At 49.4% G+C, this 142,669-nt stretch overlaps 2 protein-coding genes and 1 pseudogene across 7 annotated transcripts; all 3 read right to left on the reverse strand.

The window, feature by feature from the left end:
- Positions 1 to 5,158: 5,158 nt before the first annotated feature.
- Positions 5,159 to 9,988, reverse strand: SPATA19 (spermatogenesis associated 19). 2 transcript variants are annotated; one of them, XM_054440468.2, is made up of 7 exons: positions 9,844 to 9,984; positions 9,609 to 9,665; positions 8,984 to 9,115; positions 8,721 to 8,812; positions 7,034 to 7,100; positions 6,568 to 6,643; positions 5,159 to 5,346 (listed from the first exon to the last, which is right to left on the reverse strand). In XM_054440468.2, the coding sequence occupies exons 1-7, from the start codon at positions 9,919 to 9,921 to the stop codon at positions 5,282 to 5,284; spliced, it is 567 nt and encodes a 188-aa protein (XP_054296443.1). In that variant the 5' UTR covers positions 9,922 to 9,984; the 3' UTR covers positions 5,159 to 5,281. The 2 variants fall into 2 exon arrangements, with proteins under 2 accessions (XP_054296443.1, XP_054296444.1); XM_054440469.1 differs by having other exon boundaries at positions 5,212 to 5,346; positions 7,023 to 7,100; positions 9,844 to 9,988.
- Positions 9,989 to 29,217: 19,229 nt separating this feature from the next.
- Positions 29,218 to 30,103, reverse strand: LOC129008234 (calponin-2-like; annotated as a pseudogene).
- A 31,328-nt stretch (positions 30,104 to 61,431) lies between these two features.
- Positions 61,432 to 118,682, reverse strand: IGSF9B (immunoglobulin superfamily member 9B). Of its 5 annotated transcripts, XR_010127671.1 has the most exons (21): positions 118,402 to 118,682; positions 107,921 to 108,118; positions 106,002 to 106,148; positions 100,605 to 100,756; positions 100,170 to 100,287; positions 98,847 to 98,988; positions 98,411 to 98,556; positions 95,643 to 95,785; positions 95,232 to 95,372; positions 95,030 to 95,146; positions 94,591 to 94,741; positions 93,265 to 93,388; positions 90,583 to 90,758; positions 89,392 to 89,618; positions 88,472 to 88,556; positions 86,245 to 86,406; positions 85,853 to 85,898; positions 83,422 to 85,077; positions 82,710 to 82,791; positions 81,950 to 81,995; positions 75,587 to 75,666 (listed from the first exon to the last, which is right to left on the reverse strand). XR_010127671.1 is itself a non-coding variant. In XM_054439187.2 (20 exons), the coding sequence occupies exons 1-20, from the start codon at positions 118,463 to 118,465 to the stop codon at positions 72,731 to 72,733; spliced, it is 4,314 nt and encodes a 1,437-aa protein (XP_054295162.1). In that variant the 5' UTR covers positions 118,466 to 118,682; the 3' UTR covers positions 61,432 to 72,730. The 5 variants fall into 5 exon arrangements, 4 of the variants coding, with proteins under 4 accessions (XP_054295162.1, XP_054295161.1, XP_054295165.1 ...); XM_054439187.2 differs by lacking the exons at positions 81,950 to 81,995; positions 82,710 to 82,791 and adding an exon at positions 61,432 to 72,939 and having other exon boundaries at positions 75,545 to 75,666; positions 93,277 to 93,388; XM_054439186.2 differs by lacking the exons at positions 81,950 to 81,995; positions 82,710 to 82,791 and adding an exon at positions 61,432 to 72,939 and having other exon boundaries at positions 75,545 to 75,666.
- Between the last annotated feature and the right edge of the window lie 23,987 nt (positions 118,683 to 142,669).

Here is a 142,669-nt window from a genome sequence, read left to right on the forward strand (position 1 = left end):
CATGACCCACAAAGCCTTGATTAGCTCTTTCAGCTCCATTTAACTACACAAATGGCTTGGTCACAGCTGACTGGTCACAAATGGCTTGGTCACAGCTGACTTGTCCCAAATTTGCCAGTGATTTTCTTTTAATTTACCGTAGCTCAGTCCCCCTGTAATACAGGTAGAGGAGGCATATTTGTTCCCAACCTCCCCTCCTGGGGTTAATCATGCACAGAACAAAACTCCATTTGAGCCACTTAATGATTTCATTTCCACCCTAGGTTTGAAGGAGCTGTGGCTATAATACTAATGTGGGTCCCTCTCTCCCCAAACTCCAGATGCGCGCGCGAGACAGACAGTGGGAGCCTGTGGGTGACTCAGCCATTCCTGCCTGGCTGCTGGCCTCCAGCACCTTCTGCAAGCCGTGTGTTCCCCCTCTTTTCCTGGGCCCGTCTTCTCTCCCCTGGGAAGCCAGACCTGACCAGCGTGGTGCTCTTCCATGCTTCCTCCCCCGGGTCCTCTGCCAGTCTCATGGGGTTATTTTGCACCCACCTGTCACCTCTCAGCACCTGACCCACTTCCCAGCCTCTTCTCCTGCCATTCCCCCCATCACACCCCCACCCACTGTACCGGCATTCCAGACATTGAGGCAGCCAGGCCCAGTTCCCTAACCCTCCTCCATCCTTGCAACATAGACTGGACTTTCCCTTTGCCTGGAGGACCCCTCCTTGGTTGTCAGAGCCTGGAGAAAGCCTCCAAAACTCTGCTCAAGCATCACTGCCTCTGGGAATCAGCTGACAATTTTTCTCTCAAGCAGAGAAAATCACTCCCTTCTGTGCTCTACCATTTATACCCTTTTGGCTTATTTTCACACAATATTTCATTATTTGTTTGCAGTCAGCCCTTCCACCTATTTGAGCTCCTTGAGAACATAACAGAATATTCACCTGGGTATCCTCACACAGCACAGGCCCAGTGCTGGGCATAAATGCTCCACAAATGTTCTTGGAACGAATAGGTGCTGTGTGGTTCAGGCATGTGGATGTGAACTGTATTCACAACAACACGAAGACACTCAGAGGCGCTCCATCTTCAGAGGCTTCCCAAACGGTGCTAAAATCTCTACTGGCCCAGCCTGCAGGAGCTGACTCAAAGGGAAGGCCAGGGCACCTTCAGGAAATGTGTTTTTTGTGTGGAAAGGGCACCATCTGGTGGTTTCTAGTGCAACAGCTTCTCAGCTGCAATAGTGGAGAGAGAGGGCTTCCTCCCTTTGCTCGCCTCCCAAGGCCAGCAGGTTCGGAGAAAGGTATTCCCTGCAGCAGCACCGTGGGTTCTGGCAAGCCAAGCACCACTCCCTGCCTTCCCAAGAAACCTGAGTGAGCGTTTGGAAGGGCACAGCCCCCTGAGGGCTCTGAAGAAGGCCGGCTTACCTCCTCTCCACCCCTCTCCTCCGCTGACATCCAGGCTGCAGCCATTCCCGAGCAGGCAGGACCCCCTTTCCAGCAGCCTGGGCTTGTGCCACTTCTCTGCCTTCAGTGTTCTCCAAGCTTCCCCTGGACCCAGGCCCTGTGTGTCCATCACCACTGGGACATCTGATGGGGACCCAGACTCAGGGCCCAAGTTGAACTGATCTCCTCAACTTAGGCCCACCTACCTGAGCTCATGGCGGCACCATCCCCCAACTGTGCCCCCTGGACCTTTCTTCTCCCCCACTCCAGGAGCCATGTATCGCCAGATCGCCACTCCCATCTCACACGAACCTGCCACTGCCCAGTGGACCCTTCCTGGGCTCTCTGCTGTCATCCTTTGCTGCAGCCTGTTTCCACGTGTAAAATCACTTTTTGCTTTAACATTCCTGCACATCCTGTTTCCTGTCTCTGCTAGGATAAGGCGGGATCCTTAGTAAGGTCTCCACTTGCCACATGGCCCACCCAGCCTCTTGACAGCCTCCCCCCTGCCCCTTCTCACTCCCTCTCTCCCACCTAGCCAGAATAGCCTTTTGGTGTGTCCATGAAGCCAGACTTCTCTCCCCTCTCAGAGCCCTCTCACTTGCTGCCGCCCAGGGCTGGCTGCTCTCCTGCCGCTCTGCCTGGTTACCTCCTACTCATCCTCTACTCCTTTGGCCTACCTTACTGGATCATGGAGGCAAAGGGAGGCTGGAGGGAAAGGTGGTGGGGAGAGAAAGTCCAGGTGTCCTGGCCCCTAGGAAGAGTGGGACAGGGGAGGAACCTTAGCCTCTCTCCCTTCCTTGTGCAGTGTCTGGCAGGTAAAGCTCACCACCAACAACAACCGAAGTGATCCATCACCCAGCTCTGCCGGAGAGGGCAGGGGTTAAGGACACTGGCTCTGGCATGAGACCATTTGGATTCAAACTCTGGCTATGCCATTTCATGGCTGGATAACATCAGGAAAGCTATTTAGCCTCTCTGGACTGCCTGTCCCTCATCTGTAAAATGGGGATGATGATTTTAAAATAAAAAAGAAATCTAGGTTCTCTTCTCTGAGTAAGGCAAGTTCCCATTATATGTAGGACTTCACCTTTCAAGTAGTTATGAAAATTGTGACTCACAACTAATGAGTTTGTGTAAAATTCATCTGCCTCATCAAAATGAAAGTTCTACCAGGGCAGAGACCAGGTGGGTCTTATTTACTGCTGTATTCCCAGGGCTGGCCTGGGGTGCACACACAGCATAACAAAGTGGTCAAGAAAGCCAGGCTGGGGTTCTAGCACTCTCTAGTCAGCAAAGTGACTCTGGTCAAGGTACTTAACCTACACGTTGTGTTATCTCCTCTCTAATAATAATAATACTATCTATGCCAAAGCCTGCTTGACTTAGTGCTTGGATACATTTCAAGTCCTTGGATAGGACCAGGCATATAGAAAGTGCTCAGTGAACATCAGTGGTCATTCTCATGAACACTCAATAAATACTTCTATAAGACTTCTGGGTTCTAGTCTGACATGTAAAGAGCTTGGAAGTCATCACTCTCATCCTAACAATAAGAAAAACTGAATAAATTGAAAATCAACAACTCTTCTTAAATCCCTCAGAGAATTGAGCTCAGAAGGCAAACCACTGACCTGAAGACTGGAAAGGCAGAAAGTTGGATACAGAGACTCACAACTTACTGGACAGAAGACCAGGCACACAAAATTCCACAGGAAACAGTGCTGGGCAGGAAAACCTAAACTACCTAAACTGTAACTGACAAATTGCTGGAGGCTAAGTGTGGACAAGGTTGACTATTAAAAAGTCCAGGGCCCAGTCATTGGGGGGATCCCCACTTTCATGAGTTTTGCCTTTAGGGGCTCTACTAGCTCCTCACAATGAAAACAGAAGAAAATCCCCTTATGTTTCTCAAAGTGGAAGGGGGAAAGTAGCCATTTTTAAATATGTCCAGAGCATTCTGTTCTCCTTAACAAGAGCTCACCCTCAAGGGAAACTATTTTGCCAGGGCCAAGCCAGCCTGGGAGAAGGGAAATACCCAACTCCAGACCCTCCCCTCTAGCCTTCCTGTCTTTCCTAAGGTCAGTGAGGGGGGAAGCTGAGAATCACACATAAAGGTCACAGCCCAGAGGCAAAGGCTCGCTAAACACTGAGAACTAATCTTTCAAATATAGAACACTTCCCCTCCCACACACTTATCACCACAATATAGGGTTCCCATATTGTGTTAAATTATTATATAATTATGTAATCCCTGGTGATATAATAACAGGAGATTACAGCAGAAATAACTGTAAGCCTCAGACTCTATTTAAGAAGGAGTCTCTAGGGACACCCAAAGACAACAAGAAAGACAAAGACAAGGATGCCAAAGGAAACCTTAGCCTCTGACATGCTACAAAACCATAAACACAGCCTCCTAGCCAGGTAAACGTACAGCCTCACACTAATGGCCTATTTACTGCAGCTCCTTTTCCTGATAAATCATGTCCTGCTTTCCCCAAGATAATTACAAAGCTTGCTAAAAATATCTATACATAGCTTTATGAGACAACGCAAGTACAGAAACCAGTCAGATATGTTGGAATTATTAGACTGGGAATTTAAAACAGCTATGAAAAATATGCTAAGGGCTCTAATGGGGAAAGTGGACAACACGCAAGAACAGATGGGTAATGTAAACAGAGAGATGGAAACTCTAAGAAAAAAAGTCTAAAGAAAATGCCAGTAATCAAAAACACTATGTAGGAATAAAGAATGTCTTTGAAGGACTCATTGGTAGACTGGACAAGGCTGAGGAAAGAATTGGAGCTTCAAGAAATGTCAGTAGAATCTACCCAAACTGAAACACAAAGAGAAAAAGAAAAGAGTGGAAAAAAGTGAAACATTTTCCAAAAACTGTGGGACAATCTCAAAAGGTGTCACATATGTGTAATGGAAAGACAAGAAGGAGAATAAAAAGAGAGAAGAGTACACACAAAAAAGAGTTTGATTAGTAGTTGAGAATTTTCCAAAATTAATGACAGACACCAAACAACAGATCCTGGAATCTGAGAACACCAAGCAAGATAAATGCAAAAAAAATAATAATAACAATAATAACTATACCTAGTCATATCACATTCAAACTGCAGAAAATCAAAGACAAAATTTCTTGAAAGGGAAAACAGCTTATCTATAGAGGAACAAGGATAGAAATTATATTCAGCTTCTCCTCGGTTACCATACAAGCAAAATGAGAGTGGAGTAAAATATTTAAGTGTTGAAAGAAAAAAAGATTGCCAGCCTAGAATTCTGTATCTTGCAAAATTACCCTTTCAAAAGAAGGACAAATAAAGACTTTCTCCAACCATCAAAAATGGAGGGAAATTGTCACTAGTATAGCTACCTTGCAAGAAATGTTAAAAGGAGTTCTTCAAAGAGAAGGAAAAGGATATAGGGCAGAAACTCAAATCTACATTAAAAAGGAAGAGAGCTAGAGAAGGAATAAGTGCAGATAACATAAATGTCTGAAACAAACCAGTACACTTCCCTCAAAAAGTTCTCCCTGCCCCAGCCACAGAGCACTCCTTATGTTCCAGGAACACCAATATTGCCATTGTCACATTGCTGGAATGGCTGCTGTCTGTCTCCTTCAAGGCTGTAAGTCATGTGTCCCCAGAGCCAGGCCTGTGAGGTACTCAGTGTCTGATGAATGAACAAATGAATGGCACGGCACCCCAACCAGCAACAGGGCGGGTTGTTAAATAGCACATCTCTTTATTCGCAGTTCAGCAAGAAGACTCCAGTGCTGACACTGTCGCATGAAGAGCTCACCTGCTGGAGTCTTTCTGCCCAGGTCTGGCCCTTCTTCAGGTCAAGCAGAGAAGGATGTTCTTCTGATACAGGTTGCTGCTGGACCCTGAAGGACTTCCACCTAGGAGGTAGAGAAATGCCCAGGGGACACAGCAGGGAGATGTGGTTGGCCAAGGGGTAGGGCTGATGATGACTCCCTGTAACCCTACTGTTCTCCGCGTTCCCAAAGCTCCATCTAGAGAGCAGAAACCCATGGAAGAATAGACAGTGGTGCATCGGGCAGCTGGAATTGAAGCCTGAGTCTGTTTCTTCCAGCTCAGAAGCCCCTGCGAACTGTGTACCCTCCCAGCACTTCCTGTTCTTCTCTAGTAATATGAGCAAACAATTGATGTGGCATTTACCATGTGCTAGACACCATCACCCCCAAGACAACTCTCCAAAGTAGATACTCTGTTGCAATGAGGAAACTGAGGCACAGTGGCATTATGTCACTTGCCCATGGTGGAGCCGAATTGGAACCCAGCATCTGCTCCCGGGCTTGACTTAAGTTCTGCCTTCTGTATAATGGGCACAACAATGCCCTCTCTTAAGGTTGTTTTTGGATCAAATGATAAACCCTGACAAACTACCTTGTGCAGAAGCTGGCATACAGTAAGTGCTCGATAAATGCCAGTACTGCTCTCCAACAGCCTTCCTGTAAGCATGCTGAGGTCGCTGTGCCTAAATCTCTCCCTTAGCCCCAGAATGGTCAGCACAGCTGTTCACCACAGGCTCAGGGGCTGCATCCCGGATAGCTCCTATGGTTGTTTATCCTGCCATTGGCCTTCCACCTCCCAGGGCCTCATAAACAGCCCCTGTGTGACCACTGGGCCAAGCACAAGGAAAGAGGCCATGGGACCAAAAGTCATATCACAAGTTGGTGGCAGGTCTAAAACCTATACAGCATCACTCCTGATACTACGATCTGTGACTCAAGGTGAGGTCAGCAGACCAGCAGTGACAATGCCCAGAAACTTTTAGAAATGCAAAATTGCAGGCTCCACCACAACCTCCTAAACACGAAAGCCCAGGCCCATGAATAATGGAGAGGCAGTGCTCTCTGACATCAGAGTCAGGAAACCAATCTGAAATTTGACTTCAAGTCCTTCCATAAACTTAAGAGAGGCGTTGCGGGAGCCTAAGACAGCCAGCCCTCCTCTCCCACTACTGGCCCTGAGTGCAGGCCCTTCCCCAGTAGGGAAAAGCTAAGCCTCTTTACCAAGTTCCCAGCTGCAGTGCCCCCTTCCCACTGCCCAGGATAACCATCTTCTCTGCCCAGTTCCTCATCCGTCAGCTCTCTCACCTGTTGCTCTCAGCAGTCTGAGTAGGAGGGTCTCATACTGAAGTCCTGAGCTGAGACATCTGTAAGACGGGATATGCTGCAGGGGACAGAGGAGAAGGGCCAGGTGGAGGGAGGCTGCCTGGTAGCAGAGCCTACCCAGACGACGGCACAGGGGCTGGGGTGGGAGGGCAGGCCATGCCTACGCCGTGGCCGCATTGGGCCTGGGAGCACGGTCATATGAACACGCCCACAGCCTGGAGCCCTTCTGTGCACTGGCAGACACCATGGGGGGCTGGCAAAGCCCTGTCATGTGGAGCACAGAAGACAAGACGCAGCCCTGGGAACTGTGTGTCCCTGCTCTTGATGTTGGCGTACCAGAGACAGCATTGCTGGGTGTGGGCGGGAAACCCAGCAGTCACCCCCACCCTACCTGCCCCCAGTCAGGAACACAAATCAGCCAGTCCCAAACAGCTTACCTTCGTCTCACCTGCTCTATTCGATCTCGCATGATGTCCTCTGTCATCTCACTTGGCACTTGGAAGATACGAGTGTGGCTGCAAAAGGCCATTCGTACATTGGCATACGGGATCTGAGTTTCTTTCTTAACAGGCATAGAGAACTGCTAGAGTTGGGATCCTGCAAACAATGACTCCTGCCCTGACACCATGAACTTTTGAGCTGGTCTCTCCCCCTTGTTGACTCATGAGCACAAAGCTTTTTTTTACCACCCAGGTACGCTTGAGCCCCCAGTAATGCTGAACAGGTAGCAGACTGTCCCAGGGAGAGCCAGGGACACAGAGCTGAGCGCCCTTACTAAAGGCAGCAGGCAGTCCTCTCCTATGGTCAGCTCTTGATGACCTGCATCACCCCACACCCACTGTGGATCAGAGATGCTTCTAGGAAAGCCTACAGCGAGGAAGCTGTGGGGTCCCCTGGGGAGCCTCCTTGCTTTGTTTCATAAAGGGATAGATATATTTCCTGACTACATACTTACTGAAATAAGAGGGGGACACCAAAACCAGTGGGTTGTGGGGGGAGATAGGCAAAGGCTTTTGGTTTAAAATCTTTGTAGAAAATCCAGAGTGGAAAAATTATATTTTTTCCTGTAGCCCGTCTCAAAAGCTTAAACCTAGTGTTTTTAGACAGCCAAGATTTTTAAAATATTGGAAGATGATGTGTGTGTTATCCAAACCAAGGAGCACAATGTCCGCAATTCCGTAGCACAACCACATCAGGCACAGAAAAGCCTGGATTATAATCAACAACATTTATGATTTTAGGGGCCTCAGAAGGCTTCCCATCCAAAAAAACTCTTTCCCAGGGAGCTCTCAGATCACACCATGTTATTCCTTTTGGTTATGAAATTACTGTGCATTTGAGTCTTCTTAAAAGGCAGATGCCACTAGAAGGGGTAAGCACATGGAAACCATTTCTTGAGAAATGGAGCCTTCTTGATACAACAGATCAACACCCATGATGCGGCAGGGAAAGGAGGAAGACAGGAGGAAGGGGAGAGGTCTCCTTCAGGTTCCCAGAGGACCAGTGTAAGCCCTCAGTCCCTCTCCTGGGAAGGGGTGGCTGATGTGCTCCAGAGACCCCCAGTGAACACAGGTGCAGGAAAGGAAATAGGAAAGCCTCTGTCTGAAGAGTGATGGCTTCAGGCCAGCTCCCTGGGCCTCGTGGCTCAGCATCTGCAGAGCCAAGAGAGGCAGTGGGGATGGCTGTGAGCTGGCAGCCACCCGGGACGCTGGCGAAGCCACCATAACCGAGTGCAGAATTCTAGCCTCGGGCGCTGGAAAGCCTCCCCACACCTCAGTTGCAGATGAGAACTTTGGCTTTTGCATTTTAAGAGCTTATTTTCTTTTAGCTCTTTAAAGTGCAGCCACTTCTGAGCAACTCAAGTGCAAAAATAACAGAAGTCTGAAATGTATTCAGAAGCATTTAAGAAATGGAGCGCAAGCCCAGTTTCCAACCCCTCAAGTCATTTAAAAATGTAGAAAAGAGCTGGGCTTTCAAGATATCAAGAATATTCCCTTAAGACCCCAAAGCAAGGCTGAGGAATTTGTCAGCCAAAGATGACATCTCTAGAGAAGAGCATCTGCGGGTTCGTGAAGAGAGGGGCTTGCGCATCTCTCCCTCCCCTTCCTTCGCCCAGAGCAAGTGGGACACCTTACCTCCATCTTATGAACTGGATTCGTGTTCTCTCCTCTAGGACCTCTTGGCTCTGGTTTGCCAACAAATCAGACTTAGAGAGGTGGTGCTTCACCTGGGAAATCCAGAGGGTCCATGTGATTCCTGCCCAGTGTGGCCCCCAACTGGGCTGGCACAGAGCCCAGATGAGCACCTCACCCTTGCCCAGAATCATTTACAGTGCACCTCCCACCTCTTCCCGCTGCCTCACCCCCACTCCCAGGCAAGGTCTCAAACTCTCAGTTACCACATCTCTGGTCACGTGGATGTCCTGGCCATGGGTGGGAGGGGAGTCAGTGGACATCTTCTCCCTTATACCCTGGGAAGGGTGGCTGATGGACAGCTTTTCCTTTATGCCCTGAGAAGCCTCTTCTTCTGTCTGAAAGGTGAGGAATTCCCTCTGAAAATGTCACTCTGCATCCAACCCTGGGTCTTCTTCTTCTCTTCCTTCCCTTTTATTCATTCTCCATCACAACTCACACACCACATATTCACACACATACACTCCTTACCTCGCTGTTCCCACAATAAGCTACTTCCCTGTAAAGTCCTCGGAACTCCCTAAGTCCCTGGCCCTATCCGAAGGTGTTCCTGAGACACCCTTGAGCTGGGAAGGATGCAGCTGAAACCCTTAAGCCAGGATGCTTGAGAAGCAGGATGGCGTTAGTGGTGGTGCTAACACATTTCCTACCAGGACACAAGCCACAGTGTCCTCCAGCACATGTGAAGAAATTAGACTCAAATCTAGGAAGGGTGTCTGGCAATGAACTTGAGTTCCAGTTCCATGAAGAAGGAAGTCCAGATCCCCACACCCACTGAGACCACTTCTCTAGGATTTTGGATACCCTGAGTCATAAAGAAATCTTACTCACTTTTTTCAACCAATGATGTAGTACAGACACAGCCTCGCTTTCCACAACGTCAATGTCCTGGAACAAATTGGCAAGTTGGTGACCTCAGAAAACCTAGAAACTCAGCTCTTCCCACCCACCCCCCACAACTGTTACTCAAAGTTATTTGTAAGATCTCTCTGAAGTGCAGCAGGGTCCCAGAGGGGGAGAAGATCTATGCAAAATTATTCCACATGACTACCACCAAGCTGCTTACCGAACTGGTTATTGGTAGGAAGGGAAGCCCTACACCTTTCCGAGCAAGAATATACACAATCCATGTCGTAATTATCATCTTTGAATGTATACCAGGCCCCCTTCTTGGCTCCCTCCTTCCATTGAAGCTGCCTGAGAACTCCTATGGGACAGGAAGGTCATTGAAGGGAAGTGTCCACCTGATTGGCTGACCCACGATGATGTGACAATGGCCTCCCTTTGAAAATGATGTATGTGAGTATAAATGCAGTTGCCAAGAGCCCCTGCATTTCGGGCTCTGGGTGCACTGCCTATGAGTTACCCTGCTTCAAGGAGCAGAACCATTGAATAAAAGATTGCTGTCTAACACCACTGGCTGACCGTTGAATTCTCTTCTTGGGAAAGCACTAATTTGGGAGCTCACCTCAAGGCAGGAGGATGGGGTCTGGAGGCAGCAAACCTAAGGCCAATTCACACTGACTTCCTAGAACTAAATGAAAAGGAAAACCCCAACTTTCCATGCCCAAGTAACAAAAAGACCAGAGGCTACTCCCTTTGCAACCCTCTCCTTTTCTGCATGGCAGATGAAAAACTGAAAGTATCTCTGATTGCTCCCCTCCCACAACCAATCAGGCTGGTTGTGGGCCAGGTCTTCATTTGCATAGAGATATAATTTTATAACTTCACTTCAGCCTCTGATTGGTCACTTTCCACAACCAATCAGACTGATCATGAGCCACTACTTCATTTACATAGGGTATATACCAAGTAACCAATGGGAAACCCCTAGAGGGTATTTAAACCCCAGAAAATTCTGTAACCAGTCTGCTCCCACCCTGTGGAATGTACTCTTATTTTCATTAAATCTCTGCCTTTGTTACTTCATTCTTTCCTTGCTTTGTTTGTGCATTTTGTCCATTTCTTTAAGACGCCAAGAACCTGAACACCCTCCACCAGTAACAACCTGTCCTGCAACAACTTGTCATGTGCTCTTGACCTAATCATTAGTCCCTCTGGTCTGAGTTTCTTTGTCTTATACTGAAAGGGATAAAGTTGTGTCTCTAGCTTTCTTCTAACTCTAATATTCCATAAATTTTCCCATGTTTATTCTTCTCAGGACTATAGAAAACCTTTTATCACTTTCTCCAATTCCCCTGATACAGCCACTACAGGTCTTCCCTCTCAACAATTTGCCTCAATTTTATATCATCCCTTACATAGTCAGAATAGGCTAGACTCTGCTGAGGACTGAGGCAACAAACCAACCTCCAAATCAAAAATGTTTATTTCTCACTCTCAAAAGCTCTCGTGCAAGTTGGGTAATTTCAGAGCAATTGTATGCCATGTGGAGACTCACAGGTCCACATTCAGAGGACGTGACCTCCATGACTGCCAAAGCAGGGAAGAGAGCACAGAGAGGAATCAGGTCAGTGTTCAACCTTTCAGCTCAGAGGCTCCTACTTAGAGCCTTTGATCTAGAACTAGTCCTATGGCCCCAACCTAACTCCAAGGAAGACTGGAAATTGTAAAATAGCAGATGAAATTACCTGTCAACATCTCTGTTTCTACAGCTATCCCCTAAAATTTATGTTTTCATCCTTATTGATGTAATTTTATTTTTGAATATTTAAAATATTAATGTGATTCAGAAATCAAAACATGAACAGATACATTCAAGGACGTTCCATCTCTTCCCCTATACCTTCAAACTTGTTCTAACTCACTTCAGAAGTAAAATTTTCATTAGTTTCTCGACGACACATCCTGTGTTTATGTTGTCAAAATGAAGCTCATACATAAATCTATTTGCTTTTTGATTACAATGTTATAAAATGCATACAGTAAAATGTACAAATATGCGTACAGCTGAGAAAAATTTTTACACACACACACACATACACACATACACACACACACTTACTTGTTTAACCACTGACCAGATCAAGATAGAAAACATTTTTAGTAGGACATTTGTATTATATTTGATTTGATGCTGTTTAAAATCATGCTGCTACGAAAATTTTTATACTGTGCCTATCTTTTTGTTGACATAAGCACTAAATCTTCTGAGTATATACCAAGGATTAGAGTTGCTAGGTCATAGACTTTAGATATGTGTAGCATTCATATACACCAAACAGTACTGCAAAGGGGTTGTATTAATCTACTGCCCATAAGCAATGTATGAAAGTGACAGTTACTCCATGTTTTCTCCAACACTTAGTATTGTCACTCCTTTAAATTTAGCCAGTCTAGTAGAGGTGTAGTGGTAACTAATAATACTTTAATTTTCATTTAACTGATTATCAGTGGCATTATGCATGTTTTTATTTGCCTATTTATCACTTTGGATATTCTTTTTTGTGAAGTGCCTCCTCGAGCTTTGTGCCCTTTCATTGAATTGTTAGTCTTTTTCTTATTGATTTGTAGATTTTTTTAATGTATTGTAAATAGTAGTCCTTTATCAAATATGTGTTTTGCAACTATTTTATCTCAATTTATGACTTGCCTTTTCACTCTTTGAGTACTGTCTTCTGAGGAACAGAAACTCTTAATTTTTAGTCAGTTTTATTGTGATATATTTAAATAATATAAAATTTACCCATCATAATGTATAAATAATTTTTAGTAGATTCAGAGAATTGTGCAACCATCACAACAATTCAATTATAGAACATATCCATCACTTCAAAATGTTTGTCGTGCCCATTTGCAGGCAACCTCGGCTTCCATTCTCAGCCCCACCAATCTGCTTTCTATCTCTAGAGATGTGCCTTTTCTGGACATTTCATACATATGGAACTATACCATATTATGTCTGACTTATTTCACCAAGCATGTTTGGGAGGCTCATCTACATACCTTGTAGCATGTGTCAGTAATTCACTCCTTTTTATTATGGGGTACTATCCCATAATACTATTCCACAGCATGGACATACCACATTTTGTTTGTCCATTCACCAGTTGATGTACCTTAAATGGTGTCCAGTTTGGGTCTTCTATGAATAACACTGTAATGAACGTGTTGTTGTTTTTGTTAAATTTTTTAATTTTATCTTTCCATATGTTGTTGAGGTACAGGTGGTATTTGGTTACATAAGTAAGTTGTTTAGTGGTAACTTCTGAGATTTTGGTGCACCCATCACCCGAGCAGTGTACACTGCACCATATTTGTAGTCTTTTATCCCTCACCCCCTCCCACTTTTCCCCCCAAGTCCCCAAAGTCCATTGTATTATTCTTATGCCTTTGCATCCTCATAGCTTAGCTCCCACATATCAGCAAGAACATGCAGTGTTTGGTTTTTCATTCCTGAGTTACTTCACTTAGAATAACAGTCTCCAATCTCATCCAGTTCACTGCAAATGCTATTAATTCATTCCTTTTTATGGCTGAGTATTATTCTATCATATATATATATATCATATATATATATGTGATATATATATATATATATATATATCACAGTTTCTTTATCCACTCATTGATTAATGGGCATTTGGGTTGCTTCCATGATTTTGCAGTTGTGAATTCTGCTGCTATAAATATGTGTGTATAAGTATCTTTTTTGAATAATGACTTTTTTCCTCTGGGTAGGTACCCAGTAGTGGGATTGCTGGATCAAATGGTAGTTCCACTTTTAGTTCTTTAAGGAATCTCTACACTGTTTTCCACAGGGGCTGTGCCAGTTTACATTCCCACCAGCAGTGTAGAAGTGTTTATACTGTACCTATCTTTTGGTTGACATAAGCACCAAATCTTCTGATTAGTGATTTTCTGAGTGATCTTCTGATCACCGCATGCGTGCCAACATCTATTGTTTTTTGATTTTTTTATTCTGGCCATTCTTGCAGGAGTACGGTGGTATTGAATTGTGATTTTGATTTGTATTTCCCTGAGCATTAGTGATGTTGAGCATTTTTTCATATGTTTGTTGGCCATTTGTGTATCTTCTTTTGAGAATTGTCTGTTCATGTCCTTAGCCCACTTTTTGATGGGATTGTTTGAGTTTGTTGTAGATTCTTAATATTAGTCCTTTGTAAGATGTATAGATTGTGAAGATCTTCTCCCACTCTGTGGGTTGTCTGTTTATTCTGCTGACTGTTCCTTTTGCCCTGCAAAAGCACTTTAGTTTAATTAGGTCCCAGCTATTTATCTTTGTTTTTATTGCATTTGCTTTTGGGTTCTTGGTCATGAAATCCTTGCCTAAGCCAATGTCTAGAAGGGTTTTTCCAATGTTATCTTCTAGAATTTTTATAGTTTGAGTTCTCAGATTTCAGTCCCTAATCCATCTTGAGTTGATTTTTGTATAAGGTGAGAAATGAGGATCCAGTTTCATTCTCCTACATGTGGCTAGCCAATTATCCCAGCACCATTTGTTGAAAAGGGTATCCTTTCCCCACTTTATGTTTTTGTTTGCTTTGTCAAAGATCAGTTGGCTGTAAGTATTTGGGTTTATTTCTGGGTTCCCTATTCTGTTCCATTGGCCTATGTGCCTATTTTTATACCAGTACCACACTGTTTTGGTGACTGTGGCCTTACTGTATAGTTTAAAATCAGGTAGTGTGATGCCTCCAGATTTGTTCTTTTTGCTTAGTCTTGCTTTAGCTATGTGGGCTCCTTTTTTGGTTCCATATGAATTTTAGAATTGTTTTTTCTAACTCTTGAAGAATGATTGTGGTATTTTAATGGAGATTTCATTGAATTCGTAGATTGCTTTTGGCAGTGTGGTCATTTTTCACAATATTGATTCTACTCATCTATGAGCATGGGATGTGTTTTCATTTGTAGGTGTCATCTGTGATGTCTTTCAGCAGTGTTTTGTAGTTTTCCTTGTAGAGGTCTTTTGACTCCTTTGTTGGGTATATTCCTAAGTATTTTAATTTTTTGCAGCTATTGTAAAAGGGGTTGAGTTCTTGATTTGATTCTCCGCTTGGTCACTTGGTGTATAAAAGACCTACTGATTTGTGTACATTAATTCTGTGTCTGGGAACTTTGCTAAATTCTTTTATCAGTTCTAGAAGCTTTCTGGAAGAGTCCTTAGGGTTTTCAAGGTAAACAGTCATATAATCAGCAAACAGGGACAGTTTGACTTCCTCTTTACCAATTTGGATGCCCTTTATTTCTTTCTCTTGTCTGATTGCTCTTGCCAGGACTTCCAGTACTATGTTGAAGAGGAGTGGTGAGAGTGGGCATCCTTGTCTTGTTCCCATTCTCAGAGGGAATGCTTTCAACTTTTCCCCATTCAGTATTATGTTGGCTGTGGGTTTGTCATAGATGGCTTTTATTACATTAAGGTATGTCCCTTGTATGCCTATTTTGCTGAGGATTTTAATCATAAAGCGATGCTGGATTTTGTCAATGCTTTTTCTGCATCTATTAAGATAATCATATGATTTTTGTTTTTAATTGTGTTTATGTGGTGGATCACATTTATTGACTTGCGTATGTTATATGTTAAACCATCCCCGAATCCCTGGTATGAAACCCACTTGACCATGGTGGATTACCTTTTTGATATGCTGTTGGATTTTGTTAGTTAGCATTTTGTTAAGGATTTTAGCATCTATGTTCATCAAGGATATCAGTCTGTAGTTTTCTTTTTTGGTTGTGTCCTTTCCTCGTTTTGGTATTAGGGTGATGCTGGCTTCATAGAATGAATTAGGGAGGGTTCTTTCTTTCTCTAACTTGTGGAATAGTGTCAAAACAATTGGTACCAGTTCTTCTTTGAATGTCTGGTAAAATTCTGCTGTGACTCCATCTGGTCCTGGACTCTTTTTGTTGGTAATTTTTTAATCACCGTTTCAATCTTGCTGCTTGTTATTGGTCTGTTCAGGTTATCTAATTCTTCCTGATTTAAGCTATGAGAGTTATATTTTTCCAGGAATTTATCCATCTCTTCTAGGTTTTCTAGTTTATCTGCATAAAGGTGTTCATAGTAGCCTTAAATGATCTTTTGTATTTCAGTGGTGTCAGTTGTAATATCTCCTGTTTCATTTCTTAGTGAGGTTATTTGGATTTTCTCTCTTCTTGTCTTGGTTAATCTTGTTTTGTCTAAGAAAAGAAGAGAGAAAATCCAAATGATCTATCAATTTTATTTATCTTTTCAAAGAACCAGCTTTTGTTTCATTTGTCTTTTGTATTTTTTTGTTTGTTTGTTTCAATTTCATTTAGTTCTGCTCTGATCTTGGTTATTTCCTTTCTTCTGCTGGGTTTGGGTTTGGTTTGTTCCTGTTTCCCTAGTTCTTTGAGGTATGACCTTAGATTGTCTGTTTGTGCACTTTCAGACTTTTTGATGTAGGTGTTTAGGGCTATGAACTTTCCTCTTAGCACTGCCTCAGCTGTATCCTAGAGGCTTTGATAGGTTGTGTCATTATTGTCATTCAGTTTGAAGACATTTTTAATTTCCATCTTGATTTCGTTTTTGACCCAATGCTCATTCAGATTCAGAAGGAGGTTATTTAATTTCCGTGTATTTGCATGGTTCTGAGGGTTCCTTTTGGAGTTGATTTCCAGTTTTATTCCACTGTGGTCTGAGAGAGTGCTTGATATAATTTCAATTTTCTTAAAATTATTGAGGCTCATTTTATGATCTATCATATGTCCTGTCTTGGAGAAAGTCCCATGCACTGTTTAATAGAATGTGTATTCTGCAGTTGCTGGATAAAATATTCTGTATATATCTGTTAAGTCTATTTGTTCCAAGGTATAGTTTAAATCCATTGTTTCTGCATTGATATTCTGTCTTGATGTCCTGTCTAGTGCTGTCAGTGGAGTATTGAAGTCCCCCACTATTATTGTGTTGCTGTCTATCTCATTTATTAGGTCTATTAGTAATCATTTTATAAATTTGGAAGCTCCAGTGTTAGGTGCATATATGTTTAGGATTGTGATATTTTCCTGTTGGACAAGGCCTTTTACCATTACATAATGTCCCTCTTTGTCTCTCTTAACTGCTATTGCTTTAAAGTTTGTTTTGTCTGATATAAGAATAGATACCCCTGCTCGTTGTTGGTGTCCATTTGCATGAAATGCCTTTTTCCACCCCTTTACTTTAAGTTTATGTGAGTCTTTATGTGTTAGGTGAGTCTCCTGAAGGCAGCAGATCGTTGGTTGGTGAGTTCTGATCCATTCTGTGGTTCTGTATCTTTTAAGTGGAGCATTTAGGCCATTTACATTCAAAGTTAGTATTGGAATGTGAGGTACTGTTGCATTCATCATGCTCTTTGTTGCCTTTGTACTTTGCTTTGTTTTTTGTATTTTGTTTTTGCTTTTTAACTTGTATTTTGTTTTATAGGTCCTGTGTGATTTATGCTTTAAAGAGGTTCTGTTTTGATGTGTTTCCAGGACTTGTTTAAAGATTTACAGCTCGTTTTAGCAGTTCTTGTAGTGATGGCTTGGTAATGGAGAATTCTCTCAGCAGTTGTTTATCCAAAAATGACTGTATCTTTCCTTCAAATATGATATTTAGTTTTGCTGGATACAAAATTCTTGGCTGATAATCGTTTTGTTTGAGGAAGCTGAAAATAGGGCACCAATTCCTTCTAGCTTGTAGGGTTCCTGCTGAGAAATCTGCTATTAATCTGATAGGTTTTCCTTTATAGGTTGGTGCTTCTGTCTCACAGCTCTTAGGATTCTTTTCTTCATCTTAACTTTGGATAACCTGATGACAATGTGCCTAGGCAAAGATCTTTTTGCAATGAATTTCCCAGGTGTTCTTTGTGCTTCTTTCTTTATTTATTTTTGAGATGGAGTGTCACTCTGTCACCCAGGATAGAGGGCAGTGGCATGGTCTCAGCTCACTGCAACCACCACCTCCCAGGTTCAAGCAATTCTCCTGCCTCAGCCTCCCAAGTAGTTGGGATTACAGGTGAATGCCCCCAAGCCCAGCTAATTTATTTATTTGTTTGTTTATTTTTTATTTTTTATTTTTTGCATTTCTAATAGAGATGGGGTTTCACCAAGTTGGCAAGGCTGGTCTTGAACTCCTGACCTCAGGTGATCCACCTGCCTCAGCCTCCCAAAGTGCTGGGATTACAGGCATGAGCCACCGTCCCCGGCCTCTTTGTGCTTCTTATATTTGCCTGTCTATGTCTCTAGCAAAGCTAGGGAAGTTTTCCTCGATTATTCTCCCAAATATGTTTTCTAAGCTTTTAGAATTGTCTTCTTTCTCAGGAACATTGATTATTCTTAGGTTTGGTCGTTTAACATAAACCCAGGCTTCTTGGAGGCTTTGTTCATATTTTCTTATTCTTTTTTCTTTGTCTTGGTTGAATTGGGTTAATTTGAAGACCTTGCCTTCCAGATCTGAATTTCTTTCTGCTACTTGTTCAATTCTATTGCTGAGACTTTCCAGAGCATTTAGCAATTCTAAAAATATATCCAAGGTTTCCTGAATTTCTTATTGTTTTTTCTTTAAGCTATCTATTTCCTTGAATATTTCTCCCTTCACTTCTTGGGTTTCCTTGCATTGGGCTTCACATTTCTCTGGTCCCTCCCTGATTAGCTTAATAACTAACCTCCTGAATTCTTTTTCAGGTAAATCAGGGGTTTCTTCTTGGTTTGGATCCATTAGTGGTGAGCTAGTATGATTTTGGGGGGGTGTTGAAGAACCTTGTTTTGTCATATTACCAGGGTCGGTTTTCTGGTTCCTTCTCATTCGCGTAGGCTCTGTCAGAAGGAAGGTCTAGGGCTGAAGGCTGTTGTTCAGATTTTTTTGTCCCATGGGGTGTTCCCTTGATGTAGTGCTCTCCCGCTTTTCCCGTGGATGTGGCTTCCTGTGAGCCAAACTGCAGTGATTGTTGTCTGTCTTCTGGGTCTAGCTATCCAGCAAGTCTACCCGGCTCCAGGCTGATACTGGGGGTTGTCTGCACAGAGTCCTGTAATGTGAACCATCTGTGGGCCTCTCAGCTGTGGATACCAGCGCCTGTTCCAGTGGAGGTGGCAGAGGGTGCAATGGACTCCGTGAGGGTCCTTAGCTTTGGTGGTTTAATGCTCTATTTTTGTGCTGCCTGGCCTCCTGCCAGAAGATGCTGCTTTCCAGAATGCATCAGCTATAGTAGTGTGGAGAGGGACCAACGGTGGGCGGGGCCCTAGAACTCCCAAGATTATATGCCCTTTGTCTTCCGCTACCAGGGCGGGTAGGGAAGGACCATCAGGTGCAGGCAGGGCTAGACATGTCTGAGCTCAGACTCTCCTTGGGCGGGTCTTGCTGCGGCTGCAGTTGGGGACGGGGGTGAGATTCCCAGGTCACTAGAGTTGTGTACTTAGGAGGATTATGGCTGCCTCTGCAGAGTCATGCAGGTTGTCCGGAAGTGGGGGAAAGCCAGGAGTCACAGGTCTCACCCAGCTCCCACAGAATCTGAAGGACTAGTCTCATTCCCACTGTGCCCTCTGCAAGAGCCCTGAGTCTTTTCCCAGTCAGAGGGTGATACGGCTTGAAAACTTGCCCGAGGCTTTCCGCCTCCCAGCTGTGAAAGAAAAGGGCTTTAGTTATTCCCCACCTGTGAAGTCTGCAAGCCATATTCCCGCCCTCCCCCGTGTTCTGACCAGGAGGCTTCTCATTCCGTTCAAATTGTTACAAAGTTCAGCTAGAGAATTCCTTCTCCCTGTGGAGTTTTACCCCCTGCTCCTCTGGCCACTCTCCTGATGGATCCCTGTGGTGCCAGGCAGGAATGGGCTGCTTGGGGAGCCAGCAAGCTGCTTCCTCTACCCCTGTATTTCGCTCGGCTGGGCTCTCTAACTTGACTCAGCTCCAGGTAGAGTCAGAAACTTCTCCCACAAACAGTCCTTCAGCTTCTCCAGTGGGGGTGTGTGTTCAGGAGAGGAGGGTCTCCCTTTCCCACTTCCACAGTCGGCGCATTCACGGTATTTGGGGTGTCTCCCGGGTCCTGCAGAAGTCCACTTGCTTCGGAGGGTCTGTGGGTCCTCTCAGGACTGCTTGTTTGTTCCTGCAGCCGATCTGGAGCTAAAATTCCTAATGCCTCCGCGTGCTGCTCTGTCTGGAACTGCAATCTAGTCTTCCTCCCATCCACCACGATCTGCAATGAACATTTGAAAAAATATTATGTGGAATGGAAATACATTTTGTTTCTCTTGGGTAAATTCCTAGGACTAGATTGATAACTTTATGCTTAACATGTTTTACTTTTTCTTAACAGCTTTATTGAGACATAATTCATATTCCATAAAATTCACCCATTTAAAATATACAATTCAATAGTTTTTAGTATATTCACTGGATGGATGTACAACCATCACCTCGACCTAATTTTAGAATATTTTTATCACTCCAAAAATGAAACCCCGTACCCATCAGTAGTCAAACCCAACCCTGTCTCTCAGCACTAGGCCACCACTAATCTGCTTTGTCTCTACAGATTTGCTTATTCTGGACATTTCATATGAATAGAATCATACAATATCTGGTGTTTTGTGACTGGCTTCTTTAACTGAAGATAATGTTTTTGAGGGTCATCCACATTATAGCAGATATCAGCAATTCATTCCTTGTTACTGCAGTGTAGTATTCCATTATATGAATGTGTCACATTTTGTTTATACATTCATCAGCTGTTGGACATTTGGATTGTCTCTATAAACAGAGACAATATGAATAATGCTCCTATGAACATTTGTGTACAGGTTTTTGTATGGACATATGTTTTCATTCTCTTGGGTTTACAACTAGCAGTAGAATTCCCAGGTCATATGGTAACCCTATGTTTAACATTTTGAGGTACTGTCAAAAGGTTCTTTAAATGTCTGAATCATTTTACTTTCCCGTCATCAATGTGTGAGGGTTTTGATCTCTCCACATTCTTGTCAGCATTATTACCTGTCATTTTCATTTTAGCCATCCTAGTGAGTGTGAAGTGGTATCTCATTGTGGTTTTGATTTGTCTCTCTCTAATGATTAATGATGCTGAGTATCTTTTCATGTGATTGTTAGCCACTTGTCCCTCTTCTTTGGATAAATATATACTTAAATCCTTTTTCATTTTATAATTGGATTGTCTTTTATTGTAGAGTTGTTAGAATTTTTATGTATCCCTTGTACAAGTGTCTTATCAGATATATGATTACAGATATTTTCTCCCATTCTGTGGGTTGCCTTTCACTTTCTTAACTGTGTCATTTTAAGCACAGAAATTTTGAATTTTTATAAAGCCCAATTTATCTCTTTTTATTTTTGTTTCTTGTACTTTTGGTGTCAAATCTAAGAAACCGTTGCCCAGCCTGTGACCATAAAGATTTAATCCTATGTTTCTTCGAAGAGTTTAATAGTTGTAGCTCTTGTGTTTATGTCTATGATTCATTTTTAGTTAATTATTATAGATAGTGTGAGGTAGAGGACCCAACTTCATTTTTTTGCATGTAGATATCCAGTTGTCCCCACCCCATTTATTAAAAAGAATATTCTTTTTCCATTGAATTGTCTCGTCATCCTTGTCAAAAATCAAATTATTATAAATGTAAGAGTTTACTTCTGGACTGTCAATTAACCATTATGTCTATCCTTATGCCAGTACCACACTGTCTTGATTATTGTAGCTTTATAGTATGCTTTAACATACTACAAAGTTTGAGTTCTCAAACTTTGTTCTTTTTCAAGATTGTTTTAGCTATTGTGGGATCCTTGAATTTCCATATGAATTTTAGAATATAAAAAAAGCCTACTGGCATTTTAATAGGGATTTATTGATCAATTTGGGGAGTACTGCCTTTTTGACAATATTAAGTCTTCCATCCATAGACATTTATTTCTATTTATTTAGATCCTAAATTTCTTACAACAAAGTTTTGTCATTTTCAGTGTGCAAGTCTCGCACTTCATTTGTTATTATTCTTAGGTATTTATCTTTTTAGTGCTAGTGTAAGTGGAATTTTTTTCTTAATTTCATTTTGGGTTTTTCATTGCTAGTGTATAGAGAAGTATAGTGGATTTTTGAATAATAATCTTGTATCCCACAACTTTGCTGAACTCATTTCTTGTAATAGTTTTTTAGTGAATTCCTTAGAATTTTTTATGTACAAGATCAGGTCATCTGCAAATAATTTTCCATCTTCCTTTCCAATCTGAATGCCTTTCATTTATTTTTCTTGCCTAATTGTCCTAGCTATACATTATTCAATAGAACTGAAGGAACAAACATCTTTTTCTTGCTCCTGGCTCTTGATTTTAGGAGAAAAGCATAGTCTTTCACCGTTAAGGTTAGTGTTAGTTGAGAATTTTTTCATAGATGCTTTTTATCAGGTTTATAAAGTTCACTTTTTATTCCTACTTTTTGGAGTGTTTTAATAATCAAAAAGCTTTTCTGCATTTATTGAGGTGAACCATGTGGTTGTGGCTTTTACTCTATCAATATTGTGTACTACATTAGTTTTTGATTTTCAAATGTTAAACCAACTCCAGGGATAATCCCACTTGGTAATAAAGTATGATCCTTTTTATATGTGCTGAATTCAGTTTGCTATTATTTGTTGAGAATTTTTACATCTGTAAGAGATATTGGGCAATAGTTTATTTTCTTTTGATGTCCTTGCTGGTTTTGGTAGCAGGGTTTTGTAGCATTCAATTCCTCTTGATTTTTTAAACCTCATAGAATGAGCTGGAATACTTTCTTTTTTCTTCTGTTTTTTGGAAGAGTCTGTCAAAGGATGAATAGCAGTTCCCCTTTAAATATTTGATATACATTTAACTTTTTAAGAAATTCAAACTTTTTTCTGTAATATTTTACATTTTTATCAGCAAGGTATGAAGACTCAAGTTTCTCCAGATCCTCACAACATTTGTATTATCTCTTTTTATAATAGACATTCTAGTTGGTGTGTAAAGAGGTGTATCATCTGCCTTAACTTGCATTTTTCTGATAACTTATAATATTGATAATCTGTTTATATTACATTAGATAGCTAATAAACTATATATTAGATATTACACCAACATATATATAACTTATATATGTTTTATATATAATCTAAATCTTTATATACATATAACATATATATAAAGATTTCTATATATCTTTATATATAAAGATTTTGATATTTATGACATATATTATATTAGATAGCTAATAAACTATATATTATATATTAGATATATAGATATTAGATATTATACCAACATATATATAACTTACATATGTTTTATATATATCTAAATATTTATATACATATAACATATATATAAAGATTTTTATATATCATTATATATAAAGATTTAGATATATATGATATATATACACACACAAAACTTATATATATGTTATATATATAAAAGTTGATATAATATCCAAATCTTTATTTTTGTAAAAAATTAAGTTGTCTTCTTTTTATTGAGTATTGAGTTCTTTATATATCCTGAATGCAAATCCCTTATCAAATTATGATTTGCAAGTACTTTCTCCCAATCTCTTGCTTGTCTTTCAGTTTCCTAATGTTTTCTTTTGACGGCAAAAAGGTTTCAATTTTAATGAATTCAAATATTTTTTCAAGTATGAAATATGTTTTTGGCATCATATCTAAGAACTCTGCTAAATCTAAGGTCATGAAGAATATTTTGTTTTCTTCTAAAAGTTTTATCATTTTATAATAGCCTAAATGTAATTTAGGCATATGATCTATTTGAGTTGTTTTTGTGGATATGCTGTAGGTGAAGATCTGTATATGCTTTTTCTTATAAACATATAATTATACCAGCACCATTTGTAGAAAAGACTGGTTTTTGCCCCCACTGAATTGCCTTGGCACCTTTGTTAAAAATTAAATTGACCTTAAGAGTTTATTCTTTTGTGCATTCTCGATTTTACTTCATTGGGCTAGGCTTATCCTTTCACCAGCACCACATTGTCTTGATAATTATATCTTGGTAGTAAATTTGAGATCAAGTAGTATAAATTTTTTTCCCAAAACTTTTCTGGCTATTCTAATTTCTTTGCATTTCCATGGAAATTTTAGGATAATTTTGCTAATTTCTACCAAAAAATGCCTGCTGGAATTTTGATAGGCATTGTTTTGAAGCTATAGCTCAACTCACCTAGACTGTCTAATTTGTTGATTTAAAGTTATTTGTAGTATTTCCACAGAAACTTTTTAATATCTATAGTGTTGGTGGTCATGTCCTGTCTTTCAGTCCTAATTTTGGTAATTTGTTATGTTCTCTAGGTTTCCTTGCTCATCCTGTGTAGAGGTGTGTGAAATTTTAAAAAGTCTTTTCAAAGACCCACCTTTGGTTTACACTGAAATTCCCTATTTGTTTTTCCTCTGTTATTTTTCTGTTTTCTATTTCATTGTTCCTAATTCTTGTTTGTTTTTTCTTTCTTTACTTTTGTTTGTGTTGGGCTTGTTGCTCTTCTTTTTCTAGTTCATTAGGTGGAAGTTTAGATTATTGATTTGAGATCTTCCTTTCTTTCTAATGTGGGTGTTAAATATAAATTTCCCTCTAAACATAGCTTTAGTTGTATTCTGTACATTGCATATTCTTGTAAACTCAATCCAAAATACATTGATTTATTTTACCAAGGGTTATCTAGAAGTACAATAGTACACGCTTATCCACAGGGAATATGTTCCAAGACCCCCATGGATGCCTGAACCTGCAGATAGTACCAAACCCAATTCCTGTCCATCAGTACACGTCCTGTCTTCCACTTACAAATATAATGCATTTTTCATCTTAACTAAGCACTTAGGCACTGTGGCCATAGCTTCTGCCGTTTGAGATGTGTCAGAAAAACTAGGATGAATTTATTTTTCTTTCATCACAATTTCATGGACAGAAGATTTGTTATTACCATAGATCTCAGCAACCTTAGCATATAGGTTTTTTTTTCTTTCCTTATTGAGAACTTTCACCTTTTCACTTAAAGGAAGCACTTTATAGCTTCTCTTAGGCGTATCTGAATTGCCAGCCTCACTACTCTTGTGCTTTGGTCCATAAGTTAAAATAAGTGTTACTTGAACACAAGTACGGTGACACTGGGACAGTCAAACTGATAACCAAGAGGGCAGCCGAGTGGGTGGGTAACAGGGGGTAAAGTAGATACCATAGAGATGCTGGACATAGGAATGATTCATTTCCCAGGAGGGACAGAGCAGGATTTCATCACGCTACTCAAAACTTATGAATTGTCTATTTCTGGAATTTTCCATTTACTATTTCAGACTGCAGGTCTGAAATATTTTTTCACATATGAAATATGTTTTTGGCATCATATCTAAGAACTCTGCTCAATCTAAGGTCATGAAGAATATTTTGTTTTCTTCTAAAAGTTTTATCATTTTATAATAGTTTGTACATTTAGGCGTATGATCTATTTGAGTTGAGTTGTCTGTCAAACCACAGAAAGTGAAAGCAAGGATAAGGAGGGATCCCTGAATGTTGTTTAACTTACAAATATTTTAAGATTTCCCAGATTTCTCCCCACTGTTGATGTCTAGTTTAATTCTTTTGTGTTCAGAGAATATACTTTTTTATTTCATTTCTTTTCAATTTGTTGAGATTTGATAGTATAGCACATGATCTGTCTTAGAGAAGATTTCAAGTATACTTACAAGAATATATATTCTGCTGTCATTGGTTGATTCAAGTGTTCTCTTGCTGTCAGATGAAGCTGGTCAATACTGTTGTTCAAGTCTTCTATTCATTTAATGATTTTCTGTCCACTTTTTCTTTCAGTTATTGAAAGTCAAGTTTTTAGATCTCTAACTTGCTGAATGGTTTATTTTTCCTTCCAATTCAGTCAGTTATTGCTTCAAATATTTGACGGCTCTCTTGTTTCAGGCATAGACATTTACAATTGTTATATTTTCCTTTTGTCATTGTGAAATATCACTTTGTCTCTAGAAATATTTTTGTCTTAAAATATATTCTGCTATTAATATAGCCACTCCAGCTCTCTTACGGTTATTGTTTGTATGGCATATATTTTCCCCCTTTTATTTTTAAATTCTTATGTGTTTGTAGCTAAAATATGCCTCTTATAGACAGCATAGAGTAGGATCTTCTTTTTTCATCCAGTCTAACAATCTCCACCTTTTGATTATTTAGTCCATTCACATGTTATTACATTTGCCGTTTTACTATATGTTTTCTATATGTCTCATGAGTTTTTTGTTCCTTGTTCTTTATTTATTATATTCTTTTGTATCAAATAGATACTTTTAGTGTAATATTTAATTCCTCTTGATTTTTTAAACTGTATATTTGTACTTTTGGTAGCGTCAGGCTTAGGGATTACAATATACATCTTAATTAATTACAGTCTACATCAAAGTAATTACAGTCTACATCAAAATAACTTAATTCTGGTAAACTATGGAAACCCTGTTCCAGTACACCTTCATCCCCTCAGCTTCCTTTGTACAATTATCATATGTATTAAAGCTATATTATGTTGTAAATCCAATAATGCAATGTTATAATAACTGCTTTATGTAATCTTATAAAAGAAGTTAAGAGAAGTGAATATATATTTATATAGACTTCTTTTTATTATTTTTAACTCTGGTAAAATAAAGTAACGTACAATTTCCCATATTAACCATCTCTGAATGTACACCTCCGCATTATGAAGCACATTCACATTGTTGTGCAACCGCTGCCATCTTCCATTTCCAGGACTCTTTTCATTTCACAAAACTAAAATTATACCATTAAACAATAACTCCCCATTCTCCCTACCCTCGGCCCCCAGCAGCCACGATTTTACATTCTTTCACTGTGAGGCTAACTATTCTGGGTAGCCTATACACATAGAATCATGCAGTATTTGTCTTTTTGTGGCTGACTTATTTTACTTAGCACAATGTCTTCAAAGTTCATCCATGTGGTAGCATATTTTAGAATTTCCTTCCATTTTCAGGGCTGAATTATATTCCATTGTGTACACCACATTTTAAAATCCATTTATCTATTGATGAACATGTGGTTGCTTTCACCTTTTGGCTTTGTGGATAATGCTGCTATGAACATAGTTGTACACGTAGCTCCTCAAGATCCTGCTTCCAGTTCTTTTGGGTACAAAACCAGAAGTGGAATTTCTGAATCTTATGATAATTTCATTTTTTAAAAAATTGTTCAGCAACAGGGTCTCACTCAGTTACCCAGGCTAGAATGCAGTGGCATGATCATAGCTCACTGCAGCCTCAACCTCCTGGGATCAAGTGATTCTCCCACCTCAGCCTCCTGAGTAGCTGGGACCACAGGCATGCACCACCATGCCCAGCTGGGTTTTTTTATTATTATTATTTTGTAGAGACAGGGTCTTGCTATGTCTCCCAAGCTGGTCTTGAACTCCTGGCCTCAAGTGACCCTCCTGCCTTGGTCTCCCAAGGTGCTTGGATTACAGGCACGAGCCACCGCATCCAGACTCATTTTTCACTGTTTGAGGAACCACCATACTGTTTTCCACAGCGGCTGCACCATTTTACATTTCTACCAACAGTGTGCAAGCGTTCCAACTTCTCCACATTCTCACTAACATTTATTGTTTTCTATTCATCTGAATATGTATATAGTAGCCATTCTAATGGGTATAAGGTAGTATTTCATTGTGGTTTTGATATGCTTTTCACTAATGACTAGTGATGTTGTGCTTCTTTCCATGTGCTTATTATCCATTTGTATATCTCCTTGAAAGAACCATCTATTAAGTTATTTGTACATTTTTTTAACCAAGTCATTTGGGTTTTTTGTTGTTGTTGGGTTGTAAGAGTTTTTTATATATTCTGGACACGAACCTCTAACCAGATGTATGATTTGTAAATCTCTTCTCCCATCCCATGGGTCCCTTTTTCCACCTACTGATAGTGTTCTTTGATGCACAGTTTTGAATTTTGATGTAATCCAATTTATCTGTTTTTTCTTGTAGCCTGTGCTTTTGGTGTTTTACCCTCCCCCCCCCACACCAAAAAAAAAATCATTGTCAATTTCAATGCCATGCACCTTTCCCCCTGTGCTTTCTTCTAAGAGTTTTATAGTTTTAGTGCCTACAGTTAGGTCTTTGAGCCATTTTGAGTTAATTTTTGTATATGGTTTAAGGGTCAACTTTATTTCTTTGCATATAAATATCCAGTTTTTCCAACACTATTTTTTTAAAAGGCTGTTTTTCCCCCATTGAATACTCTTGGAACCACTGTCAAAATTTATTTGACCATATATGTGAGGGATTATTTCTGGGCTGTCTATGGTTTTCCATTGGTCTATATGTCTGTCTTTTTTTTTTCTTACAAACAGAGGTTCTATTGCATTTGGTCTACAGTCCTTATTTCTCATTGTCTCATGGTGCAGGGCCCCTGGGTGGGGGTTCCTGTGCAGTATTTGGTGGAGTGTGTGGGGAGCAGGGAGACAGAGCAGTATAGCTGGTCAGGCCTGGAAGGGGAAAAGAACGGCTGGGGCCCCTTAAAACCTACTGAGGAGGCACACGCGGTGGCTCATGCCTGTAATCCCAGTATTTTGGGAGGCGGAAGCAGGCAGATCACTTGAGGTCAGGAGTTCGAGACCAGCCTGGCCAACATGGTGAAACCCCATCTCTACTAAAAATACAAAAATTAGCCAGGCATGGTGCAGCACCTGCAGTCCCAGCTACTCTACTTGGGAGACTGAAGTAGAAGAATCCCTTGAGCCCAGGCAATGGAGGTGCAGTGAACCAAGATCATCCCACTGCACTCCAGTCTGCGCAACAACAACAAAAACCTACTGAGGCCACAGTGGCGGAGGACCGGCGGCGGGGTGGGGGGGAGATTAGCATGGATAGAGGGTCAGGCTTGGCCCCAACAACTCAGAATTCCACTTCCTTGTACGGGCCTCAGTTTCCCCACCAGGCCCTGAGACGGGTCTGAGGGTCTGAGGTCTGTTGGTCTGAGGGTCCTAGGGAAATCCAGCCACTCAGGAGCCTGAGCTATTTAGCATCGTGGCCGGGCCCCCTCTCCCAAGGGACTCATTTTCCAGGACCTCTCCACTGTCCCCACCCTATTCCTCTGGAAAAAATAGATATATTTTTTGTTGTTGTTGTTGTTTTGTAAATACTTCCTGAAACTTTTGCGGGTACAGAAACCATAAACTGATCGGCTGACAAAAGGGGAAAGAGGCGAGGCAACTGGAAACCTTTGGGGACCGGTTCCCTCCATGCCCAGGTCTCTTCTCCCCAGCACAGTTCTGCCCACAGCCTGAACATGCCAGCGGGGACCCTCACCCTACACGCTTTGGGAGTCCTGCGAAGGAACCAAGGCAAGACGGAAAAAAGCCGTGCTGCCTGATTCCACGCTGCCACTCACAGACCCTTCGTTGATTGGCAGCATTGAACGGGAAAAAAAAAATAAGATGAAAATACAGAAAAACCCAAAAACCCAGACGGGGAGACGATGTGGGGACGAGAACGTGCTGGGAGCCTCAGTAGCCAGTCTCCTCCTGGTAGTAAGCGGAATATCCAGGGGCCTCTCCAGGGCCAGGACAGTCGCCTGCACCCGAGGGAGCCCCATCGGCCACTGGGCCTTGCAGGCAGTGCTTGGGGTCGTATATCTGCCGGCCCAGGACAAAGACCTGGCCGCTCTGGTTGGCGCCGTGCGTGTAGTCCATCTGCAGGGACATGAAAGAGTTGTTAGACTTGTCAGTTCCCAGCTTGGTGTCATAGATGTGTCTCCGGGTCCCGGGAGCCGTCGTGCACACCTGGCTGGCACACTTGTTTGCACCCATCTGGAGGCTGATGGTCGAGTGGTCCATGGGGGGCAGTATGTGGTTCTTGGGGTCATAGAGATGCCTCCTCGTGCTGTACGCGGTCATGCGGGACTAGCTGGTGCATTTGTGGGTGCCCATCTGCAGCCCAATGACGCACTGGCGGGCATTCATGGTGGCGTCGTCAAAGTCCCACTCCTGCTTCTCCAAGTGCGTGTCACCGACGTCCGCCCCGCTCTGCAGCCCCTTAGTCTTGGCCTTCCCTGCCAGGGCGAGAAGAGACACCTGCACCTGCATCGTGTTCCCACTCTCGAACAAACAGGTCCACGGGGTTCATGCCGTAGGTTTTCTGGCTGGTGCCAGTTGTGCACGGAGCGGTTGATCTTGGGGTCTGAGCCCGGCTGCAGCTTGTTCATGAGTGTGCATAAGATAATCCAGTCCTTCAGGCCCTTCTGGAAGTCGGGGCGATGGAGAGGCCAGTGAGTCCCTCCATCCAGCTGTGGAGCTCTGCCTCCTTCTGGAGGTCATATTTGGACAGGAGCCGGTTCTTAACCTCAGCCAAGAGTCCATAGGAGGGGCCTTTGTTTAAGTGCGTGGAGCTCATGGCTGGCAGGCGCGGCGGCAGGACGGGACGGGACGCGACCGGACGGGCTATGTGTCTGTCTTTATACCAGTACCATACTGTTCTGATTACCCTAGCTTGTAAGATGTTTGAAACCCACAAGTGTGAGACCTCCATCTTTAATTCTTCATTTTCAAGATAGTTTTGGCTATTTGGGGTCTTGAGATTCCATGTAAATTTCAGGATGGATTTTTCTATTTCAGCAAAAAAAAAAAAAAAATGGAATTTTGATAGAAATACACTGAAACTGTAGGTCACTGAGGAAAGCATTAATATCTTAATGATTTTAAGTATTCTAATCCATGAACACATGTACATGTGTTCTACTTAGTTTCTTTCACAATATCTTGTAGTTTTCAGTATACAAGGTGTATTAGGCCATTCTTGCATTGCTATAAAGGAATACTTGAGATTAGGTAATTTATAAACAAAAGAGGTTTAATTGGTTCATGGTTCTGTAGGCTGTACAAGCATGGCTCTGGCATCTGCCCAGCTTTGGGGGAGGCCTCACGAGCTTCTATTCCTGGTAGAAGGCCAAGCAGGAGCAAGCACATCATCACATGGCGAGAGCAGGAGCAAGAGAGAGAGTGGGGGAGGATGCCATGCAGTTCTTAAACAACCAGATCTCACAAACAATCATTTACTATCACGAGAACAGCACCAAGGGGATGGTGCTAAATCATTCATGAGAAATGCACTCCCATGATCAAATCACCTCCCACCAGCACTGGGGATTACATTTCAACATGACATTTGGCAGGGACGACTGTCCAAACTGTATCACAAGGCCTTTGCCTCTTTAGATATGTTTATTCTTAAGTATTTTTGGTGCTATTTTAGGCGGAATTATATTATTAATTTCCTTTTCTGATTATTCATTTTTAGCATATAGAAGGCAACTGATTTTACATGCTGTTTTTGTGTCCTACAACTTTGCTGAATTTGTTTATTAATTCTAACGGGTACTTTTTGTATGTGAAACCATTAGGTTTTCTACATGTAAGATCATGCCATCTGTAATCACAGATGATTTTACTTCTTTTCCAATTTGAATGCCCTTTTTCCTTGCCTAATTGCAATGGCTAGAACTTCCAGTATTATATTGGGTTTTGGTGGGGGGCAGGGGTTGGTTTGTTCTATTGTTGTTGTTATTGTTGTTTGAGACAGATTCTTGCTCTGTTGCCCAGGCTAGAGTGCAGTGATGTGATCTCAGCTCACTGCAGCCTCCACCTCCTGAGTTCAAGCGATTCTCCTGCCTCAGCCTCCTGAGTAGCTGGGATTACAGCAGTCTGCCACCACACCCAGATAATTTTTGTATATTTTGTAGAGACGGGGTTTCACCATGTTGGCCAGGCTGGTCTAGAACTCCTGACCTCAAGTGATCTGCCTGCAGCAGCCTCCCAAAGTGCTGGGATGACAGGCATAAGCCACTGCACCAGGTCTCTAGTTTTGTATTGAATGGAAGTGGCAAAAGCAAGACATCCTTGTCTTGTTCCTAACCTTAGAGGAAAAGCTTTCAGTCTTTCACCATAGAGCATGATGCTTGCTATAAGCTTTTTATATATGGTCTTTATTATGTTGAGGTAGTTTTCTTCTATTACTAGTTTACTGAGTTTTTTTTTTTGTCATCAGAAGTGTTTAATTTTGTCAGATGTTTTTTCCACATCAATTGAGATGATCATGTGTTTTTATTTCCTTTATTCTACTAACGTCATGTACTACATTGATTGATTTTTGTATTTTGAAACATCCTTGCATTCTAGGAATAAATTCTACATGGTCATGGTGTATAATCTTTTTAGTATGCTGTTGAATTTAGTTTGCTATATTTTGTTGAGGATTTTTGTATCAATATTTATCAAGGACACTGGTCTCTAGATTTCTTTTCTTGTAATGTATTTGGCTGGCTTCAGTATGTTATTTTAGGGCAATGCTCATCTAAAAGAATGAGTTTGGAAGTATTCCCTCCTCTTCAACTTTTTGGAAGAGTTTGAGGAGGATTGGTGTTAATTTTTTAAATGTGTGGTAGAATTCACCAGTGAAGCCATCTGGTCCTGAGATTTCCTTTGTTGGGAAGTTTTTTATTATTGACTCATTCTATTTAGTAGTTATAAGTCTGGTCAGATTTTCTATTTCTTCATGATTCAGTCTTTGTAGGTTGTATATTTCTAGGGTCCATTTCATCTAGATTATCCAATTTGTTGATATACAATTGTTCATATTATTCTCTTATAATCCTCTTTGTTTTTATAAAATTGGTTATAACTTCCTCTCTTTTATTTCCAATTTTAGTTGTGTCCCCTTTCTATTTTTTCATAGTCAGTCTAGCTAAAGGTTTGTCAATTTTGTCAATCTTTTCTAAGAACCTATTATTGGTTTTGTTGATTATTATTTTCCTATTCTCTATTTTGTTTATCTCTGCCCTAATCTTTATTTATTATTTCCTTTCTTCTGCTAGCTTTATGTTTAGTTTGTTCTTCTTTTTCCAGTTCCTTAAAGTGTAAATTTAGTTTGTTGATTTGGGATCTTTGTTCTTTTTAATGTAGCATTTCTAGCCATAAATTTTCCACTTAGCACTGTTTTCACTGCATCCCATAAGTTTGGGGATATGGTGTTTTCATTTTTATATGTCTCAATTATGTTCTAATTTTCCATGTGATTTCTTGTTAGCCTACTGGTGTTCAAGAATGCATTATTTAATTTCCACATATTTGTGGATTTTCCAGTTTTCCTTCTGCTGTTGATTTCTTGTTTTATTTCATTGTGATCGGAAAAGATATTTTGTATGATTTCAATCTTTCTAAATGTATTAAGATTTGCTTTGTGGCCTAACATATGGTCTACCATGGAGAGTGCTCCATGTGCACTTGGGAAAAATGTGCTTCAGCTGTTGTTCAATGGAATGTTCTTCATATGTCAAGTAGGTCCAACTGGGGCGCAGTGTTGTTCAAGACCTCTATTTCCTTATTAATCTCCTGTCAGTTGTTTATGTAGATTTTTCTATTTGCTCACATATTTATTTTACCAGTACTCTTCATTTCTCTATGTGGATTTGAGTTACTATAAAGTTTCATTCTCTTCAGTCTAAAGAAATCTCTTTAATATTTTTTGTAACACAAGCATGATAGCAATACATTTTTTAAATTGTTATTTATTTAGCAATATCTTTATGTCACCTTTTGTTTAAAGAATAGGTTTGCTGAATATAAAATTCTTGATTGACTGTTGTTGTTTTTATCACTTTCATGGCATCAGTGTCACTTCACCGCTTTCTGGCCTTCATTGTTTCTGATGGAAAGTTATTAATTGTATTACTGTTCCCTGTATGTGATAAGTCATTTTTCTCTTGTTCTTTGTGATCATTAATCTTGGCTATGCTATGGTTGCCAGTTGTTTGGTCAACTGCTAGTCTAGATGTCACGGGGAAGGTATTCTTGGATGTGATTCACATTTCCGATCAGCTGACTTTAGGAAGATTACCCTCCATAATGTGGGTGGGCTTTATCCAATCAGTTAATGGTTTTACAAGAAAAAACTAAGGTCCTCCAAAGAATAATGAATTCTGTCTCAAGAATGCAACATAGAAGTTCTGCCTAGGTTTCCAACTTGATGTCCTGCTGCAGATTTGGACTTGCCAACCCTCATAATCACATGACCTAATTCCCTAAAATAAATATTTTACTCTCTGTATACACATGGGTAAGTTTAAGGTTGCACTTAAGTTCTGTCTTGGACAACCAGGCTCAGTAGGCTTTTCACCTCTATTGGTATAGATAGATAAGTTAATATAGATATCGGTGTAGATAAAGATGCCAACATGGATATAGATGATATAGATAACCTATTGTTTCTGTTTCTCCAGAAAAGCCTCCATAATACAGACGTTTGGTGCTAAGAGTGGTTCTTGAAGAACAGAATCTTAAGGGTGAGTTATCAAAGTTGGTTCTGAGGTTTCTGGAATCTGTTTTCCAGTAGTAAAAAGAGCATTGATAGTTCATGACATGAGGCAGCAATAGAGACAGGCACAATATAACCATTGGCTCCTCCTAACCAAACACGTATAAGCGGCAAGGTTCTGGTAACCTTGTGCAGTCATGCACTGCATAATGACATTTCGGTCAGTGATGGACTGCACATACAATGATGTTCCCATAAAGTTTTTTTCTTTTTTTTTGAGACAGGGTCTTGCTCTGTCACCCAGGCTAAAGTGCAGTGACACAATTACAGCTCACTGCAGCTTTGACCTTCTGGGCTCAAGCAATCCTCCCACCTCAGCCTGCTGGGTTGCTGAGACCACAGGCACATGCCACATGCCTGGCTAATTTTTTTTTTTTTTTTCCAGTTTTCAGTGAATTTATTATATTCAAATAAACTTACATTTCCGTGTAGATATTGATAGGTATAATATTGCAATAAAAGAGTACAGCCAAGAATGTAGTATAGCCTCAGTGGGCTTCAGCACTATGTCCATACCAGCATGTGTACATCTTTCTGAGCCCTTTTATTGAAGTTCAAGAATCTTGCCCATCTCTCTCTGCTTATTTAATGATGTGCTTTAGTGATGGTAGAAGCAGAAAAAGCTAAATTTTGGGGAAGGTGGTGATATTTGTATGAAATTATAAAATATTCTTCAGCTAGCTTTATCTTCTGGTATACTGCTCATTAATATTCTCATTTTCTTACTAATGACTTTCTTCTTACCCTGATTGGTTTGTAGCATAAATCTAGTTGTTGGTTTCCTATAACTTAATAGATCATAACAATTGCCCTTACGCTTCATGGTAAAGAGGCTACTCTTTATTCATTGCAACACTGCCTGTAATACCTCTGCTAAAACAAGCCATAATGCTTTGGTCCAGAGTGGCTCTTTTCCTGGTGTTTCTAGCCTAGATTCAAGGCTCAGTCGGGGTCATGGCAGAAACCACCTGGTATACACAACCTGGTGTTATTTAAGAGAGTTAATAAAGGGACTGTTTACATGAAAGACAGTGAGACTGGGTATTTATTCCCCTGACTCCCTCCCCATCAGGTTATCATCATGTCCCACAGCTCCTAGCAGGTGGCCAACTCTGCAGCTACCATCTCCTGGATTCCGGTAACTGTTTTCTCATCTTGTCTTCTAGGCCTATAATACAATACAGCAGAAATGATTTTCTCTGCTGCTAGCACTGGAATCTGATACTACTCCTAAATCTGGCCTGGCTAATTTTTGTTGTTGTTGTTGTTGAGGCGAGGTCTTGTATATTGCCCAGGCTTGTCTCAAACTCCTGGGCTTAAGTAATCCTCCTGCCTTGGTCTCCCAAAGTTCCGGGATTATAGGTGTGAAACACTGTGCTTGGCTCCCATGAGATCAAAATACTGTATTTTTACTGTACTTTGTCTATCAGACATGTTTAGGTACACAAATACTTACCATTGTGTTACAGTTGCCCACAGTATTCAGTACAGTCACACGCTGTACAAGTTTGTACAATATTGCTAGGAGCAATAGGCTGTACCATATAGCCTAGGTGTGTAATAGGCTATGTCATCTAGGTGTGTGTAAGCATGTTCTGATAATCACACAACGAAACCATCCAATGACGCATCTCAGGACATATCCCCATCTTTAAGCAACACATGAATGTATTTGATATAATAGAACATTTTTGTCAAACTAAGGAGTATAATGACTTTGACCAGTATCTCCTAATCACACTGGACAATGTGGGGAGGAAGAAAAGATGTGCTCAAGGACTCAGATTTCCAGCTTAAGCACTGCATAAATGACCTGAAAGTTTCTATATCTGTCCTGAAAGAATCTCATATCTCCTCTAGCCACAGAGCTGAGATTGCTGAAAACCAAGCCCAGAGTCTCATCCTGTGAATAGCTGAACTACAACACAAGTTGAAGTCCCAACTCTGTTCATCTGATTGAGCTGCTATAACAAAATACTTTCGATTGGGAAATTTATAAGCAACAGACATGTATTTCTCACAGTTCTGGAGGCTGGCAAGTCCAAGATCAAGACACCTGTAGATTCAGTATCTAGTGAGGACTCACTCTCTGCACCACAGACCATGCCTTGTTGCTGCATCCTCACACAATGGAAGGGGAAGTCAGCCCCCTTCAACCTCTTTTATAAGGACATGCATTCCATTCATGAGGGCAGAACCCTCCTGACTTAATCGCTCCCCAAAGGCTCCACCTCTTATACTATCATACTGGGGATTAAGTTCCAACATATGAATTTGGGGAAAGGAGACATCAGCATTTAGACCACAGCACCAACCTAGCAAGATGTCTGCTGTTAAAGTGAGGGCCTTGATTGGGAAGTAGTGGGATCTGAAAATTGGAATAGGACATATGGAAAGATCCTCATGAAGGTGGGAAGGTTGAAACTCAAATTCTTCTGAGTCCTTCTTGCCAGTAGAAGTTCTTCCATCCTCATTGGAGGAGATTAACCCTGCTCTGCCTGAGGAACCTGTAATGGGCCTTCTGAGTCATCTACTGCCAAGTCTCCTTGGAACCCATCCCCACCACCCCTTTTTGCTTCTAGACCTATAAGTACATTCAAGTCCCAGCATTCCCTAAAAGGTGAAGCACAAAGTGTGACCAACAAGGAGGTGAGCTACATTCCAAAAGAATGACATGTTTTTCAAATTTATACAGACAGAAACGTAGGGAATATGTGTGGAAAGAGATATTAAGGATGAAGGAGAATGGTGGAAGGAACATAAAGTTGGGTCATGACAATTTTATCAATATGGGCCTATGAAGCAAAGGTTCTAGACATAATGCGGTAGCTCAAAGATCGTGAAAGGGCTCTAACCATGTGTTTTGTTGATTGGCTGCAACATGGAACAAAGTGAGGGGTACACTAAATGAAGTTGAAATGCCAGAGCTGCTTTTCTGTACTGTAGAACAGGGGTCCCCAACCCCTGGACTGGTCTATGGCCTGTTAGGAACCGGGTTGCACAGCAGGAGGTGAGCAGGGTGGGGGCAAGAAAGTGAGCTTTACTGCCTGAACTCCACCTCCTGTCAGATCAACGGTTACATTAGATTCTCATAGGAGCATGAACCTTATTGTGAACTGTGCATTCGAGGGACCTTGGTTGCTTGCTCCTTATGAGAATCTAATGCCTGATTATCTGAGATGGGACAGTTTCATCTGGAAACCACCCCCCTAACCCCCATCCACGGAAAAATTGTCTTCCATGAAACCAGACCCTGGCGCCAAAAAGGTTGGGGACCACTGCTGTAGAGGAAAGGGTCCAAAGGCTCAAGGATATTAGAATGTTAATATGGGCTCATCATGTAAGACCTGCTTACTCAGCACTGGCTCCAGAGGAAAAACCTGTCACCACACTGTGAGAAATAAGTTTGCAAGAGGAGCCCCAGCATCTTTGAAGAGCTCTGTAGTCACTCTTCTCTGTAGGTCAGAAATTGCAGAGAGAGCTCCTGCCACTGAATTGGGAAACCTAAATGAAATGAAGATAATTGGATCCTGGGATGGCAGGGGCCAAGTGGTGACATAATCAGCAAAGGTAAGGTGAGTGTGGTTAGTGGAACACAGAGCAGAGTCAAAGCAGTGATAAAAACAGTCTGGCTCACAGAGACTGTGACATTGGCTGGTTGTTCATGATGTCCCTAGTCTGCTGAGCTTGTATTTGATTTGTATAAGTGGAAGAGTTCTAGGCCAACTAGACAGAAGTCTAACTTGAATCAAAAAACAGAGAGTCACAACCCCTTTGTCAATTCCCAGACTTGAACCAGTGTACAGATCAAGAACCCCTTGAATGAAGGACAGGTCAGATTCTCCTGAGGAAGGATCCCACTACGTAGCCAAAAATGCATACTGTTAATTTTTCTCGCCTGCCAACTATAGCACTTTACTGGGGTAACAGTGCATTAAGGGAAAGAAAATAGACTTTTCAGGGATTATTGAACACTGGTGCTGAACTGATACTAATTCTAAGAGACTCAGAAAGTTACTGTGGTAGATGAGTTAACATAGGGGTTTACAGAGGTCAGGTGATTAATGGAGTTTTAGCTCAGGTCTATCTCACAACAGATAAGGTGGGTCCTTGAACCTATTCTATGATTATTTTTCCAGTTCCACTATGTATAATTGGAAGAGACATACTTAGTAACTGGCAGAGTCCCCATACTGGCTTCCTGACAAGTGGAGTGAGGGCTATTATGGTAGGAAACGTCAAGCAGAAACCCCTAGAACAGCCTCTACCTAGGAAAATAGTAAGCAAAAAAAACACTATTTAATACATTCCTGGAGGGACTGCAGAGATTAGTGCCACCACCAAGATCTTGAAGAGGAATGCAAAGGTGGCAATTCCCACCACATCCTCATTCAACTTGCCGGTTAGCCTATGCAGAAGGAAGGTGGGTTTTGGAGAATGACAGTAGATTCTCATAAGCTTAACCAGGTGGCGACTCCAATTACAGCTGCTGCCCCAGATGTGGTTTCATCGCTTGAGCAAATTAACACATTCCCTTGTATCTGATATGGAGAAATTGATCTGGCAAGTAATTTTTTCCTCAAAACCTGTTAGTAAAAACCATCAGAAGCAGTTCCGCCACATGGGTCGTATGATCCAGCAGATTCAATGGCGCTCAAAGTGTCAGTGGCAAATAAGGATGCTGTTTGGAGCCTTTCACAGGCCTCTATGGGGGAATCACAGTGTGAATCATCAGGATTTGGGAGCAAGATTTGCCATTATCTGTAGACAACTTGTCTCCTTTTGAGAAACAGCTTTTGGCGTACTACTGGACCTGATTAAAGACTGAGTGCTTAACCATGAACCAACAATTTACCATGCAACCTAATCTGCCCATCATGACCTGGGTGTTGCTGGCTTACCAAGCCCTTAAATTGGGTGTGCACAGCAGCACTCCATCATCAGTGAAAGTGGTATAGTTGAGATCAGGCTCAAACAGTCCTTGAAGGCACCAAAAAGCACACAAGGAAGTGGTTCAAATGCCCATGTTCTCCACTCCAGCTCCACTGCCTTCTCTCTCCCAGTCCACATGTATTGCCTTATGGGGAGTTCCCTGTGATCAGTTGGCAGAGGAAGAGAAAACTCAGGACTGGTTTACAGATCATTCTGTGCAAGTATGCAGGCCTCACCCAAAAGTGGACGCTGTGGCACCACAGCTTTTTTGTGGCACATCCCTGAAGAACAATGGTGAAGGGAAATCCTTCAAGTGGGCAGAATTTTGACCTGTGCAGCTGGTTTTTCACTTTGCTCGGGAGAAAAAATGGCCAGACATGTGATTATATACCAATCGATGGGCTGTGGCCAATAGTGTGGTTAGATGGTCAGGGTCTTGGAAGAAATATGATTGAAAAATTGGTGACAAGGAGGTCTAGAGAAGAGGTATATAGATAGACCTCTCTGAGTGGGCAAAAGCCGTGAAGATACTTATGTCTCATGCGAATGCTCACTAAACGATGAGCTGAGCAGAGGAAGATTTTAATAATCAAATGGACAGGATGATCCACTGTATGGATTCCAGTCAGTTTGTTTCCCCAGTCACCCCTATCATCATCAGGTGAGCTCATGGACAAGTGGCCAGCGTGGTAGGGATTAAGGATTTTATGCATGGGATCAGCAAAACGGACTTCCACTCACCAATACCAACCTGGCTACAGACGCAGTTGGTGCCCAAACTGCCAGCAGCCGATTGAGTCCTGATATGGTGCCAACACTGAGTCCTGATGCGGTGCCATTCTCCTGACCACCCACCTATCTGGCAGGTTGATTACAATGGCCTACTTCCACCATGGAATGGGTAGTGTTTTGTTCTTACTGGACTAGACATTTACTCTGGATACAAATTTGCCTTCTCTGCACTCAATGCTTCTACCAAAACTACCATTCATGGACTCATAAAATGTCTTATCCACCATCATGGTATTCCACATAGCATTGTTTCTGATCAAGTAACTCACTTCATAACGAAAGAAGTGTGGCCCATTCTCATGGCGTTCACTGATATAACCATGTCCTCCATCATCCTGACACAGCTAGATTTGATAGAAAAGTGGAATGGACTTTTGAAGACTCAGTTACAGTGCCAGCTAGATGGAAATACCTGCAGGCATAAGGCAGTGTTCCTCAGGAAGCTGTATATATTCTAAATCAGCATCCCAAATATGGTGCTATTTCTTTCACAGTCATGGTTCATAGGTCTAGGAATTGAGGCATGGAAATGGGAGTGGCACCATTCACTATCACCCCTAGTGACCTACCAGAAAAATTTTGCTTCCTAGCCCTATGACATTGTGCTCTGCTGGCACAGAGGCCTCTTAGTTCTGGAGGGAGGAATGCATCCACCAGGAGTCACAATGATTTCATTCAACAGAAAGTTCATGGCCACCCAGCCACTTTGGGCTTCTCGTGCCTCTGCATCAACAGGCAAAGGAGGGAGTTACTATACTGGCTTCAGAGACTGATCTTAATTACCAAGAAAACGCTGGATTCTACTCCACAATGGAGGTAAAGAAGAATATTATGGAATATGGGAGTTCTTTAGGATGTCTCTTAGTAGTCCTATGCCCTGTGATTAAAGCCCATGGAAAATTACAACAACCCAGTTCAGGCAGGTCTACTAATGGCCCAGACCTTTAGAAATGATGCCCAATTTATCCATTTTTCCTTTATATTATGCTTTTTTCTTATGTTGAAAGAAACTCTACCTCAAAGTCATGAAGACATCCTCTTGTTTTTTTTTCTATAATATTCATTGTTTTAGAAGCCTTTACATTTAGATCAATGATCCATGTCAAATTAACTTTGTGCATTGTGTGGTAAGGCATCCAGATTCACTGCTTGTTTTCTTTCAGATATTCATACTGACCCAGCACCATTTATTGAAAAGATCACCTTTATCCTACTGAATTGGAGAGGTAACTTTATCAAAAACAGATGACAATGTAAGTATAGTGCCATTTCTGGGCTTTCTTTTCTATTCCACTGGCCTATTTTTTGCATCAATGGCAATTTTTCTTAGTTTTTCCTATTATTTGTCTTGATATTTAATAGTCTAAATTCTCCTGCTTTTTTATTATTCTTCATGATTGTTTTGATTATTCTAGATCTTTTGCATTTATATATATATGTTTAAAATCAGGTTGTCACAAAATATTTCTGGATTTTTTATTCGTATTTTACTGAATCTATAGCTCAATAAATTAAAGAGAATTGACTTTTTTTAAAAGTAAATTTTCCATCCTAGAACATACTATGTCTCTCCATTTATTTAAGTCTTCAACTTTATCAACAATATTTTATAGTTTTCCATATAGATAATTTGCATATCCTTAATTAAATTTGTTCCTAAGTATTTGGTATTTTAGTGCTACTTTTAAGTGTGTGTGTGTGAGTGTGTGTGTGTGTGTGTTTGAGACAGGATCTTGCTCTGTCATCCGGTTGGAATGCAGTGGCTAAATCATTGCTCACTGCAGCCTCGACCTCCTAGGCTCAAGCAGTCCTCCCATCTCAGCCTCCTGAGTAGCTGGGACTATAAGCACACACCACCACATCCAGCTTTTTATTGTGTAGAGATGGGTTTTACTATGTTGACCAGGCTGGTTTCTAACTCCTGGCCTCCAGCAATCCTCTCTCTTCGGCCTTCCAAAGTGTTGGGATTACAGGCATGAGCCACCATGCCTGGTCATATTTATTTCATTCTGTTCTATTTTAGTTGTTTGTTGGTAGTAAATAGAATTTGTTTTATTGTCCCTGTGTTCAGCAACCTTATGAATTTCACTTATAGTAATTTTTTATAGATTATTTTGGATTTTCTACATACACAATCACGTCATGTGTAAATTATTATAATTTTTCTTTCTATTCAGTTATTATAGTGTTTCTTTCTTGTTCTTGCCCTATTGCATTGGCTAGTACCATCAGTAAAATGTTGAATAAATGTGATGAAAACAAGTTTTGCCTTATTTCTAATCTTAGAGGAAAAGTTTTCATAATTTCACCATTAAATATGGTGCCATTAAATATATTTAATTTCACCATTATATATAGCATTTTAGTAGATTTGCTTCATCGAATTAAACAGGATTCCTTCTATTCTGAGTTTGCTGAGACTTTTTGTCATGAGTGTTAAGATTTATCCATTTTTTCTGCATCTGTTGAGATGATCATATGGTTTTTCTTTTGTTCTATTATTATAGTGCATTATATTGATGGATTTTCAAATGTTAAACCAACCTTACATTTCTGTGATAAATCCCAGTTATTCAGGAGATAAATCCAATCATCCCTCAGTGGAGGATTGGATTCAGGGATGCCTGTGAATACCAAAATCCACAGACTGAATTCCCTTATATAAATCGTGTACTACTTGCGTATAACTTGTGCACATCCTCCCATATATTGTGTCATCTCTAGATTACTTATAATACCTCATAAAATGTAAATGCTGTGTAATCATTGTTATGCTCTATTGTTTAGGGAATAATGACAAGAAAAGTCTGTGCATGTTCAGCACAGACACAATCATCCATTTTTTTCCAAATATATTTGATCTGCAGTTGGTTGACTTCATGAATGCAGAACCCACAGATACAAAGGGCCAAGTGTGTGTGTGTGTGTGTGTACACAAAGCTATGTCATAAATGACATTGCAGCTTCTATCTTGCTTTTTCAGATTTCTTGATCTTAGGAAACTTGATGACTTTAATCCAAGTAGTCCTGTGGTGAGGTGCACATGGAGAGTAACCGAGGCCTCCCACCTAGAAAGTCAATGGTAGCTTGATGAGAATAGCATTGAATCTATAAATTACTTTGTGCATTATGGCCATTTTAACGATACTGATTCTTCCTACCCATGAGCATGGAATGTTCTTCCATTTGTTTATGTCCTCTCTTAGTTCCTTGAGCAGTGGTTTGTAATTCTCCTTGAAGAGGTCCTTCACAACCCTTGTAAGTTGTATTCCTAGGTATTTTTTCCTCTTTGTAGCAATTGTGAATGGGAGTTCACTCATGATTTGGCTCTCTGTTTGTTTTTTATTGATGTATAGGAATGCTTGTGATTTTTGCACATTGATTTTGTATCCTGAGACTTTGCTGAAGTTGCTTATCAGCTTAAGGAGTTTTGGGGCTGAGACGATGGGGTTTTCTAAATATACAATCATGTCATCTGCAAACAGAGACAATTTGACTTCCTGACTTCCTATTTGAATACCCTTTACTTCTTTCTCTTACCTGATTGCCCTGGCCAGAACCTCCAATACTACGTTGAATAGGAGTGGTGAGAGAGGGCATCCTTGTCTTGGGCTGGTTTTCAAAGAGAATACTTCCAGCTTTTGCCCATTCAGTATGATATTGTCTGTGGGTTTGTCATAAATAGCTCTTATTATTTTGATATATGTTCCATCAATACCTAGTTCATTAAGTGTTTTTAGCGTGAAGGGGTGTTGAATTTTATTGAAGGCCTTTTCTGCATCTATTGAGATAATAATGTGGTTTTGTCATTGGTTCTGTTTATGTGATGGGTTACATTTATAGATATGCATATGTTTAACCAGCCTTGCATCCCAGGGATGAATCCGACTTGATTGTGGTGGATAAGCTTTTTGATGTGTTCCTGGATTCGGTTTGCCAGTATTTTATTGAGGATTTTTGCATCAATGTTCATCAGGAATATTGGCCTGAAATTTTCTTTTCTTGTTGCATCTCTGCCAGGTTTTGGTATCAGGATGATGCTGGCCTTGTAAAATGAGTTAGGGAGGAGTCCCTCTTTTTCTATTGTTTGGAATAGTTTCAGAAGGAATGGTACAAGCTCGTCTTTATACCTCTGGTAGAATTCGTCTGTGAGTCCATCTGGTCCTGGGCTTTTTTTGGTTGGTAGGCTATTAATTACTGTTTCAATTTCAGAACTTGTTATTTGTCTATTCAGGGATTCAACTTCTTCCTGGTTTAGACTTGGGAGGGTGTATGTATCCAGGAATTTATCCATTTCTTCTAGATTTTCTAACTTACTTGCATAGAGGTGTTTATACTATTCTCTGATGGTAGCTTGTATTTCTATGGGATCAGTGGTGATATCCCCTTTACCATTTTTCGTTGTGTCTCTTTGATTCTTCTCTTTTTTCTTCTTTATTGGTCTAGCTAGACGTCTATTATGTTCATCTTTTCAAATAACCAGGTCCTGGATTCATTGATTTTTTAGTGTTTTTTGTGTCTTTATCTCCTTCAGTTCTACTCTGATCTTAGTTATTCCTTGTCTTCTGCTAGCTTTTGAATTTGTTTGCTCTTGCTTCTCTAGTTCTTTTAATTGAGCTGTTAGGGTGTCGATTTTAGATCTTTCCCACTTTCTGATGTGGGCATTTAGTGCTATAAATTTCCCTCTAAACACTGCTTTAGCTGTGTCCCAGAGATTCTGGGACAGTCTATCTTTGTTCTCATTGGTTTCAAAGAACTTATTTATTTCTGCCTTAATTTTGTTATTTACCCAGTAGACATTCAGAAGCAGGTTGTTCAGTTTCCATGCAGTTATACAGTTTTGAGTGAGTTTCTTAATCCTGAGTTCTAATTGGATTGCACTGTGGCCTGACAGACTGTTTGTTATGATTTCCGTTCTTTTGCATTTGCTGAGGAGTGCTTTATTTCCAATTTTGTGGTCAATTTTAGAATAAGTACAATGTGGTGCTGAGAAGAATGTATATTCTGTTGATTTGGGGTGGAGAGTTCTGTAGATGTCTATTAGGTCTGCTTGGTCCAGAGCTGAGTTCAAGTCCTGAATATCCTTGTTAATTTTCTGTCTCATTGATCTGTCTAATATTGACAGTGGGGTGTTAAAGTCTCCAACTATTATTGTGTGGGAGTCTAAGTCTCTTTGTAGGTCTCTGAGAACTTGCTTTATAAATCTGGGTGCTCCTGTATTGGGTGCATATATATTTAGGATAGTTAGCTCTTCTTGTTTTGTTGATCCCTTTACCATTATATAATGCCCTTATTTGTCTTTATCTTTGTTGGTTTAAAGTCTTTTATCAGAGACTACGGTTGCAACCCCTGCTTTCTTCACTTTCCATTTGCTTGGTAAATATTCCTCCATCCCTTTATTTTGAGCTTGTGTGTCTTTGCACATGAGATGGGCCTCCTGAATACAGCACACCAATGGGCCTTGACTATCCAATTTGCCAGTCTGTGTCTTTTAATTGAGGCATTTAGCCCATTTACATTTAAAGTTAATATTGTTATGTGTGAATTTGATCCTATCAGCATGATGCTAGCTGGTTATTTTGCACATTAGTTGATGCAGTTTCTTCATAGCATTGGTCTTTATATTTTGGTATGTTTTTGCAGTGGCTGGTACCAGTTTTTCCTTTCCACATTTAGTGTTTCCTTCAGGAGCTCTTGTAAGGCAGGCCTGGTGGTGACAAAATCCCTCAGCATTTGTTTGTCAGTTAATAGGCTTCCCTTTGTAGGTAACCTGATCTTTCCCTCTGGCTGCCCTTAACATTTTTTCCTTCGTTTCAACCTTGGTGAATCTGACAATTGTGCGGCTTGGGGTTGTTCTTCTCAAGGAGTATCTTAGTGGTGTTCTCTGTATTTCCTGAATTTGAATGTTGGCTTGTCTTGCTAGGTTGAGGAAGTTCTCCTGGATAACATCCTGAAGTGTGTTTTCCAACTTGGTTCCATTCTCCCCCTTACTTTCAGGTATACCAGTCAATTGTAGGTTTGGTCTTTTCACATAGTTCCATATTTCTTGGAGGCTTTCTTCATTCCTTTTCATTCTTTTTTCTCTAATCTTGTCTTCACACTTTATTTCATTAAGTTGATCTTCAATCTCTGAAATCCTTTCTTCCACTTGGTTGATTTGGCTATTGATTCTTATATATGCTTCACAAAGTTCTTATGCTGTGTTTTTCAGCTCCACCAAGTCATTTATGTTCTTCTCTAAACTGGTTATTCTAGTTAGCTGCTCCTGTAACCTTTTATCAAGGTTCTTAACTTCCTTACATTGGGTTAGAACATGCTCCTTTAGCTCACAGGAGTTTGTTATTACTCACCTTCTGAAGCCTACTTCTGTCAATTCATCAAACTCGTTCTCCATCCAGTTTTGTTCCCTTGCTGGCAAGGAGTTGTGATCCTTTGGAGAAGAGGAATTCTGGTTTTGGGGGATTTTCAGCATTTTTGTGCTGGTTTTTCCACATCTTTGTGGATTTATCTACCTTTGGTTTTTGATGTTGGTGACCTTTGGATGGGGTTTTTGCATGGGTATCCTTTTTGTTGATGCTGATGCTATTGCTTTCTGTTTGTTCGTTCTCCTTCTAACAGACCTCTCTTCTGCAGGTCTGTTGGAGTTTGCTGGAGGTCCACTTCAGACCCTGTTTGCCTAGATATCACCAGCAGAGGCTACAGAACAGCAAAGATTGCTGCCTGCTCCTTCCTCTGGAAGCTTCATCCGGAGAGGCACCCACCAGATGCCAGCTGGAGCTCTCCTGTATGAGATGTCTGTCGACCCCTGCTGGGAGGTGTCTCCCAGTCAGGAAGCATGGGGAGGCAGTCTGTCCCTTAGCAGAGCTCGAGTGCTGTGCTGGGAGATCTGCTGGTCTGTTCAGAGCTGGCAGGCAGGAATCTTTAAGTGTACTGAAGCTGCACTCACAGCCTCACCTTCCCACAGGTGCTCTGTTCTAGGGAGATACGAGTTTTATCTATAAGCCCCTGCTGGGGCTGCTGCATTTCTTTCAGAGATGCCCTGCCTAGAGAGCAGGAATCTAGAGAGGCAGTCTGGCTACAGTGGCTTTGTCGCACTGTGGTGGGTTCTACCCAGTTCAAATTTCCCAGTGGCTTTGTTTACACTGTGAGCGGAAAACTGCCTACTCATGCCTCAGTAATGGTCACTTCTCCCCCTACCAAGCTGGAGCATCCCAGGTCAACTTCAGACTGCTGTGCTGGCAGCGAGAATTTCAAGCCAGTGGATCTTAGCTTTCTGGGCTCTGTGGAGGTGGGACCCACTGAGCAAGACCACTTGGCTCCCTGGCTTCAGCCCCCTTTCCAGGGGAGTGAATGGTTCTCTGTCGCTGGGGGTTCCAGGCACCACTGCGGTACAAAAAAAAAAAAAAAAAAAAAAAAAAAAAAAAAAAAAAAGTGCTCCTGCAGCTAGCTCAGTATCTGCCCAAACGGCCACCCAGTTTTGTGCTTGAAACCCAGGGCCCTGGTGGTGTAGGCACCCGAGGGAATCTCCTGGTCTTCAGGTTGCAAAAACCGTGGGAAAAGTATAGTATCTGGGCCAGATGCCACTGTCCCTCACTGCACAGTCCCTCATGGCTTCCCTTGGCTAGAGGAGGGAGTTCCCCAGTCCCTTGTGTTTCCCAGGTGAGGCAATGCCCCACCCTGCTTCTGCTCGCCCTCTGTGGGCTACAACCACTGTCTAATCAGTCCTAATGAGATGAACCAGGTACCTCTGTTGGAAATGCAGAAATCACCTGCCTTCTGCATTGGTGTCACTGGGAGCTGCAGACCAGAACTGTTCCTATTTGGCCATCTTGCCCCCTCTCAAATTTTCCTGATTTTATGAAGTCAAATTTATTAATTTTTTTTACATTGCATCTGGATTGTAAGTCATAGTGAAAAAATTTTTTCCCCACACCCCAAATTATGTAAGAATTTATTCATGCTTTCTTCTAGTACTTACATGGGTACAATTTTTACACTTAAGTCTTCAATCCTTTGAGAATTTAATAAAAATATCAGTTTACCCTGTGTATCAGTTATTGATTGCCTCAATAATGCTGTATTAAAAATTAACTATAAAATGCCAGTGGCATGTAACAATAAGTGTTTATTACTCATAAAATCTTGATATCATAAATACTTGGAAACATGGGATTCCACCTCAGGCATCAGCTGGGTGTCAGCTAGATTGTCTCTCCTGATCTTGACTGGGCTCGCCCACATATCTGAGGATCAGCTGATCAACACTGGCTTCTCATATAGGCTGGTTCCAATTGGAGCAATTAGAGCAATGTGGCTCTGCTCTCCCAGCAGGCTACCATGGGCATGTTCTCATGGCAATGGCACAAGCACAACAGGGCAAGCTCCAAAGCATGGCCTTATTTCAAGCCTTTGCTTGTGTAACATCTGCTGACACCCCACTGATCAAGCCTGATCAAGCCTGATCAAGCCCAGAGTAGAGATGGGGGTACTAGAAAGCTGTATGGCAAGGAATTTGAATACAGGAAGGGGTAAAGAACTAAGGGCATCTTTGCAATACGCTACATCCTGCAGTCTCCTAGATCTAGCTCATCCTAGATTTCTCCCTATCATCTCAGGCTTCTTGAGAGGGTCTTTACCATTCACTGTCTTCCTTGTGAGTCAGCCCATTGCAATTTGGCTTCCTCTCCTGATTATTCTACTACACTTGTTTTCAACAAGGTTGCCAGTGGGCTCTAAACTGCCAGTCCAACATGCATTTTTTTGGTTCTTATATTATGTGGCAGAACAAGTTATATGAGCATCAACCTGTCATACATTCTGTAAGCAGATCACACTTGTGCCAGGTATCCTCTGTCTCTCAATGTCCACTCTCTAGCCCTCCCTCCCTGTTCTCTTCCACTATCTGGACCACATCAATGCACTCCTGTGCCTTCTGGCTGCTGGTTGGCTTCAGCCTGTGGAAATCCTTGGCAGGAGATTGAAGGGCAAAAGGAAAATAAGATCTAAGTATCTGCTTCCTTGGCTCCACACTGGTGAGGTTATCTGGGGCTGTCTGTAGCCCTGGTCACTGCTCTTCTCAAGGTGACCTGTTCCATGTGACTTCTCTTCCCCAATTATGGCCGCCTCTCCTTCCCTTCTTGTCTCTAGGCCTAAGGGGGTTGACAGTCAGCCACTAACTGCCCTGGGTTCCTGCACCACTCACATGGTCTTCCACACCCTCCCACACCTAGGAAAACATCCCTTTATAAACACATGCTCCTCCCATTATATGTCTCCTACTGAAACCCCAACTGATCCAATGTGGTGTCATTCATTGCTCCCCTCTCCCTCCCAGGAACATCCATTTGCATTTAGGACTTGAATGTTATTCCCTCTACTCAGCTAATCAAATCCAAAAAATTATATGGAGGCAGACGGGAAGAAAATGGAGAGAGCCTCCCTACCCTTTGAGATTCTAGGAACCGGGTGTCCTGAAAGGAAACAAAAACAAACACACAGACAAAGCTAGGACTTTACGCAAGCCATGTGTGGTTCTCCCTGTGGCCTACAGAGCACAGCGCTGGCACTTACATCCTTCCGCCTCTGGGCATGTGGCCTCTATCCACGCAGGCACTAGCAGCAGCAGGAGCAGCAGACATCCTGAGACGCAAGCTCCGCAACCCCAGACTCCTTTGGGCTGAATACAGGCTCTTGAGTTTCCATTCCTACCAGCAAGCAGCGAAGATATCCAGGATCGATTCTGGAATTCATGTAAACACTCCAAGGAGTCTGAGAAATGTAAGAATAAGGAACCCTGGGAAAACTGGCCTTCCTGTTTATTTGGTAAATGAGACAGAGTCATTGAAATGTATAGTTCCTATGAAAAGTTAACTCAATTTTCATCCCAGCCTGTGAAGACATTTAGGCGATATTTACATGACCTTTCTCTTATACTTGACCCTACTGACCACTTCCTCCTTCTTGGGCCCCCTTTTCTCTGCCTGCCCCTTAAACATTGGTGAACCCAGGATTCTCTTCTCAGCCACTGCCCATTCCCCTGCTCTGTGTCCTCATAGTAATCTCTACTACTTTCACGATTTAACCTGAGGCTCCATTTTTTTTCTCGCAACACATTGGCTTAGGGACACGTGTTGGAAAAGTCCCAGGGCCAGACAAGGAACTTGGTGGCTCCTGGAGAAAGTTTAGTGTGCAGAGATAGGAAAACCCCAGGGGAAGACAATAATAGCCCACGGGACTGTGCCTGTTCTCTCTGACCTCCAGGGAGCTGAAGAAGAGCTGAGCAAGTCAGCTGAGACTCCTCTCACCTTAATGCCATGAAAGACGGTTAAAAACCACCTGCTGCAGCCATGCTGCTGACACCAGAAGCCAAAAATGATACTTGTAGAAATGCATGGTCCAGAGATTATAGCACCTATGAACCTATCTAAGAAAGACTTTACTCTCAAAAAAAATCCGAACACAAATAAAAGATGATGGAGAAAAGGAAGTGGTGCGCAACAAATATACACAAATCCAAATATGTATGTACCTATATGCATTCAGAGATATTTTATATATGCCTGTAAGTATGTATATATTGAAAATCAGCACCTGAAAATAAGTAATCCAAGAAATAAGGATCTTAAATAAAAGAGACCTACGTACTGAAAGATAAATTCTAATAATAGCTTAGAATAAATGTACCAAACTCTCTCAGCAAAACCTGGGTGTTAAGATGGAGAGACATCAGTAAAAATGTTCAAAGGCATCATTCAAGTTGGGGAAGAGAAAAGTCAGGAAGTAAAAATGTCCTAACGTTTCACCACACGCAAGGTGGAGAGAACGGTCAGATAACTGAGTGTCTTGATAGAGGAAAAGTTGGCATTTGCTATCATTTAATAGTGATGAAGAAAATATGGATTTGGGTACTTAGAAATGGAACGTTATCAATAATGGAATGGAAAATGATAGTTGAACTCCCAAATTTAATAAGGGGGTTAAAAAGCAGTAAATAACAACTGAAAAATAAACAGCAACCAGCAAAAATAAGGAAAAGGATGATTGGGAAATCACAAAATAAAATGAATAAAAAATACAAAATATAGTAGAATGCTATATAAAGTATAACAGTCACTACTCAATGTGAATGAACTGAATGATCCTCTGAAAAACAGACACCGTCAGATTGAAAAATATTTTTACAAATATGCGATCTAGAAAAGTCAAACAGCATACTTTGAACAGAGACAAAGAAAGGATGGAGGTGTTCAGTGTTGGTAACAAGGCCAACCAGATAGCCTAAAAAGCCTCTGCCCCTAAAATCTAGAATGCTGGATAAGATGTAGCAAGCGTGCCTCTGAATGCATAGCTGAGTTTATAACTTCTTTAGCCAAAAGTGAAGAGAGAATTGGAAACCAGAGACCTAAGTATGGGCTGATGCTCCAGTTGATCTGACAGAGAGAGAGGTAGGCGAGAGGGGAATGTCCAACCTCTAAGAAAAGAGCAGGGACTGGCCCCTGGGGAGAGGTATCAAACACACAGGCCCGTGTAAGGCAAACTGTCAGTCCTGACAGAAAGCCAGGCCCTTCAAGGGACCACATCCTCGGGGAAAGGACTGACACATGGAGACAGGGATGCTCATTTGTCTTAATCTGAGGTCCACGTGATTTTAGACCTTCTCTTGTCTCTCAATGAAATCTTGCCATTTAACTCATAAAGGTCTTGCCCATTGTTTTCTCTTGTTTTGTTGTTGTCGTCACTATTATAAAGATGCCTTTTAAAACACGTTGTTTTGTTGCTGGTATAAAGAACTCCATCCACTTTGGGTTCAGCAGTCTTGCTTGGTTCTCTGTTTCCAATGGTTTGTCCATAGATTCTCACAGATTTTATGTATAGATAATTCATATCACTTGAAAATAATGTTTTATTTACTTTCTTTTAACCTTTTGTTGATTTACTTTTTAACCACATCAGTTGGATTTTCAGCCCAATATTTCATGGTAGCACTGATGCCATTTCTTTTCTTATTCTGGGCTTCAGAAGGACTGCTGCTCATGATTCCCCACGAATCATGACAGCTTCTGTAGGCTTCAGTAGACACTCAGTTCTGCATCAGCACATTCAAGCTCAGTCCTGGCCTCCCGAGGACAGCTGTGCTGAGCTGCTCATCCATGCTGGAACCCTCTCACCAACCCATCCTTTATCTCCCTGGTGAATGAAGAGTCCTCCAGCCCAATCAAAAAACACAGGCAGCCGGGGTCTTCTGGTATTCTAGAGTAGATCCATTCTAGCACACCCATTTCCTTAAGCCTTTGGATCCCTTCAGCCATGATCTGCAAGGGAGTTCTGACACATCCATTTCATTTCATGTGGGCCATCATTCTCAGCAAGCCTCTAGGAACCACTCAGCAGCCATAAGAATTGCCTTACGGGGCCCTGGCAAGATTATTAAAACCAGAATCACTGGTGGATGCCCCCATATTAACAAACTCTCCCCTGAAGAGCTTTCTAGTCTGGCCCCCTTGGCCCAGCACCCTCAGGATTCACCCTCAAGCACACCCCCTGGTCTGTGCCCAACACACACTAGCCAGATCCTTCAGCTCCTTAAAGAAATCCCTCTCCTCTCTTAGCAGACCCAATGCTTGCCTAGGGGGATATGCTGAGCCTTGATTCTCTTATTGGTCTAAATAAGAAGGGACAAATGGGGCATCTGTGGATGGGAAAGCTGCTGAGGAAGTCAAGAACTTCTTGTAGAATACCTGCTTCATTTGAAGCATCTGCCTGTTCTTCAAGCAAGGAGGGGTTTCTGTCTTCCAGAAAGGGGGAAAGGCCATTTTGGCAGGACCAGAGGTTTTGGGGAATCTGGAGGCTCAAAGTCTTCCAACACATTTCTCTCTCTGTTCCCATCCCAGATGGTGGGTCTCAGTCCTTTCCTATTAGACCCTGACTTTGGCATATGAGACTCATCTGGCCTGAGATTCAGCCTGCTCCAGAATTCTGCTTCTCTAACAATTAAGTCCTAGGTCTGGTCTTCAGCTTGTTCTGCCCTCCTGCTGCATATGGGAGTCTCTTTAAGGCCACCAAGGAGGCATGCTGACTCTCCTTTGCTTTAAATTGGAGATTGGCTGCCCTGGTGGGGCCTTTCCTCTCTTCAAAGCCTCAAGGGCATTCAGCCACTCCATCCCACAGTTCCTATCAGTAGTCTTTCTTCAGAACCTCTCAAATATAAGATGTTCTATGAACCAGTATATCCCTTTTCCCTGTACCTTCCCTCAGTTCTACATGGGTGGCCATCTTAGCAATTGCACTGCTAATACATACCAGCAACTGCTAATACTGTACCTGCTGCTACGATGGGGTCGTTTTGCCAGCCAGTGGTGAGTCACCTAATTCCTGAGTTCCAACCTTAGAGTCCCCTGGCATCCAGTCTTAGAATGGGTTCTCTAGGTGCAAAGCCTAAGCCAGGCAATGGGGTGGGGGGTGTTTTATTGCGGAAACATCCAAGACAAAAACTAAAGAAGTAAGGAAAGCTAGACAGGATTGGGGAAAGAAGTGATGAAGGATGTCATCTCAGGTGAATTCTAGCTGTGGCCTGATCCTGGAGAGCATCATAGGGACACCCTCTCTTTAAGGCAAGCAGGTGGCCTTTTGTATCCCTGTGCCAGCCATTAGCTGAGGGTCACTCCTGGCAGAGGAGCTTGTCATTTCTTGGGCAAGGGGGCTCATGTCAGTCAAGGGCACCTCTCCAGTGATGAGCAGGGTGGGAGGCACCTGTGAGCCATGGGCCACCAACATGCAAAGAAGCCAGGGGATGGGCACACCCATCTACTACAGGGGAACTGGATAGGACATTTTGGCACCCACAGTGCTCCTGAGCCCTAGAGCTATGATGTCCTAGGAAACTTCCACTCAGCAATCAGCTGTACCATCAGAACTTCCCCTCTGCCTCCTAGCTCAAGATTTGTCAATAGTCACTGTCTCCACTTTCTCATCAACCCACTCCCATGGGGCTTCTGTCCCCACTGTGCCACTGAGGCCGCCTTGTCAACATCATTAATTACCTACCTCTACGCGACACTCAGTGGCTTGTGTGCACCCCTTCTCTTCTCTGTCTACCCTCCCCTTCTACGATTTAAATACCATCTCTCTGAGGACAATTCCCTAACCTGTATCTACACTGATAAGGTCCCTCTGGAATCCCAGGCCCACACATCTAGTGGCATCTGACCCGACACCTCCAATGGGAAGTTTAATGACCCTTTCAGACCTTACGACTCTTAATGTCTGTCCCCTTTCATACCTCCTCCTCCCTCAGTCCTCTTTCTCAGTTGCTCAGGTCAAAAGCCAGAGTCATTCTTGATTCCTCTCTTTTCTTCACTCTCACGGCAAGCTTTTCAGCAAGCCTGTCGCCCCTCCCACACAGATCCAAACTGGCTGCCTCCTCTCCGCCTCTGCTGTGGCTGTCCTGGTCTAAACGCTTCTCAGCTGGGACTGTGGATGGCATTGTCATCTCTCTGCTCCCTCTGCTCTCACCCTCCTATAGTCTGCTCTCCACCAGCAGTCAGAGGGGTATTTCTAATACGTAAATCAGATCAAGGCTTTGCCCAGCTTAAAACTCTCCGATGACTTCCCAGAACCCTAAGAACACAATCTAACCCTCCGTCCCCTTTACAGAGCCCTGGTTTGTCACTCGTCCTCTTCCGCTGCTCTCTCCTTCCCTTCCCACTCACGGCTCACTCTATTCCTCAAACAGACCAAATCCACTCCTATCTTCAGGTCTGCAGAAACAGCACCTCTGCCTGGGAGGCTCTTCTCTGCTGAGCTGTACCTGACTGGCCCCTTCTCAGCAATGTGACAAGGCTTAAATGTGACTTCGAAGCCGTCTTCCCTAGCTACCCAACCGAAAGCAACCCGCTCGTCACTCCGCACCATCCTACTCAGTTCTACAACCCGCCCATCACTCCACACCATCCTACTTGGTTCTCTGCATAATGCCCATGCCACTTTCAGAGTGACTGGGTTGTTGATTGACTGGGTGACTGGCTGGATCACTACATTAGAACATAGGCTGTGGGAAAGCCAGGCCTCTCTGCTGGTTCCAGGCCATTTCTCCCTCTTCACACTGCTCCTCTGAGACATGTGCCTTTTGGGTTGGCCACCTCCCCTCTCGTTCCTGACATCCCCCATCCTCAAGATGCTCTCATTTGCTGAAATTATTAGCGCCTGCCCCAGTCTTCCCCTTTCCAAGTCGAGTCATTATTCCCAGGAATGGACCCTCCCCCCAGGGAATCTGCCCATTGCCCTGGGCTCTTCATTCTCTGAGCATACCTTCAGTGAACTTCTCTACCCTACCTGAGCCAACCACTTTCAGTCACACCATGGGCCTGCTCATTACCAGATGCTCTTCCTTTAAATTATGAGCACCAGATCTGCCTGCAAGCCCCCGTTCTTCAAGCACAGAGACCCAACACTGCCTGCAGCACAAAAGCCAGTCATCAAGTCTCAGATCCATTGGACCCATCACTTTATTTGTATTTATGCATCTCATCCTGTCTCGTGTACTCACCAACCTTGGATTCCATGGTCTCTTGTGAGTATTATTTCACCCTCTCCCTCGACTACCTTGCCCCACTCTCGCCATCATACTTTCCTAGAAAATCCACATCTTGGGATAAACTACTGCACATTCATAATCACCAGCCCCATATTGACTCCGCACAGCCAGTGATCCTCAGAGCTTCCCCATCAGGCTCACTTCTCTGCAGGTTTCCTCTGCCACCCCCACAGCCCCTCTATCTTCCAGCTGATACCCTGCTTCTCACTTCCTGAGAAACGCAGACCACGGCAGGAGAGCTCCCTCCTGGCCCCTGGCTGCCCAGTGCCTTCCCCTGCAGGCCAGTCCTGCTCCTCCCTGCTCTTTATCAAGGACCTTGTTCCTTTCCTGAGTGCCTTTCCCTCTGGTATCTTTGGTATCTTCTGTTGGATCATTCCAGAAGCATTCCTGAGCGCCTTTCCCTCTGGTATCTTTGGTATCTCCTGTTGGATCATTCTAGAAGCATGGAAGCTGCTTTAATCCCTTGCAGCTAACACTCAGGCAATGTCCACCTGTGACCCACACCCTGCCAGCTGCCATCCCCTTTCTCTCCCCTGTTGCTATGCGGTATATGAACTCTGTCTTTATTTTCTGTCTTCTGATGCTTTGACATCTGAGGCCTTGCTGACCCCAGAGGGACTGCCCCTTCCGAGATTAGCCAATTCCTAGAGACAGTAACTCACCCCAAAATGCCCTTTTAAATACAAATCCACCCAATCCAGAGCCCACACCCCACAACCTCCTCCGAGGGTCTTAGAGTCCCGCCCTAATCAGCCAGGGCCAGTCACTAGACACCTAGGGTACCAGTGTCCCGAAGCCCACTACCACTATTGAAACTAGACAATCCTGAGCCCACTCACCCTGCTTCGCCCATTCCTTCCCAGGGAAACCACAGTGAAGCCCCCCCACCTATGGCTCCCGGGTCCCCTGCCTCCCGGCCGATTCCAGTGCTTCCCCAAGTGGCCCTGGGGTGTGGCGTGGTGTGCTGCTTCCTCTCAGGAACTGTAACAAACTCTTTTCAGTGACAACTGTCTTCTGACATGCGGGCCTTGCTATACCTCAAATACCCTGTTAATACACTGTATTTTAAAGCACTTGGTGTCTGAAGTGTTGTCTGCATAACAGTCCCCAGTGGCTCTGCCCCCGCTCAGTGAGCTCCCCCCCAGCCGCCGCTCCCATCACACCACTGAAGCTGCTCTCCCAAGGGTACCAAGGACCTCCAAATTAAATAATGCCAAATATCATAGGCATTTTTCTGACCAGTCATTCATTCTGTCCATAAATATCAAGTCTCTCTTTTGTGGTAGGTATCGGGGTTCCAACAGCAAACAGGACTGATGCGGGCTCCACTGCCTAGGGGCTTCCACGCTAGTGAGCCGGAAACACAAGGAGCCGGTGAAACGAAGCGCAGTGGAAGCCTATACTTAGGTCAAGGAGCTGCTGCTGGGAAGGCCCATACCCATGATAGGATGAAGGGGCGTCAGGTGTGAAGGGACACTTCCTGATGCCATTTGACGATTAAGGCCTCAAACTGCGGACACACAGGAGCTTAGCACCCTGCCCTGTCACAGAGCGCCAGTTACCTCCGGCACAGCTGAACAAGAGGTGGCACAGCTGGCCCTAGCAGCACACCAGGATGGCAGCAGGAAGGAGATGAAACGGAAGGTTGAAGCCCAGTCACTGGCCTTCTGAGGAGTGCCTGGAAGTGCTCAGAGGCGTTTCCCTCCCCCTCCTTATGTGGGTGGAAAGGGCGTGCTTCTCCCTCAAAACCAAGTGAGATAATGCTCCATAATCATCCAGCATAGAGAGGGGGCTGCCCCCAAGAAGGAGAAAGTGGCATTTCTTCTCGGAGGATGCCACTGAGCTGCAGACCCCTGCACTGAGCCTGTGCTGCCAAGGCAGTCCCCGAAGACCTGGACAGGCACCTTGTGTGTCTGCACAGACATGTGTTTCCTGCCAAGAAAGGCTGGCTCCCTCCCTGCGGGTAGCTGCCTCAGAAAGGCCAAGGGATTTCCCCAAGTTCCCCCCACTTTTTTTTTTTTGAGACGGAGTCTCGCTCTGTCGCCCAGGCTGGAGTGCAGTGGCGCCATCTCGGCTCACTGCAAGCTCCGCCTCCTGGGTTCACGCCATTCTCCTGCTTCAGCCTCCTGAGGAGCTGGGACTACAGGTGCCCGCCACTACGCCAGGCTAATTTTTTCTATTTTTTTTTTTAGTAGAGATGGGGTTTCACTGTGTTAGCCAGGATGGTCTTGATCTCCTGACCTCGTGATCCACCTGCCTCGGCCTCCCGAAGTGCTGGGATTACAGGTGTGAGCCACCGCGCCTGGCCAGTCACTTCTTTCTTAACGGCACAGGCAGGACAAGGACTTTTTCCAGGGGTAGGAGGTGAAGGCAAGCCACTGTGAATGCAGACGCTTCCTCCACCAGGGCTGAGGAGCACAGGTGAAAGCAGCTTCGCAAAAGCGGTGATCAATCTAGGACGGGAATTGCAGGGTGCTGCCCACCTCTCTCGGCTGATGAACCAGGGCATCATGCAATTCTTCTTCAACACTAGGTTTGTAGACAGATGGCTCCTAGGCCCCGACCACAGAGGAAAGGGTTCCATGGAAATGGGGAAAACAGCCCAAAAAGGGAGGCTGGGGGCACAGGAGACTCTGGCTAGTTTGCCTACAGCACACCATCTGCGTGACGATGCAGACCCCTGAGTACCCCAGGACTAGCCTGGTCTCTCCCCAAAACCTCACAGCAGAGCCTGGGTCGTGAAATCAGCACGATCTCAAGGTGTAGAAAGCCCAGAAAGTTTGCTGTCACCTGGTGTCCCCTAACCCTTTCTCTGGCACCATAATTCACCCAAACTTCCACTAATAAAAGTCCCGGCATTGCTCAGCAGGGTTCACAAGTGCCATTTCCTAGACTCAAGGGGCTGCATGACCTCACTTGGGGAACACAGGTGTCCTGGGACTGTGTCATGTGGACCTGAAAGGAGGCCTAAGGGAAAAAGTACTCCGCCTCATTTTTATTTTCTAGGCAACTTCCTGCTGCCTTAAAGCCTTTGAGCAGCGATGAGGGGAGGAAAGGACGAAGGGAGAGAGGGAGGCAGAGAGAGGAAGCGAAGGAGAAGTCAAGGGCCATTGATTGGCTCATTCATTGGTTCTGACCAAAAAAGAGATGAATCAGACCTATTTTACTTAACCTGTGAGGTTATCATGAGCATCAAATGAAATAAAAATGAAAGGATTTCTTAAAGTACAGAGCACCTGAATTTAGGCCCAATCTTAAAAAGAGGCAAAAGTCTCTTAAATTTAACAGAGACGGTCCTCCTGACCAAAATTATCTTTTTCTCACTACTTTTTTAAAATTTAGCTTTGCCAGAGAGCCTGCGAATGTTACAGGATTGTGAGGTCAGCCAGCTGCTCCTGTAGAATGCCGAGGGCATGCTGGGAATGCAGTACTGCACTGCCCACAGCCTCGGGGATGAGCCGAGAGCTGGCTCTCACAGGGTGGGGTTGGCAACTTTGGCCACATTCACCTATGCATAAGAAAGAGACTGCGAGACACTCCATGCATCTGCTTTTACAAATTAAGACCAAATATAGAAGAGACATCAAAAAGATTTTCATCATGGCCTGCTAAGAGCAGCAGAGGGCAGAGGAAAGAGTGAATGGAAACTAGGGAAGAAAGAGAATTGTGGCAGATCACTGAGGCAGAGGAAAGCTGTGTGGACACAGGGCCCGCCTGGCAGAACAGCCCCTCTCACAGCTGTTAGGAAATTTCCCATGGCAGAGGTTTTTTAATATATAGATGGGCCTATTTTTCTGTCCGTTTGCTGGTTTTTTCCTTTGACTGTTTTCTCCTCTTGGTAGGCAGAAACAGAAATATCGTATTTTGGCATCTGATCTCCACCTAAATCCCAAATAAAATGAGAAGACAGCCTAGTAGGTGTTGCTAGGGAAACAGGGGAGCATTGCCTACATCCAGCATGAGAAGGGGAGGACGAGGATGGGCCAGGGCAGGAAGTCAAGTCCCCAAACTGAACCCTGCAGGAGGTAGAGTGAGATGCCGAAGCCTGACCATCCCTCCCTCTCGGGGAAAAGCAAAGCAGAGACAGAGGGGCCATCACACCCGACTCTTGCATGAGATTTTGCCGAGGGCCAGCAGGACTTGCTGACTGGGGACTCGTTTAGACAAAGATAGAGTCCAACCAAAAAATTACCATCATTGCATAATTGAAGAGCCAGCGCAAAAAGCCTACAAAGCAAAAGAGAAGTGTGTGTGCATTCACCAGACAAGCCACCCCCTTTCTGCTTTTGCTCCAGTGCTGCCTCCCGAGGCCCTCTCTGAGCACTCTAAAATAGTGCTCTAAACTGCAGCCCCCTCCTTCCTTCTGTACGTCAGCTGCCCCTTACCCTGCTCCTTTTTTTTGCCTTACGCCATTTGATGTCATTTTCTTAGTGCAATAATGACTCATTCTCTGTCCCTACCACTAGAATGAAAGCCCTCCAGGAGCAGGAGCCTTGTCTGGCCTGTTCATTTGTGGACCCCAAGTGAACTGAACAGTGACTCACACACAGTATACCCTCAGTACATGTGTGTTCAATGAACGAAAGGCAACCTCTTCATCTCCCAGCCGCAAATCCTTTCAGAATCATGTTGAGTCGTGAGTTTAAAGTGGGTTGATCAGGGAGACCTAGGACCAGGGGTGAGGCAACATCAGGAAGTACTCCCTAGGTACAAAAAAAAATTAGAAAATGAACTTTTTTAGCAAATGTTTATTTATATCAAAATACAAAACATTTCTGAAGCAGAGTAATGTTACATGAGGAGCAATTAAATACTAAACATCTTTTCATCAGTTTAACTTGCAACACTCCCGGGGTACCTTCACTGGCTGCACATCTCGTCATTTGATGTGTGCCTTCTTTTTTCTCGTTTGCTTATGCACGTGTTTGCTCATTTTGATTTGTAATTCAGGATATGAACATGCAGTGTTACTGGGGATGAGTTGGTTAGTACTTAGCAAGCCTGGAAATACCAGCGAGTGGAGCCTGGCGTGGTAGCCTGAGCTGAGGCAGGCTGCAGGTTCTCTTCCTAATTGAGTCTGGGGTATCACTCCATTTTTAACTGGCAAGTCAAAGGCCAAAGGGATCACCGTCATCAGTAGCCAGGGCAGGCGTCTATTGCTTAGGGCCGTAGAGCAGGCGTGGCTTTGGGGTCATCTCCAGTGGGGTCTTCTCAGTGGTTTGGGAAGAAGGGGCAGGGCAGACTATAGGCCCAGGCCCAGGAGCAGGATGCCCAGGGGCCCTGCAGGAAGAACCCTCTTCCCCAGGAAACCAAGGGAGGGTTGAGGAGGAGAAAGTTCCTCCCACTCTTGGAAGTCTGTGATTTGGTGGCTGGGGGTGCCTGCCCATTGGAAGGGCCCCTTATAAATGCTTTGAGTTTGGAGATTTTGAGGGAAAAAAAGCACCTGATTGAGAGTGTAGCTGTTTCCAATACACCTCCCTTCCCCGACGGAGAAGGGAAGGAGGCAGAAAACAGGGGAGAGAGCATCCCCCCTTCATTCCCACACCGCCCCACTCTCAGAGCCAACCTGGGTCTCCCTTCAAGCTCGTACTTAGTACATTCACTATGACACTGCACACCTGTGAGCTCTCTCTCGCTCTCACTCTCTCTTGCGTGCACACACACACGCACACACACACACACGCACAGGTATGCACACATATATATGCAGGTGCGCACACACACGTGCGCGTGCACACACACACACACAACTGGTTTCCTTGCAGTCTGCTCAGGCAGCAGAAGGGTGTCCCATCCTCACCATCATCTTTTGCTTCCCAGGGTGCCCTTGGCCCACAGGTCCCCAAGACCCAGCCCCAGGCTTGGCACGCGCTGGCATTCCCAGGCTTTTGAGAAGAGGGTGATAGAGCAGGGAGCTCCTCACAGACAGGTTATACAGAGTGTAGAATATGTTCATATAAGGCTTTGGTACAGCACCGATTTCATGTTCTTATAGTTTGATTTCTAAGTCATCTTTTAGAAGAAAAAAAAAGCTGACTGAAAAAATAGTGTTTTTATTTACTTTTGAGTTACATACCTGAAGTTCAAAAAGTAAGCCTCTAGTTGCCATTCAAGTTCACACTCAAAGGTGTTCTGTGTGCAGCTGTACAATTTGTTGGTTTGTCTTTAATGTTGAACAAAAGTCAGCCAACCCATACCATAAAGTCAGCTGCCCAAACTCACTTTAACCAGTCCATACATACATACAGAAAAGAAAGAGAGAGAGAGGGAGAGCACAAAAGCCACCCCTAAGTCACCCACCCCAAACCCCTAGGGAAAAATCAGAAAGAAGACAAAATACAGCAAGATATCAGGAGCCAGTGGGAGGAAGGAGATTCAGCCCAACTGGCCTCTTCGAGAACAGCACCATGAAGCACCCTAGCGCAGTGATGTTGTAATACTCAACATTCAAGAAATGGAAACGAGGTTGGAACGGTCTTCACAGGAAGACCTGGCATGGATCGGGGGTCACCCCCAAAGAAAGTGGAAGAAAGAAAGAGTTCGAAATGAAAGCAAGAAATCTCATGACGAAACTGACAGTCATATCCAGAAAAGAACTACAGCAAGAGGCTGCCGCGCACTGAGAGGTACAGAGTTTGTAAGGGGTCCAGGGGAGGCAGCATCAGGAGCCCCTCCCCACCCACACTGCCTGCTCACCCCCACCCTCTGTGTGTCCGCAGACCACCAGGTGAAATGGAGGAAAGAAGCTCATCTAAAACTTGCCCCCAGGAGTGCGATGGGAGAATTCTTTCCTGCATGATCAAAGTCCCTCCTGGGGAAGAGAAAAAAACTGAAGACCAAAGGGCAGGAGTCGCTGACATGAAGCAGGATGTGGTCCCTTCCTGTCAGTGACTGCAGAAAAGCAACAGCAACTGGTGACAGCGCCCCCTTCCGGGCCCTCTATCCCCAGCCCCACAAATGGCAGTTAGGAAATTAAATCTGAATGGGAGGTCAAGACCTTTTGACACTGACACATACAACTTAGCAAGTGGAGCGTTAAACTGCTGTTCTCCCCTAGCCAACAATTCCCCTTTCTAACACCTCAGTCTAAAGTTCCAGAATCAAGACTATCCCATCAAGTACCTTCCTCCCAGTCCCTGGACTCTGAGACCCCACCCTCCAATGCCACAGTCAACCCCCTATGGACAGGAAGTGTGCTGTGCGGGCTTGCCTCTTCCCCTACCTCCTACTTTCAGACTGCCCAAAGTGGGTCAACATGAACATCTACCGCCAAGAGGAGTGGAAGCGCGCAGCAAAAATCCGAGACAGAGCCTTTTCCCCAAGCTGTTGGTTGGTGACAGTGGGGAAGAGGGACAGGGCCCACACTGATCCATGGGAGAGAGATTCTCAACAGATCTTCCTATTCTCAACTCTTGCTCTATAAAGCAGACAGAGGTAGCAAGACAGAAACAACTCCTCAGATACCTCCACCTTCTACCAAAAGGGAAAAGCACCAAAATTCAATGTCCATTCTGCTGTGGGGACCAAGGAACATGTCCCAAGCATGGGGAAGAGCTCAGGCTCCTGGCAGTGGCTGTGGGCCGTAAAAGCTCCATCAGAGCACACTCATCCACCTGTCGCCCCAACTGATGCCACAAGCGGTTCCCAGGCCTCCTCCTTACTCCACATAGAGCTGATCTCAATGCCCTTTGCTCCAAGTGCCTTAAGGGCTGGCTCTTCAGAGAAGCTGGAGGTCCCCTCTGACACCCACCCTTACCTCATCTTGCTGAGCAGTGGAGCAGAAAGGTCACAGGTAGGCACTAACATCCCCTCCACACTGTACAATTTCAAGGTAGGGGCTATGGCCCCATCTTCCCTTTCCCTCCCCAAAATGAAGAGTCCAGGTGGAGGCTGAGGAATAGAATGGTGATATGTAGGCCAGTGGCTCTCCCAGACCTTGATGCTGCTGAGGACATAATCTTGGGCTGGCCCTGGTGGGAGGGCAAGCCCTAGGACATGCCCGTGGTGCTGGAGCAGTTTACTCTCCTGGTTGCATGTGGCCCAGAAGTCGGGCAGAGTCCACAGAAAGAGAGGGGATGGTGGGTCTAGGAGCCAACAGAACGGTAATGGAAGCCTCCCTTGTGCAGAGACTGTGGTGGCCTGGGAAGGCTTCAAGGGGGAAGGGAACAGAATTTGCAGTTCTTGTTGCCCAATCCCCCTGAAAAATCTTACAAGAAACACTCAGCTGCAGGAGCCTGCAAGAAAGATCATTCAAGGCAAGGATGGACACACTGCCAGTGGCGCCAGCGCTGGGTCCTTCCAGCTGCGTGGACAGAGCCCATTTCCCAGCAGTGTCCTCAGAAACTGGGGAGTGTTCTCATCAGTTAATTTGAGGACCCAAGGACAGTGCCTGACTGAATGGCAGGGCCTCATACGTCCATGTAAGGATCAAGAATTAGACTCAAGCTTTACCCCAACCTACTCTTCCCATAATACCCCAAAACTGTCAACCAAGCCCTTCTCACGCTGAAGGCATCTGCTTTCCTCTAAGGACAGAACTCTGTAGACAAGAGCTCTTAGGGAGTGCCACGTCTTGGTTAGGAAAGGGGTTAGTACTGCCCTTTTCTGAGTGATACTCAGGAATAAGGAGCCGAAAGGTTGCAGTCCTGAGTCTCTCCTCACTGCCTGCACCATCTGGCCCAGCACCGGCTTCAAATACATCACTCTGAGCTCCGGGCAAGTCAGGAAGGAGCTAGCACCAGGAGACGCTTGCTGAGGCTGCAAGGCAGAGCCCTTGCATATGTGTGAGGTCTGGAATTTGCTCAGAGAGGTATTCTTCAGGGCACACTGCTTCCTGCTCAGATACAAGCGAACTCCTGCTCCCCAGAATCTCCCGTTGTGGGTCCAGTTCTGCCAATACATTGTTCAGTTTTGTAAGTCCCCGGCTGGGGGCCAGAAGGAAGGTTCCACTAAGACCCATTCTCCCAGTCTGGCCCAAAGTTAATCTCTCACTCCTGATCCTCCACTCAGTGTCCCAGGATTGGACCATCCTATTTGCAATGGCACTTTATTTTCCAATTAAAAATAACTGAAGAAAACATAGATGACATATTTATACTACATACCACATTCACACTGGCTCTAAGAATCTGCAGCAACACTAAACAGGCCATGTGTTCTCCAAGACCAAGCCCATGCAGCCAGCCTCACAAACTCTTCCATTGCCATGCCCTCTAGGAGCTGTCTGAGCTACAGGGCTACAAACCAAGACAGGCGTCACCGTAGGTCCCTAGGTAGTCTCAACCACCCCCTTTCTAATGCTGTGAAGCCAGGTTTTCTCTGAGGAACTGGGTACCTTTCCACAGCCACATGGGGATGGAGTCACAGTTTTCATCTCCTCAGCCTTGCCCTGTTAAGCACCTCTGCAAAGAAGTTCAAGTCAACATCCCTCCCAAGTGGCAAGAGACGCATGGGTCCTGGTTCTTTAGGGCTATCAGGTCCTGCAGCTCCACACAACCTTCAGCTCACTTGTCCTTCCTGCAGGTGGGTTATTTGTTTTGTTATTTTACAAACTTTTCATACATACACATTTCCATCAGAAAGACCCAAGCAACTCTGAACAGAGAGAATATCAAAGGAAGAGCAGGGAAGGAGGTGGCGTCAAGGCATGAGCTAGTATTCCAGACTGCCTGGGAAGGTAGCACTGCTCAAAACATCTCTAAGCACAGGTACAAAAATAAAGCAAACTATGACTTCATATAGATATAGAGATATATAGACTTTATCTAGGTTTTCTTTATATTTATATATGTGTGCAGAGGGCACGGGCCCCTGCCCATCTTGCCTGGCACTCATCTCTTGCCCTCCCGGCTCCCCACGCCCCACGAGTGCCACTCGCCCGAAGCTCCCAGTCTCCACGATTGCATCTGATCCTTGCCTCCCACATACATTCCCCTCGCTCCTTAAAATAGAACCAATTCTGTAGATTTATATAATTTTATGTAGTCTCCATAAAAAATACATTAAAGATGGTGCATTACTAATTTGACCCTCCTACCCAAACAGAAGTTGTCTAGCAAAAGAGCCAAATGAAGGAGGGTCTCCTGGGCCTGACGCTACGCAGGCAAATCAGCATGTCTGTACAAATCTCTCACACACACACCACACACAACAGACACACCACACCACACACACACCACACACGCACCACACACACACACAACACACACACACACAATACAACACACACACCAAATCACACAACACACACACACCGCATCACACATACACACACACGTCACATCACACACACACACCAGACACATCACACACACACACACGCACACCAGACATACACACACCATACCACACACCACACCCACAATACACACATACCACACACAATAACACACCACACACAATACATACAACACATAGCACACACACACCACACACAGTACATGTACCGCACCAAACACACACACCAGACACACCACACATGCACCAAACACACACACCACACACACCAGACACACCACACCACGCACACACCACACGCAACATAACACACACACCAAACCACACTCAACACACACCACACACACGCATACCAGACATATCACACATACACGCACACCACAGATACACACATACCATAACACACACACCCCACACACATACACAACCACACACAATAGACACACCACACACACACACCACACAATACGCACAACACATACCACACACAATACACAAACCACACCAAACACACATACCACACAAACCACACCACACACGTGCACACCACACACACACCACACACAGATATACACACCACACACAACACACACACCAGACACAGACATGCACACCACACACATACACCACACACACACACACACCCCCCACTTACTTCCTGAATCCAGAAAAGAAACACTGGACTAGACAGCTGGCTGGGGGTTAGAGACCAGGAGGACAACCTGGTGCCTGCAGAGGGACACAGGAGACAATCCCCTTTCTCCAGCCCTGCCAGGACACCGTCGGCCATGGCACACCTCTCGTTGTTCATGCGAGGCCATATAAATCCTCATTGATAGAGTGGCTGACAACTACCCTTTCAAGAACTGCAAGATGACCGTGAGGAGGCCCATCCCTCCACCAGAAATAGAGCTTCATAGACCCCTGTGCCAAAAGGAGGCCAAAGCCCTAGGTTCTACCACCAGCGTGAGGAGGGCTGGGCACTCGCCCCTCCCATGGCTTATGTGAAAACCCCACACGTGCATGCCCGCGGCATTTCTAAGGCCGAAAATGCAAGTCCCCTCCCCAGCCCAACCCCCTGCCCTCCGGGATTCCCTGCCCCTCCCACCACCTCCCCATCGTAAACCACGCACATGTTCACGATCCCTGGAGCCATACAGAAGTGGGGAAAGGAAAAGGGAAGGGAAGCTAACTGGTGTGTATACGGGGTGGCGAGGGAGAACCTGCCCTAGTTCCCAAAATAAATCCAGGAAATCCAGTACCACGGAGAGGTAGGATTGGAGCAGCACACTTCTTCAAGACCCGAAAGAAAGGCAGGCCCAGGCAGCCATTCACGTCCCCATCTAGTGTGATGGGAACGGTGACAACCAAGGACCAGGGACAGGAGCTGAGCATTTGAGCCACGGGACTAAAACTGTCCAATCTAGCTCTCCCACCCAGGGCTCCAAAGCCGGCAGCTTTTCACCAGCTCTCGTCCGAAACCCTAACTACTACTACTGTCCTCTACGCCGCAGAAGACAACACCCATGTGACTTTAATGACTGGCCACTGTTCCACCAGAGTATATGGTAACCATGATATCCGGACTCTTCCTTCTCTAAGATGTGAGCAGCCATTAATGACCCCTGTATGGATGCTTCGTTTGTCCTTATCCTACATGGGATCCCTCAGGGGATGGTGGTGTCTTTGGACAAAATTTAATCTACTGAGTGTTTTTCTAACAGCTTAAAATGAGGTTGAAAAAAACTTCCACCTTCCTGGCAACCTAACACACAGAACATCTGGTGGGGTTATTATACTTGCTCCTGAAAGAAGGTTTTGAGAGTACAGACAGAAATAAGGCTCCAGACCAGTGTGGATTCACTCGCAGCCAGAGGGAAGGGTGGTGATGGGTACCCCTAGCCAAACAGCAAGCTGGTAAGAGTGCGAAAGTCCAATCTGAGCTTTGATCCTTGGTTTACCGACTTCTTCTAAAGAGGAGATTTTTAATTCTGCCTCTTAATCTAAAAGAAAGCAGAGCTGGAGACATTAAAGAGAGAAGAACGGCTGGTCAAGCCGAGAGTTTCAGGTGAAACGCTTCTGCCCTCCCACCTCCACCACAGACTACTGACTTTAGCCTATCAAAAGAAGAGAAAGTAAAGAGAAGGCCTCACGAAGCCACTGTGCAACTTCATGGCCTGAAGGAAGCCTCTCTACCTCAAGAGGAAAGGGGGATGAAGGCACGTCAGGCTCCAGTTCCTCCTCTCTATCACCATCACCATCACCATCACCAAGGCCCATGAACATTTTCAGATTGTGGACGGAGAGGCAACCCACCACTGCAGCTTAGGAAAACGAGAATGGCACTTCCTTCTCCACTGATGAAGAGCTGGTGATAGGATGGGCATCTCAAGACAAGTTTCTCAGCTTTGGGCCTGAGGAGCCCCCGAAAACAAATGAAGTTTAAATACAATATAAAGAAGATGTCCATGTTTGGTTTGGGCACTTAGTGTTAGAGGCTAATTCTAGAAGAAGCAAGGAAGATCTAGCTAAGAAGCAAGACCTCTCCCAAGATCCAGTCTGCGTTCACATGCAGGACCCCACCCCACAATCTGTCCCCGATGCCCAGATCCCCCTCCCACACGCCCTGCACGGCCACCACTCCCCAGCCAGATGCCCACCAGGCAATCATTCTTCATCATCTTGGGATGATCCCCCAGTGTGTACCCTGCACCCTTACAAGTAACTAAGTTATCACATGACTCAAAGAGATGCTGAGGCTTGGTGCCCCCTAGGGTGGTCTCACCATCCTAACCCATGCCTGACCTCACCCTCTGTGCCCCTTCCAGCCTCACCAACACCTGACAAAGCACACATGCCTCCCCTCCACCCTCCATTTCTCCAACTCCCCCTCCTGAAACACCACTGCCCCATCCATTACCCTAGTCAATCTAGATCTGGCCAATAAGACACCTCTTTGGCCCTCTCCGTAAAGCAACACACACAGCCACATGGGGCTCTACACACCGCCTACTAGATCCACTTTATCTGAAGAAGATACCCAGGCAGGGCTGGGTTAGAAGCCCCAGTGGGAATGTGCACAGCTCCTAGAGTGCCGCAGAGGCTGGACTCACAGGGCCTTCCATGACCTGCTCGGCTCCATCCTCTGCCCCTTCCTGCAGCTCCCCAACCATCCCTGCAGTGCCCCCAAAGCTCCTTTACATGCAAGCAAAGCAAGCCCAAGATTAACCATTAGCTTTTCTTTTCCTAGGTTTCTCTACATATTAATAAAATGTACTTTATGTACAATTCTTCCCCCACCCCACCCCCAAGCCTGGAAAAGGCTTTTGCTAACAAAATGGGAAGAAACAGATTCCAGCCACGCAGTCTTCAGCCCTGGAGACTCAGATCGTGGGCAGTGCCAAAGATGCTGGAGGCTCCGTGAAATCTGTTTCTCCCCAGAAGCTACTGTTTTGTCAACCTTGTCCCCCACCCCAAATAAAATCAGAAAATTTCACATTTGAACCTTACCCCAGTTTCCTCGGCACCAAAAGGGCAGAGAAATAAATTAAATCAGTTCAACCCCAAATATTTTAGATCACAAATCAAAAATAAAGACAGAGAACATGGAAAAATAACAAGAAATACTCGGCTCAATCCACCCGGCTTCAGTCTTCCCCCAAGCACATGGTTGTGGGACTAGGCCACCTTAAAGGAGGGCACAGACCCCGCCAGCCTGCTGGGAAAAAGGCATCCTTCCTGTTAAGAAAGTAGAATCTCAAAAGGCCTGTCCTACCCCCAGTCTCTCGAGGGAAGCTGCTTAGAGGCAGACTGGCAGCAGGCAGGGCCACTCCCAGATGCTGGGCCCAGAGCCACCCCAACAATCCAGCACAGGACCCCGCTCAGCACCAGGGCGCCCACGGCAGCCCACCAGCAAATAGAGACAGGCTTCGCCTCTCGGCCTCGTCATACATCTTCTCTCCCCACGCAAATGCAGTTGTCCAGGCCCCACTAAGAACCGTTTCACCCTCTTCCTGGTCTGTGGGTCACCTGACACTACAATAGCCACAGTTCTCAGCCACGATGCTGAAGAGGCAGACAGACATCTGAGCCGTGTCTACTGCAAGGCCGCCAGACCATAAAAGGAGAAGTTTGGAAGGCGTGATCTCCCACAGAGTGAGCGCAGAAGTCCTAAGAAGCTGATCAGTAGTCACTGCCATTGTTCAAAGGCGGACTATGAAGGACATTGGTCCCTAGAGGTGGTTACACCCCCATCACGCACATGCTCACAACCACGCTGTCACACATGCCCACACCCAGCACCTAAACTTGTGCCTGTGACATCTTCACCCTCTATCCCACAGAGACAGGGGACTGCGTTCCACCAATTTCCATCGCCATCCACGGGGTGCAGGAGGGCTGCTGGCCTCCGAGAACACTGTCACAGGAGGAAGCCCTCATGGGAGCTGAATGAGAGGCAGGCCACTGAGAGATGGGTAGACCTGACGTCCTTGCCCTAGCCAGGGAAGCCACAGCACAGCGGCCACTCAGTGAGCAGCGAAAAACACGGCTCCCCGCGTTGGGTCTATGTGCTAAGGTCACAGACACTGCCAGAGGAAGTGGAGGAGGAGTCAGCACCTTGGTTAGCACGGGGGTGCCCTGGAAGGCACAACCACAGCCTGAGCATCTCAGCCCCACATGACATCCGAAAGAAGCAAAGCCTTCTACCTCATCATCTCCTCTTCTCTTCTAACCTGAGGGCTGGAATTCCCAGGATGGTGCTCAGAAAACTAGGCCAAATTCATCCTGAAGGCTGACAGCCTGATGCCCACTTCCCAGTGCATCCCAGGGCCTGGCTGAGCCCCCTGAGCTCCTCTGGGGGAAAAACCCCACACTGCCAGTGCACAAAGGCTGCACGTCAGCTTGCGGTAAATCCCCACCTCCCACCCCAACACCTCAGGTAGGCCGGCTCCCGTCAACCCCCAGGAGAGACGCCCAAGTGAGCAGCACATCACGGCACGGGGGCAGAGGGTGTGCTACCTGGAAAAAAGAACACAAAGAGTTGTGTGCTCTTCCATCTCGCAGAGCTGGTGCTCAGTGGTCAAGTGGATTCCAATGCCCCAGAGAAGCACATCGACCGGAAGGCCCAGGTTCCACCCCAAGGGTGCACGGCCCAGTCTCAGAAGCCCCTGTGTGCCTCTCACCACGACCCCTTCAGATGTGTTCAGAAAGGAACTGCGGGGGTGTTACTAGCACGGTAAACCTCAAGGGTGGAGCTGGTCCTCAGCTCCCTGGGTGAAAGGAAGGACCAGGGCCGGTGTGGCAGAGAAGACGTCCATCTCCTAAGATGGAAATGCCAAGAAGAGACAGCAGCCATCCAAGGCCTCATCCTGCGAGGTCACTGGGCCAAGCCCATGGCAGCTGCATGAGACCAGCAGAAGCCGTCCAGTGCTGCCGTGGCTCACGTCCAAGCAGGGAACTCGGGAGAGGTGGGTGCCCCCAAACCCACCAAGGCAGCAGCACCAAGAAGGAAATACTTCAAGGAACTTTCATTCTAAGCCAAGCCAGAAGGGGGGCTCCCACACAAGAGTGGGGGAGGGGCAGATCTGCCCTCCACCCCGCCCTCGGGGCCTTCTGCCCTGTCCTTGGGCAGCACCATATCTTACCGGCAGAGAGACATCTTAGTGGGAAGATGATCTCCGGAAGCTTCTGGATGCTAAGAGTTTGAACCAGGACGAGACTTTGGCAGAGGAAGAGTCAGTGCCCAGACCCTACTCACCACCCCTCCGGCCTTCATTCCTACGCCTCAGCCACAGAACAGAACTGGGCAAAGAGGACGGGATCCAGAGCGTCCCAGGCCCCAGCAGCCGGAGGCGCCCTAGCTTCACCTGAGCCCATCCCCCTAGAGCTCAGGTCCACGGGAGGAGGAAGGCCCCAGGGCAGAGAAGAGTCAGCAGGCAGCACGTGGTGAGTACAGGAAAGCCACAGGCAGCTCCACACAAGTGGTAATTAATCAATCTGGAGAATTAGCTCCCACAAAAGGAAAGGAGGATCCAATCAGCCGCTGTGGAACAGCGCTGCAGAGAGTGCTGAGCCGGAGACGGTATAAATAGAGCCCGCAGCTTGGCGCTAACACAGGTGGCTCCGCAGCGGGGGAGCCTTTGGCCACAGAGCTCACGGCCTGGCTGGGCGGAAGGGTGCCGACGGATGAGCTGGATTTGTGCACCAGGGGCTTGCTTTAGCCCTGCGGCTGAGTAGCCTCTACTTCTGCAGCGTGAGCCACGCTGGCAGGAAGAAAGATGCAGGTCTAGGTGCCTGGCCACCCCTTCTTCACCCAGAAACCAAGAAATAAAGGCTTGAATTTAGTTCTGCAGTAACTCATTGCTGAACCCCCATAGAAGGCAGCCGGTAACCACGGCAAGGCCCCATTTCTGCTCTGGGTGGGAGAAGGTAGGAGACACACGGAGAATTCAGCTGAGAGACATGGATCCTGTTTTGGGAGAAAGAATCCCCCAAGACAGATGTCAGGCACCTGGCCAACGTGCAGCCAGCCCTGCTCGCAAACCCCAACTGGCCACTGCCCTCCTCCTGCCTCCACTGACCACAGAGAGCAACAGCACTTTGCCTCAATGTACATATATATATATATACACACATAGAGAAACCCACACACTACAGACGTATGCATCTGTATCTATATCTATATATATGTGGGGTGTGGAAGATGGACATTAAGTCCAACCTTCTTCCAGGACTTGAAAAACTGAAACAGAAGCAGAGAGCAGTAAAAGCCATTGCTTTCCTCTTCACTCCCAAAGACACTGGAAGAGATGAGAAAAATCAACCTAGTGAAGCAGGGGGCGGAGGGGAGGAGACAGGTGTCGCCCAGTCTCCAATCCACTTCCTGACCTCGGCCCACAGGTGGAAGGTGTGCCCACCCTCCGTCCTGAAGACAGGCGGCCAGGATCTGGAGGGAGACACCCGCTCTGGCAAAAGAGGGGGCATGCAGGACAAAGGTCTGGGCCGCCCTTGGCAGGCGGAGGAGGACACACCCCCACACAGTGGCCCTCCCTGCCTGAGCCCAGCAACCTCGCCCCGGGGACACCTAGAGTGGGGTGGAGTCACAGCAAAGTGGCATGGCCTGGGTCATCGTGGTCCACACTGTTGAGAATCGCTGTCTGGTCTTCCGGAAGCTGGCGGTGGCACAAGTCTGAGAGCCGGGCAAAGGGGTCAGGACGAGAATGTCTCTTCTTCTTTCGGAGGCAGACAGCTTCATCGGGCCACAGAACCTGAGAGCTGGGAAGCTGCTGAGTCTGGGAGGCAGAACCGTCTAGGGAGAAAGGAAGAGGGACGCAAAAGAGAAGCAAGCGGATGAAAACGAAGCACGCAGCCTGCTCACCTTTTCCACCTGCGTTTGTTCCGGGTTTCTAATGTTGAAACAAAGGAATCACCTGAGTCTAGAGAGACCAGACCAAATTGCTGCAGAGAAACCACCTTCCTTTCCGCCAAGACAACCAGCAACCTGACCCTGCTCCTTTCACTTGAATAAGAGTTAAGAAAGTGGAATGGAGAGGATTTTCTTTCTCATTCATTTCTTTTTCAATCAGTCTACAAATATTTCTTTTAGTGCCTCTTGAGTACTAGGCATCATTCTAGGGACTGGGGATCAGGAAGGAACAGGTTGGGACTCAGGACATCTTTCTCATCTGCCCCAAGCAATGACCGACTTTATACAAGATGTTAATCGCGTGCAACGGTCAGGCCTTGACCCTTCCTGGACTGCCCGGGCCTCTCCTCTGCCTCATGGCCCTTCTGGAGATTAATCAAGAATGCCTTTGCTGGCTTCAAAAACTATGCATCTATGTGAGGGTGCAGAGGAAGAGACAAACTGTCAAGACTTTAAAAATACAGAAATAAAATTTGCAGTTACTGAAAATACTACAAAGATAAAATAGGGTCAACTGAGGCACTACTCTGCTCCTTAAAGGGTTAACCCTTGAATTGCATCTTAAATTATGAGCCTTCCACAGATCTGAAGAAAAATTATTCCCAACAGAAGAAATGGCATGTGTGCAAGCCCCAAGTTAAGGGTAAATGTGGTGTGTCCCCGATACAGAAGGGAGGTCATCTCAGTTGGAAAAGAGTGAGGCAACAAAGACAGGCAGGGCATCTAGGAGCTTGAAATCTGTTCTGGTTACAATGGGAATCTGGTTATGATGGGAAGGTTTTAATCACAAGTGTGTATGTGTTTGTGTATGTGCACACACGCCTGCACATGTGAGTTCGTGACTGAAAGGATGCTGCTATGTGTCCTGCAGTTCGCTGTGCTGGCTGTGTGTGGAGTCCGCAGTGCAAGGTACAAGGATAGGGCTGGAACACCAGCCACGAGGTACTGCAGTAGTCAAGGTGGGACAGACAGTGACTCAGAACACAGAGTTAACAATAGAGACAACAGAAAGTGGCCAGATTCAGGATATGTTGCAAAGGCTGAGCTAACAGGCATTACCTAGTGGGCTCGACATAAGATGTGAAGGCAAGGGAAGAATCTGGGAATTAAGGGGCCTGACACCCCAGTGGGTACCAGTGCTAGTGATTAAACTGAGGAAGAGCTGAGGAGAAGCAGACCTGGAGAGGCTGATCAATAACTCTGCTTTAGACATCGTAAAGGCATATGAAACACCCAAATGCATGTTCAGCTGGCAAATGGAAATATGAGCCATGACCTCAGGGAAGGGACCCGGGCTAAAGACAGACATTTGGAAGATGCCACCACAGAACTGGTAACAGGACCACCGCCATCAGAACAAGAGAGAATGCAGGTCTCTGATGTGACTTTTTTTGCAATAAAGAAATATATAAGTTATACATCTATAAAAAATATATATTGATGGGTCTTAAATGGGTTAAGAATGGGCTTAAATTGGTTGAAAATGCAGCTTTGAGCTCCAGTTTCTAACCCAAGCCCTAAAAACATCATTTTCTTTTTCTCTGCCTCAGTATTTCCGTCTGTAAACTGAAAGGATACTAGTACCAGCCAAAGGCTAAGTGAGCATAAGTGATCACTGTCTCCCAGAGATTCGTGGGGCTTTGAATTTCTGTATAACACTCTCCCATAATCCTGTCTATAAAGAGAGTTACTCTACAACAGTTATCAAAGCTCTCCAAAGCAACTGTTTAGCATTCTTCCTTGACAGCCTGCTACAACACTCCTAAAATCATTCATGAAAAGAGGGTTTTTTACAAATATTAAAGAATTTTCTAGTCTTAAAGAGGGCTAAATTCGTTTTGCACTCAGAAGCTACCTATCCCTGCTAGATACACATCGGACATACTTCGATAGAGGCGCCCTCTCTGTGGGGTAAGGAGGCTTCACTCCATCTCACTGAGAAGGGTGTAGCCAACCTGCAGAGGCTGGGCCCAGGCTGCAATGTACCCTGAGCTCCACATGGGGTCCCGTCATGCCTGTGTTCACTAGAAGGCCTGAAATGATAGAGGGGAAGTAAGGAAGGAGATAGAGTTATGTGCAAGGTGAAATGCAGAGTGGAAAAATATATCTGTACTATTTGTGTTGTTTGAAAACACACCAAAACAATAGGATACATTTTCTGAAGCTGTAGGCACAGAAAAGTTTCCAAAAGCACACATGCTGAAAACAACAGTTCTCTAGGTAAGTGGAAACAAATTGGGAGGGCAATCAGATAGAGTCCCCTTATCCTTCTCATTTTGTATATGAAAATTATGTTTGTGTATTGCTTGAAAAATAGTGTTAAAAAAAGAAACAAAGGACAAGAGAAGCTTGTGGATTCAATTCTAAAGAAAGCCCAAGGTTGGGGCCCTAAGCCCAATAACCCTCCTGACAACGGCAGCCCAACAACCCTCCTGACAACGGCAAGGCAAGGTGGGAGGAGCGGGGCGGGCCGCTGCCCATCATTTACCGGATCGTTTCTTTGACTTCGAAGAGCCCTTGGATGACTTTTTGGGCTTCTTTATCCGTTGGTATTTCAGAGCCTCCAGCCTCTCAGGTGCAGCAGCGTTCCCGGGTGCAGGTGAAAGTGTTCTGGAAAGGACAACCAGAGAGCCACAATTCAGCTCCCGGATGTGTGAGGCTTTGGAAGAGGGGCTGGAAGAAAGCCAAGTAGCTGACCCATAGGAGGACAGAGTTCAGTCCTACACAGCCCAAGGTGCCCACGATGGCTCCATGACACCCGCCTTTCTATTGCTCCTGGAAAGAAGAAAACCCAGTAGGAAGCTCCAGGAGCATGGCCCACCTCGGATGGAAACCAACCTGCAGAGCAATCAGAAGACCCTAGCAAAGGGAGAGAGAGAGACTTTAATAGTAAGCACCTTCCCGTGTAACTCAAGCTGGGATGCATTTAGTGTCAGAGACAGAAGTAGGCTCAACGTCTGGGAAATCACCACAATCAAGACCTTTGAATGGAAAGTAAAAGGGCATATTAGAGCAGGGGGCAAGCAGCTCCTATATCCCAGTGAATCGTCTTCCATCTCCAGAAAAGGGGGTGCTAAGTGAGAAACCCGACCCCCAGTAAGACAGGCTGCACAAAACCCAGCCTTGCCAGCTTCTTCTCCTGCAGCTGCAAGATTCCCACAGAACAGCAGCAGCTAACAGCAACAAATACTTGTCATATACCAACATTTTCAGGGCAGTGTCTCCTCAACCCTGCAGACTAGGCTCAGCTCTCCTCGGCCATGTAAGAGAACAGGAGAAAGTGGCAGGAGATGACGGCAGAACAACCAAATCTGGTAGCCTCCCAGAGCCCTTGCTGTCTGTAACAAGAACGTGGTGAACCTCTATATTTTAGGATTCAACAGAGAAACGAGGCTGTTGGAACAGAAGACCATGTGTACTGGCCTCTCTTCCTGCATCCTGATTGTCACCTGCCTGGTGGATCAAGTGCACGGTTAGGACAGGGTCCACAGTCTGGCCACACCCATGCAGCAGCCCAGGTACACAAGACAGCCAAGAGAGCTGAGAGGAGGGGCAGTCTGTGACACTCGGTGCATATTGGAGACAATCTTTCAAGAGTCATAAAAGAGGAAAACCTAGAAGACATGTTCTCAATGCCATTTCTTCTCAAAGTAACCCAACTCGGAGCCTGAGGAATGAAGGGGAAAGAGAAAGAGACAGGTCACTCTGTCTTCCCACCAGCGCTGGCATTAGCACATGATCAGAGAAGCAGGGATGATCTGGGGCCACGGAGGATGGGTGTGCCTCGCTCTTCTTCTCCTGACCCCCCAACTCCCTCCCCTATCTCCATCGCAAACAGTTTTTGGAAAGTCCTGATTAAAAGAGGTATAGGACAGACAATGCTGTGAGGGCAAAAGAAGACCCCAAAGGTCAGCAAGCAGTCTGAGGTTAAAAAAAAAAAAAATGTTAAGAGGGATAGGAAGCCTGCAGCCTCTTCTCCCCAACATCAAATATCTTGGCAGCGAGGCGGGAAGAGGAGACTTACACACTAATTGCAGATAAGCCTCTGTCTCTGGGGTTTCCTGCATGCACTGGCAATGCAGTGACCTCCATCTTCCTGGGGGATGTCATCATTCTCTAGTCCTTTAGTCCATAAAGTTTCAAAAGGCTCCCTCAAAGTTCAGGTCAGGGTCAACCTCTTGACTTTCCATAGCCCCTGACAGCAGAGCTAAGAAGGCTACACAGGGTCCCTTAGGTGCACACACAGGCACACACAGCCCTCTCGTGAAGAAGTGGCCAAACATGCCAGTCTACCCAGAGAGATCCTATAGCGCAGCAGCAGCTGGGAAGGAAGCGGGAAGGCAGACAAAGGGTGCAGGTGCCCAGGCAGGAGGGAGCACACTTTCCCATTGTGGATGGCACATCCTCACCCCTTCTCATCCTCAACTGAGGCTTCTTCATGCTGCCTAGAAGGAAAGTTAATGTGAATCCACCTGTTCAGTCGATCTCTGTCTCCTGGCTGGCCTCTTCAGGAGGACCACACAGGGTGAGCAACGTGTGGTCAGGGAGGCACATGACCAGCAAGAACAGTGCTCTCCAACGTCATCCAGGGCGACCGCTGGGGCACGAGAGAAACCGGTACAGGGTGCCCTGAAAACTGTTAGGGATTCTTCAAGCCAGGTGAAACTTCCAGGGGTGATATGATGGTTAGAATCAACATCTTAGCACTGTTGTCATTTTTATCATCTAGCATTGATTTACCATTTACCACAGCAGGCACTGCTGTACAATAATTGCCTGTAATCTCTACAGCAAACCTAAGAGGTAGATACTACAATGCCCCCATTTTTCAGACGGAGACACTGAAGTTTAGAGAGGTAAGCAACCTGTTGAATAATCCAGTCATCGTGGGACAGAGCCAAGACTCTTAACATTAGGCTCACCTCTCAACTGCCCTTCCAGCGTCTTCCCAATCAACACAGGTATAGCAGCTACAAAGAAGAAAAGCATGGCATCCCCGCCACACCTGAGAAATAGATCTGCCTTGCAACGTACTTGAGGCTAGCATTGACGTTCTGTGCTTTGGTGGAACAGCCCCAGTAAGACAGACCAGGGCTGGAGAGGAGCCTGCTTAAGTTGTATCTTCAAGCAAAAATTCCCAAACAGTAATGATCCAGTGACCAGAAGCAGCCGATTTTCCCTTAAGAAACAGCCAAGCTCCAGCCCTTCCGGGACACCTGCTGTCCACCTGTTTAGCTCTGGGCTCAGCACCGAAGCATAGCCACAGGACAAAAGAAGGCTCTGGACACACCAAGACCCTCACCCAATGCAGGAGGAAAAAACAAAAGCTGGTGTCTGGCAGAACAGGAGGGAGGAAGCGGGGCAGGCAAAATGAGTCCATTTTTGGCACATGGTACAGAAAAGACGCATAGAATGTGACCTAACAGACTTTACCAACAGCACGTAAAGCCCTGTGCAATCGAATTGGAAGGTGGCCATGTTTGTTGCCAATGCCAGCCCCACCTGGGGCCCTTTGGTCATGGAGCTCTTGGTGCCAATGTCTCAGTGGGAAGCTTCAGTGAAGCTTCAGTGAAGCAACTCCATCCTATCCCTGGAATTCAGCTGTCAGGTAAATCTAAGTTTGATCCATAGATGACGCCATCACACCAGAAGCCTGTCCTGGGCTCTCCAAGAATTTCAGGTCACAGCTCTCTTCCCAACCAGCCTATACTGTTCTAAAGCATGCAGGAATGCTAAGAACCCTGGGGCTCCCCTTCTTCCAGGGACTCAGGGGATTACTGTAAGATGAGGGCCTCAAAGCCTTGGCACAGAGGTGTTTTTTTGCAGTACAGAACTACCAACAATTGCCTGGAACTTACTTCTCTCTCTCTCTCTTTTTTTTTTTTTGGAGACAGGGTCTCTGTCGCCCAGGCTGGAGTGAAGTGAAGTGGCACAATCTCGGCTCACTGCTGCCTCGACCTCCCCAGCTCAGATGATCTTCCCACCTCAGCCCCCCAAGGAGCTGGGACTATAGGCATGTGCCACCATGCCCAGCTATTTTTTGTATTTTTTGTAGAGACAGGGTTTCACTATGTTGCCCAGGCTGGCCTCGAACTCCTGGACTCAGGAGATCTGCCCTCCTTGGCTTCCCAAAGTGCTAGAATAACAGGCACGAGCCACCGCACCCAGCCAACACTCTTTTTCTCTCTTTTCAAAAAATCCGTACAAAACCCAAATCATGACCAGGTAGCCCAGGAGGTCTTATTTGCTTAGCTCTCAGCTTACCCAGAAGAGCCGGGGAAAGATGCAGCCAGGTCAAAGTGGAGGCAAGCCTCAGGACAGGGAAAGTCAAACCCCCTGCATATTTCCTTAGCTCAGCGCCCAGGAGCTGACCATTTTGACCCTGTTCAGTGTTCCCTGGCCAACAGGCTGAAGCAGTGGCTTGATGTGCATTTTTCTCCTCTTCTAATCACCTGAGAGCAAACACCACTGCCTGATTATACACTGATGGAGGCAGGGGAAAGCCACTCACAGACGGGCCACAGCAAGGGAAAGGGTGGGTCCACTGCAGGAGTCTGAGGAGTCTGCAGGTCTGAGCCCACCCTGCTGACCACAAGATGGAACCCTTGTGTGGGGCCAGGCTCAGACCAGTGCTCTGCCTCAGAACCTGGCAGAGGCTTGTTTCCAAAGGGGCCCCTTCCTACAGCTGACCCAGGACAGGGGCCACTCCATGCTCCAGACCCACCTGCCTCCCTGCGGTGACAGTCAGCCTGAACGGGAAAGGGAGTGGAAGCAGAGGTGAGGATAGGGCATCACTAGGCTCAGAAGGGAGCTAAGAATTGGCTCAGCCTCCCAATAGTCCACAGAAAGGACAGGTCCACGCAACACAACTCCCCGTGCTGAGAAGGGAGTTGGGAAGAGGAGAAAAAAAGGGAGAGAGAAAAGAGGAGAGGCAGGGGCAACAACTACATATGGACCAAAGGAACAGGAGAGGAACTGAAGGGAAAAGAAACAGTGAGAACGCACGTGGACAAGAGCTGTCACAACTTCTCCAAGCAAGACCAAGAGGGCACACATGCAAAAGGCGCAGCATGGAGACAGCATCTGAACAGAGCCTGCATCTCCCCAGGGCCCAGCAGCCGTACCGGGGAGGCTCCCAGCAGGCAGGAGAGGCCAGCACCGAGGGGCTGACTCAGGATGGGGAGGGTCTCCTTCTCCTAGGCTGGGGATGCTGGCCAGGCCCGGGAGAGAAACGATGGTCCCTCATCGCTACCCCTGGTTTCTGGGTTTGCCACAGCAGTGAAAGGAGAGTGGGCTTCTCTTGGATCTGGCACAGTGGGGACACTGGGAAAGGGGAGGGTCAATGGAGTTGAGTGAAGGGGTGAGGAATAACACATGAGAACAGAGTCTAGGAATTTCCAGGAGCTGGGGTGAGAGCTAGTCTAGGGCTCCCACACCTCCGGGGGCTGTGGAGGAGTCACAGCTGGGACAGGGAGGGAGCTGAGGAAGGTGGAAGACCAGTGGGTCTCTGGCCGCAGGAGGGCCTGGGAGCAGGTGAGCTCATAAACGCTGCCTGACAGCCCTCACACTCACCCTATGCCAGACAGCCTCACCCACAATTCCAGGGCCTCTGGGCTGCTGACAATTTTATAGCTACAGATGGTAAAGAAATGTCAGGGCAGTCCTCTTTATGGAGGCCACTCTTAGGGCTGAATGAGAATTATAGCCCTGGTTAGGAAAGTGAACCTCCCTTGACATTTCTAGGTGGGGAAGGCACCTGTCTGTCTCCTTCTTGCCTGGAAAGCCAGAAGCACCTGGACAGGAGGCTCGCCGTCTCCCATGCAGGTGCCGGATGCCTGTGTGTGCCCAGGCACAGGGCAGAGGGTCCGCGGCGAGAGGCAGCACCTTGTCAAGCTACCGTGAGAGGGAGCGAGCTTCGGGTGGCCCTGAGTTTCTGTGAGGGACTCAAAGGCTCCCTGAATGCCCAAGTTCCTTTAGCTTCCACCTGGAAGGACACTCAAGGAGAGGCTGACTGCGGGGGCAGGGGGAGGGACACAGTGCTGGTCCCTGGGGGTTTCACTTCTTGCCAGCTCAATGCCTGTCTGCCCAGGGGAAGCCTGCCCCCTCCCCTTGGGAAGGTCCTCCTAAGACCCTTCCCTACAGCATGACCCAGGGAGGTCGACAAGGCTACAACAGGGATCTTGAAAGCAATGTGGACCCAAGGGTTAGGTCACATTTCAGTCCTGTGACTCCCAAGGTCAGGCTGCAGAAGGCAAGGAGCACAGGGGAGTGATGACATTTCGCTACAAAGCCCCACAGGACTGCAGGGACCTGACCCTGCAGAGGACCCCACTGTCAAGGAAGAAGTGGGGCTCATCCCAACCTTGTGCTCCTCGAGACAGCCTAATACCACGAAGATCTCAAGAAGCTGGTGAGGGGCCAGCCACCCCAGGAGAAGGGATGCTATGCCTGGGGCTGCTGGGAGAATAGGGTGCGGGGAGCTCTTCCTGGATACCAGAGGGGCCCCAGAGAGGTCCCCAAGGGTGCAGAGATGCAAAGCAGATCTCGGGCGTTCTGGGCCCCTTCGGGGTGCATGCAGGGCCCCAGGGCTTCTGTGGGAGGCCCTGGGTGTACTGGCAGCAGGCTGGCGAGGCATCGGAGTGAGGAGAGCCGCAGGGGGCTCTAGAGGGCCGGACATGGGGACGGGGGGTTGGGGGCAGAAGCTGCAGCTAGGCGGTGCCGAGCGTGGCTCGATGTGGGGAACCCAGAAGCCGTGGGGATCGAGGAGCGGCAGCGGCCACCCCACGGGGCGGTGAGGGGACATGGTTTGGATCCCCTGTCCAGGAAGCAATGGCCCGGCCGAAGCCCCGTCCGCCTGCCCGCCCCCGCCCGCCCAGCCGAGGAGCTCCCTTACCTATTGAGCTGAGGAGAGGCTTGTCTCGACAACACTGCCCAGATAGCTGAGATCAATCAGAAACAAAGCAGTTATCAACACCGGCCGGGGGGCACCGCCCACGCACACCCAGAGGGAAGCAGGGAGGGGCACAGCGAGCACCGGACAGGCGAGGCCGGAGCGTGGGGGTGGGAGGAGGAGAGAGACGGAGACCCAGACACGATGGAAGGAAGCAGATGAGCTGAGCGCGCACAAAGCACAGAGACAGGGCGGCCGCGGCACCTCCCGCGCACAGGCGGCGGCTGCGGCTCCTCCACCTCCCTGCGCCCTAAGCCCCGCACCCCGTTCATCGGCCCCGGAGCAGCCCGCGGTGGGGCTGGGGGTGGGAGGTGACCTTGTACTTCCAGGTACCAGGGAGGGTGGGGGACGGGGCAGGGGGAGGGCGCTGGGCTGCCTCCTCCTCGACCACCTCCCATCCTGCCTTCCACCAGGCCAGCCTCCTCTGGAACTCTCTGCTCCCTCCACAGGCGGCTACATCAAGAAGAGAGACCAAAGGACGGAGCCAGAGAGAGAAAGAGAGAGAGAAGAGGGCGGGGGGACGGGGTATCCGGGGGCACTACAGAGGCGTGGCCGGCTCTTCCGAGCAAGTCGATGGTGAGGAAGGAAGAGAGGAGAAAGACTGATTGGAGAAGGAAGGAGGTGCAGGGGGAGGAGGAGGGGGGACGGCAGGGGAGAAGGATGAGAGAAGAAGAGGCACAGACAGGTGTCCAGGCGCTGGTACCTGGAATACCAGCTGCTACGGTTTAGAGAGTGCTGTCTCGGGCGGGCTGGTCGCGGGAGCTTGTCTGTCTCTCTGCAGCTTCCTGCGAGGTACACAGGTGGGGGTGGGGGTCCCGCACATGGTCACAAGGCCTGACACTTTTCTCTGGGCCTCCAGGAGAGGCTGAGGAGGGGGCTGGAGTGCGACGCTCACTAGGGCTGCTAAGGGCCAGGAGTTTGGGAACGGGAGGCCCCCGGCCTGGTGGTCTGGAGAAGTCAGGCTCCGGGGTCCTGCTTAGCAACGAGGAGGGGCCGGGGAAGAAAAGGAGGCCAGACACGAGGTGTGTGGGCAACCCCGGGACCACTGCCCGATGCCAGGACCACAGGGACTCGGAGAGCCGTCAACTCCACGAGGGACGGGGTCCACCCCCGTAGGGGCACTCGCTGGGATCCGCCGCTCCCCGGTGCTGGTGCGGTGCGCCCGCTGAGAGCCCGGGGCTTGCTGGAGAGGACGCCTCATGCTCCCGGCAGGGCACCCGGGCAGGCGGGCCCGCTCCACCCCAGCGACCGCACCCCGCCAGTGCCGCGGCGGCCAGAACTCCTCTCCCGAGGGATGCTTGTCCGTGTCCGCACAAGCCCCGTCGCCGGGCGGATGGACGGGGCGGAGGGCAGGGCCAGGCGGGTGGGGAAGGAAGTCGACCCGGCGCGCGTGGCGGAAGAGGCGGCGCACTCACCCTGAAGCAGGTAACGTGGGTGGCGGGGGCTCTGGTCGGAGCAACTCCTCCCCCGGCCTTCGCGGGGAGGGCGTCTGTCCAAACACGTCCAGGCCGTCCCCAGGCCCAGCAGGGGCGGGCCCGGGCGGAGGGGAAGGGTAGCCCGTGGCCAGCGTGGTGAAGCCCACGGCGGGCCGGTAGCTGGGACTCCCGCTGCGGCTGCTCTGGGAGGGGGAGCCCGTGGACGGCGTAGACTTGCGAGAAAAGCTGACCGCGGCCGGCGGCTGCAGGGTGATCTCTGACATCTCTGCCTGCTGCAGGAGGCCCGGGCGCGGCCGGGCACGGGCGGCGAGCTCGGGGGAGCCGGTGCGGGAGCTGAGGGGGCTTTGGGTCAGAGGTGAGAGCCGGGAGGGCTGTAGCACCACTTGATGTAAACTGGGCTCGGCGCGCCTGGCCTGCCGGGGGCTAGGCCGGGGCTGGGGCTGGGGCTCGTACCACCGGGTGTCCAGGCCAAATGTGCTGGGGCCGCCGTGCGCCCCCGGCTCGGCCGGCTCCGGGTAAGGCAGAACAGGTATGCCCATGCCTTGGCTTGTATGTCGCAGCTGCCCTTGGCTTACCAGAGGTTGCATAGGTCTGTCCTGCCACTTGGCGGCGGAGGGCGCTGGGACAGGGCCCCTGCCGGGCGACTTGCCTGCCCAACCCTTCGGTGCCTCCAGAGACAGGATGCCCGGGTAGGCCGCGGGCACCTGCAGGGAGGTGGGGGGCAGTCCTCGGGGGAGGCCGGCCTTGGGCTGCAGACTCTCGGGCACATCACAGGGTGGCAGCTGGTGGGGGAACATCATTGCTGGGGTCTCCAGCCCCCCGAAGGGGAATTCTGGCCGGCCCCAGGGCTCAGGAGAGCGCCCTCCTGTAGGTGTCTGAGTCAAGGGCAGCGTGCTGTTGGATGCATTCTCTCCATTCTCCTCGGGGATGGTGGGGTGGCCAAAGGGCCCCTCGGTGGGCAGGGGCGGGGACGACATGACGGAGCTCAGGGGGCTGCCCACTTCTGGCACGTAGAAAGGGGGCGGCTCCACCTCCCCAGGGCTGCTGCTGCTGAGGTACCCATAATACTGGCCATGTTGGAAGGGCCGGGGGGCAGGGGGCCGGGCCTGGCCTGTGGCCTGAAGCCGACCTTCCAGGCCACCGGGGCCCTCCAGCCCGCGGGGCTGGAACCGAGGGCTGTATGCTGGTGGTGGCAGGTAGGACTCCTGGCTGGATGACAGAGGGGTGAGCTGGGACTTCAGGGCGGCCACAGATGTGGGCACCAGTGGGTCCTCGTTCTCCTCGTCCGACTGGCGGAACTCGGGGTACATGTCCGTCTCCTCGGCGAAGGGGAAGCCCTCGATGCGCCTGCTCTTCAGCGAGGGCTCCATCTCGGCAGGGTCCATCACGAAGCGGCCGTCAGGGCCTCTGCTGATGAGCTCAATGGGCGTGGTGGCCTCTGCCTCGGCCTCTGCCTTGGCCACGCTATACTTCTTGCTGCTGATGGCCCGCTTGGTCTTCTTGTACAGCGACAGCTCCTTCTCGCGGGTGGGGCTCAGCATCCTCTTGGCCGCGGGCTGGCCCTGGTCGTCGGAGGATTCTGACGGTGCCCGGAGCGTGCGGATGCTCTCGGGGCTCACCTTGCCAGAGGACAAGCTGCAAGGAGGAGCAACAGCCAGGAGGGGATGAGGTGAGGCAGTGTGCTGGCCAGGACTTCCTTTCCCTCTCTCGGCAACCACCCAGCACCCAGGTTCCTCATGCTCAAGAAAACTGGCTGTGTATCGTGGTGTGAAATGCTTTGGCCAACTCTCCACCGTCTGGACGTGCATCCTCCTTTTTTTTTAAAGACGGGATCTTGCTATGTTGCCCAGACTGGTCTTGAACTCCTGGCCTCAAGCAATCCTCCTGCCTCAGCCTCCCAAAGCGCCAGGATTACAGGTGTGAGCCGCCGCACCCGGCCCCCCCATCATCCATCTTTCCAGTGAACACCCCCCTCTTCACTTTTGTGCTGGTCTGCCCCCTCTCTGCTGTGCTCTAAGCACACCTCCAGCTTCATTCCCCTCTTTTCAAGACAAGCAAGCTCACTTTAATATCAACTTAAGCAACACATATTAAGGAGGCAAATCTGCTAGGGTGGGAAAACACTAAAGAAATACATTCCAAGGCTGAAGAGAAACTGATTACTGGCTAATTTGGATCATCTGCACTGCCACTCCCTCTACCAGTGTGGACAACTTACAATTAACACACAGGTCAATCAAGAAGAAATGGCTTAGAAACACTGAGATGGGGCTGGGCAAGTACAATTAACACACAGGTCAATCAAGAAGAAATGGCTTAGAAACACAGATGCGGCTGGGTAAGGCGAGCGGTCTACCTACGCGCCCCCTGCCACGAACAGCACAATTCTCCCAGGATCAGAGACACTTACGGAGACTCCAGGCTCTTCCTGCAGTGGGTGATGGAGAGTGGAGGGTCTGGAAGGAAAGAGAAGGGGAGAGGCTGCTGAGGCCAAGCCAGCAACCACGCAGCACGCTCATCCGCAGGGGCTGACGGGGCTGGAGCACCACTGCACAGGGAAGGAGGTGCTCACAGTGGGCATCTTTGGCCCCTGCCTTCATGCTAGCTTGGGCCCCAGCAGCCTCTCCCCACCACCCCTGCTTCTTACCCCCACTTTCAAATCAAGTCTCACTGGCAGCTCTATCCACAAGATCTCAATGTCCCTGTTTCCAAGGGGGGCCATGCTAAAAATGGTCCATCTCTCTTGATGGGGAGCATTTGAAACCGGGCCAGGGAGAGCAAGGGAAGGGGACAGACACCCACCTTTTTTGCGCTTGAGCTTACGCTTGCGCTGCTTGTTGACAAAGCAGGCAGCCAAGGTGCTGAACAGGATGGCAGCTGCCAAGAAGCAGATGGTAGCTACGATTCCCGCCAGCACAGGCCGCGCCAGCCCCTCCTCGGTCAGGTCCGGCTGCGGGAAGATGTCTGCAGGGAGGGTGGGGAGCACTCATGAGCCCATCCTTCCCCGGGACCTCACCTGCTCCGACCTTCAGTCCCCAAGTGTCTCACCCTGCCTTTGTAGAACAGACAGTATCAAGGCTCAGGCTCCAAGCTGAACTCTAGCACTGAAGAGGTTTGGATGGCGTCACGAAGAGGAAGAAGAGAAGAGAGTCTACAGAAGTCAATCTCTCCAGAGGGTGTAAAGAAGAAAACATCTATGCCTGTCCCCATGGGGATAATGACTTCAAGAGTAATCTATACTTATCTAGGGTTTTGCCTTCTGCAAAGCCCCTTCATGCACGTTATCAGCTCTTCTCATGTTAACCCCATGAGCTACACAGAGCACCCATACTGTTCTCATTCTCTGAATGAAAGAGCTCTGATCCGCTGAGTTGGAGAGACCTGCTTATGTGGATATTGCCATCAGTGCCCAAACCAGAATGCAGCTGCCTGCTCCCAGTCTGGGATTTCCTGCCTCACACCACGGTGTCTCTACAAAAGGTGTGAAGGCAACTTGAGGATAAAATACTACTGCAGGAAGAGGGATTATTACTACAAAATTCAGATCCTCTCCCCTTCTAGCACAGGGATGCAACGTCCTGAAGATTCGCACCGTGGTCATCTCAGGTACGGAAGTACCCTAGAGCTGGCAGGGACAGCAGAGATGGAGCCAAATCTCTCGTTTCACCATAGGGAGCTGTACGTCCTCCTTTCCTGCCCAAGTCTACAGAGCTCGTTATGACCGAGCCAAGACTAGACCCCAGCCTACCATCTTATGCTCATAGGAAAGTTATGTCGGTAAGTGCCACTGCTTAGGTTCAGCAAAGGCAGAATCGATAGATTGTAATGTATTTGGCCAGAATTCATTGCTGCATCGATAATAATAATGGATAAAAATAATCCAGATGATGCTGATTGTCTGAGGGGAAAATGAAAGCTACAGCCTTTGGAAATGGGGGACCTAATACAGGGAATGCTGAGGCTGCTGCATCCTCCTTCCCCTGTGTGGAAGTGTCTGACGAGGCACATTTCCTGCCAGGAGCTGGCATAGAGCTACTGAGCACACAATGGTCAGGGGTGGGCCCACACAACACCCCTTCTTCAGCTCCAGCCTTGGATGCAAGCTCTTACCCTGTTCCTCCAACTCTGAGTCTATTCCCCAAGGAGAAGTCAAGGAGGACTGTGGGTTCTGCTACCTGTAGGACACAACCTTTTTTTTTAAAAGCCCATTGGTGCCTAATGTATAAAGCAGAAACCGCACTCCACACCTGCCCCTGCTCTCATGCTCTCTGCAGTGTGCTCACACCAGCACTTCCCAACTCTACAAGTCCCGCTGCATGAGCTCCTCAGACGAGGTTGCTGTCACCTGGTCCCAGGGGTCTCTGGGTGAGCAGTGCCCAAGGAAATGATGCCATCACTTGCTTATAAGCAAGAGCCTTTTCCCATACCAAGGACACCGCTTCACTGGCGGAGGAACCTGCTATGTCTCAGGAACTATAGCTGGAGAGAAGATGTGTAGAAGTGGGACCAGGGCCAAGAGAAAGAAAGATAAATGGAGAAAATGCTAGGGAATTGGCTTTATTTAGCCTTAAAAATCTAGAGAGAGGAAGGAAGGGAGGAAAACACCAAACAGCAATTTTCCAAATAAAACCCACATAATTATAAAGAAGTCTATCACAAGCATTTGATAAACATGGTTGACCTGTTGTTTCCTCCGATTCACAGCCCCTCCCCCACAAGAGGAAACTGAAAATGTACAGCAAATAGCACTTCAATCCAGTCCGTTTTGACTACTATAATGAGAAGATGAGTTGAGTGTCTTATACAAGTGTCAGAAACTCAGCTTCTGAGCGTCACGAAATGGCATGCATCATGGAAATATGGGTCTGGTGGGCTTAAGAAAGGCTACGACTCGCGCAGCTGCAACCAGGCACCTCCTTAGTTTCCAATCCAGCCTCTCCTCGTGGAGTAGCCATTTCACAAAACGACCCCCATGCAGCTCTGGGGCTTATGTCCCTATAGTTGCAAGAGCACCCTCAACCCAAAATACCTGTGCTGGAGACGCCGGCAATGTTGCTGGGCTCGCTGATCAGATCCTGCATGACGGCCAGAACCCGGAACTCGTACCACGTGTCCTACAGCCCCAGGGACAATACCCAGTCAGCCGAGGGACCTGAGATGACCACTGTCCCCACAAACACTCATCTTGCACACAGTCTTGCAAAGGGCAGGGCGCCCAAAGCACGGGAGGACTGCTAAGTGTCTAATGCTAAGTGATGGTGGCACTGGCCAATTGCTGTGGTGTAAACACTCTTATAACAGCTGACTTCAAGCTACGAACGTGAGGTCACCAAAAGTGTTGGGAAGAGATATGTGCAACAGGCTCTCCAGGGCCACTGGGAGCCGACTCTAGCAACCACTATTAATAAGTAAGTGTCCAGGAAGGAAGACAGAAAGATAGATGAGATTGTGTCTTAGGAAACCAGCTGCTTCCTGTCCCCAGCTAGATATTCCAAGTTTAACGGGGCTACTGGAAAAACGGATAATGCACTTTCCTCCAGGGGCTCTAAATTACTGGAGGAGGGGTTCTTCCCTGGACACACCTAGAAGAGAATTCTTCTTGGAATTTCTCTGCCCACCCCAGGTTAGGCTCAGCAAGGGCTGGGGTCAGTGCTCTGATTACGCCTGCTGGCCTCTCAGCCTGCCCTGCCCAGCTTGTGGCAGTGCTGGGACCCTCAGTAGAACACAGGTCCCCGCTGCCCCAGAGCTGGCCCCGAGCCTGTGGGCCATGATCTGAGGAGTCCAGGCCTTGGTAGCGAGTCTGGGAGAATCCAGGACCAGTGGTGAGGAGGTACAGTATGTGGCTGGCCTCACACACCCAAAGTCAGTCACTCAAAGCTTCCAGTGCCTCTGGAGTCTTGTCGCTTCCAGGATTTGGGAAGCAGCAGCAAGGAAGAGCAAAGCCCTCACCTGTGACAGATCCTTGGCAAAGAACTCTCCTTCGGTGCCGGGGATGGCATCGTCGAGCATCTCCCAGCGCTCCGCGACGCGGAACTCCATGATATAGCGATCGATGGGAAAGCTGTGGTTGGCAGGCGGAAGCCAGGACAGGAGCACACCCTGCTGAGTCCGATTGGCTATGAGGCACCTCGGTGGGGTGACCAGCACCAGGGGTTCTGGAGTTGTAATAGGGAATGCTGCGGCGGGGCAAGGAGAAGAACCACAGTGCATCAGCAAGGCCCAGGGCAGCCACCGCACTCCCGCGCTCCTGTGCACATGTCACGGCCCAGAGGGAAGCAGAGTCAGGGCCCGGGGGCCCAGGGCTTCAGGTTCTGCCTTCAGAATATGTCTAAACACACATGAGGGAATCGTGTACTGCAAAAGGGAAGAGAAATGGGAACTATGGGGAAGGCGGAATAATTAAATGTCATCAAAGTATCTCCTGTGCTCTTCCAGGGAGCTAGGGATATCTTCTTTCTCACAGCACAGCAGTCGCTCTTTCCATTCCCTTCTTGGCCGGGGTTTGGGGGTCAACACGAGGCCCCACAGAGGTGCCAAGGACTGGGGGTGAGCATCCCAGACTGCTGTCCACCACTCCTGGCGGCCGCTCAGGAGCGGATTCTGGGAAAGGGGCTGGAGTCGCACCACCTACACCACCTAGGGAAAGCCTGTTCACAGTGGCCCTTTCTCTGGCTCCAGAGCAGAGCAAACACAACTGTGGCCAGGCAGGGAGGAGTATGAGGCTGCCTCCAGGAAGGTGGCCTGGAAGACTCTGCAGCGGGAGGCAGCCACATGCCTACCGCCCAGTGAGGCTGGGGCCAAAGGCAAGAACCGGCAGGCGCTGCCAAGGAGGGAGGATGCCCAATCTCCCCTGAAAGCCCCAGAAGTGGCAAACATGTGGCCTGACAAGGAAAGAGAAAATTCTAAGTGTCTTTCTTCCACCTGAAAAAGCAACAGGAATCCGGCCAACAGCACCCTGATACGGGACCAGCAAACCCCACAGAGACCAACAACAAATCCTCACGGGGAGATCAGACGGCACAGCTCTGTGGAGCACTCAGCAAGGTATCGGCACGCGGGAGACCGACTGCTAGCTGCCTGGGCCACCGCCCCCACCACCTCTGCAACCCCCGCTCCCAACATCCCACCCCGGGCCCTCACCTAAAGTGTTCACAGTGACCACCTCACTGAAGGCGCTGGTTCCCAGCTTGTTCTGGGCCAGGACGCTGAACTGGTACGCGGTCTCAGGCTCCAGGGTGTCCACCAGCAGCCAGCTGGGTCCTGGCGGCACTGCCAAGGACAGCCAGTCATGGGGCCCAAACTGTGCCCGCTTCATCCTGGCCAAAAGAGAGAGACAGGATAGGGGACGAGGGGCGGGGTGGGTCACACTGGAGAGAAGAGGGTGCATGCAGGGTGCTCAGGGAGAAGGCACTGGTGGGCCTGGCGTTCCCAGGTTCAAGGGCAAGAAAAGGACATGGCCCAGAGTGGATGACCTGCCCAGCTTTGGCTGTGCCAATCCTCCTGATGCCGGGTCACCAACCACAGCTGGCACCTTTTCTACCAAAGGGGCCTTTAGGTGCAAGTCATGCTCAGGACACTGGTCAGATGGATTACCAGCTGCATTGCGGGAGAATCCCACCCTGGTCACAACCCTAAGAACAAGCTCTGCCTTGGGAGAGTAAGACCCTGGGGTGTGGGGATAAGTGGCAGGACGAGGGAAGGAGCCCAGGACCTGGCTGCACACACCCCCAGGGACAGGTGAAGTAGGGCCTCGGGTAACCACAGGGCTCATTCATCCAATCAGACTGGAGTCACCTGAGATGTCCAGGGTATAAGACCATAATGACCAGGGGTTTCCCCACAGTGGGGCCAGGATCCCTAAGGCTGTAAGGGTTGGAAAAAGGTCACGCTATGCTTGGAGAGTAGGAAGACAGGGCCAAGGGTGTTCCCTTGTTCCACAGGCTCCCAACTCCCAGCAAAGCCGGCAGGCTATGGGTGCAGTGCTGCCACGTCACCACAGGGAGGAGACATGGTCCTGTGGGACTGGCTCTCTCCTCGCAGCCCTGAGCTGTAACCTGGTGGGTGCCCTCCAGGATCCACTCCCGGGCTCCCGGCTCACTACGGTGCACACCCAGGAGGGTGAGCTGAGGCAGCGGAAAGCAGAACAAAAAGAAGCCGGCGCCAAACGTCGGAGTCAGTACACAGAGTTAGAGGCAGGCAGAAAGAAAGGAGACCTCCCCAACCTCGGCCCCGCCCTTCCCTGCCCCAGGCAACGAAGCAGCCAGGAGCCATGTGTGGAAAAGCAGTGCAGGTGAGCAGCAGTGTGGAGCAGCGCCGCAAGCAGCAGGGGAGCCCCAATCTACGCCTGAGCCCCCCATCGTATGCCCAGACCTCCCATCCAGGCATCTCCAAAGACAGCTTGACCACACCAAATGTCCCACCCTGGCCACCTAGGCGCTGAGCAGCACCAGTCTCGCAGCAGCCACCTGGCAGGCTGGTTAGGGCCCCCACACTGCTGCGGGAGGAACAGAATAAGGGGATGGGAGGTGAGTTGCTTCAACTCCCATCATCTAGGTGCAGTTCTCCAATCAGAATCAAGACACCCAGGACACTCCGCCTGGGAAGCAGCCACCGAACCACCGTGATGGGAGACAGAGCGGGTTCCCCTCTCAACTTCCCTCGCTGCTGAGAAGTGGATAAAGGGGTCTCCCTGAACCCCCTGAGCTGCCCCCGGCGCCTGCCTTTTCCTCCTCCCCAGGCTCGAGTTGAGCCTGGCTGGAGAGACACATGCAGGCAAGACAGGTCTAAAAGAAGGCACTGAGGGGCTCGCCCTCCCAGCTCAAGGTTGTCACCCCCGGGGCAGGGCAGGTGGCTGCCACTCTTGACTCAAACAGGAGTGTAGGGAGGGGCAGCCCTGGGGGGATGGGAGGAGTTAGCTAGGCTTCCTTCTCCTCCCTTCCTGTGCCTCCTGCCCTCACCCCGCTTGGCACATTTTTGAGATCTGTATCTACCCTAAGATTTGCGCAAAGTTCTCAAATGACTGCATCTGGCTAAAGTGACAACAGAGGAATGAAAACAATCGAGAAACACATGGTCCTAGAGAGAAAATGCAGGGGCTGACCCCAAGGCTGGGAAGTTTCTGTGGCCACTGGGGAAGAGACAGAGTAAAAACTAGACTACAGGAGGTGGGGAGGGTGAACACGTACAAATCATAGTGAGAAAGAACCAGTAAGACCTGGTATTTGCCAGCACAACGGGATTACAAGCAACAATAATATATCATACATTCTTAAATCACTATAACTGGATTGTTGGAACACAAAGGACAAATGTTTGAGGGGTGGATACCCCTTTACCCTGATGCGATTATTACACACGGCATGCCTGTATCAAAATATCTCATGTACCCCATACCTACAAACATATGTACCATGTACCCACAAAAATTACAAATACAAAAATACACAAAAAAGTAGTCTAAAAACTAGACTCTACACTTAAGGCTGGGCAATTTCACAAAGCCCTTGAAGGGCGGAAGTCTCTTCCAGGCTCCAAAGGAATCCAGAGGATGAAGCAGGACGCAAAACGAGGCAGCACGTGAGCAGGGAGAGGGTACAGAGAGGCCCAGACCCCTCAGGCCACAGGGACACAGCCATGCCCAGAGTCCCTCCAGACCCCTCCCATCACCCACAAGGACCTCGTCACTGTCCCAACCCACCTCACTCTGTGCAGGGCTGGCGGGCCAGAAACTGCAGCCTCCTCCTACCTCCCCCCACCCAGGGTGGCCTGCAGGTACACGGGGGAGGGGAGAAGCAGAGAGCAAAGCATGCCGGGGTGACTCACAGAGGTCCGTACCAAACTGAGAATGTCTGCTCGTAGCCTCCATCATAGCCTGGTTCCCAGGACACGTTGGCAGTTGTCATGGAGACCTGGACCCGGACACTGCCCGGGGCATGGGGGCTGGTGCCTGGAGATCAAGTGGAGACCTCTCAGACTGAAAAGAACTCAGCCACGTGGCTGGGTGCCCACCGTCTGGCTGTGGGGAACCTGAGAGGCTGAAGCGCATGGCAGCAGAGCACAATACTGCAAGTGAAGGGATGGGGGCGACGGGGATGCTCTCAGGTGCCGACTCCCCTGACCCTGCTTGTTAGTGGGGTTGGAGCAGGAAGCCTGTCCCACTGTGCGGTCTAGTCCAACTAGGAGAACACATAGCATCAGGAATGGGTCCAACAGAAACCAGAGCCCTCCTCGTCCTGGCCCAAATCCTGTGCTTCTCTGGTGAGCACAGAAACACTCTCTCCTAAGGTGGCAGGCACGGCCACAGAGCCCCTCCTGTAAGGTTCTCTGGCCTCATAAGACAACTCCGTCCCACCCCAATGCCGGCATGCGGGCAGCACAGCACGGCAGTCAGGAGCCTCATCCTGGCTTCAATTCCCAGACCCACTACTTCTTAGTGATGTGACGCCGGAGAAAGCATTCGGGCCACACCAACCTCTTGCTTCGAGGAACATACACTAGAGAAACCCCAGCTCGCACCTCCCGAGTTGTGAAGGACGAGCTGTGCAGACCACTTGGAATAGAACCTAAAACTGGTGGTAAAGGCTCAAAAAGCATTGGCTGTGACTGTGATTATAGCCGTCAGGACCCAGAAGGACAGGCTGAGAGGGTCCAGGCGAAGGTCCTGGGACACGCACCTCGGGCAATCAGAAACGGGAACGCCCAGACACAGAACACCAGAAACCTCCTCCTGCCCAGCCTCCGCACGCCAGGCCTGGCCTGCGGGTCTCAGCTCTGCCCTCATCTGAGATGCTGCACCTTCCCCGTCTCCCTCATTCCAGCCCTCCAGCTTTCCCTAAGGTCCTTAAACTCAAGGCTCTGCAGTCCCTGCCAGCCACACAGCCGCCTCTTTCCCTCAGGTGGGCTGCTGTGGACATCATGCCTGTCCCCAAAAAGACCTCCCCGAGGACAGGAGCCACGCTGCCCTTCCCTGACAGAGCCCACAGGGGCAAAGGCTGCAGGTGCTGGACTCGGAGTTCAGGGCTGGGCTGACTGAGGAAGGACGCCCGCAGAGTGCAGCGGCCACCAGGGGACGCTCCCAGCGTCCAGCACCCCACCCCCAGCCAGCCTGCTCTGGCCCCGCCGCCCAGCCCAGCCTTGCCGGCCACGTACCGATGACGGTGAGGTGGGTGCTGGCAGTGATGCTCGTGACCACATTGGTGGCGACACATTCCCACTCCCCGTGGTCCTCCTTACTCAGGGCACGGAACTGCAGGCTCCCACTGGGCAGGGCACTGTGCTTGCTTCTGCTGGGCTTCCCTACCTTGGTGAACAAGGGGCAGGGAAGAGGGTGGGAACAGAAGTAGGGGTGAGGAGAGAAGCTCGAAGCGGACGGCGAGGACGCGCCTGAGACCCCGGCCCGCCCATGCTGCCCCTCCTCCCGAGTGCCTGCTTCTCTTCAGGGTCAGCTCACTGCTTGGCATCTAGCCTGGTCAGGGCAGGTCCAGAATAGAACTGCTCGCTGGGTCCTCACACCCCCCCCCCCCGCAGCCCCGGGGCTCCCTGGGCCCTCACACCCCCCGCAGCCCCAGAAACTCCAGGGCACAGGTACCTTTCTCCACGTGATGACAGGAAAGGGGTCCCCTGCGGCAGCGCAGGGGATAAGCAGCTCCCGGCCGGCCTCCTGCCTGTACTCCCAGCCTGGTAGCACCGTGAAATAGGGGGGGTCCTGGGGAGGAAAGCACAGGCACCCTCGTGAGGCCGGGGATCCAGGTGCCCAGCTCATGGAGGCCGTCACAGCCCCGGGACCTCACCTTCAGGACAAGCCTCGCGGGGGTAGACTGGCCCATGGTCCCCAGGGTGTTGTAAGGCACACAGGTGTAAGTGCCAAGAGCCTCCTCTGTGGCCTCCTCAATTCGAATGGAGCCATCCTCCATCAGGGTCCAACCCAGGTTCTGCCAAACACAGACGACAGGGCAGGGAACGCTGGTCAGAGACTGCGCTCCATCCCAGGCTGGGTCCCAGCTGGGCCAGGCAGCACGCGGGATGGTCCAACAGCTCCAGCCTGGGGCGGGCGGCACCCGCAGACCCCTACGGAAGCAGCTGTTTGCCCAGGGCTTTTGGAAGGGGCCGGGAGTCCTGGCAGAAATCCAGAGCCCAGAGGTGGCATCACAATACCTGGGGGGAGCCCTCACTCCAACCCTCAACATGCATCTCTCTAGCACCTTCTCGACCTGCAGGGGGCGGCCGTCCTTGTTCCACTTGACCACGGTGGCTGGTGGTTCTGCGTCCACAGGGCAGCGGATGTAGCCATGGATCCCCACGGGCACGTAAATTACAGGGGGCATGTTGAGGACACGGGCTGGGTCTGCACAGAGGAAGCGCAGGTGGGAGAGCAGACAGACACACACACACACAGGGAAGCCCGGTGAGAATCCAGGCCGGAGGCAGCCCATGCACCAGGCCAGGTGCTCAGAACTTCTGTTCTGAATGGCTGGAGGCACTCAAAGGCACGTCCAAGCCTGCTCCAATCCCCAGTGCCCCTGTCATGCTTCTACCATGGACCTCACCGGTTGAACGAGGTCTCTCAGTGTCCATTTCTCTCTGTTCCTAGACCCCGAGCCTCAAAGCCAGCATTTGCCCACACCCTTCCCCAACAGCTCCTTATCCCAAAGTCTCCTGAGCAACCAGCTATCCCTGCCTCTACATCCGAAGCCAAAAGAAGAACACTATCATAGGCTTAACCACCAAGGGGGTATTTTTCCTCCCCATTCTGCTGGTTGTCCAGCCTTCCTTGGATTCATTTCCCCATCTGATTCTGCAGCTGAAATGCAGAATCAGGCCAGGTGCAGTGGCTCACACCTATAATCTCAACACTTTGGGAGGCTGGGGTGGGAGGACTGCTTGAGGCTAGGAGTTTAAGTCCAGCCTGGGCAATTTAGCGAGACTCCAACTCTACCAAAAAATTTTTTGAATGATCTGGGCATGGTGGCACACACCTGTAGTCCCAGCTACTCTGGAAGTTGAAGTGGGAGGATCACTTGAGCCCAAGAGTTTGAGTCTGCAGTAAGCCATGATGGCACCACTGCACTCCAACTTTGATGACACAGCAGGACCCTGGCTCTCGGAGGAGCAACAAGAACCCCACACCTCTTGTGATGCAGGCTGAGTCACCTCCTCTCAGTACTCCCCTATCTCCCCTGAGGGCTATGGAGAAGAAGGATCCAGAACTAGGAAGGCAGTGAGGATGAATGAGCTGGTATCTTTTAAGCATTTTGAGCTCTTCAGAGAACAGCGTTACATAAATACCAGGCCGAGTTATATATTTAGACATAGCTTCCTACTTTTGTATGGTAGAGTTTTTTTTTTTTTTCCTCCAAGGTTTTCAAAGCGTTTATGAATGGGAAATACTCTGAACACTGCTTTTTAGCAGAAATAAAAATCCTTGTCTCACCCACCTGTAAATCTCAACCCCCTGGATTTTCTTTGAAGACAGGAAGGAGGTAAAAAAGGACAAGGGGGAGTGGGTGGTGACGCTGGCGCCGGAGAGAGACAGGGAAAACCAAAACATGTCTCCAGAAAGACAGATGGCCTATGGCTTCGAGGAGGGGCTTTCGTCCTGGCCAGCTCGTCTTCCAAAGGCCACCTCCTGTTGGCTCCTCCTGCCCCACCATGGCCACCTCCGTGCCAGGTGGCACAGCCTGCGTCCAGCACAGAGGGACGGGGCGCACCTTTATGGTGGACGGGTCTCTCCTTCCTGCAGTTCTTCCCCACCCCAGCACAGCTTGGGCACATCCTAAGTCACGTATGAATAACTTCTCGCCTCGCTTTCTCCCGCTGCAGGTCTGGGGAGCGAGATCTGTTGTCCTGGGCCTCACGGCTCTCTAAAGCTTGGGCCTGGGAATACAGCACACCAAAAGTCCTTTAAGTGGCTGACGGCAGAAGCAGAGAGGCGATGCACTCCATAGAGAGGAAAGAGTGCGACTGCGAGGTTAGGGGTCTGATGGTGCTCAGCAGGCGCAGCGTGCTCCACCACCGCGACCAATGGTGGAATGTCCACATCCAGCTCTGGGCAGCAGTCGGACCAGCTCCACCTCCAGGGCCACCAGCCGTCCTCCACTTGTCCTCAGCTTGTACACTGATGCCGGTCTTGTCTCCAGACTGTTCCACTTCTCACCCCTGCCACTCCCTGTCGCTGGGTGTGAGCAATCCACCCACACCAGCCGGCAAATGAGGGAGAGTCTGTTGTCTACAGCAACAATGCCAGCCTTTGTTGCCTGAGTGACAGGGCCATCCACAAATCAAAAGGAAGATATTACTCCTCATTACTCATCCTTCTCTGTCTCAGGGCTCAGCTTGCCAGGGGGCGGGCAAGTAACTGGCTGCTCATTATTAAAGATCAGCAAGCTGACTGGTGGTGCTTGCACAAAAGCCCTCGAACGTCTGGGTGAGGAGCAGCTCATTCATCTGGATCTCTAGCCACCCAAGGGGAGAGGCCGCAGATGCCAGAGGGAGCGGGCGCAGGAGCTGGAGCACATCACCCCCAACACAGACGCGGTGTGGAAAGGCAGGGAGTGAGGCCGGGAGAAACCTAACCCTGCATGGGCCTGGGCTATGCTCCATAAGACACCTGAGAAAAGAGCACCAGAGAGCAACTGGTTCTGGGCACAGAGGTGCAGGCCAGCCTTCAGCCCGAGGACCACCGTTCAGAAGGAACTGCTCAAAGGTGTCTTCCTGAGTGCAGCCTGCACTGAGCTGATGAGATGCACTGGCTGAACAGCGATGCCTGGCCAGCGAAGTAGGAGCTGGTCCACCCCGACTGTCCAGGGCCTCGGCCTCCTCTCCAGCCGTCCCTCCTTCTTCTCTTATTCGTTCCTCCACCTACATGCCCCCAAATGATGCTTGGTCTTTGCTACCCTCCAGCCTACAGTCTGGCTAACACCAAAACCTTCTGGGAGCCCCACCACCCAGGCTCCCCCACACCCCTACTCACACTGCACCGTCAGGTACGCCGAGGCGGAGGGGGAGCGCCCCAGGCTGTTGCTGGGCACACAGGTGTACTTCCCCGAGTCCTCCGGCTTCACCCGGAAGATGATCAGGGTCCCATCGATTAGGATGCGCACCCTCAGCTTCAGGTCGCTGCAAAGCGGCATGGGGACAGGGGGTTGGGCGAGCAGAAGGGGGTCTTGCCACAGACACACAGTCACCGTCACTGCCCCAGATGTGGCATGGAGAGCCCGTGCCCCTGGCATCCCCAGGGCCCCTCCATGCAGACCCTGGCCTTGGCATGTGAGACACACGGACCAGACCGCCCACCTCCCCCAGCTCCAGGAGCCACGGGCAGCCTGCCCGTGCAATTTCTGCTCAGGGGCCCTGCCCGTGAGGGCTGGGGTGGCAGCCTCATTGAAAAGTCAGAGCAGGGTGCTCACTTCTGAAAGTAGACGTTCTCGTCCTGCCAGTACCAGGTGTAGGTGAGGTTGCCCGGATACGCCTCTGCCCGGCAGGTGAGCAGAGCATCCTGGGAGATGTTGACGGTGATGTTCTCAGGAGGGGAGACGATGAAAGGGGGCCCTGGGGAGAGCAGGGAACAAACCCCACCTCACCTGATCAGGGACGGCAGCAGCACCCAGGCCTCCTGGGAGCCCTCAGTGCCTCAGGAAGGGGTGCCCTGAACACTGCGATGGGGGCGGCTGTCATGGAGACACTTCCAGATGCTGTCTGTGCTCAGGCATCCTGTCCACCACCCCTGCCCCCACACCAGGCTCCCCAGACCAGCCGCCACACACACCCTCTTCCTGCCTGCCTTCTCCCAGCAGAGCCCAAGCCAGACATGCAGCAGGGAGAAAGGCAACTCTTTTCAAATCTAGAGCGAGGAATAGTCCAGTCTCAAGGACTCAGTGCCGTGTGCTGCTCCCCAGCCAGAAACCAAGAGGGCAGCTGGGGGTGCAAGGGCCGAGGAGTAAGCAGAGGGTGAAAGTCCAGCAGTCCTGGTGCTGGCTGCGCAGACAAAGGGGGCAGCTGCAGCCAAGTCTCCCCTGAGAGGTAACAGCTTCCATCCAGGCTGCTGAGGGGCCTCTGGCCCTGACTGCTGCTCGGCACTCAAGAGGCAGGAGGAGCATGCAGCTGCCACCAACCCCCCCAACTCCCGAGTTCCTCCAGTAAGCAGGGCTGGGGAGGCTAAGCCGGGGGCCGAGTTCAGCACAGGGTGGAGACCCCCCGACTGGGACGCTGCCCCATCCTGCACAGTTCTTGGCCCCTCTCTGGGGACTCTGGGGCTCTAGGCAGGGCAGACTGGCATCTCCGTGTGCTGACTACACAGATCCCAGCTCTGCCAAATGCCCACTGTGTTATTTAAATGTCTGGGGCTTGGATTGAGTTTCTATCTTTATTTATTGATGCCGTCACTAATGGATAGATGACCCGAGGGAGGTCTCCTCTCCCAGGGAGGTGGAGACATGGTAGAGATGCTATCTGAACAGAAGGAGAAACCAGAAACCCACACAGCAGGGGCCTCTCTGCCACGCCATGTGGTGCCTGGCCACGGCCTGTGGGCCTGGCCCTCTCCCAGGCAGCCAGTGTGGGAGCTCTGACCAGGGCAGAGGCAGCACACAGGAGCCCCGCACAGGTCCTCATGGCCGCCTGCACCTCCACTAGCCCCAGGTGAGCCCTGGGAAAATGCCCTCCGTAGCTCAGCCGGGCTGGACGTCTCCGCGGGAGCCCAGGGTTAAAGAGGCTGAGGAAATGGTTCCTACCTTGGACAAGCAGGTGGGTCGTGTGGACAGCCTCCCCCTGAATGCTGTACGCTCGACAGGTGTAGGCACCTCTGTCCTCCCGACTGACCGATGTCACTGTCAGGCTGCCGTCACTCACCTGGGAGCCCAAAAACAGATGGAGCTCAGCACCCACGCTCACACCCACTGCTGCTACCCTCAAACACGGAGATGCAGTCGGAGACACTAACATGGAGATGACCACAGGGACTGATGCAACTGGGGGACACGAAGGGCAGGTGCCCCCGTGCCGATCTGCCGCCAGTGACACAGAGATGCCTGCAGCTGAGCCAGGCTACGGCTTTCCAGCCTCCTCTGTGCTTGTGCATGTAGCATCAGGGGTCGGCTGCAGTAGGAGGCTGCCCTGGGGAAACGGGGGAAGAGACTGCAGCGGCCCCAACCTAGAACCACACTCACCTGGTATTTCCCACTAGCACCGAGGAGCGTCCCCTCCTTGAGCCAGGTGACAATGGGCTTGGGGTTCCCAAAAGCTGTGCAGGTCATGGTGATGCTACCACCCTCCTTGGCCTCGATGTACTGGGGGGGTGTTTCTGTAAAGGTGGGAGGGGCTGCAAAGGAGACCACAAAGGTGAAGGACACGTTATCAGCCATGTCGTTGCCCTGCAACAACAGTACCTGCCCCACACATCACCCTCGCTGCACCTCTGCGGAACGCAAGGACAAAGGAAGGAAGGTGGGGATGGGAAAATCTTTCTGCCTACCAACATCACTGGCAGGGAGACCTCCATCCAAACTCAGTCTGGCTGGGTCCAAATTCTGTACTGTAGCTTATTCCCCGGTCACCGATGTTAACTGAGCATCTACTCTAGGGTGGCCCTTACAAACACTGCCTGCTCCCAGCTCCTCAGGCTTTGCTACCATCCTTCAGTCTTTCCGTTTATGATGATCCATGACACGCAGGAGCTCCTACTTCTTGAACCCCAGCTCAGCCAGGCCCCCGCATTTCCAGGACACTTGCCATCTGAGCCCTACCAAGACCTAAAACAGATGCAGGCCAAGGCGGAACCTCATTGTCCCAGACTCTGCTGAGAAAATCGTCCAGCTTCCTCCCTCTCTGGCTTCCATGGATGAAGGTGGACAGCCCACCCGAAGGCCACTCCCTTCTTCATTTTCCTCTGATTATGTCAGGTCATCTTCCCCCCTGCATTGGAGATTTGATTAAAACTCCATCCTGTTTGGATAATCGGCTTTTAACAGACTCAGTCCCATTTGCCTGAGCTGCTTGTAGAAGCAATCCGGTCAATCTTAACCGCTTGGACTATCAGTTCCAGAGTCTTCTGAAATGGCAAGGAGGCCCCCAGTTCTGAACTCCAGCCCTGAGGCCCACAGCACTAGGCTGGCTCAGGTTAAGCTGAGCTCATCTCAAGGTACCTGAAGCTCAGAACCCACGTTCAAGCACTAGCCTGCCGCTTCTGGTAGGCTTGACAAGTTACTCAGCCCCTCTCTGGGTCTTACCTAAATACCTAACTCCCCTACCCTCCAGAAGTGATGTGAGGAATAAACACGTAAAAAGGAGCTTGTAAAATGCACAAGTTGCCAGTACCACCACCATCACTGTCATCTCTTCAGGAGCTGCTGAGGCATTCACGGGAAGCTTTGGGAGGGTCCCTCCTCCCCACACAGCCCCGAGAACTAGTCAGAGCGCTATAGGATCCGGTCCTGCCTGTGGCACCAGCCTCCTCTCTAACCACAGCGCACTCTAACCACACTGGCTGTCTTTGTCTTCCTCAAATGCGCCAAGAACTTCTGACCTCAGGCCCTCTGCATGTGCGGCTCTACCTGCTTAGAACTACATACCTGGATCTCACCCCTTTGGGTCATGCAAGTCTCTGCTAAAATGCTGCCTTACCTGGGCAGCCCATCCCATCTCAGATGGCACTTCCAGCATTCTCTACTCCCTGGCGCTGTTGCATTTTCTTCAAAGCACATGTCACTTACAAGTCTCTGTCTCTCTCTCTCTGTGTTTACCTGTTTCTTATCTGTCCCCTTTATTAGGATGGTGGCTCCTTAAGAGCAGCCTCCTTTTGTGTAGGTCACCACATGCCCAGCTTTTAGCATAGTTCCTGGATGTAGTAGCCAAGGGCTCAGCAAACATTTGTCGAATGAACGAAAGAATGAAACAAACAAATGAGTGGTGTTCACACATACACAGACCTACAAGGCCAATACCAATGCAAACGCAAAACACTTCTTAAGAGCAAGACCATAGCTAGACCACTTTCATCTGTCATCTCCAAAGCCTGCAGCTCGGTGCGAGCGCAGCAGGGGCACACAGAGGGTGACCACTGAATGAATGCAGGAGCACGCGTCATCACACGCAAAAACACACACCTCGCACGTCCTCGCACGCGTCATCACACGCAAAAACACACACCTCGCACGTCCTCGAAAAAAATCAATTCTTATCCAGTGTCTAAGCATATACTAAAAATAATGGCAAGAAGTTATTCGAAGCCCTTGTAAAGGGGTCCTGGGACCCTAACTTGCAGACCTCTTCTCACTGAGAGTGTATGCTCGTCTCCGACACAGCCCCTGCCTGCCCGGCCTGCCCCTTGAAATACAGTTAACACAGATACTGCCTCTATTACCTCTGGTGCCAAGCTTAAAAGAAAAGATAATAAATTAAATTTACATCCTGAAGTGACAAATTACTTACTAATTACATAATTACTTTATTATTTAGGTGCTAATCAGGAAAGTACGTTGAACAATTTCTAGTTTTCAGGAAAATAATGGTTTGACTCTCAATTATTTACGGAATTAGATGTCAGCTTGCCAGCTGCATTTCCAGGCTTAATTCTTTTTTACAAGTGCCCTGTAATTAATAGTGCAGGTTAGAAATAGGCTGCCCTCTCCTCCATGTAATTCACCAACCTAAAGGAAGGCTTGGCTCAGGCTTTTGGGGTATTTTATATGTGATAAAGAAATAACTGGGTCTGTTTCCACCCAACTGGTCTTCAAAGAAAACACAGAAGGAAAATGAGACAATTTGTAATTCTAATTGTTCACTGGCCTTTCATTTTCCAAAGGTGATCCCCGTCAGAAAACGCCTGACATTAAACATTCTAGTTTGAAAGCAACGGAATGCTGGTGCTTGGATTCCTTCCTTCAATAACGGAAATATTTATGCTGGAAGGAGCCTCGAACTTGGAAAGAAGAGAACGGCAGAAGAGGAGAATGGAGATCTCTCACTTCGGAAGGTTGGTTCTGTTCCGCCCATGCGCAGGTAGGTGCCTTGATTATGGAAAAGCATCTTTTATCACCAGCCCTGGTTCTCAAGCCTGGAGCAGATGGTGCACCGTCCCCAGCTTTCCCACCCAGCATTTCCCTATGAACAGCCTACCCGTGTTCCCTGAATGCACCGCTCTCCTCGCTCTGGGCTTCCAAGCACGCTTGTCCACTCTGCCTGGAGGACGCTACCCCACTTCCCACCTGCACATGACGAACTCCCCTCCCTAGCCAGGCCTCTGAAGAGAGGCCATTTCTTCAGAAAAGCTCTCCCTCCTTTGTGCTCCCAAAGCCATACTGCAGTAATCTCTGGATGTGACAGTCTCTTGAAGTCTCCTTAAGACCCAGGACAGGGTCATGCCTCCTGCTGTATTCCCAGAGCCTGCCACAGAGTGGACATCCAAAACTATGTTTCGAATGGATAATTGTTGGTAGATGTACAAAACTACCAAAGTCCTCTACGCCTTCCGGCCTGATATCCCTGCTACTAGATTTTCATCTGACTTTGTTTTTTTCCTCTCGAGAAGGAGGATGGCCAGCATCTCACACATAATTACTCACATGTAATTAACACTCCAGACACTGTGCAAGATACAGCATTTCACCTAGTCCTCACAGCAACCCTGCAAATCATAGTCCCTGCTTTTTGTAACTGAGGAACCGTAAGTCCGACAGGCAAGTAACCTTGCCCAGAGCCACACAGCTAGTACACAGTGGGTTTATGAAACGAACCTCATCTTTTAAAGGTCTTGCTCCATGCTCATCCCACTCAAAGCAATTAGGAATTCCCAAAGAACCAACTCCCACTCGTGCAAACTAACACAGATACGCTCTAGAACATAAAACTGAAGTGAGATTCTACTTTCCAGTCATAGGCACGTCCACTGAATGCCTGGTGTCTCAGATTCCTGACATGAACACTGCCAATCAGGATGACCCAAAAGAACGGAGGCAGTGCCCCACGATGGTTTCACCCTCCCATTTAGAACAGAGCACAGTCGAGAAGGGAAGCAATGCAGGGACCCTCAGCCTGGTGTTCATCGAGGCGAGGTTTTAGCGGCAGATTTGCCTTCCTAATTACACTTTGCTTGGGCTCCTACTCCCTGCTCACGCAACAGCTGGCACCAAAAGGCGGTGACTCAAAAGCTTACCAGGTGGTCAGAACAATCCCCCCAAGATTTCAAATATGCTTCCATCAGTCTCTTGGGACTGATTGACAGGAGCCAGCCACCTCCCACAGGGAGGGCTGGGCTAGGCAGACTGGACTCACACCAGCCTTAAGGTTTCTTTTCTCAAAGCCAGTGATCTTGCTAAAACATAACATACTGTGTTCTTCCAGGTCCCCCGGATAAGTTCTCAGACCCAAAAGGAACACAGGTCTGGCCAAGCCCCCCTAGGCAGGGCAGACAGAGCCATCCTTCAGGGCAGATCAATACTGAGAGAAGCTTCCAAGCCAGGAACATGAATTTCTCTATTCTAATCACAGCATCTACGGTCTCAAGGACCATAAGCTGTATGTGGCACAGCCAAGCACCCACGCTGTTGAAGCCTCAACGACTAGCACAGTATCTGCAACACAACGGTGGCTAAATACAAATTTTGTCATCAATGGAATAATGAAGGACACATTGTTAATTTTTTGGCCAAAAAACAAAACGAAATGTTTTTTAAAACCCGCTCCCCTCCCACGACAGGGACCACTTCTCCTTCATCTTTTCTCCATGGTTCCAGCCTTCTAGCTCCTCCAGAGTACCTCCTCCCACGGACACAAAGAGGAGACTCTCCCTCCAGGGAGACCCCGAGGACCCAGCCACTAGTGCTGTCACCGCCGGGGACTCAGGCCCCCAGCCTAGCCCAACTCCCAGAGCTCAGCAAGCTCTTGGGGCTTCCTTGCCCTTACCCAGACCCTTGAAAAGCATCTTATCCAGCACAAGGCATTTAACCTGAGCTGTAATAACTGACGCCCATTAAAACTGTGACTCTTTCCAGGATGCCTGCATTTTACTACCTGGTAAACCCCGCACAGGCAGGGACTGGGTGCAGGTCTGCTTGCCAGTGTTTATCCATCATCAGCTGCAGAGCTGGATACACACTACACCCTTGGTACATACTAATCAAATGAATACAGTTAAAGAGAACCAGAATATAGATCTAAAAAGAAAGACTAACTCTAGGACCCCAGGAATTCCACCAGAATTGGGGTAGCAGGTCTTCCAAGGCTGGGAAATAATCCCAGCAGTGACCCATTTTGCCACCTTAAAGCCTCAGCCCCCCTGGTTTGAAGCAGCAGCTTCCCACGTCCCTCTAAGGACTCTGAGAGCACCACGCATGCAGGGAGCTGCCGCTCCTGGGCACCTGCACTGCCTGCACAGACTTCGAGAAGACAGCAGCAGGGACACTGCAGGAGCGAGCTGATGTCTCGTGGGACCACAGCAAGAAGGAGGGAGGCAAGGGGTGGGATGCAGTTGGGAGAAGGGCTTCCCCTGGGGCAGGCCCACCCCGGAAATAGCCCTCAGGCACCGTTGATGGTGAGGTGGACCCAGCCTGGAAGGAGCCGTCACTCACCGTTGATGGTGAGGTGAACCCAGCTGCCGTTGTGGAAGGTGTCATACTGCTGGTCCAGCATGAGCACTTTGCACTCGTACCAGCCCTGGTCCTCAGAGCGAACTTGTTCCAGCCGCAGAGATGCCTTATCATGAAGACTGGCCCTGCCTGGGGGAATAGAGCAGACAAAAGCCCCACAGGCCATCAGGGAAGGCCAGCAGCTCCCTGCCCCCTGCCCCCTGCCACAGCTAGACAGGGGACTCATCATAATCTTCATACCATTCCCTATGGCAGGGCTCCAGAATAACAGCTGGCACCCACCTCCAGCAGCAGGTGGCAAAGGAAAGGGCATAGCACCTTGGCCACAGAGCCACTCTCCCGCCCTAGCTGGCCCTGCCCCAGCCTGCAAGGCAACTCAATGCACTTGGCATTGAGAGCAGCCTCAGTTCCTTAGAATACTCTCATTCTTTTGGAGGTCTCCTGAGACAAAAGTAAGGCATGATGGATACAGAGTTGAGAAGAGATGAAAGAGAGGGAAAGAAAGAATGAAAAAGTGCCAACAGAAGAGGATGGGTGGGGGGTCCCCAGCGCACCCGGGAGCACCTCCATTCAGGCTGAGCAATATCCCTATCTCAGCAGCATTCCCAGGACTACTGGCTCACCCAGCTTCCCTCTCTAGGGCAGACGGAAGGCAGGCTGGGGACCGGGATGCTAGGGTCCCCTCCCGGTCCTGCTGTCAGTGCCAGAGAGACTATGTATCCTACCAAAGCCCAGTGACCCCAGGAGATGAGGGCAGCAGGGCCCAGAAGCCTGAGAACAAGGAATGGGTTGGCCATCAGAGCAAACATCCTGGAGGCACCCTTCCTCAGCTCTAATCCCCTGCCCCAGTAGGATGCCATCTGTGTCTCACATGTGGCAATGAGGAGGCCAGAGGTGCAGAAGCCTCTTCCATGACGCCAGCAGGGTGGAGCAGCCCTCGAGGTCGGCCCCCCTCACCCGCTCTTAGCTCACCCCTCACCCCACCTCACCTGCTCTTAGCTCACCCCTAACCCTAACCCTAACCCTAACCCTCACCCCAGCCAATATCACAGCACCTCTGCTCTCCTCCTTGTTCTGACGCTGGCAATCTGCCTAAAAACTAGACTCTCAAAGCCAACCCTGGCCAAAAAGAGAGCATGAGACATAGGCACAGGAGCAAAAGAGGGACAGAGACGGAAGCATTCTGAGAAAGGCAGGGCAGACCTCAGAAGCCACCAGCAAAGATGAAAGTGAAGGCAGTGCCCTGCCTGCTTCCTCCCTTCCTTTCAGCCCCAACACACGCTCGCTCAATGACACGCACACGCATGCACACACACACCCACGCCCTCCTCTCCCGCAGGCTGGGGGGCAGGCAGCGGCAGTGAGTCACGAGGCCTTTGCTGGCAGGAGTAACTGCCAAGCAGGACACAGACGGGGCCAGGAGGAGAGGACAGCATGACAAGGAGGCAGAGACCAGGCACCTGCAAACGGTGGGAGGCCAAAGATTCATCCATACACTCAGGATGGGAAGGCACCCCGACTTCAGAGCCAAGAGGAAAGGGGTGGGTGCAGCCAAGCAGGGAAAGCCGTGCTGGCCCAGGGCTGCCTGACTCAGCCTGCTGTCCTCTCCATCCCACTCTCCCACCCAGGCTTCTGCAGCTTCCCCTGCAGCTCCCAGCCCTCTCCACACCCCGGGCGGTGCTGTTTTGCTGTTTAGAAGGCTTTACTCCGCATCACCTCCACTTCCCTCTCCTCCCACCGCTTAATTAGAACCCACCAGAGGACAAAGGATGGGAGGAACCAGGCAGAGACTGGGAAACAGCGATAAAGAGTGATCAGGACAAGGTAGGGGCCAGAGGCGAACCACAGGGGAGCCGACTCCAGATGGGGAAGGTGCAGGAAACCGGGTGCCCAGACCTTACCTGCATACTCAGGGTCCACGTGCGGTGGGTAGTAGCCAAACTTGATGAAGATGGGGATGGGGACCCCGAACTTGAACCACTCTACGACATAGGGTGGGGGCTGTCCCGTCACTGGGTGGATCACATCGCATCGTAGGACCACGCTCTCCCCAGCTCTTGCCGTCACAAACTCGGGCTCCTCTCGCAGGCCGTGGGCGCCTGATGGGGACAGCCAGGTTGGACACAGAAAGGAGGTGACAGAGAGATCCTGCCCCAGCAGCCCCATGTCCGTGTCACAGGGTCACCCCACCCCCCATCAGCTGCCCTCCATGGGCCACCGTGCCCTCCCAGGAGGGTCCCACGCGCACCCTCCATCCCTCTCCCCCTCGCTGCTCATACCTCCCTCTGTCCTGGGGCCCCCAAGCATCCACAACTTGGGGGAAAGGAAGGGAGAGGAAACAAGAGGGAAGCCATTCTCTTCAGCCCTACACACCAGCTCTTCCCTCCCCAGTCTCAAAGAGCCGCAGGCGTCATCCGGCCCCACCCCCTGCTGGCATCCTGCCCCAGCAATTACAAGAAGTCCAGGACATGGAGGTGAGGGGCCCGGTCCCCTCTGGAGACCCACAGCGCTGCCCAGTTGTGGCTGCCCGTGCACAGGGAACATTCTTTCTGCACCAGGACGCCTGCCACTACAGCCTGGTGGGAAATGACAGAGCCAGCCTTCCTCCTCCACCCCACCCCCAGCTCAGCCCGATGTGCACGGCACAAAACAAGGGTACTCCATGCAGGAGCAGGGAAATCCCTAACAAGCTCAGCCGAGGCTGCTCGTGGCAACACCAGAGGGAAACCCCGCAGGCTGAGGCGGCCTCTCCAGCCCCTCCTCCCAGCACAGTTCTGCCAGCCCTGCTGCAGAGGGGGGAGTGGGAGGGGCCCAAGCCCCAGACATCACCATTAGGAGAGCAGGATGCTGGCGACGGAGGAGGGAGATCCCAGGGCTGTCCCCACGTTGGGCAGAGGAAAACGAAATCAGACGGTGGGATAGGGAACACCCACCCTGGCTGGCAGCAGAGGAGGCGAGCAAGGCAGCAGGCGGGAGGACCACCCCTGCCTCCACCCCACCGCAAGCTAGAGGACGCTGCAGAGAGGAAGAGCCACGCACCCCAAGCGCCGCAGCACCACTCCTGGGCCCAAAGAAAGCGTGCAGCCCTCCTCCCACGCCAGGCTCCACTGCCAGGCAGGTCCAGGGAGGCCACAAGGTCACCTTGTCCAGTAACGTCCCAGGGAAAAGGATGGCTGAGGGGAAGCCTCACCCCCTTCATTCCCTGGTACTACTCCCTACTGCCAATTGACCACAGCTTTCCCCAGCCCCAGACCCTTCTGGTCCCAGGCCGGGCACCCGACTCTCCAGGGCAGCACCTAGGACAGCAGCTGCAGTACCGAAGCGGCAGCTTAAAGACAGAGAGCCAGCTGGGGACTCCCGCGGGGGAGGATGCCCAGAGGAGGGCAGCACCAGCCCCTGCCATTCCCCATTCCGGTGCCTGGGTCTGACTCTCTCTGCATCTCGGACCCCTGTGTGCACCTCGCTGTCTCTTATCCCTTCATGTCTGTGTCTGGCCACCTCTCTGTGTCTGTGCACACACACACATGCTGGGCTCCTCTGTGTTTGTTCTCTCTCTCTCTCTCGCATCTCTGGATCTCTATTTGTCTGTCTTACTGGCTTCTCTGTGTGTCTGTCTGTCTGTCTCTCTCTGGCTCCTTCTCTGGATCTCTGTTTGTCTGTCTGCCTTGCTGGCTCCTCTGTGTGTCTGTCTGTCTCTGGCTCCTTCTGTCTGTCTGTCTGCCTATCTGTCTTGCTGGCTCCATCTCTGCCGTGTGTGTCTATCTGTCCATCTCTCTCTGGCTCCTGCTCCTTCTCCATGTCTTTCTGTGTCTCCTTCTGTCTCTTTCTCTCTAGCTCTTGCTCTGTGTGGGCGACTGTGTCTACCTGCCTATCTCTCTCCCTGTTTCTACCAGCGTGTGTGTGTGTGTGCGTGTGTGTGTGCGTGTGCGTGTGTGTGTGTGTGTGTGTTTCGGGTGGCTCATGCAAGGCGAGGGGTTCTGCCTGCTTCTCTGTATGCAAGGGCTCCGTCTCTGCATGTATGTACCTCTGTGTCTGTGGCCCTCCGTGTCTGTCTGTATGTCATCTCTGTGTGTCTTGTTCTTCCCCTCCCCCTCCCCTGCAAGTTGCGGAAGAGGGAGGAGGCAAGCCCTTCCAGAAGCTGATTGGCTCCCGGTGACATCACTGTTTTCTAGAGAAAGAGCTAATATCACAAGAGTATTTTTGGAGCAGAGCAGAGCATTGCACTCACCTGCCTGAGGCCCCAGCAGGTTTCCCAATTCCCCCACCCCCAACCTTGCTTCAGGCTAAGTTTGCAACCCAGCCCCTCAGGGAAAGCAGGGAGAGTGCCCAGCTGCAGCCTCACCTCCCCCACAGCCCCAGGGGCCCTCAGCAGGAGAGCCTGCCTCCCAGCAGCCAGGACCACAAAGGCGGATGCTGGACCAAGAGGAATGGGTGAATAATGGGTGCCATGAGTTTGCAGAGAAGCTGTGTGTGTGGTGTGTGTGTGTGTGTGTGTGTTTGTGTGTCCACAGCACAGACCTGTGAGGAGATAAGAAACTACAGGAGCCTAGGGGAAGAGGAGGGAGTTATTCCCAGGTGCCAGGTTACCTGGAGGAGGGCAGAATGGGCAACAGAAGGTGGTTCCTTCCCAGGACTTTGGCCCTAGGGCGCAGGCAGGAGGAACAGAGGCCTAGGGGGACAGCAGGCACCTCCAACAGTGAAGTTTGCTCTGGTGAGCTGGCTTCCAGGTGGAGGGCTCTAGGGGGCAACGCCAGGAGGTGGGTTGGCTTTGACGTGGGTTCCCGCTATGAGGCTGCTCATTTGCACCGAGCCGGCCTCATTTTCACTGCACAACAATGAGGCAGGCTCTTCAAACCTTCCCCGGCGCTGGGATTCCACCCCAGCCCCAGCCAGCCCCTGGGCTAAGCACTGAGCACCCAACCCAAGGCAGGCAGTCCCCTCCCAGCATCTCTTCCCAAAGACCCTTTCAACCAGGGAGAGGCGGCTGCAGAGAGGACACATCACAACGAGGATAAGCAAGACAAAATGAGAGGGAGCTTCCCCAGAATAAAGCAGTGGTGTGGGCGCCCATGTCCTGGCCTCCACCCTCACCCCAAGCCCTCTTGCTTTTCTGGATCCTAGAATATTTACTGGTTTTCTGTCATCTCCTTCACACACACACACGCACGGCATGTTCTCTCACTCCATCACCCACAAGCACTTCTCCCTAAGCCTGATCGTTTCTGAGCCAAAGTATGTCTAATAACACACTCTCTCCAGAAAAGCTCAATGTGAAAAAAAGTAATCAGGCTGGCAGTAAAGAGGGAAGATGGAGGATAGACAGATAAACCCAAATACAGGGGGAAACCAAACCCACATCCAGGAGCGAAAGAGGTGGAAACAGGAGAGCGGAGGAGGGGCCAGGTGTGGAGCCCAGCCCTGGGAGGGTGAGTTCAGGCCAGCTGGACACAGACACAGACTGTCAGAACACCCCAGAGCCTGGGTGGGGGCAGATCGGAGACTGGAAGGGGGAGGGGCTGGCTCCTGAAGGCAGTGGGGAGGAAGGGGAGGAACAGGAGGAAGAGAGGAAGGGGAGGGTGGAGTGTGCTGAGCCCCTCTGCCATCACAGCAGCCCAGAGGGGCCAGGCTCCCCCTCAAAGGGGAAAGACGGGCATTGTCAGGGGTAGGAACAGTGAAGGGCACCCATGCGGTGCCATAGGTCTCGCTCTCTTTAGAGAAGGCCAGAAATAGCGGTGCCCAGAACCTAGTAAATCTGTATCTTGGGGGTGTGCCCAGCTCCCTTTGGAGCAGTTATTGTGGGGAAGAGAAAGTAGGAGGGCAAGGAAAGATAAGGTAGCCCCCAGAGGTCTGGCTGACCCTTTGGGAAGCCCACAGGGTACAAATCTCCCACTCTTTGGGCCAGGTGGTACCCAGTGGGTAGCTGAGTCCAGGGCTGCTGTTGGACCCCTGTGCAGAACCATGAGGCATCCAGGGCCTGGCACAGCCCATGTCTCGCACCCACAACCTGGAGCTCCTCCGCCAGGGAAGGGCTGGGGGAGGAGGGTACCTGAAAGCAGGACTGCTCTAAATATGGAGGGCGGTGTGCAGGGCAAGGTGTGAGGAGCAGGGCCGGGCGAGCATCAGCTGGCATGCAAGCCTCGCATGCTGTGAATGCCTGCTGCACACTAGGCTCTGTGCTGGGAACGCAGGGAATCTCAGTCCCTGCCCACAATGGGCTCCTGACACACGCACCGCTGTCTCCATTGAAAAATGAGCAAACGGGGAGTTGTGCCGCTCAACCAAAGTTACTCGGTTCCAGCTGTGCCCGATGCACGGATGGTGTCCCTGTCCTTCTCAGAAAGCAGGTGGGACAGAGGTCATCCTGGCCCAACCCAGGGGCCGAGCTCAAGGTCTTTCACCCACTGTCCCTCACTTTTCCCTTTCTTAGGGCCTGAGCCAGAGGTTGGCAACTCCCACCCCACACTTGAGACAGGTTTTGCCAGCCCAGACCCTGAAGCCTAGGACCATAGGGTGGGCCTGTCTCAGAAGGCGGCCGGGTGGGCTCTGACCAGCTCTGAGGAGCCTGGCCTTCTGCCTGAGACTCTGAGACCCCTAGCTGGGTCTGGCCGGTGGCTGGGGAAGGTGGCTGGGGAAGCGGGGAACGGAGTGAGCACCAGCATCCGTTGCTCATTAGTACAAGTCCTTATTGCAGCCTCCTCCTCCTCCTCCTCCGCCTCCTCTGGGCACCAGACTTCCAAACCACAGGCCTGTTGTCTAATAATACCAGCGACAGCCACCGCCACCTCCATCTGCCAGCCTAAAAATAATCCCTGCTGAGTCCAAAAAAGGCACAGCCCCCAATAGTCCCCCAACCCCTCCTCCCTGACAAGCCAGGAGGCTCCAGGAGATTCCAGGAAGCTGGCAGACCCGGGGCTCTCACAAAGTGGGAGGCACACGCCCAGAGGAAGGCAGGAGGAAGGCGGGACCCAAAGCACAGCGAACACCCAGAAAGGACAAGGCGGCGTGGGAGAGACCTGGCCCAAAACGCCGACGGTGTCCTGTTCTCCCTACAGGAAGGCAGGCAGGTACAGGCTGTTCTGGACACCCTTCTGCCTGCAGGAAAGCCCCCACACCCAACCCGACAGCACCTCAGAGCATTTCCACCCTTCAGTGATCTCCCCTTCATGCCCTCACAGCCCTCCCGGCCCCCACTCGCCACCAAACCTCTCAGGTTCGGAAGCCAGGGGTCAGGGAGCCCCAGCCGCTCCTTAAGGAGAGGCACTGGGGAGGTGCAAGCTCGGCAGGCTCCTTCCTTCTGCGGGGCCCGCTCCGCCCTAACCCTTCTCGGCTGGGCTCCCCCAGCAGCTGTGAGGCCAGGATGCTATTAGCAACCTTAATTTGCTCTCGGCTAGATTGTATTTCCAAGAGTCGGCAGGAAGGAAGTCAGTAATTCAATCTCTGCTCCACTCCTTTAGTGGCTCCTCAGCAGAGGCAAAGCCACACCCCCACTGCTCCTCTCCCCACCTGGGCAGAGGCCTGCCCGGCACTCACAGGGCCCAGGTGCTTGCACCCCTGCAGCTGGCAGGCAGCCTGGCCAACTGAGGGCACCGTGGGCTCGGCCCCCAGGAGGCTGGGCTCCGTGGTAAGATGCCAGATAGAGGCAGTAAGTCCGTGGGAAGCCGAAGTCCCATGTTTACTCCCCGGGCAACATCAACATTCCTACTCCAAAGCCAGAAAATGAAGACAGTGACTCACCTCGTACAGTCTGTGCCTGTGTGCAAGTCACAGGCCCCTGCTCCGTCTCGGGGTACACACGACCAGAAGGGAGGCAAGGGGCCACGGGGGACAGAAAGCCAGGCTGAGCGGGACCTTCTCAGAAAGGACAGTCAGGCCGGCTGAGACTCCTCCCAGCCCTGGCGCACTCGGACTCTTTCTCCAGAGCCCTCTTGGAGGCCCCATCTCCTGCTTATTCACGCAAGAGAGAACAGAAAAGCAGGAAGATTCCCAAGAAAAATAGGTCAGCTGCCTCCAGCAGACTGGGCTCACACCCATGGGCAGCACCTTTTGGGGAATGGGCATAAGCTGCCTATCCAACCCCAGAGTCCTCTGGAGTGAGGAACTGAGACCACAGCCACACCCTCAGGGAGACAGAGAGGCCCTAGGCTGGGGCCCGCCACTCTGGTAACCTCTGTGCTGCCTAGACTCCAGCACCAAGGGCACCGTGGCATAGTGGGAGGGGCTATGAAGGCAAGAAGTTGGCTCCAAGGGTGTCTCTGCTCTCAGGGCTGCAGCACGGAGAGGAGTGGCCCCCACCTCGTGTCTGCACACTACCTTCCCCACCCTGCCACTCCACGCACGTGCACACAAACACACAGGCACTCAAGCACTTGTGGGCATGCACACATACAGGTGTGCACACATATGCAATTCACATACATGACAGCATGCACACACACACAGGGGCACATATATGCACACATGCAGGGGCACACACATATGTACACATATAGGAACGTGTGTGTATGCGCACACACACACACTTCTGGACAGCTAGAAGCTCTCAGCAGCTGCAGCTCTTTGACCATTCAGATCCACTCTTCACACAAGCTGCTTAACCTCTTCTAGGAAGCAGGTGGAAGGGGACCACTCCCTAAGTACCCTGCACCCCAACCTGAGAAGGCCACAGGATGTGGAGAAGAGAGCTACCTTAAATCTCAGGCCCAGCCCTCTTTGGAGCTTATCTCCCACCCCCATATCTTGAAGCACCCAGCAGGGCTGACAAGGAGAGGGCCAAAGAAGAAGACACAGCCAGCACCCTGGCTGGGGAGAAGGCAAAGGCACAGGAGGCTGGAGTGAGGGCCAGAGTGATGCTGGGGCTCAGAATCTTCCAGCGAGGCAGCCTCTGCTCCTCTGTAACCAGATCCCAGCCTTCTGTCTCAGAGCTATAAACACGAAACCACTCAAGGTCTATCTAGGACCCTGCAACTCCAAGACCAGCACATGCAGGGCCACAGGCCCGTGGCTGAAAGCTGATTTCCCACTGCCCCTCAGCCAAGCGCTTCTCACATCGCCGTCTCCCCAGCTTCCCACAGGGCACAGGCTGCCAGACACACTCCTGTCCCCAGCGTGTGTGTGCTGAGGATGCACACACACATCCATCCAGCCACTGACCACTTCCTAAGTCCTTCTCAGCTGATAGGCTCACCACGGGGTCTTGATGGCAACCTCTGAGTCCAAACCTGCACCCTCCCATCTTCATCACCAAAAGGAAGAAGGATAGGTCAAGGCCAGGGAGAAAGTAGAGGGCAATGGCCCAACTACCAGCAGGATCTGAGTCAGAACCTCACGGTATTTGGGGACACTGTAGTCGGGGATAATGTAACCACAGCATCTGTGGCAGACACAGGAGGCAGCCGTGGGTGTAAAGTCTGGGACTTTCCTCCCCTATCCAAGGTCCACAGTCAGCTAAGCACGGCCCAGGGTCCTCCCACAGAGTAGGAACTCCCCCGGGCTGGCTCAGCAGCCGTCTGAGACACTGAGTCCACACCAATCACTGTCTTCCAGGTTCTGGGTACCACTCCAGCCCCTCTCTTCTCCACACTTCCCCAACCTGTCCACTGACCTTAATGACCTCCCAGGCACACACACTCAAAGTCAAAAGGAGGAGCCCATTCCAACCTCTGTCCTGCACCCGAGGGCTGATGGAGTCGGGTCCCAACACAACATCATCCCTTTCCCCCTCTGCCAGAGCAGCCCCTGCTATGGCCAAATCCTAAAGGTGGCATCTCAAAGTCCCTCCTGCTGAGGGACTGCCCCAGAAGTCACCTCTGCCAGTCAGGGAACAGCTGAGCTCTCACAGGGAGCCTCACCAGCATGTGAACACTGGCTGGTGCTGCTCACACGAGCAGGCGTCCACCCTCTCCCTCCAGAGGCAGTGTGCTGTAAGCCCTCACTTCCCAGGCTGTGTCCTTCCATAAACCTCTGGCCACTGACAACACTTTGGAGACCTTGCAAAGGACTTCCGAGCAGCTCTGAGGCCCTCACATCCTGCACACGTGCCCTGGGATGCCAGGGACAAGAGGTTCTGCCCAGACAAGGTCAGCCCAGAAAGGGGTCTTACTTCCTGACACAGGCAGCCTTCTGAACTTCCCCGCAACACATTCTCAGCTCCTAGTGCCCTGAATGGCCCAAGGGAAAGAAATTGGGCCTGGGATCCTGGAATCCCAGGGACACTGAGAAAATAATGTTAATGTTTACTGAGCACGTACTATATAACAGGTAGTTGTTTTGTTTCCTTATAACACTCATGTCCACCTAAAAGCCCTAAAAGTACATGCTATTAGCACATTTTCTATTGAGGCAAGTGACACTTAGAGAGGTTGAGAATTTGCCCAAGGTCACAGGGTCGGCAGGTGGCACAGCCAGAATTTGAATCCCAGCCACATGGCTCTAGACCTAGGTCCTTAACTACTACACACAGGGCAACTGAGGCTAAAAAAGACCCCAAGAGCAGTAAGGTCACCCTCTGCTTCCAGACAGGGGTACATGTCCAGCCATTCCAGACAGAAGGACCCCTCTGCACCCTGAAAGAGGGCATAACCTTCATGCCGGGCAGCCTTCAATTTTGGGAAGCCCTTCCTTCTATCTTGCGATTCTATGTGTTGCTGCAGTATAAACTCATATTCCTTTATTCTGGGCTTAAACTTGCAAAGAAGTCCATTGCCCACCCTGACTTAGGTTTGGAGGCTATTTCAGAGCCTTCCTTCAGCGTCTCTTTTCTATTCAAAGATCCCAGCTCATCCTTTTGTGCTTTCAGGGACAGTCCCATAGGAGGAACATACCAAAAACGGGAGGGGAGGAGGATGCGGGCATTGGAAGACGGCAAGGAAATGGGGGAGAGGATGAGGCTACAGGCAGACTGTCAAGCGCAGCCCGACCCACCTCACATCCACCCCCCGTTCCGTAAGCTTCCGCCATCACCCTTGCCTCAGTGTTCCCACCTGACAAATGAAGAGTTTTAAAACTGCCCGGACCAACACGTCAGTTAACAAAATCACCCTTCCCTTCGCCCTCTGCTCGTTCTGTTTTCAGACACCACCACCCCTCCTCAGAAGCAGAGGCGACATATTCATTCCATTCCGGAAAGTTTCTTGAAGCACACCCCCCTGCACAGACGGGTGACGAGGGGACCCCGCGAGAGGCGCCTCCAGCCCACCCGGTGCCCCATGCCGCTGGGACAGGGTTCTCTGTCGGCGAGTCCTGCCTGCTGACACCCACCCACAGCGGGTTCTCGCCCGCCGCCATCTCCTCCGGCTTGGTGAACTTGCCCGCAGCCGGGTCGTGTCTGCGCGCTGACAGCCCTGAGCTCACAGTCCTGGCACCCTCCAGGCTCCGCTCCCACTTCCATACAAGGGCCGAGAGCCGGGGGTGCCACCCAGAGGCTTGTAGGTCGCTCTGCCCATCTCCAAAGCAAAAGCCCGCGCGCTCACGCACGCATCACCCAACTCGGTGGCTCCCCCCTTGCGTCTCCCCCAGCTCAGACCCAGGAGAGCGGAAAGAGAAAATCCCCCCTCCGCTCGGATTCACAGCGTGGGGACCCCCCTTCCCCGCCCCTCCCCTCCCCCGCCGCCGCCCCCAGCCAGCTCTGCCTCGCAGCCTGGGGAGGGCTGCGTGGGGCCCGCGCGGCTGCGGCGCGCTCCCGGGGAACTTTTGCGTGGCCGGGGCCCAGGTGCGGCTGAGAGGCGCGGGGGCCGGCGGGGTCCAGCCAAAAGCGGACACACCTCGAAGCTGGCCTCATCAATCCTCTCACCGGGGGCCCCAGCTAGGGGGCTCCGACCTCCAGCTGCCAAGATGGGTGGGCAGGAGGGGCGCCAGCGCAGCGATGGACGCCCGCAGGGCCGCGCGAAGCCGGGGCCTTAGACGCGTGTGCCGCGAGTCCCAGGGATCCTCCGGGTCGCGCCTCCCTGCAGGCGCTCCTCGCGGCGCGGGGCTCGAGCGTGCTGCAGCCTGCCCGGAGACCGCAAACTCCCGCAGCCAGAGTTTCCCGCAGCTCTGGGAGGCGGCCGCCGGGCAGAAGGCGACGGGCTCGGCGCGCCGGTGTGCACCGTGGGGCCCGTGGTGGGCGAAGTCGACCTAGGTTCCACTGCGTCCTTTCCCCGAGCGCCCGGCAGCCCGTGGGCTCTGGCCCCTTCCCGCCCGCCCCTCCAGCCCACGGCCCCCAGGCCCTCCCCGGCAGTGCTCCCGGGCGCGCCTGGCCCAAGTCGGAGCCCAAGCCTCGCCCGCGGGAAGGCGCGCTGGGGAGCCGGGGAACCCGGGGGCCGAGGAACCGGGAAACCGAGGGGCCGGGCGCGAGGGGCCGAGGGCGCCGGGAGGGGCAGGGGAGGGACGCCGCACTTCAACTCACCTTGAGCCGCAAGCCCTCGGGTGCCGATCACACTTGCTATGAAAGTGGCCACATACCAAATCATAGTACTACCGCGCCAGCCCGGAGCCTCATCCTATCGCAAAGTGCTCCCGCGCCCGCACGCGCCTCGCGCCCGAGCGCCCGCCTCGCGCCCGCCTCGCGCCGCCTACGCCCCGCGCCGGTGCTCCTGCAGCCCGGGCGGCCAGCTCTCCATCCCTCCTAGGCTCCGCTCGGCTCGGCGCGCGCCTCCCCGGCCCCGGCGCAGCGGCACCTGCACTACTCGCCCGGGCGGAGCGCAGCCAGGTCCACGGTGAAGCCTAGCCGGGCCGGGCCTCCGGAACCGCCCCCGCCGCCCGCCCATTGGGCGCCGCCCGCAAGCCCGGGGTCCGATTGGCTGAGCCTTCCGCCCGTCGCGGCGCGAGGAGGCGAGCCCATTTCAAGGTGCGTTGAAGTGTGGCGAGCCCAGAGCCGCAGAATCATGCGCATTGCCGGGGAGAAGGCGGTATAGCGTCTGTGCTCGCTGCTCTCTCGGCTCACACTGCGTGGCAAGTTTCTGGGGAAGGAAATGGTAGCTTCTAACGGGACCCTGGCGGGTCTCAGTTACCCCGCACAGGTCTGAGGGAAGTGGAGCCCCCGCCCACTCATGGAACCCAACATCCGGTTTCCATCCGGCAAAAAGCAGTTCCCGAGAGGACCATGCTGATTCTATGATGGGGAAACCCGGGAGCCGGCGGCCCGGGAGAGCCGGGGAACGTCCTTCGCCGGAGATCTTTTCAAAGAGGTCACGCGCCGCCTCCCCACCCCCACTCCCTCCGCACCCAGACACGTCCCCAGAGCAGCGCACCACCCCCTCCAAACGTGATGCAGACCGGGGGATGACTAAAATGACCTCTCAAAGTCGCTAAGATTTAGAGTGAGTCATTGGCTCAGCTGCGAAGTGCCACAGACCCCTCAGGAACACTCGTGCACACACACTCCACCCCCAGTGCTGGTCACTGCTGCTCATCATTACTGAATCCCGACTCCAAGCAATCAAAGTTGGGTCTTTTTCCCACTTCTCCTGGTAAAGGCTGCTTCCTCACGCACAGGGTTCCTCCCCTCCCCACCTTACTCGGAGCCCAGCCCCGTCTCGGCCGCATGAAACCAAAATGGGTTTGGGGGAAGCTTTAGGAGTCTGGGTTGGAGGAGACCCAGGGAAAGGGAAGGGGCTTCTCATCCTACAGAGGAATGTAAATAGGAAACTGGAAGGTCTTCGTATGTTCCAGTCTCCCTACCCTAGCCTGTCTCCGTCCCCTCCCCTCCCCCAATACAATTGTATTTGCAGAAGAAATAAATGAGTGTCATGGAAACATCTACTACAAACAATCACCTCACACCAGCGCTCAGAGGCTGCAGTGAAGATGTTTGTTCTTTCAGGGAGTGAAGGCAGTGGTAAGAATCACACCGATCCCTGGGATGGGCTGTTGGCCCAGGAAGGAAGGCAGAGGGTCAGCGAGCGAGAGCTCAGGAATTTCATCATCTCAAAGCACTCATTAGCCACAAAGCCCTGGCTCCAGGACACGAAGTTCCCAAAACAACAAGGAGACTTGCATCTGGGAAAGCGTGCACACAGGTGCACACACATGCACAGAAAGTGGCCTTGAACACCGGAGGTGGAGCATTCCCTGACACCGGAAGCCTCTTAGCTCACCGCCAGCCGGGAGGCGGAAAGAGGCCCCCAACAGAGCAGTCAGTGAGCACATGGTTAAAGGTCGAGGGCCTGGATAGATCTGGAGAACCAGGACTGTTGAATAACCTTCTACCCTACCCACCCCTCCACCCGTGCAAACACACTCAAGATGCATAACTTGGGGCCATCTCTCCCTGAGCCATGATTTTGGTTCTCTTCTTGGGCAAAGATGCCTTTCTGGGGACAATGAAGGGAGCTGCTCCAGGTCTCATTGATGCAGTGATTTCCAGGTGGCATGACCCAGAATAACTCCACCCCCAACACACACAGACACATACACACACACACACTTTCCCAGGGCCCCGGGACTATAAAGACATATTGGAATCCATTTGCGGAATTGGTCATAACAGGATCCTTCTCCTCCCACAACCTCTAAGCAGCTAACTGTGGCCTAGAGAAAAGTGCTGGATCCGCAAAGGCTGGCCCCAGTTCCTCACCATTGTTAGGTATGGAGTGAGAAACATCAAGTCTCAGAGAAACCCTCTCCTAGGGGCCTGCAGGGCAAGGAAAAAGATGGAGCCACTCTCACCACCCATCTTGACTGCTTTGTCTGGCCATGCATTTGTCCTACTCAGGGTTGTGGCTCCTGCTAGAAAAGTAGAGCTGTCTATCAGAATGGATGGCGGGTGTGGAGGCTCATGCCAGTAGTCTCAGCTACTCGGGAGGCTGAAGCAGGAGTATTGCCAGATCCCAGGAATTCTAGGCTCAGTGATCATGCCACTGCACTCCAGCCTGGGTGACAGAATGAGACCCTGTTAAAAAACAAACAACAACAAAAGTGTCTGTCAAATTGGAAAGAAAAAAACACGTAACAAGCTTTAGAACATGAGTTGGGTTGGGAAGGGGTTCAAAGGATCTATCTAAAGAGGAGAACAAATTTCTTCTGGATAATTCTACTGGAAACAGAGTGGAACAAGGGATGAAGGCAGAGAGGAAGGGGAAGAAAATTAAGATACAAAGGGAAAAGTTCGTCATCATCATCATCATCATCATTAGACATGTCTCAACTGGGTTTCAGATCAGCTAAAGAGAGATATACTGTACCAGCTTACAGTGAGGAGTGAGTCTGATCAAATCTTTTCCTCTTGGCCTATGGCTGAGCTTTGGACCCAGAAAGGATGGCTGCCCCTTCCTAGCACAGACACATCCAGTTGAGTGTTCAAGGGGAGCATGGACCCCAGATGTCCAAAAGGGACATGAGGGAGGAACATGAGCCACTTCCCTGCGCAGCTCCTAGGTGTACCTGAATGTCATCGATGTCACTAATAAATGCAGTAATATATCCAGGGATGCTATGTATATCAGATATGGGAGTGTCTGTCATCTTCTTTTAAGAGGAACTGACTTTTTGGAAATACAAAACAATAGTCTTATCAGTGTGTCTATGAAAAAAAATCACATGTAGCCACCTACCTGCACATCCCCAGAGGCCTTTGGAGGACATGTGAGAAAGGGGGCTGACAGGAGCTTCAAGTGTAGGAGAAGAGGAAACTATCCTCATTCCCTCCTCATAGTCATTGAACAAGGAGGACTCAAAAACAATAGTTCACTTGCCTGTCACTTCTCACCTTCCTCAGTGGTTCCAGACCTCATTGCAGAATCTAGGGTAGAACAATTGTTGGGACAGCTGCTTGTGAAAAGGAGAGGCAGTTCTAAATAAAAGCAACTTACTCAACACAAACACCAAAGAGCGTGTTTAGTGTTTACATAAATAGGGAACTGTATCAGTTGTCTTGCAGTGTAAAAACCCAGCCCAAAATATCACGGCTTAAAGCAAGAAGGCTCATTCATTTGCTCATGAATCCGCAGTTTGGACACCGGCTGGTGAGGACAGTTCTCTACGTCATGTGGCATCAGCTCCACCGGGGTGTGGCCCTTTCTCCTTGCAGGATGGCTTACTCACGTGGCTAGCAGGTCGACGCTGGCTGTTAGCCTGGGCTGCCAGCAAAGGGCTGTGATTCTTCCTCAAGTGGGCCTCTCTGCAGGCTGCCTGGGCTTCCTCAAAGCATGGTGGCTAGGTTCCAAAAGCTGGCGTCCCAGTAGAACCAGGTGAAAGGCATATCACCCTTTATATCCCAGCCTTGGAAGACACATAGCATCACTTCCATCAGGGTTAAAAACCTGCCCCAGTTCAAAGGGAGAGGACACAGTTCCCCACCTCTCAATAGAACAGTGTCCCTGTCACATTTTTTTTTTTTTTTAGACGGAGTCTTACTCTGTCACCCAGGCTGGAGTGCAATGGCGCGATCTCAGCTCACTGCAGCCTCCGCCTCCCAGGTTCAAGTGATTCTTCTGCCTCAGCCTCCCAAGTAGCTGGGCCTACAGGCACATGCCAGCACACCCAGCTAATTTTTGTATTTTTAGTAGAGACAGGGTTTCACCATATTGGCTAGGCTGGTCTCGAACTCCTGACCTCCTGATCCACCCACCTCGGCCTCCCAAAGTGCTAGGATTACAGGCGTGAGCCACCGCACCCGGCCCCTGTCACATTTTAAGAAGAACTTATGGGATGGGAGAGATTGTTGCAGCCATTTCTGGATGATACAATTTGCAATGAAAACAGCCTTCAAAATTGAAGGAAAAAAAATGACTGCTAGAAGAAATATCTAGAAAGAAAGGTATATATTACAGTTCTCCAGAAAAAATAGAACTAATAGGATTGATATAGACATCAATATTGATATCAATATACATATAGAGATATAATGGGATGTATTATAGAAATTGGCACATGCAATTCTGGAGGCTGAGAAGTCCAATGATACGCCATCTGAATGCTGGAGAACCAGAGGAGCTGGTGGTGTAATTCAGTCTGTGTCCAAAGACCTGAGAACCTAGAGTTCTGATGTCCAAGGGACAGGAGAAGCTACCCCAGCTCCAGAAGAGAGCAACTTGCCCACCCTCAGCCTTTGTTGCTCTATATGGGGCCTTGATGGAGGGTAGGATGCTGGCTGCCCGCACTAGTGAGGACAGACCATCCTCACTCAGCCTCCCAATTCTGTTGCCAACCTCTTCCAGAAGCACCCTTACAGACACACCCAGAAAGAAAGTTTTATGCGGTATCTGGGCAGCCCTTACCCTAGTCGACATCTAAAATTGACCAACACAAAAGGGCTTGGCATATAGTATCCGATCTCAGAGTTTTCTCCCTTTGATTCAAGCTACCACTACCAGTCCCAGGTGTCAGGGATGTGCCCTTGATCCTTACAGAAGACTACCCTGTTTGTGAAGCAAATCCTTTCACCTTGCTTTCTCTTAATACACCAGAGACCAGTCAGATTTTAAAAGAACTTGGAGGAGAGAAGAAAATAAATAAAATTGCATTTCTGAAATATAAATATATAATCTTAAGATCTGACGCAGAAGTGGAGAAAAGCTTTGCAAGGGTCTCAAGCCCTCTCACCATAAGAACTTTTCATCTAGGCTCAAAATCCTCCCACAACGTTGCAAGTACCTCATGAGGCGTTCGTCTCTCCTGGCTCCCCGCTTGTCTCTTGGGTGGGTGGCCTCTGGTCTTAAGTTGTTTTTCTGGACCCAAGTAGATATTCTAACCATCCATCTTGCCCTCTCCAAATATAAATTCCTGAATGCTTTGTCTTATTCAAACGCAAACTTCATTATGAGTCAAATTTACCAGGTTGGCACGGTGACTCACCCCTATAATCCCAGCACTTTGGGTGGCTGAGGCAAGAGGACTGCTTGAAGTCGGGAAATCGAGACCAGCCTGGGTAACAAAGCAAGACCCCACCTCTACAAAAAAAAAAAAAAATTTAAAAATTAGCAGCACGGTGGCATGCCCCTGTCGTCCCAGCTACTTGGGAGGCTGAGGTGTGAGGATCCCTTGAGCCCAGGAGTTCTGGGCTGTAGTGAGCTATGATTGCACTACTGTACTCCAGGCCAAGTGATAGAACAAGACCCCATTTAAAAAAATTGCTACAATGTCCAGAGTTCTATTGAGGTGCAATCTCCTCTGAAGGCCACAGCTTGGTTAGGTGGTGGTAACTGACCCAGAGACTGATCCAGCCCTTCCTAGCTTAAGATATCTGTTCCGACCACCATAGGATCATTTTATATTTCATCCAGATGAGTCCACAGCCCAGGAAGAGGGTCTACCCAAATCTCATCCATTGCAGGATGCAGCCTAATGTTGCTTCCCTGTGCTCTCACCATCCTGCGCATATGGCAGAGGTAACATGTATGCCAACTGCTGCCCACATATGCAAGTGGGCAGCAGATGACACTCTCTCAGAACCTGTCCTGGTCATTTGTGTGTGCACAGGTATAAACATGCATCTCTACAGAGCAGAATTCTCTCATGCTGAGCCTGAAGTCCAAGTTCTTAAAGATTTGTTTGTGGCAATGTAGCAGAAGTTAATGATAAAGAAACTAGAATTTCAGCTGAACTGTATTCATTTCTTGCCTGGCTGAGAAGGGAGGAGTCCTTGCCCAAGGTAGAAAGTAGACCTATAATTTAGGATAAGTTTATTTGAAAACTAGGTGGACAGCACCCTCAGCCTTACTAATCCCTCTCCTCTTTCTTCTTGGTGTTCCAGGCCAGCTCCGAACAATCTCAGAGAAGACATATTTCATTGTTGTGTGACTTAAGGTAGGACTACAGAAAGGAAGTTCATTACTCTGCATGAAATTTGTCCCATAGAACTCAGGAGCCCTATATAGATAGCCCTGCTTGTGAACTGCCCCCCAGGAACGTTTCACCCGCACTGTTCAGCAACTCCTCACCTTGCCAATGGCTGCATCATTAAAAATGTTGTTCTCAGGCCTCCTGGGGCTACCCTGGCCCACCTGAGTATGCCCTTGTCTGCCCACGGCCACAGGCCCCAGCTGCAAGGCGCAGTGACAGACGAGCAGCAGCGAACCTCACTCAAACTCTTGGCATCCAGAAGTCTGGAAGACAGCTAGAATCAGGGCTCTGCTGCACCATCCAGCTCTGGCCCCAGCAGCCCGAAGGGGTGGGTCATTCTCTGTCTGAGTTCTGCTTCCTCCATCTGGAAAAGGGACTGTAGAAGGTAGTGGGAACTAAGGCCCAGGAGAGAAGGATCTGAAGACTCTGATGGGCAGTTTCTTTGTCACAGACTCTCCAGCAGCTCAATGTCATGACCCTGTGATATGATACAGGAAGAAAATGAGACCTGGCTTTCTCCCCAAGGCTTGAATAGCCAGATTCTAGTACAGCACAGAAGCTTCCACAGAGGCACATGTAGTCCTGGACTCAGGCAAATGGCAACCTTGAAACTGCCAAAAGGTGGACTCGAGCAGTGGCTCAAGAAGCTGTGAGGAGTCAGCCAAGGAGCAAGCCATGCTAGAATGCCAGAAACAGACAGGCCCAGGGCCTACGCTCAAGAAGCGCCTGCAGAAGGGATTCCACAATGAATGAGTAGCACCTGGACACCAGCCTGCAGTCAGCACTGTGCTAGGCCCTATGGAGAACACCAGAGTGACCAGCCACAGTCTCAGCTGCTCAGGACCTTGGCACCTGGATGGAAAAACAAGGCTGACCATGTGAACGGCACTTATTAACTCTGTCTACACCATCTCAAGAGTGATGATGGCCCAGACTTGAATTGCAATAGAACAGGACAATGGCGCAGTGGCTCATGCCTGTAATCCCAGCACTTCGGGAGGCCGAGGCAGGTGGATCACCTGAGGTCAGGAGTTCGAGACCACCCTGGCCAACCCCATCTCTACAAAAAATACAAAAAATTAGCCTGGCATGGTGGCAGGTGCCTGTAATCCCAGCTACTCAGGAAGTTGAGGCAGGAGAATCACTTGAACCCGGGAGGTGGAGGTGGCAGTTAGCTGAGATTGTACCATTGTACTCCAGCCTGGGCAACAAGATGGAAACTCCATCTCAAAGAAAAAAAAGAAAAGAAAGAAAAAAAATGGAGATGGTGCAGATGGTGAGGGCTGAGTGAAGGAAGTGAGGTCTGAGCTCAGTCTTCAAGAAAGGAGAGGGAGAGACGGGATGGAAGAATAAGAGACTGCCAGCCAGGAAAGCTGCTGCTCTGAAACTTGCTGAGGTCAAGGGGCTGGCCTGTGCAGCACCTAGCCCCAAGTGGGTATTCCCTAAAAATGCGTGGCAACCAAACGTGCAGAAGTGGCAAGGAGGTGGCCCGGCTGGTCAGTGTGTGGCACAAGGAACAGGCTTCCATGTTTAGAACAGAACTGTGTTGGGGGAGAATGAGGAAATAGGTCCACTCAGAAAGGTGGAAAGGAGGCATAGGCAAATGGGGAGAGTTGTAGGTTAATTTGGAGGGAGGCGGTGAGAAACAGGTCTGGGTGGAAGGAAAGGCTGAGAAGGAGAAAGCACCTCTCTTGGCCAAAACAAAACTGAAGCCGAGGGCACAGAAGTGGGGGCTGGGGAGAGGAAAGAGGCCCTCGCAGGGGTGTGGGGGGCCTGCGCTTCTGCTTTGGGCCTGCAGATGGATAGGCTGGGGGTGGGGGAGGAGACTGGGCCCTGGAGCCACAGCTGGAGGGCTCTAGGGGGTCTATTCTTGTACCCATTCGACCCCCAGACCTCTCATTCCCAGACCTCTCCACACTGAGCTCTCAACACCCACACAAAAGGGCCTTGTGTGGTATTACTGGAGATGCCCAATGCAGCTTTATCTCACTGCCCCCACCTTCCCGGGAGCCATGCAGGTGCAGGGGACAGGAAGAGAGGGGCTGGGGACCAGACAGGGGCCGGAGGTCAGATGGAAACATCAGCCTGCCTCCCTCCGCTGCTACCCCTCTGCCCGGCCTCTTTCACAGCCTTCTGTCCTAACCCCTCCCTTCTCTGTTTCTCTCCTCTCCTCCTTTCTGTCCCTCCCCTTGCTGGGCTTCAGAGTGGTATGGACAGCCTAGAGACAGATCCGGATTTATTCTTGGAAAACACGTCCATGGCAGGGGGTACCACAGCAACAAGTTTCCATGGTACTTGGACACAAGGCAAATATGGCACAGAGGAGAGATTCCTGGACTCCGAGTCAGAAGACCTGGGTCCTGTCCCTGCCTCTCCTCACCACCAGTGCATCCTTAAGCAAGTTGCGGGACCTCCCCAAGCCTCGTATTTTTGCAAATGTCCCACCATTCAATCAGCTGTCTGAACAAACCAACATGTGCCAAGCACCTACTGGGAGCTGAGCACTTTACTAGGTGCAAGACAAGTAACACAAACATGGTTCTTGCCCTCACAGAACGTACAGCTAAGAGACAACAGCGTTGCTCAGAAGAATTAGTGAGCTAAGAGGTTAGTATGGCAGCCAGTCCACAGCAAGTGCTCAAGAGGTGCTGTGCACAGGAGGTCTACCAGAAGCCCAGTGAGGAGAGCGCAGCTGGACCTCCATCTACCCTGTGGAATGTGGTTGCAATGGCCCTGGCTAGAATTAGAGGGTGGTGCTTAACCTCTGACCTTGTCTGCAGCCCAGTGTCTGTTCTAGGTGGTTAAAGACAAGGGGAAAACATGAGATAGAGGATAGAGAGGATTGCCCAACCCGGGGAGGCCCAGCTGTCAAGGATATTTGGGTGTGTATGAATGAGAAGGGTGTGTTCCTGGGGGCAGGGTGAGAGGAATAAACATAATAATGGGACCTGTTTGGTAAAGGAGAGTTGATCCAGAGCCCTGACTGGGGAGGGCTCAGAAGCTGGACTCCCTCCCCACTCCCTTTCTAGGAAAGCAACTTGGAAAAGCGGAGCCTGGGTCTTGGTGGTGAGCACAGCTGCCAGGGGAGCCTGGGGCAGTGGCGGGGGCGGGGGCGCATGTGGGAGGAGGCCAGTGGAGGCACTGAAAAGAGAGTCTCATGGGGAATCCGGGACAATGAGCTGATGGAAGAGGGAATATGGGGAGAAGGGGACAGAGGGGCTGGCTCTGCGAGGGCTGCTCTCCTGGCAGCTTCCCAAGGTTAATTGAGGGGCACCGAGCAGCCTCTGCAACATTCCAACAAGAGGGAGGCTGGTTTGAAAAGAGCATTTGCTGTGGGGAGAAGGGGCCTTTCTTTGCCCTGGGCTGCCGTCCCTTTGTGGAGGTTCTTTGAGGCATGAGCCCTGTGAAAAAGCAGGGACTGAGGGGGGCCAGGGTGGATGGTTCACCATTCATCATCCAGGCCAACGGGCTGCTCTTGGCAGAGAACAAGGGGTCAGTGGCTGGTTCAGCCGCCCTCAGCCCTGAGATGATGGTAGCTGGGAAATCTCGTACACGGAATTCCACCGAGTCTGACTCTAACGTGAATTATGGGCATTTAGGGAAGGGTATGAAGGAAGAGAAGGGGAGGAGGCTGAGTATCAGCTGAAGGACAGGCAGTGCCCTTGGGGGGATCATGAGTTGGCAGTGTAGAAGAAAATGTTGACAATTTTTCAGAGACCTGTGTCTAGGTTGAAGGGTTTGGCATAATCAGAAATGCCCAGGCTTTTACCATATGGTGTGTTAACATAACTAAAACCCACGTGTTTCCACAAACACACACACAAGCAACATGCTGCACACACAGCCATTGTAGGAACACACACACGTATGCAAAATCACACGTACAGAGGTCCACACACCAATGTGGGCCCTCCTGCGCACACACTCACACGCGGGATCTCTTCAGATAACCACACATATGTTATCTACACCATCTGCTCCCTCTGGAGCTGCTCGTATGTGCAAGTGTGTGCCACATCCTCACGCATCACGAGGCTAACGTGGGCTGTGTGCAGGTCGGACACGTGAACACATGTGTTCATGTGCAGGTGGGCCTCATGCTCTCCCACATCAGAACTCCTGGCATAGACGTCCCCAGAACACCCTTCTGGTCTTGCCTAAATCAGGTCCCAAGGAGACTTGTCCGCCTGATATCCACCTTCTCCACCCCTGCTCCGGGCCCAGCGTCCAGGCTGCCGATGCTTCACGCAGGCCTGGCCTCTGGGGCACCCGGCTCCCACCCGCCCGGGCTGCAGGCGCTGGGGAACGACCGCCAGCAGGTGGCGCCGGCGGGACCCTCGCGGAACCAAGACTGGCAGGAGGACAAATCCGGTTTCCGCGCGGAAATGCGGCCACGCCGGCGAGTGCCTAACCCTCCTTACTGTGCTGAGACCGAGCCCCGGAATGATCTACCAAGTCCACCAGGCCGAAGAAAGCCACTCCCAAGAGAGAAGAAACAAAGGACAAGATCCTGCCCCTGGGAGGACACAGGAGGCGGAAGATCAGGGACAGGAAAGTGGAGGGGAGCAACGAGCCTCTTCTGCGGGGTCAGCCAGGGGCCCGGGTGTGTGTGCTCGTGTTCCGTGTGCACCTGGCTCAGTGTCTGCATGCACATGTGAGCGCTGTGCTCCAATGCAGGGCGCTACCCGTGTGTCAATGGATCTGGAAGAAGGAGGTATGAAAAGCTTTGAGGACACAGGTGTGTGTGTGCGCGCACGCGTGTGTGAGTGTGTGCATATGTCCCTGCGTGTCTGCACATACTGCTGCGTACAGGGCGACTCACGGAAAAGGTAAAGATGAAGCCAAGAAAACTAGACCTCACAACTGCAGTACGGCCAGCACCCCACAGACCATAGTTGTTAGCCTCCTCCACACACTCCCCACACCACGCATACTCCAGGGACACACACTCGCACACCACCCACACAGACAGGTGCTGTGCCACCCCATAGAGACCTGCCACCCACACACTTTCTCACATACACGCAGGCCGGTAGAGAACCTAGAGATGCATATAGATACAGCAACGGCACACCGGCTGTGTGTGCACATGCACGCGTGTGCACTCACACACATGCTGCACTGTACCTATAGATCCGTAGTGCCCCACACGCCCAAGAAAGGGAGAGAGGTTCAGGACAGAGAGATGACTCTCATCCTGTAAAGCACCCTGGTTTCTGAGCCTCTGGAGATCAGAGAGACATGTGGCATCAGAAAGCCCCTTGTCTGAGGATAGGGGTGCAGGGGAGTGAACAGAGAGCCTTCTACACACACACCCGTGTGCCCCAGGCTGGGGGCAGTGGTGGTCCAGCCGAGTCCTTCAGCACTGTGGACAGCGCCTCCATAGCAGGGCTGCGAAGCCTGGAGCAGTTCTCAGAGGTGCAGGACACCAGAGGCCGCTTACCTGCACCCAGAAGACCACCTAATTCAGATACATTGAAGTCCAACCCTGTTGACCCAGGAGTCTTATAAACAGGGGTTGAAAATACCTACCTCTCAGGGATGTCGGGATGGTCAAATGACTAGAGACCATACAGCACCCAGCACTGTGCCTGATGTGTAGTAGAGAACACTCTCAATATCGCTAACAACCACTCTGGCTCCCAGCCCCAGGCACTTCCAGGCCAGGAGATGAATAGTCTGTGCAAAGCATATTGATTTCCTTGGTGACACAGCATTGCCATGTTGCGGGACCATGAGCCAGGAGATCTGGGTTCATGCCCCAGTCTTGCCAAATTTCTGAGACGTAGGCAGGTTACTCACCCCATCTGAGTCTCAGTTTCCTGTCTACTAACCTGGAATAATCACAGTAATAATACTAACACAAATTGAGCTTCCTGAACGCCAAGCCCTGTTATAAGCACTTTACAAAGATTAAATCCTTGAATCCTCATGACATTAAATGGAATGATCTGTTACTATCCTCACTGTATAGAAGAATAAATGAAAGCACTTGCCTAAGATCACACCAATGGTAGGAGTAGAAACTGGATTGGAACCCAGGCAGCCCGCCTCCAGAATCTGTATTCTCAGCCATGACACTGTGTGACCTCCTTCGTGGCATGCCGTGTGCATCCAATGACGTCATGGGTCTAAAAGGAGCCTGAGGACTGCACAGCATTATACGAATGTTAGGGTATATTGTTATGCATCCCAGCCTGGCTCATGTATGAGTAATTGTGCAAGGAATGAGAATCGAAATGAATACAGGAAACCGGGTGGGGACGGGTGCCATCTGGGACTGGCGCATCACACCAAGAAGGGAGAAATGGGTAGAAGATGGGCCAAGAGGGGTGGGCAGCCATATGCACCCTCGCATGGCTTTTGACTCTCTCCTTAGTCAGTCCGTGACTAGCTAAGATGTCAAAATAGTTTCTAGAAAATTAAGAAGATAATTTCAAGTCACCCTGAAATCCTTCTAATCCTTCTCTTAATTATAACTTTTGTCTCACCTGACATCTCTTTTCTCCTTCCAACCCCTAAAGCTGTATGCAGTCCGCTTATCCCTCTGCTCCTCCCATCACCACCCCTCAACCACCTTCCCTCATGTGAAACCCGTCACCAGGTCTGTGACCTATCTGAGAATCACTCTGCTAGGAGAACCGGTGTTAAGCCGAGTCATCCTAGGACAGGTCCCAGAAGGACAGTCAGGAGGGTTCTGTGGATTCAAGAAGATACTTCTGATGTTTCAAAGTAGTTCTCGGATGTGGAGACCGAGAACTACTTTGCAGATTACTTTAGGCAAAGGAGACCTCTGGACACTGCTAGGTCCCCGACCAGCCTCATCCTATGACCTGCTGCTTTCTGTAGAAGGTTCTCTGATGCTCAGAATGGAATCATTTCACTTACATAAGCACAAACCCCATCTTTTTGGAAGCCCCATACCTCTCATGCTTGGTTGGCTGCTGTGCAGGGCAGAACAGTCACTGGCCAGGGACGGAGGAGCTTTCAGACCCTCACATTGCCCCATCTCCTATGCTGTCCCAATCTTCCTTTTCTTCCCAGAATCCCAGGCAGTCTTCCCAGCCCTGAGCTGGTCCCCCTTCCTTCCCCTCCTTGCTGATGAATCTGTTAGGACAGAATTCTTTCCTTGTGCTCCTCACGCTGGCAAATGATCTCAGGCGTTTAACAGCAATGGCTGTGAATCTGTCACCATTAGCAGTCAGTGAAGGCACCCAAGCACTCTGCTCTCTGTTTTGTTCTTACTCCTTTTCTGTCTCCTATCATGTTGCCCTCCTGTTTCCTGAGCCCGCGCCGCACCCCCACCCCCCAACCCTCCACTGCCTAAGAAAGATGCAGCTGCTTCTCTTCCAAAGCCCATAGAACAAGAGTCTTAAGAAGCCCCAGAACAGCCCGGGTTTTCAAGAACGGTCATTTAGTCCTTCCATCTTCACTCTTCACTCACAGCAGGGACGGCCCCACTTCTCTCCTCACCTACCACAGGCAGGTGGGATGCCAGGCACTCAGGCTTCCCTGTAGCAGCCCCTGCCCTGAGCTGGTACTACCTGCTCCCTGACATCTCTCTTGGTTTCCACCCCTAAAGCTCTGTTTCTGTTCCCCCAAACCAGGCTCATGGACCACTGTTGTCAGGATCACCTGGAGCACATGATAAGAACTCAGCTTCTGGACTTCATCTCAGATGCCCCCAGACCTGCTGAATCAGAGCCCGGAAGCAGGGCCCAAGAGTAGTGCCTCTGCAAAGCCCCTGAGGCTCAGGCACAGCTTGGGGAGCCACTGCCCTTGTAGGAGCAGGGACCATACTCCAAACCACCAACCTTCTCTCCAGATGACCAGGTGTCCTCAGACACACACAAGCTCTGTGACCTGTTGCTAGAGGAACCCCTGTGCTGGCCGAGCTGGGCCTGGACTGTGAACCAGGCTCTGCCAATCACTCATTATGGAAACCCTAGCAAGTTACCTTGCACGTGTGCCTCCATTTTTGTAGCCACAAAGTGGGGCTTGATACTTGTTATCTCATCTCATGATTATGATATAAGGTTCAAAGGAGAAAAGAAAAGTGGAAATTTGTCGAAAGGCAAGTTGAATAAATGACGTATGGTTCTATTATCATGTAAGAGTTGCCTGGTGGTGAAAGACACGGTGTCTGTCAGGAGATGCTGTTCCCATCACGCTGTAGACCAGCAAACAAGCAACATGGCCTCCACCCCAACCCTTCCTGTGGGCTTTTCTCAGAGCTTGTCCTGTGCCCAGGAAAGGAAAGAATGCGTGCTGGGCATCAAGCACTCACAGGAAGAGTCCCGGAACCTGCTGAATGAAGCTTTGCTCCACCCACACTGCCCCCATCTGCCCACAGGCCTGCAGCCCCTACCAAGAGCACTGGGCCCAGCCCTCTGCATCGGCTCCTCTCCCTCTAATTACTCTTCACACACTCTGGCGCCAGGCCCTCCAACCAAATTACAATTGATTCTTCACTCCTCTTGGATCAATGCCATTGACCCTGGAGCATGGAGGACAAACCCAAACTCACCCTCTAGGAACCAATGGCCCAAGGCAAAGCCTGGCTAGAGACCTGCCCATGCAAACTTGGAATGTGCATGCACACATGCACACACACATGCATTCATCCCCTTGCCCAAGAAGCGTATGGATCAGTATGCACACAAAATGCACCGGGCCACATATGGGTATCCACGTGTAGACACATACATAGCTTGATATAGACAGACACTTTCATGCATGTCTACATGCATGTACACAAAAAGCACACAGGCCCACTCATACACAGGGGTACAGACACATGCCATTGGCTAGAGAAGAGGATACTCTGAGGCCCACAGGAAGCATGCTCTGACCAAGTGAGGAGCTGGATTCTAGCCCATCCCAGCCCCCTCCCCGGCTGCCCTCCTAGCTCCACGTGTGAGCACACCCACCATCAGTTACGGTGGGAGGGGCCCGGCATCCTGCGACACACACCTCCGAGCCAAAACTCCTCTGCCATTGCGGAGGCCTGTGGCGTGCCCTCCCCTGCAATGGAGCCTGCCCCATCATCCCTTTGGGGTGTTGGAGAAATGCCCAGCCACTTCTCCACCAGACAAAGCCCATTATAACTCAGCTGGGCTCTCTCTACACCTCAGTCCTTAGAGGAGCTTGGAGTACGTCTGCACCTGAGGCCCCAAACCATTGGAAAGGAGGTGCCAATCCCTACAGATGCCAACACAGAGTGACAGCCACCAGCTCACTCCCCTCCCACACAGAATGGGAACATGAATGGCAAGTATAGAGGAGAGAGAAGACAGAGCAGGACCGGCCATCCAATATGGCCCAAGCAGACACCCAAGGCCTCAGACTCCACTGCCCCTTTCCTTATGACCAAGTTCTCTACTCCCCACCAATGGCCAATGGCCTCCTGCCAGGCACATCTCCAGGTTAAGTCATAGAAACACAGAACATCAGAAGGAGAAAAGCTCTGGGAGATCCTCGAGTCCCTCCAGCCCACATTCTCTCGGTGCCCAACTCTCTTTAATGACATTCCCAGCAAGAGACTGTCCCTCACACCGAACATACCGCGCCCAAGGACACTGGAGGAGCGGAGGCCTCATCACAGAGCCGGTTCTCTGCTGAACAGCTCTAAAATCCTCCCTGGAGAGAGTGAAATCTCCCTCCCCAGAATGTTCACCAGTTGGTATGAAGTAGAAGGAAAGCCATTTCCATAATAAACGGTTGGTCTGCAGCTTGTCTGAAGGAAGAGCCACTGTTCGGCATTTCTGCTCACAGTTCTCAGTGCGAGGCTCCGCAGAGCCTGAGGGTGAGACCTGGGGGTGATCTGACCCTTGGAAGAAGGTGAAGGGCACCGTGGCCTCCCCTGTGCAAAAGAAAGATCTTGAAAAAGTCAGATATCTGTCAATCTATGGAAGAAGGCTTATTTGAGTTTCGTCTCTAATTTTGTCTACTAATTTCCCTTTAGGATACTAATATATTACTAGTATTCCTAGTGAGTTCTTGGCCTCCGCCTCCCCCCCAGATAAGCTGCATTTGCAGGCTTACAGCAGCTGAAGATAGATGTGTATGATCTGGGGAGGACGTCTTCAGTGCTGTGCGTGCCCCATCAACACCTCAGGCCTTGGCCCCACCACTGGAATCAGAAGCCTGGCACATAAAGCCGAAGTCTCTGTCCTCATGGTCTCCATGTCCGTGGTCTGAACCTTCTCTGTGTAACCTATTTCCTGTCCTCTATCACACAGAGCTTTTCCAACCATCCTGGAGGGCTTAAGGACCATCAACTCTGCCCCCCCCCCACCACTGCCCGGGCCCCCATACCCCGCCAGTAACAGCTGCGTGGACTGAGAGGGATTTGCCATTTGGCGGTCTCTTGCAGGCCAGAGTAGTAGAGAGAAGCCTGTGGAAGACCCCTGTGGCCGGCTCTCTCATCCACCATTTTACTCCCATCATTCCTCCATCGACACCACAAGGTTGGAAAGCATTTCCCAAAACACCTTGCACTATGTTTCTGGGTGTGGATTAGATGCCACCCATTGCGCACACTTGCACAAGATTTGGCAGACAAACGGGAGGGGGTGTTCTTCCTGCAGCCCTAGCTGTTGGTGGCTATCAAGGTCATAACAGGCTTGCAGGAGTTTCCAGTGTTCATGCTTCATTTTCCAGGATTCTAAATGTTAGCCTGCACAGCCTCTCCATCTGACTGCCTGCTCCCTGAATTCCACTGTCTCTTCTCCATCTGCAGGTCTCTAGAGGCTTCTCTGGGGCCAGCGGCAGCTCTGACATCCAAGAGCATACCCTCGATGGTGCCTCTGAGCCATGGCTTCAGTAATTCTGTGTTGTTCTGGGAGTCGCTGTAGTAGCCTCAATCCTGAATCTGCTTCTGCCCTTCCGATGATTGCGTGAGCCCCCAAATTCCTGTACGCAACCCCTTTGGGTTTGAACTACGTAGAATGGAGACTTTTTCCTTTACTGAACCTTGACATACAAGATGCAGCCTGGGTTTAGAGCAGTTATGGTGTCAATTTCGTTCAACAGGCATTTAATGAGTGCAAACCATTTCACTTCACCTGGTGCTGTGCCAGGCACAGCCACATCCCGCAAGCAGGTGCACCGTGTCCTGACATGGTGGCGATAGGCAGGGGGAGGGGTCCGTACCCAGTCTTCACCCAGTCAGCCCAGCTCAAGGGAGTGAGGCCAGTGGGAGCAGGGCAGTCCTGGCTTCAGAAAGGCCAGGTTGAGCCCCACCTGGTTCCAGTGCTCACCCCAGACGCAGGTGGGTTGCCAACCCTCTCTCCGGGGCTCAGTTGCTTTGCTTCACTCCCACCACTCCTCTTCCCCTTTGCACTTTTATCCCTCATCCTCCAGACTCAGGGGATGTGCTCTCCCCTGCAGGTCTTCATGGCCCTCCTCCCTCAGCACCTCTGTTCCATGCTTCATAGAAAATGTTCGATGAATTGAATTCATCTGATTCCCAGCCCAGCATTTCTTCTTTCCTGAACACACACACACACATGCACACTCTCACACACTCTCACACACACACATTCACACACACACCACTAGAGTAAGGTATTTGTCTTGGGTGGGGTTCCCCAGATGCTAAGTCTGAGATGGGGGATTCTGTGCCAGGGAGTTACGGAGGGAGGGCTCCCAGGAGGAGCCTTAAGGAAGAGAAGAAAGCAGAATGGCAGGGGAAGAAGCCAAGAAAAGAACATGGTTTTATCTGAAGTCCCTCTTCCAACTGCCCACCCCCAGAATCCCAGGGCGGGAATGGCACCACAGACTTGTCCCACGTTGGGAAAAATGCTGGCCTTTTGTAACCTGCACCAGTCCCTCATGGCTGCAGGTCACCCTGGTGTGGGGCATGGCCTCCTTAGCATCTCCCTGCAAGAAAGGGTGCAGCTCTGAGCAACAGCAGCCCACACTCAGAGAGAGGCAGAGGGAGGGACTGTGGCAGCCCAGGAAGGAGACCTGGGAGGTGCACCAACTGCAAAAAGAATAGCAAATGCACTGCAGGATTCCTAGAGAATAAGAACCGGACAGAATGGGGTCAAGGGGAAGGTAGCAGGTTCCTAATCCAGTTGCCTTTCTCCCCGCCAGCCAAGCCAGAGGTGGGCCAGGCTGATTTCCAGCAAGCCGGCACATGGTCACAACAAAGAACTGGTTGTGCTTGTGGTGCTTGGGGATTCATAATGAGCTTATTAAAAGAGTGACATAAAGCTGCAGGGCGTGTTTTTTACCCTACCACAAACAGAGCTATTGTTTAGAGCCAGTGAATTCTGCCTTGTGTGGTGGGACCTGTGCACTGCCAATGGGCACCAGAGCATGGCACAGGGAAGACGCCCCACTCTGCCTGAAAGCTCTGCATATCTTCTGAGTACCTCCTCAGAAAGTGATAGCCTCTGGCACCCCCTCTTATGACCAGCCTGTAGGGAGATCTCCTTCCCTCTAGCTGGAAGATGGTGCTGTTCCACCCAGAAGCCAAGACTGGCAGGAACAGCTGTGTCAGGGGAGCAATGCAGCTCTGCAAAGACACAGTGAGCAGAGAACGTGTCATGTCACCTGAGCCCAGAAAGAAAGAGCAGAGCCAGTCAAAGCTGGCCTTGCCCAGAGAGAGGAGACACAGCCCCAGAGCCTGCAAGGTGACCTGGATACCTTGTACTTTGGCAAGGAGGGACAATGCCACAGTGACCTGATGCCTCAGTTTTCTGCCCAGGGGACTGACATTAGGGTGACGTGCTACCTGCCTTGAGGTGGATCTCCAATCTTCTTGTTGTTATTGTTGTTTCTTCGTGTCTAAGCCAGAAATCGTGAATTCTATACCCCTACAATAGACTTTAGTGGGGGCCAGCATTACCAAACCAACAAAAGAAGCACTCTGGGAAATTCTGCAGAAGCCTCTTCTAACTTGTGCTCAGCCTCACGACTTTTCCTTCTGCTTCCTATCCCTGACTTTTCTTCCTGCCCTAATGGAACAGGTGGTGACCCTTCTTAGGGTGGAATTGGCCTAAGAAAGTATCTCCCCTGGCCAAGAAGAAAAAGTGACAGCAACAGGTCCCAGAGAATCTGTCTCTATCTGGATGCATCAGATGCCAGAGCAGAAAAGCCTGCACCAGACGCCACCAGCCTGGAGTCCCTGGGGGGTGCCCCCCTCCTGTCCCAAGAAGATACACTGGTGGCTCCCTGCTTACTAGGCTTGGGTTGTACATTGCCTTAATTTACTATACGAGCAACACCCACATTGGTTCTTATTTGCATGGCGAACACTGAGCTGGGGCAGTAAAGAAAGGGTCACGTTTTACGATAGAGCTGGGATCATTCACCTTGCAGTGAGAAACTGCTGAAAATAGGCTTAGCCAGGAAGACGGGACTCAAGTACCAGGGAATTAAGGGAGATGTAGATGGGGGTGTTGTTGGGGGACAGAGCAGAGTTGAGCATATAGTCTGCCTGGACCAGCTGGTTGTCCTTGGTCAGCCTCTTGGGCTGAAATCCGCCCTTATTACTTTTATGTTCACCGGGACGTCTCTCTCCACTCACCTTTGGGATACGGCTCCTCGCATGGCAAACACCATCAGCTCTGCACTGAAGGCTGCTCGGAAATACTGTTTCCTTCTCTCCTGAGTAATTGCCACATACTGGAAATGCAAAAGCCTTGTGAATTCTGGGGTTGTGTGGGGTCAAACTGCCCATTCCCTGCCTCCAGAGGTTCACATGCCCCAGAACATCAGGTGCTCTCTTGTTCCTATGCATGAGTTATGTGAATGTGGAAGGCAAGGCTTGGCCAGGGACTCCAGTCCCTGCACACCTGAGTCCAGGCTGTGCCAGGTGCTCCCGTCCCCCTCCCTGGCCCTGTGGTTCTCCTGCAGAGACAGAGGTGGGGAGGACAAAGGCAGGTCAAAGCACACTCTTAAAGTTTGTGCTGAAAACTCCGCAATGGTCCTGGAGGGGAGCCTGGATACAAACGTCTCCTCTGGCCAAGACCAGAGGCAGGTGTCCTTTGTCCTTTCTTGTCTCCAGGTCTACACCCACTTGAGCAGAGAGGGGAGGGAAGCCACCCCAAAGCAGTATTGAAAGCACAAGCACTTCCTCATTGTGCAAGTGTAGGGCCCCAGCCAGGCATGCATAGGTCAGGACGGCCCACCAGCAGGAAGAAGGACAGTCCTAGGCACAGAATCCCCAGGGATAGGGATCAGACCTGCAAGGTGGCCCCAAACCACCTTGGCCCCAAACCACCCTTGCCCTCAGTCCATGGCAATACAGCTTCTTTCCACTTGGGCATGAGCTGAGGGAGGGAATAATGGGCAGGGAAGCCCCGAAGCTTCCCCCAGGAGCAGGTGTCCCAGGCCAGGTGTGGTCCCTCGGCTGAGCAGCGCTTCCCACATGAAGCAGTTAGGAAGTTGCCTGTGTTTCCAAGGCCCTCGGGGGCCCCGACTCTCACCTGAGCTAACACAGAATGAGAGGCCAAACTGCGATGCCGTGGGAGGCTTCAGATGGTGTTTCCTGCGGGTGTTATTTCCAGCCTAATGCTGTGTTCACGTGGCTGTGCCTGGTGATTACTACATTATGATGTATTAATCGTAGGCTAATGAGGCACTCCGCCCCACTCCTCTCTCCAGGCTGTACAGGATCCCATCTGGATCCCACAGCACCACCAGCTCTCCTGTATCTGCACCCCCAGCCCACCCTCAGGGCCAGCCATGGGTTCAGCCCCCTTGCCTACAGATAAACTCAGAGGAGGTCATTTATTGTGTCCACATCCAAGCTAACAATGTCTAAAGCCAGGATTTGGCACCCACAGATCTTTGTGATGCATTAGCCCCTCTTCCTCACTCTCCGATGACAAGGTCTAGGAAGCAAAACAAAGCCCAGAAGACAGGAAAGTCGTTCTGATGTTTTTCTTGGGTCCAGGAGGATGAGACAGGCTATGGCTCCCTGGGATCTGTGAACTCTCCCAAGTGCTGAGTGAACTTGACTTGGTCCTGGGGAACTGGTTCATTCAATAGCATTTAAGTCTTTATGTGGCAAGTCCTGAGGTCCACATGTTTTCATACAGTCCCTTCCCTAGGGCCTCCTGATGTCCACATGTTTTCATACAGTCCCTTCCCTAGGGCCTCCTGATGTCCACATGTTTTCATACAGTCCCTTCCCTAGGGCCTCCTGATGTCCACATGTTTTCATACAGTCCCTTCCCTAGGGCCTCCTGATGTCCACATGTTTTCATACAGTCCCTTCCCTAGGGCCTCCTGATGTCCACATGTTTTCATACAGTCCCTTCCCTAGGGCTGACTTGTGTTACTCACCAATAGAACCACATGGAAGTGATGATGTGTAACTTCCATTGCTTTATCACAGACGCATTGTGCCTTGGTCTTCTGGATGACTCACTTGGAAAGAAGTCATTGCTATGCCATGAGGACACATCGGCAGCCCTGGGGAGGGTCCTCACTGAGGACTCCTGCCAAGTGCCAGCATCAACTGCCAGCCACATGAGTGAACCTCCTTGGAAGCAGGTCCTTCCTCTCTTCTGGGCTTTAGTTTTGCCTCCTAGACCTTTCTCATCGCAGAGTGAGGAAGAGGGGCCTCCAGCTTCAGTCAAGCCTTCAGATGATGATAGCCCAGGCTGGACATCCAATTACAGTCCCATGAGAGACCCCAGGCCGGGACCACCCAGCCAAGACACTCCTGAATTCCTGACCCATACACACTATGAGAGGCAAGAAATAGATATGGTTGCTTTAAACTGCTAAGTTTTGAGACAATACGCATTGCAGCAGAAATAACTAACACATATCCCTAGCAATAATGTAGTTCCTAGAACACAGCAGGTGTTCAGGAAATGTTTAATGGATGAATGAATGAAGCTTCTAGTAGAGGGGCTATAAGTCAAACATTGTGACTACTGATGAGAAGAGGGAAAGGGTGGCCATGGCCAGGAGAACTCATGTTCCAAACTTGGAAAGATAAAACTTAGCTCATAAACTGGAGAATTCAAGAAATGTCATAATACTTTATTTTCTTCAAATCTGAATAAATTGACCCTAAGTGATTATTGTTACCCAAGACCCCTCTCTACCCCACCTCAATCTCACCCAAGGATCTGGGGAAAAAATCACTGTGGGAAAAGAGCCTCTACTCCCCAAGTCTATGATGGCCATTTATAATACCTTCAAACCTCACACACCATGACTCCTTAAAGCCAGGTTATGCTACAGCTATCAGGACTGTCTTGGGAGTCCCTGTGTCTACAATACAGTCTCTTAGACATCCAGGAAAGCCATTCTCTTCTGAGGTCTCACACCTCATTCAGACCTTCAACAAATATTTATTGGGTGCTCTACTAGTTAGGGTTCTCTAGATAAACAGAACAAGTACGAGAGGGTGGGGAGAGAGAGAGAGATTGATTTTAAGGAATTGGCTCATGTGTTTAGAGCTGGCAAGCCCAGAGTCCACAGCATATGCCAACAGGCTGGAGACCCAGGCAAGGGCTGATGTTGCAACTCAAGTCCAAAGGCCATCTGCCAGCAGAATTTTCTTTCCTTCAGGAGAGGTCAAGTCTTTTTTCTCTTAAGGCCTTCAACTGATTGGATGAGACCCATCCACATTACTGAGGGCTTTACTCAAAGTTGACTGATTTAAATGTTAATCTCATCTAAAAGGTACCTTCACGGTAACATTCAGATTCACGTTTGACCAAATATCTGGGTACCACGGCCTAGCCAAGCTGACACATAAAATTCTTCATCACAAGATGCCATTAAGTGATGTAGGCAATGGAGATAGAGCAGTGAACCAACATGGGCAAAAATCTGGGACTTTTACATTCTAGGAGTGGGAAAAATAATAATAAACCATAATCAAATACATATATGATATGTTAGGTAGTTCTCGTGCTAAGAAGAAGCACCAGTCAGGTGACGTGAAGGAAACTAATGAAGGTTTTGCCATTTAGATAGACTGGTCGGGAAGATCTCGAGAAATAACACTTTGCTTAAGTGAAGAAGTCATACAAATACCTGAGGAAAGAACCTTCAGGCAGAGCAAACAGCACTACAAAGACCCTCTCGCCAGAGGGTAAGGACCTGCCCCTGCTCCCAGGCCCAAGACCCTCCACCCTACTCCCCACCACGGCCATCACTCCCCTTGGACGTCCCCCTTCCACCTCCCCCAACCCAATTCCTCCAAGGAGCCCAGCCTTAGAAAACAAAAGCCAGGGAGGAAGTGTTCTACGAGGAACACATCTCATCTGCGTAAGCAAGAGAACATAGAAGACCTGGCTGCTTTCTTGGAAAAGTGTGCTGGCGGGGGTGTGGGGGGGGGGGGGAATATAAATAGACCAAAAATTAATTTCTCAAAAAATCAAACAGCCACAGAAACAGCAGCTGCTCTCCACATCCCACTCCCAGCTAGGCTCTTGAGATAGCACTGGGGGTGAGGAGAGGGGATGAAGGGAGAAGCAGGAGGAAATCTCTAATTCTTAGAACTCTCTGATTCAGGAGAATTCACTAATTTCCCGACAAAAAAGAGAGAAATTCTCCCCACAAGCTGTCAGACTTCTCCTTCCCAATACATCCAACTTGGATGTGAAAGTCTGTGGGAAAGGCGAAAGGATGTCTCTCCACTCACACCAGCTCAGACGCGGGAGCCCAGCACTCCCTAGAGAGGAAGCTACCGGGAGTCCTGCAGCAGCCCAGCACCAATCTGCAGCCAGGCCCTCGGAGCCCCCCTCAGAGACATCAGAGGCCATGGTGACCGCGCCCCAGGAGAGGGAAAGGCAGGAAGGAGCACTGGCCTCCTGTGCCTGAGCTGCTGTGGGCTTGAAGTAGGAAAGCTGGAGGGGGAAGAAGTAAGCCCACACCCAGTCCCCTCCCTAAGGACAGGGAGCTTAAACCAGACC

The sequence above is a fragment of the Pongo pygmaeus genome, chromosome 9 (assembly GCF_028885625.2).
Source record: "Pongo pygmaeus isolate AG05252 chromosome 9, NHGRI_mPonPyg2-v2.0_pri, whole genome shotgun sequence".
NCBI classification, from domain to species: Eukaryota; Metazoa; Chordata; class Mammalia; order Primates; family Hominidae; genus Pongo; species Pongo pygmaeus.

Excerpts from the sequence above, each read along its gene's own strand:
- SPATA19 (XM_054440468.2), bottom strand. The coding sequence starts at position 9,921 with ATGATAATTACGACATGGATTGTGTATATTCTTGCTCGGAAAGGTGTA. Across the intron at positions 9,666-9,843 it reads TCCTACCAATAACCAGTTCG|GACATTGACGTTGTGGAAAG; the intron begins GTAAGCAGCTTG and ends AATTTGTTCCAG. Across the intron at positions 7,101-8,720 it reads ATCCAGTTCATAAGATGGAG|CCACACTCGTATCTTCCAAG; the intron begins GTAAGGTGTCCC and ends GGCCTTTTGCAG.
- IGSF9B (XM_054439186.2), bottom strand. The coding sequence starts at position 118,465 with ATGATTTGGTATGTGGCCACTTTCATAGCAAGTGTGATCGGCACCCGA. Across the intron at positions 95,373-95,642 it reads GCCCCCTGCAGGTCGAGAAG|AACCTGGGTTGGACCCTGAT; the intron begins GTGCTAGAGAGA and ends TGTGTTTGGCAG. Across the intron at positions 75,667-83,421 it reads CCCACGTTACCTGCTTCAGG|AACACTTTCACCTGCACCCG; the intron begins GTGAGTGCGCCG and ends TGTCCTTTCCAG.